The sequence below is a fragment of the Astyanax mexicanus genome, chromosome 3, assembly GCF_023375975.1.
Source record: "Astyanax mexicanus isolate ESR-SI-001 chromosome 3, AstMex3_surface, whole genome shotgun sequence".
Lineage (NCBI taxonomy): Eukaryota > Metazoa > Chordata > Actinopteri > Characiformes > Acestrorhamphidae > Astyanax > Astyanax mexicanus.
This window is the reverse complement of record NC_064410.1, coordinates 9,297,734-9,441,912: the sequence shown is the minus strand read 5'-3', so window position 1 is coordinate 9,441,912 and position 144,179 is coordinate 9,297,734. Positions and strand designations below refer to the sequence as shown.

The 144,179-nt window shown below is 37.4% G+C and overlaps 5 protein-coding genes and 2 long non-coding RNA genes across 19 annotated transcripts in view; 3 read left to right on the top strand and 4 right to left on the bottom strand.

The window, feature by feature from the left end:
• LOC103037794 (interferon-induced very large GTPase 1-like) overlaps positions 1 to 20,903 on the bottom strand; it is a 151,607-nt gene extending 130,704 nt beyond the window's left edge. Inside the window, exons 1-4 of the mRNA XM_049475880.1 lie at positions 19,657 to 20,903; positions 18,942 to 18,979; positions 15,500 to 17,028; positions 13,521 to 15,412 (exon numbers count right to left, since the gene is read on the bottom strand). Of these exons, the coding sequence (XP_049331837.1) occupies positions 13,521 to 15,412; positions 15,500 to 17,028; positions 18,942 to 18,979; positions 19,657 to 20,812 (4,615 nt within the window). The 5' untranslated portion in view covers positions 20,813 to 20,903. The remainder of the gene's footprint in view (positions 1 to 13,520; positions 15,413 to 15,499; positions 17,029 to 18,941; positions 18,980 to 19,656) is intronic.
• The window catches only part of LOC103028110 (interferon-induced very large GTPase 1-like), a 78,100-nt gene extending 43,843 nt beyond the window's left edge, over positions 1 to 34,257 (bottom strand). The window contains exon 1 of the mRNA XM_049475766.1: positions 34,089 to 34,257. The gene's annotated coding sequence lies outside the window, so the exon portion shown is untranslated. The remainder of the gene's footprint in view (positions 1 to 34,088) is intronic.
• The window catches only part of LOC111197375 (interferon-induced very large GTPase 1-like), a 99,258-nt gene extending 43,342 nt beyond the window's left edge, over positions 1 to 55,916 (bottom strand). Inside the window, exons 1-3 of the mRNA XM_049475773.1 lie at positions 54,677 to 55,916; positions 53,962 to 53,999; positions 47,722 to 52,040 (exon numbers count right to left, since the gene is read on the bottom strand). Coding sequence (XP_049331730.1) covers positions 48,309 to 52,040; positions 53,962 to 53,999; positions 54,677 to 55,823 — 4,917 coding nt within the window. The 5' untranslated portion in view covers positions 55,824 to 55,916 and the 3' untranslated portion in view covers positions 47,722 to 48,308. The remainder of the gene's footprint in view (positions 1 to 47,721; positions 52,041 to 53,961; positions 54,000 to 54,676) is intronic.
• Positions 55,917 to 80,145: 24,229 nt separating this feature from the next.
• LOC111197588 (uncharacterized) lies at positions 80,146 to 84,476 on the top strand. The gene is made up of 3 exons (XM_049475855.1): positions 80,146 to 80,305; positions 82,044 to 82,172; positions 82,272 to 84,476. The coding sequence occupies exons 2-3, from the start codon at positions 82,087 to 82,089 to the stop codon at positions 83,098 to 83,100; spliced, it is 915 nt and encodes a 304-aa protein (XP_049331812.1). The 5' UTR covers positions 80,146 to 80,305; positions 82,044 to 82,086; the 3' UTR covers positions 83,101 to 84,476.
• A 1,802-nt stretch (positions 84,477 to 86,278) lies between these two features.
• LOC111197586 (meiosis inhibitor protein 1) lies at positions 86,279 to 142,001 on the top strand. 10 transcript variants are annotated; one of them, XM_049475782.1, is made up of 31 exons: positions 86,282 to 86,804; positions 92,986 to 93,106; positions 94,006 to 94,056; positions 94,175 to 94,248; positions 95,033 to 95,135; positions 95,700 to 95,903; positions 96,240 to 96,385; positions 96,652 to 96,766; positions 97,460 to 97,576; positions 104,980 to 105,079; positions 105,280 to 105,414; positions 105,728 to 105,836; positions 105,954 to 106,039; positions 109,499 to 109,640; positions 110,433 to 110,544; positions 112,135 to 112,195; positions 114,507 to 114,604; positions 116,085 to 116,244; positions 117,595 to 117,742; positions 118,339 to 118,602; positions 118,733 to 118,901; positions 124,059 to 124,163; positions 124,294 to 124,404; positions 125,825 to 125,994; positions 129,176 to 129,260; positions 129,884 to 130,062; positions 130,277 to 130,358; positions 132,247 to 132,353; positions 139,758 to 139,889; positions 140,066 to 140,169; positions 141,648 to 142,001. In XM_049475782.1, exons 1-31 carry the CDS (start codon positions 86,688 to 86,690, stop codon positions 141,712 to 141,714), a joined length of 3,774 nt encoding a protein of 1,257 aa, XP_049331739.1. In that variant the 5' UTR covers positions 86,282 to 86,687; the 3' UTR covers positions 141,715 to 142,001. The 10 variants fall into 10 exon arrangements, 8 of the variants coding, with proteins under 8 accessions (XP_049331745.1, XP_049331742.1, XP_049331743.1 ...); XM_049475783.1 differs by having other exon boundaries at positions 96,216 to 96,385; positions 110,499 to 110,544; XM_049475784.1 differs by having other exon boundaries at positions 96,216 to 96,385; positions 129,953 to 130,062.
• On the bottom strand, positions 89,183 to 91,138 carry LOC125799347 (uncharacterized). Its single transcript, XR_007438261.1, has 5 exons — positions 91,044 to 91,138; positions 90,506 to 90,572; positions 89,889 to 90,009; positions 89,667 to 89,777; positions 89,183 to 89,536 (listed from the first exon to the last, which is right to left on the bottom strand). It is a non-coding gene; the product is annotated as an uncharacterized LOC125799347 (long non-coding RNA).
• On the top strand, positions 126,264 to 126,989 carry LOC125799343 (uncharacterized). Of its 4 annotated transcripts, none has more exons than XR_007438253.1 (3): positions 126,264 to 126,464; positions 126,497 to 126,626; positions 126,741 to 126,832. It is a non-coding gene; the product is annotated as an uncharacterized LOC125799343 (long non-coding RNA). The 4 variants fall into 4 exon arrangements; XR_007438254.1 differs by lacking the exon at positions 126,741 to 126,832 and adding an exon at positions 126,659 to 126,721; XR_007438251.1 differs by lacking the exon at positions 126,741 to 126,832 and adding an exon at positions 126,627 to 126,685 and having other exon boundaries at positions 126,497 to 126,564.
• Positions 142,002 to 144,179: the final 2,178 nt, after the last annotated feature.

The window sequence follows — 144,179 nt, the reverse complement described above, 5'->3', positions numbered from 1 at the left end:
ATCTCACCTCGTGGGGTATCCTTAATCATGAGGAAGGTGAGAGATCAGCCTAAAACTACACGGGGGGAACTTGTTAATGATCTCACGCACGCACGTACACACACACACACACACACACACAGACCCGCAGTTTAGTTTTATTAGTCCAAAGCACCTTATTCCAGAATGGAGCTGGCTTGCTCAAATGTGCTTTAGCATACCTCAAGTGACTCTGTTTGTGGCGTGTGCTCAGAAAAGGCTTCTTCAGCATTACTCTTCCATTCAGCCTCTCCTTGTGCAAAGTGCACTGAATAGTTAAAATATGCACAATGACTCCATCTTCAGTAACATGATGTGTTTGTCTGTTATATTATATATTTTACTGAAATTGCTGATTCGAGCTACCAATGATTTGTAAAGGAAAATGATCAGGGAAGCCCAAACGTTTTCATATCATTGAATATTAACAATACTGTCACTGTTTAAATTAAATTAAATTACTCACATGTTAATTTCTGGACAGCTCATATTCAATTTTGATTCAGTGGGTTGTAGATTACAAAAAATACAAACAAATACAGGATTTATGTTCATTTTATTTTGTGCAAATGAGTATAGGCATGTTACAGTGTAGATGTATCTACTCTTTACAGTAGAGTGATACCCACCCCCCTCTAAACAGAGTACCAACAGTACCGTAAATATATACGTATGCCCTCTGTAATCAGAGGTAAATAAAGTAATATGTTTTATAAACTTTGTTAATCTTACAACAGAAAAGGCCATATTTTAGAGATCTATAGGTGAGCCGACAACCTTGCTCCGCGAAGCTTGATTTAGGGCATGTCAGTGTGACTTTGATATTGTGAAGATGCGAAAAATATGCCGGTCAAAAGGAATGTACTATCTCTCTTAATTAATCATGGATGTGTTTTGGGCATAACATGAAATAATAAACCAATCAGCATGTCACTGGCCATTTTCTGTAAGAGCCAGGTGCACCCTGGCCTGGACTTTGGCGTATTGGTATTTTAACAGCGTGCCGCTTCTGTGCTTCTCAACAGAGAAAACTGACCTGCTTATTTACAGAGTGAAGGTAATTTACAGGAACAACAATGTTATTTTGCACTGCAAGTATGAGCACACACTGCCTTTCTACACACAGAAACACAAATGTCTATTCTTTAAAAAAAACAAGGCCAGTTACGAAAAGCTGTGACCAGAGAAGCATGTGAAACAGAAGCTACAGATCAATTAATAAAACGGTTTGAAACACTACAGCAGCAGTAAAACTGTATTAAACTGTGTGTGTGTGTGTGTGTGTGTGTGTGTGTGTGTGTGTGTGTGTGTGTGTGTGTGTGTGTGTGTGTGTGAAGTCTACTCCACTCTCCTCAGAAAACAGGAGAGAGAACAGAACAGCGCTACTGGATAAAAGTAACATTTCTGCTTAAATACTTTCAGCGTAATGCAACAGGCAATACCGAGGGAGGCAAAAAGGATTAAGATTATGTTTTATCATCATGGTTTATCAAATACTTCATCATACTATAAGTTGATGACAAAATTACGGTGACAGGTTTAGTTTGTACCCAACAACCATTTCACTTCTTTAGGGAGTGAGACATCTGAAACCTCCTCAAAACATCCTCAAACTCCAGCTGATTTATCTGTTGCTGTTTTAGCTAACACTGCAGCTGCTTTCATATCTTTCTTTCTCAAATGTGCCTCTATATTCTCTTTCCATTGTTTCTGACCCTAGTTCATCCCATCTCTGCTTTCTCTCTTCTTGCTCTTGGAGGAATGTTCTCTCCGTTTCCTCTCCCATACTCTCCATCGCTTGTCTGTGCTCTTCATCTGTCTGTTTTTTCTTCTTTTCTTTGAGGAATATTTTCTGTCTCTCCATTTCCTCTCCCATTCTCTCAAATTCCTCTCTCATTCTCTCCACTGCTTGTCTGTGCTCTTCATCTGTCTGTACTTTCTTCTTCTGTTTGAGTAATGTGGTCTCCAAAAGTCTCATTTCTTTCTCCTTTTTCTCTCTCATCATTCTTTCCTCTTGGTCCCTTCTCCATCTTGTTGCATCTTCAAACATCTTATCAAAGTAGCAACTGTTCCTCTCCACCATTCTGTCTATCTTCTCCAGAAGTTCAGTGACCTGCTGTCTGTTCCTCAGGTCTTTATTATTAAACATGTGATACCTCCCCTCACACTGTTCCACCAGCCCGCTGAGAGACTTTCTCCTTTTAATCACATTATCTACACTCTCTCCCTCTACCCAGTCTCCCCAAGTGAAGAGAATGATGGTGAATGTTCTCATCTTTTCTCCAAATATCTGCTTTACTTTATCAAACACTTCCTTCTCCTGCTGTGTGAATTTGACATCAATAGGATGAACGTAAAGGAAGGTGTGAGGTCCTGGACTGGACAGACAAATACTCCTGCCTATCTCTACAGCCAGATCATCAGCAGACATTTCTGGATAGTTTAATCCTGGAGTGTCCACCACACACACACTCCTCCCTGCTACCACTGCCTCCTCCACCACACACTGTCCTACATTGTAGTTCAATGTGGATCTTTTTTCTCCCAGGATGGTGTTTACTGCAGCACTCTTGCCTCCTCCACTCCTCCCAAGCAGAACAAATCTTCTCTCAGCAGGATCTTTCTCTGGGTAAGGAAGACTCATCTCTGGAGCTGAAGGTGAATAAAGACAGAGGAAGCTCACGTTACATTCATATGTTTACACACTGAAATGGTTGTCTGTTGCTTCCAATGTGAAATCATTTTTAAGTGATTGATACCATTAATATAATTTGATTTTATCAATCTAATGCTGATCATTCTTAAAAAGAACTCAAACACTGAAATGAGCCAGGTGCACTCTGACCTGAACTTTGGCACATTGGTATTGTAACAGCGTGCTGCTTCTGCGCTTCTCAGCAGAGAAAACTGACCTGCTCATTTATGCTGTGAAGGTAATTTACAGGAACAGCAATGTTATTTCGCACTGCATGTGTGTACATGCAGGCTCATAGTTTTATCCAACAAGATTCAAAAGATGGATCCGATGGATCCGCTCATGACGGCAGTAAGAGAAAACCCTGGTTTAACGCATTTAATAAAACATCCCATCCCAAAAAAACAAAACATGGTTATAATAAATGTCTTTTGTTCTTATGAAGTTAATAAAGGTGAGGCTAAACAGAATACCCAGCCTCTTTGTTTTTTCCATGTACCGAACTCTGGGGTTTACACCGAGGTGTGAACCAAACCGTGAGTTTTCTGTACCCCAGTATGTATAGTGATTTATAGCAACATTTATGAAATTAAAGTTGCTAAATATCATTAAATGATATAATGTGTTTATATGCATATGTATATATGACATCATTACATAAATCAGTCAGAGCAGGGGCAGATGCTGTTTGATTTTTTTGGTCCATCTTATACATCTTATTCAATATACACAGTGTACTGAACCAATTAAGATCAATAATAATTTATATTTGCTTACTTCTCAAACGCACGCACCCACATCAACTTATTCTGATAAAACAGGGAAAGCTGAGAAGTGTTGGATGAGCAGCAAGTGACCACTTTATGTCACATCATTTTAGACATTTAGGTTCAAGTTGTGTTAAATAGTATGTTGATAGCATTGAGATTTTGTAAAAGCCCTCTATGCTGTGGGTAAACGTGTTTTACAAATCACTCCAAAAACAAGCATACCGTATTTTTCGCAGTGTGCCTTATAATCTGCTGCAGTTTATGTATGAGTTTTACCAGTTAGATTTTATGGAGCAGTAAAGCCACTCCGCTGTAGTACAGCGTTATACAGGAGTTTGGGTTTAGTTCTACAGTACCAACACTCAAGCAGCATTAGCATAAGCTACTAACCGTGCTAAGCGCTAGGTTTTTCGCTGTTCGAGGTGAGTATCATCGGCTTGTAGCTTGCTACTAACTCTGGCTAGCAAATCAAATCTAAATAGGTTTTTTTCCCCCTTTACACTTCACAGTTCCCCTCAGTGACAAAGAACACATTATATGCAATAATAAAACATATATAATATAGAAATATAACTTATTACACTATACGTACATTACTGCAGGCTTTAAATTCACAGGTATTAATATGTAAACTATTAATGTTACATATAAACATCATATAAGATGTAAACGCCGACGTGTGTGAGTGAGGAGAGTGTGTGGTGTGTGCAAAGTGGGATTAAATAGTATACAGTTTGTGTTTCGGTCAGATATAGCTTTGAACTGAGGATAAAAAAGGAGCAGACAGACAGGGTTGGGGTGGTTATAAACATGCACAGCTCTGTAGTCTGTTGCTACTCCTCAGTATCAGAGGAGATGCTGGGTTCAGTGATTTTCCTCTGTGAAAGGAGCTATAGTAATTGTAGTAACTGTAGTAGCTGCTCACTTGTTTGAAATAACTCTCTATAACACTAGACATAAGAAAGTGAAAGAAAGCCCCAGCATGAAGCCTCTACGACTTGTTGCCAAAAGTTGCTTTCAAAATGAAAAATGAATGTTTTTTGAACAGTTTCTGCTTTTTTCTGCTGTATTACTTTTGGGTGGAACACAATGCCTGGCATTGCCCTTTTTCTGCCTGCTGGGTTTTGTTTGCTAACTGTGATAACTGTTTTTTAAACTCTTTCCTGAGTGGCAGTAAAGTGAACTTTAAATCTTTACAACATTTTTTTTACTAACATTCTTACCTCTTGAATAGCTCTGGATCTTTTGCTCCAGTGTTAGCGATAGTTCATTCTTGTATCTTTTAAGCTGCGTCTCAACCTGTCCATTCAGGAACATCTGTGGTGTGTAAAGATCTCAATTATTCTCCATCAGCAGCTGCTGAACTCTCTCTATTAACTCAGACACATCTGGAACAGAGCCAAAGATATAACATCCTCCTCTGCAGGTTTCAGTGAAAGTCCTCGTATCTTTATCTAACTCCGCCCCCTCCTGCTGGATCTCTGTAGGGATGATAGTTATGGTGTGATGGGTGAACCTGGAGCTAAATGTGTTCTGGATCTTCTCCAGTTCTCCTTTATCTTCATCAGTGAGACGTCCCTCAGCAAGGACGAGGAGAAAAGCCTGAACTCCAGTATCACAGAGAGAGACACAGCGGAGGGACTCCCGCATCACTTCCTCCTCTGAGAGCTGAGAGCTGTAGAGAGCTGGAAGCTCCACCAGGGTGATCAGACGTCCACATACTTCTGCCTCCCTCCTCACACACACTGATCTAGAGTCTGCACTGAACTCTGATCTCTGATCCAGGATCAGATCTGATACAGAGGACTTTACTGATCCATCACTCCCACACACAACCAGGTTTATCTTCTGAAGTTCAGACGGACTGACTGACACTGAAACACATAAAGTATAGAATTACTGACATTTACAGAACTTCATTTCAACAGTCTCTCATTAGGGTGAATATATATTAATACAATTTTAAATGTAGGTATTGTGATGGTATACACTAAAACAAATCTTTGGTTAGGAGTTATAGTTTGTGAGTCAGTAATGGAACAGAGCCACATTTGATGGAAAAAGTAAAACCTCCTATAAATTTGATTTATGTATCTGTCTATAAAATAAAGGTTATGAATCTGGTACAGTGATGGCAGCTTACCCATAATGCTGCTGCTGCTGCTGCTGCTGGACATCGTTCTGATTTCTTACAGAATTATGGGTAATTGTGTTTTTTAGATCCTCTGGTTCCTGCTGAACACAATTAAAGATCTGCAGTTAGGACTTCACACTCCTCTGTAACACTGTGTGTCCTTGGTCTACCTTTCATCTGTAATTGGTGGATTTTGTCCATGGTTGGTATGAATCTGATCAATCAGAAACCTGTCATTCTTCATCTACACAGATTTCTCTCCTAAAATTATTTATTTGGGGGAGTAAAGCGCTTCAGTTTATTTGTAATAAGCCTAAACAGCGCTACACTGAGAAACTCTGAGACTTCCAGATCGATATATATTTCTGGAAAAAATGAATAAGAGACCACTTAAAAACTATGCTTTTTTAAAATTATTTCACCAAATTTAAAACCTCATAATCAAGAGGAAGATGGATGATCACAAGCCATTAAACCAAGTTAAACTGCTTGAATTCTTGTACCAGGAGTGGCATAAAGTTATCCAAAAGCAGTGTGTAAGACTGGTGGAGGAGAACATGCCAAGTTGCATGAAAACTGTGATTAAAAATCCAAATATTGATTTCTGAACTCTTAAAACTTTAGAGATATCAACTTGTTTTCTTTACATTATTTGAGGACTGAAAGCTCTGCATCATTTTGTCATTTCAGACATTTCTCCTTTTCTGTAAATAAATGCTTTAAATGACAACATTTATTTGGAATTTGGGAGAAATGTTGTCCGTGGTTTATAGAATAAAAAAACTTAAACCTATAATTAGCAAAATCAGAGAAACTGAAGAGTTTTCTTATTTTTTTCCATTGCTATATATATATATATATATATATGTATATATATGTATATATATATATATATATATATATATATATATATATATATATATATATATATATATATATATTGTTATATATTGTTCTGTCTGGAAGTGCAGTGTGTTCTCCTCATGTCCTAAACTAAACTGATCATGCTGGATAAACTGGTTCTACTAAATTGCACCCTGTGTACCCTGTGATTTACTGGACCTTTGCCCAGGGGATGCTCCTGCCATGTGTTCAGTGACTCCAGACTGGATCCGGACCCACCATGATCCATACTGATTGAGCTGAGATGATTCAGTACCTCATCCTGAAGGCTGCAGTCTGGACCTAAATCTGGAGAAAGGAGCTGATCTGAGAACAGACTGGCTGAACAGTCTGGCTTTAGCAGGAAGAAAGAATTTCTCCACCTTATTCCCTTACGCACAGAGATCACAACACCCCCACAGCCTGATACACAACCCAGAACACACAATTAATGTAATCATCTATATTATTCTACTGGATATTCAGTGGAATTTAGTCGGAAGTCTGTTCAGGAAACGCAGGGGCCACTCCCAGTTAGTAATTACTGGACTGTAACTGGATCCTAAACAGCTGAAATACTGATTTATCCTCCTCTCTATGATTTAGATTTACACACTCTCATCTAACTCTAGCGCTATAATCTGTTATTGTATTCATATGATAGATAAGGAGTTTAAACTTACCTGAACACAGGTACACAGGTAAACAGGTGAAACTGACGCAGGAGAAAACATCTACTTTCGATTTCGCTCCCTGTTTTACCTACTCTGACCGCCAGGTGGAGCTGTTCACACACACAGTGTACTACAGTTCATTAAACCTCAGGATTAATTAATTTCCACCAAAAAGTAACAAGACCTTCAAACACAGAATTTAATATTCTGAATCAAAAACTGAATATAATAATAATCACTTTTATTCTTCTTTAAATTCTTCAGTGGTTTTATTTTTTATTCAATATTGTGCAAGAATTATATGTTGTTGAAAATCTTTAAAAGCGTGCATAACAGATCTGCACACTCTTGGTATTTTAATCTCAGTGTCTTCATGAGGGAGAGTCACCTGGAATAGTTTTCTCAGCGTCTTGAAGGAGTTCCTGGAGGTGCTGAACAATAGTTGTTGCTTTTCCTCCACGCTGTGAAGCTCCAGCTCATCCCAATTAAACCACTATCTCAGTTCATCAGATTTAGATCAGGATATTGTGGAGGACAAATACTTTCTTACTGTTTACTACATAATTCCATATGTGTCCCTTAACTGTTTTCATGTATTTAATAATAATCTACAATGTGGAAAATAAGTTAAATTCAGAAATAAAGACTAACAATGAATGATGTGTCCAAACTTTTACTGGTACTGTACATCAATAAAATAAAAGCAAACCAAGGAAACACACAAAAGAAATCATTAAATACTTTAGATAAACAATACCAATAATACCAATACAACAAAATAAAATATAAATAATATTATAAGCAGCAATAATTAATGATCTCTAAGATGAAGATGTTAAAGATATCAGATGGCTGTGATGGCTGTAAAACGAGAAGGGTGCTTAAATTCATGTACCTGTTTAATTTGGTTTAAAGAATTATTGAACACTTTCTGTAAATCCTATAAACTTCATTTCACTTCTCAAATATCACTGTGGTCATCTGATATATGATACATTTAACTGAAATTGCTGATTCAAACAACCAATTATTTATAAAGAAAAATTATGAAAATTATCAGGGGTGAACAAACTTTTCCATACTGTAGTGAACATACGAGAGCTTCAGTGATATTTATACGTGCAGTACAGCTGATGGTGTGAAAATCAGGACCACATTTTATTGATTTTATTGTTTTTTATAAATATCTGACGGTGGTGACGAATATGTGGGGCATATTTTAATCAACCACAATATAACAGTAAATATTGTCCAAAACTCACAGTTTGTAGTTTTTAATACATATTACACAATAAACTCTCTTACGTGGTAAATATATTATTTTATTTAATTATTACTTTTAGTTGTTTTTTTATATATAAAGATGAAATGATTATCTCCTATCTGAGAACAACTGATTTTGTAGACAATACATCAGCTTATAATCGTTTAGTTAAAAAATTAAAAATAAACCTATAAAAAAACGTACATTTTCAAGTATCACTCATATGTCACTATGTGTGTGTGTGTGTGTGTGTGTTCACTAATGTGTAAGTGTGTGTTCTCTAATGTGTAAGTGTGTGTTCTCTAATGTGTAAGTGTGTGTTCTCTACAGGAAAGGGTAAAAGTAGAGGGCACATTTCATTCATCTTCAACACAAGTATGGTGAATATGGGTGTTTTGTCTTTAATGGGAGAGTTGTTCTGCTCGTTAAGTAATCTAAAATATCTAAACATTCCTTTATAATTAAGATTTTGCAATTATGGATTGAAAGATTTATTCAAATGAGATCCTGATTTATGTTGTATCTGGTGTGATACAACACAAGCAAACAAAACAGTTCCAGACCAGAAATAGCTTTTCCAGTTTATTTAAATAATCCTCCAGACAATACAGATTTTTATTAGAATGCAATATATAATGAAAAATAAAGAAAAATGAATCAAAACCCAAACAGTCAAGCTTCTGAGTTCTGACTGTGCAAGATAACCAGACTGAACTTCCTGACTTGATTTTGGTTAGAAAGCTATCCGCCCTTCTATTCAGTTACAGGGTTCATTCTGATCTAAGTGCTCTGAAGCTCTCAGACAGTATATCTCAGCCTCCCTCAGTCTAAACTCCTGTCTCTACTGACCGAGACTTTACGCCTTAACTAACAGACCTCATCACCCGCCGTTCCACCAATCACGAGTGAGTGCTGTGCTCTAATATTAAAACATGTGCAATAGGATTCTGTCTGTTAACATACAAAGACAACACTGATAAAACTCACTCATATCTCAGATAGTCCACTAAATACTGATTAAATGCAGTTTTTATAGTCCCAGAAGAGGCTTTGAAGCCTATCTCAGATAAAAGTAAAACACAGCACATATAAAGTTTCACCCATGTTTACATAGAGACACATACAGAGTTTATAGAGATCATAAAGTAAAACTGGATAACATATTGATCATGCTAAATATTGTAGTAACTGTGGATGCTGCAGCATTACTATCCACTAGAGGTCCAGTCTGCTCTATTTAGAAGAAAACCTTCCTGTAATCCAGTATTAACATAAATGTCATTTATGGATGTTATTTCTCCAGTAGGGACAGAGATAAAGAACATGTTATTAACTATTTGATTCTTATCACTAAATTCTTTATACATCTGTAAGTATTTTAAATCTGCTCCTACTTATCATCTTATTGCTGAGATTTAACATTTACTGTGAATTCTCTGAAACTCATAAAGAACCCTCACAAAAAAAGGTTCTGATATTTCATGAAAAGCATGTATTACTTGATTGTGATTCCGTCTGATTCTCTCCATCAATATATCATTTTCTCTGTTCATTATGTGCGAGAGTTTTCTGTATACAAACATTTTATGTTAAATATGCATATTTATTTAAAATGTTATTCACTTTAAAGCTCCATTGAAAGGTTTTGGGACAAATGCTCATTCACTGTTTATTCCTAAATCAAGGGTATTAAAAAGATTAGGTATTAAAATCCTGCTTTTGTTGGAATAATTGTCTCTAATGTCCCCAGAAAATGTTCTACTTGGTTATTTTCTGCTAGCAGAGGTGTGAGGATTTAACTGCATCCAGCAACAAGATCATTAGTGAAGTCAGGGCACTGCTCTACAGCTCAAATCTTTACCCCCCCTAGTCCACAACTGGCATTAGGCATAGTGCCAAAGGGTTTATGTTTGCTTCACCAATATTTTAACTGAACAATATTAATCATTCAGACAATGATGTCTGTTTAAATTAACATAAACACAAACTGTGAGGGAAATGGAAATTGAAACAATTAATCCTATTTAAAACAATGAATCCTGTTTTACACTGTTTTATAACATTTATACATTTAATTGTTCAACCCGAATGTTTGTCTGTCAGGCAGCAACATGAGAGGGAGGTTTGTATTATTCTATTTCTGCAAGCACATCACAAACAGCAAAAGCATACCTCAGGCGACTTTTGCTTGCAGAAATGGCTTCTTTCGCATCACTCTCCCATTCAGCTTCTCCTTGTGCACAGTGACACCATCTGCAGCAAGATGATGCTGCAGCTATTTGGAGGTGGTCTGTGGATTGTCCTTGACTGTTCTCACCATTCTTCTTCTCTGCCTTTCTGATATTTTTCTTGGCCTGCCACTTCTGGGCTTAACAAGATCTGTCCCTGTTGTCTTCCATTTCCTTACTATGTTCCTCACAGTGCAAACTGACAGGTTAAATCTCTGAGACGACTTTTTTGTATCCGTCCCCTGAACAAATATGTTGAACAGTCTTTGTTTTTAGATCATTTGAGAGTTGTTTTAATGAGCCCATGATGCCACACTTCAGAGGTGATTTTAATAGGAGAACAACTTGCAATTGGCCACCTTAAATACCTTTTCTCATGATTGGATACACCTGGCTATGAAGTTTAAAGCTCAATGAGGTTACCAAACCAATTTTGTGCTTCAGTAATTCAGTAAAAAGTAGTTAGGAGTATTCAAATCAATAAAATGATAAGGGTGCCCATACTTTTGCACCGGTCAAATTTTGGTTTAATGCATGTTGCACATTTTCTGTTAGTACAATAAACCTCATTTCAATCCTGAAATATTACTGTGTTCATCAGTGATTAGATATATCAAACTGAAACGGCTGTTGCAAACACCCAAATATTTAGAACTAAAAATGATTAAGATGAATAGAGGTGCCCAAACTTTTTCATATGACTGTAAGTAATTTGTCAGTTGAAGATTTATTTATAACTTAGTTATGAGTTAAAGTTTAATAAAATATTTTTTTTAAACGCTAGTGAGCTTCACTAATGAGTTTTCCTTTTCTATACTGCATCTATATATTTCATATATTCCAGAATTTAAACACTCTTACTGCTGAGAGAAATCATTTATAATAATGTGTTTAAAACCTCTATACAGTACTGCATTCTATGCATCATACAGAACATGTGGGTTATGCACACAATACGAGAGGTCAAGCAGAAGAAAACACTTAATGCATTTATTTTTCACACTTTATTTATCTGATTACAAGATATCATAAGAGTACAATAATGATAAATGATTTAACAAAAACAGGTTAATCCATAACATGTAGGAGTACTTAAATATATGTTGGTGTAAATAGCAATCATTTCTATTCTAAAGCATTCACCACCATTAATCATAAACATTCAATAATTAATAATAATTTGTATTTTTTCTGATTATGGTATTCCTTACATAATCTAAAGCATGCCTGAGGTTTGATACAATATATGGTTGCAATATTTAATTTCCAAAAGTTTAAATATTACTCTTCTTATTTTAATACATGTTAATATTATGGAACTATAGCAGTGAGTTACAGATCATGCTACCATATTATATATGTATAAATGATGTTCAGGCAGACTGAACTGCCTGTAGATTTAATTATAATCTGTGACATTCTACTGTACTTGTTCTGTGGTTTTCTCCTCAGTACAGTAAGATGGTTTATGGTTGTAGTTGATGATGGAAAGTAATGTTATGTGTTGTTCAAATACAGCCGAGTTTCATTTTGCCAGGTGAGATCCATAAGATTTTGTGTTTTCATTTGTGTCAAAACCTGTTCTGTAATTACCAGACCTGTTGCAGTTTATTTATTTATTCCTAAACTTGCAACTGCACCAGCCTGAGTGATCCATTTCCATTCAAACAGAATCTCTCCTCTTCCAGTGAAGGTTTTGTTGTGGTGCTTTTCAAGGTTTTCCTGGAATTCACAAACAAACCATTTCCAGTAGGCCAGAGAAGAAAAATCAGGAGAGATCAGCCATTTAGCATAATCTCCTGCTGCTGTTCTGTACTGCATGTAAGGGTACCACTTCTCTGGAATGCCTGCTGAAAATTGCAGGTTATCTGTTGCTACATTTGTTGTACAAAAGTCAATAATAAATTCTTTTGTGCCTCTAAAATGCCTTCCAGTTATTCCACTTGAGCGATAGAATTCAGTCTGGTGTTTTTCAGTGTGATCTTCTAGACTGTTGGTACAGACGGCTCCACAGAAGGGACACTGATTCCAGCAGCACCTGCAGAAGTGTTTAATCAGAATCTCCTCAGGCTTTTCTCTGAACATTTCCTTTCTCAGATCTGAAAACCTACAGAAGCTTCCTTTCAGCACTTTAACAACAATTAAGAGCTCTTTTTTAATAACATCTACAAGAACATCATAATCAGTGACATCCTTAGTGGCATCATCACTCAGGTGAACTCTGGTATCTCCTAACTCATCTACAAGACTGTTGGAGAAAATTTTCAGCCACTTGTTGATATCTCCACTGATGAGTTTAACTTCATCTCTGGCCTTTTCTGCTGCACTGATGATAATTCTCTGTTTGTGGTTGATGTGTTCTTGCATTACAGAAGCTGCCTGAGGATTTTCTGCTGCCATGTACTGTCTAACTCTGTCTCTGATGAAATTTTCAAAGTATGTCTTAGGCTGGTTCATGTATGTTAAGAAGTTATTAAACTTCTCCTCCTTATCTCCCTCCTGCTCTGCCAGAGACTTCAGAATGTGTTTCTCCAGATCTCCTCTGTTCCCATTAAATGGAGGTTTTCCTCTCATCTGATAACAGATGAATTTAGCGATCATGTTGTACACACTCGGCAGGATTGATTATTTCAGTTTAACACAGATTTGGTCTCCAAGCACTGCTGCAGATGTTGCTCTCCGATAGTAGTTCATGAAGACTTTAAAGTACTCAGTTTTTTTCTTTTTGAAGTAAAGAATTGGATCGTTTGCTTCTCTGTATTTCCTGTGAAGTTCTACAAAGCGTTTCTCAGCTTGTTCACACACATAAAGAGAGAGATCAACAAAGAACTCTTTCCTAAACTCAAAGGAGTCACGTCTTGGTTTAAACTCCTGCACTCGTTGTTTGACATCACGTACAATCTCCTGGATATAGCCTGAGCTGTATCCCTGCACTGAGACTGGAAATGAGACAATTTTTTCTGTTGTTTGTTGGATGACTTTAGAAATCAGCTCTCGTATTGATATCTGATCTTCTGGTTTAAGAAACTTTACCCAAAAAGGAACAGGTCCCAACTTTACCCCTTTTATAGAAACATAACTGCTGTAATCAGCAGAAGTGTGAATCTTTCTGTACTCTGCTCTTTTCTTTAGATCAAGAACAAGACCGTATTCAGAAAACACTCCCCCCAAAATGTTAATGACATCATTTGAGATGTTTATATCTTTGATTTTTGGAACATCTTTAGTTAATTCAGTGACCCACTTTCCCCACACTGAATCAAATTCTGCTTCTGGATCTCTGTTTTTGCTCCTGTCTTCTTTAAGCTTCAGAGCGAGTTCTTTACTTTTGTCAAAGAGGATCTTCTCATGATTTTTCACCTGCTGATCCAGATTTTTCCGGATGTTTTTCTGTTTAATGTTCTCATCCAGTTTTCTTTTGGCCTCATCTACAAGGTCATCATGGAGGTGTTCTATTTGTTTCTCAAATCTGCTTTTCCACTGAATCAGAGTTTCCTTTTCACTGTCTTCTTCAAAATACTCTTTAAATGCTGTTTGTACTTTCTGCAGGGTCTCTGACATTTCTCTCACCAGCTCTTGTTTTCCCACTGCTTCCACTTTTCCACTGGAGATTCTGTTCAGCATCTTGTCTTCAATACTCAGCATGGCACTACTGAGACTCCAGGTCCATTTCTCATACTCCTCCTCCAGTTTCCTGTACACTGATATCTCTAGTGTGTTCCTGAAACTGAAGACGAAGTTTTCATTCAGCAGAGCCTCCCAGAGATCTTTCACTCGCTGCTGAAACTGTGATAATTTCATGCAGTTTGTTTTTGATGCACGAGAAACAATGTCTCTCTTCAGCTCCTGAATATTTTCACTGTAGTGTGGGTTTGGTGGAGCCATGGGTGGGCTGCCCTCCCAGAGCTGAGAAAAATACTTCACATCCTTCTGTACATTAAATGCAATGATATCACTGAAACATTCTGCATCACAGACTTCCTCTTTAGCAGCTAACCTGGTCATTTCATCCAGTCTGTCTTGTAATCTGCTTCTTCCCTCCATCATTTTCTCTCCAGCTGCAACATCAGTAACATTCTGATGAACAAACATACAGCTGGGCTTCAGTCTGACCTTCTTCATCCTCATGAAGGCCTGAACAACAATCTGAAGGATGTCCTGCATCTCTGATGGGTTTCCTCCAAAGATGTTGATCAAATTCATGTTTCCAAGACCTACAACAAATGTTGCCAGTTCATTATCATGATGTATGGTATCTGTTCCAGCCAGCTCTAAAGCTCTGAGACCTTCAGTATCAACAACCAGAATGTAGTCAAATTTCAATTTCCCCTTCATCTCTTCAGACACTTTCACCAGCTGCATGAAGGCTCCTCTGGTGCACCTTCCAGCACTGACTGCAAACTGGAGTCCGAACATGCCGTTGAGCATGGTGGATTTCCCCGAGCTCTGAATTCCCAGAACTGACAACACAAAGACTCTCTGGTCTCCCAGTTTTCTGATGACCTCATCCAGAACTGCTGAAACCCAGACCAGAGGAACATGAGCAGCATCACCGTCCATCAGCTCCATCTGGTGGCCAGATATCATGAGTTCAGCAGCAAGTTCAGGAAGGTAAGAAAGATCTCCATCCTTCACTCTATCCTCTCTTCTCTCAGAGACTGAAGCTTCATAAATCTGACCCATCTCTCTCAGTATGTGCTCCAATCCAAAGGTGGCAGCAATAAGCTTGTTGGAGATCTTTTCTAGACTTAGTTGTTCATATTTTAGTTTCTGTTGAGTTTCTTTATGTGTTTTCTTTTTCAAAGCCAGCAATTCTAACCATTTTTGGTTGTACTCCTGAAGGATGTCAGAGAGTGTATCTGAAGTGAAGTCATCTAGCAGGATTGTCGTCCACTTGAGAAAATACTTTTTCTCACTGTCTGACAGTGACCTTAAACTTCCTACAAATAACTTCATGAGTTCACTGAAACCACATGCCAGCTGTTTCCTTCTTATTTCTCTTAACTCTTTTTCTTTCTCGCCTTTCTCTGATTCTAAGTTGTCACTTTTAAGACGTCGCAGGTCCTTGTTTTTCTGGCTCCAGTCATGCCACAGTTTTCCCTGGCAGGGCAGATACTTTTCTTTGACTGTTGATGGATCTTCTCTCTCCAGGAATCTCATCATCGCTTGTGCAGTTTCCTTTCCTATCTGACAGTCTTCATTTTCCTCATCCACCTTAATCTCTGAGTGTTCTGCTATCTTCTCCAGACTGAAAGTCACAGGCTGTTCTGAGAGGCAGTCCTTAATAACTTCTCTAAGAGCAACAGAAACATCAGACTGGTTTCTGCCCTTCAGTGATACTCTGTATTTCCCTTCTCCGATCTCACACACAGCATCATCTTCATCATCATCATCATCATCATCATCATCATCCTCTTCATCAGTCAGAACAACAATGAGAGGTTTTAAACCTTCACAAAGTTCCTTCACAATTACCATAGTGTTGTCATTCTCATCAAGTTGAGGTAAAAGTACAACATTCACAGAGGACATTTCAGTAAGAATCTTTCTCTGAGTCTTGTTGATGCTGGAATCTCCATGTAGATTACAGAACGCTACACAGTCTGAGAAATGATCAGTGCTTTTTCCAGATGGGAGGTACCAGAAGATCTCCACCACTCCGTCCATCAGTAGACGCTCTCTGCTGCTGCCTGGACAGTCGCTGTGGAAGAACGTGTCGTGCTTCTCATTGATCAGCCTGTTCATCAGCTGAGACTTGGATGAGGAAATGGAGCCAATCTTGAAAAACGTCACCATTGGAGTTTGAGCTTTGTACATGGGCAGGGTCTTACTGATGACTCTGCCTGAAGTATCTGTGGTCTTCCAGCTCTTATTGATCTGGCGCATCGTCCAACGAGGGAATTCAATATTTCCAGTAAAAGGATTTGGAATCAGCAGAGGAACTGCATACTGACACTGAGAGAGCTTAGTTACCATGATCTGCTGAAGAAAAGCATCTGAACAGAGGAACACTGCCATCTGAACATCCATTGGATGAACTTGAGTCGGTTTGTTTTCTTTGTTTCCAGCATTTTTTTGTAAAAGAGCACCGAACACATCTTTACCAGCTGTGTGTTGAGACTTTGGTGCTGGTCTTTCTGATTTGACAGATAAACGTCTTCCTCTGTAATCTGTTTTTAAAATTTGCTGCATGAAAGCATGAACAAGACATTGTTCGTTTTTGGGATTTTCATTGTGCAATGATGATGGGGTTATTTCGAGAAAGTGAGCTCTGCTAAGCCTGTTCTTAAATGTGTCCTCAAGTCCAAGATTCCTGAAGAGGTCTTCTATTAATCTTTTATTCAAGACTTCTGATTTTTCTTCCTGAAAAGCAAAACAGTGCAAATAATTACTACTTAGCATTTACACAAACCAACAACAAGTACAACAACACGTCAGAAAAGGTTGGTGCAAATACAAATATGGAAAATATGTAGTGTTTTTCCAATCTGCTTTCGCTTTTATTTGACTGCAGACAGTATTAAGTTAATTTTTTATCTGCTAAACTTTATTTAATTTATGAATATATATCCATTCGTGCTATTGTGTCTCACACTCACACCTAAAAGAAGTTTTGGCAATGAAGATAATAAGTGATAAAGTGTTTTTAGGTGTTATTTTGCTCCTCAATTCTTCCTGTGAACACATCTTAAGGTCTTACGGGGTCATCATCACATATTTTGTTCAAAATTCTCCACACAATCTCTATTAGGGACAGTTCTGGACTCCAGACAGGCCAGTCCAATAATCATACCGTCTTCATTATGAGCCCTACCTTATAATGCCTGGAAAAGATCCAGTTTTGAAGGAGGAATACGTGGCTCTAAGATCTCAGTGTACTTTACTGCATTAATGTTGCATCACAAACGTGTACTGACTCAACTGCATAAAATGACAGACCCTGCAATACTGCTGTAAATATAAAGTTAATGTACCTTTTGTAACTTTTTGTAAGAAAATAAGTGACATTACAACCTTTACACTGTTTTATATGTTTAGCAATTATTAATATTAATCTCATTATAAATTAAATAAGTGTAGATAATCAAATATTACTTTGAAGCAGAAAAAGGTCATCATTAACTTTAGGTCAAATGTTTTTTTTCACTTGCAGGTAACATAGTCCAAAAGAAGAGAGCGGGATTGAAATACTAGTGTAATACTACACCGTTCACCGTGCAATAAGAATGTAGACAGGCCTGTTTGTTGTAAATAACACAAAATTAAGAAACGGGTGCATGCTTTACTTTAAGTGAACTTGTGTGGGTTTTTTTGTTTGTTTTTTTTGTTCTTTGGTCAAATGGTTTAAATGTTTAGCTGGAAATTGCACAATATTACTAATTAAATATGCTGTATGTTTTTTGTTTTGGCACATAGTGATTGAGAAGTAGTTTGGAGATCAAAAGGACTGTTATTATATTGTTGCATTCAAGTTATAATTTTTTGGTGTAAAGATGCTGGTGTATATCTGAAATAAAGAAATAAGGAATGTCTTTAAGGTTTATTCCAGTTATTAATTTGACACTCTGATAAAATTGTACAGTTTAAAATAACATCTTTGCAAAATGAGATTAATTTAGATTATTATTTAGAGTGGAATCATTTATCAGCACTAGTTTTTCTGTGTGTTCCAACTTTTTTCTTATTTGGAGTTTTAATTTCTACAAAATATTTATAATCAACTTTATTTGTATGACTGGTATTAGTGGGTGTTATGGTCAAAACATAAAGTCCACTGTATAATTAAAGGTTTAGATATAAATAGGCATATTTAACAACTAAAATATAGACAAACTGTTATTAACACTGAGGGGACAAAATATTATAAAATATTCCCACTGTTGAACCATTACAGTCAGTGGTTTACAAAATGGTAGAAAGTTGTTGCTCGCCATAAAAAAGCACAGTCCTTAGATCAGATGTGAACAGGTATACTACATTAAAAATTACACGGCCTGTAGCTGTCATATGAAAATGATCCTTTTTACCTAATTAAAAACACCTTTGCAAATAAATAATTAGTTCATTATTAAAGATGTTGAAGATTGCAATCATAAATAAATCTGAAAGTGCACATGGTATGTGTTTATTTGTTCATATGCTTGTGTGCAGTTCATTTGTTTGTTACAATTAGTTTAAATGCAAATATTGATTAAGCATCAACTCTGCTGTGTCTGATCAGCTTTTACTGAATACTAATTATTAAGTCATTCTGTCATTTAGTTCTTAGAACTTACATTCTGTTTCTTCTGGTACTGCTTTCGACCATTTCCACCTGTTAATGATAAAACAACAAATAATAAATAATGATAATAATAATAATAATGGATGTTTCACTGATTTAATAAATATTTGCACCCTTAACACTGCTAACAAACCAGCTTTGCTTCAAAAGTTTGTTGAGACTTGAGAATACAGATTAATTGTCTGATTTATAAACAGTAACATGTTTATGGATAGGGGGAAATGGTTTTGTTTTAGAATGAAAAAAGCAAACCAAAGTGTCTGTTCATCAACACTGTTCAACCAGAATTACTAACATCCAGCACTGATCTTTGCTCTCTTAAACAGCAGCTTTTCAAGCTCATTTACATTCACTAGGTGTAGACTGAAACCTAATCAGACCTTCTCCTTCATCTTCTTTTATCTGTGTATTTAATAACTAATTAATGGTTTAGTAAACTTTGAACTCTCTCAATGCTTCCAGTAAAATCTCCTATCTGGACTAAGCTAAGACCCTTCAAGTGTCCTATAACCCTATAACCGTCTCTGGCATCAACTGAAAGACAGTTTTTCCCACTCCTCCATGCAGGACTCTCGTATTGTGAGTCATGATAACCTAATAACAAGCATACATGTAGCTCAGCAGATTTCAGCTAATTTAAGCTAATACAGTCAAAACTAGGCCTTAATCTGTAATACCATTTCAGTAATATCTACAGTCATCATTACCGGCTCGTTTCTCCAGCTCCTCCATCGTCTTCTTCAGCTGAAGATCCTTCTCCTCCATGCTCTTCCTCACTCTCTCTATTTCCTCCTGATGTTCCTCAATCAGCTTTTCTTTAGTTTTTACTTCCTCTTGGATTCGGATCTCCAGATGGTGTTTTAGTTCTTCAAGTTCCTTCATGTGTTTCTCTTCTAAGAGTTTTATTCTCTGCTTCAGATCACTTCTCTTCCTCTCTTTCTCTTCAAGATTCCTCTTCAGCTCCTCTAACTTCCCCTTATATTCTTCTCTTTCTTTATATTCTTCTCTTCTCTCCTCCCATTCTCTCTTCTCTCGCTCTTCTCTATTTCTCCTTTTTTCCTCCTCTCGATTCTCTCTCTCTCTCCTTTTTTCCTCCTCTCGATTCTCTCTCTCTCTCCTTTTCTCCTCCTCTCGCTCTTCTCTCTCTCTCCTTTTCTCATCCTCCTGTTCTCTCCTTTTTTGATCTTCATATCTTTGCCTCTCAAATTCTGCTTGCTGTCTCTCCAGCAGGGAGAAAATAGCTCTCTCTCTCTCTGTGGTTCTTTTCTCATCCTCTTTTCTTCTGTTTTCATATTCCTCTCCTCTATGTCTGTGTTTTTCCTCCAGTTGATGTTCTCTCTCTTTAAACTCTTCCTCTCTTCTCTTTCTCTTGTATTTGATTTCCTCCTGAAGTGTGGTCTTCATTCTTTCTATCTCTGCTTCAAATCTGACTCTCAGTTCTTCTTTCTCTCGCTTGATCTCCTCCTCTTTCTCCTTCAGGATTCTCTCCTGATTTTCTTTCTCCACCTGGTGGAACATCTCATTAGTGTAGCAGCTCCCTCCATTCACTGCCAGCATGGAGTCGATCTTCTCCAGTAGAGCAGTGACCTGGGTTCTGTTTCTGATCTGTTTGTTGTTGAAGATGTGGAATCTGTTCCCATACTGTTCAATCAGATTTCTAATATCAGATCCTGCTTCTCCAAAGTACTCTTCAATGCTCATGTCTTCAAGAAGATCTCCTCCAGTGAACAGCAGCATGGTGTAGGTCACTGACTCTTCTCCAAAAATGTTCTGGATTATCTCTACAGTTCCTTTTTCCTCCTCTGAGAATCTCTGTCTGACTTTCAGAACCAGCAGAAACACATGTGGACCTGGAGCTGCCATAAAGATGCATTTAGTAATTTCCTTCTGGATCTCCACATTTCCAACTCCAGTATCAAACAGTCCTGGAGTGTCAATCACAGTAATCTGCCTTTCATTGACCTCAGCTGTTTCCTTTTGACAAATGCAGGATGATGAATGTTCAAATGTGTTTTCTTTTCCTAGGATGGTGTTTCCTGTAGCACTCTTCCCCGATCCTGTTCTCCCCAGCAGCACAATCCTCAAAGCATCTCGTCTTCTCCCTAAATGTTAAATATAGAAATATGAAAATGTAAAATATAAAATGTTTTGTTTGTTCAACCACACATATATATGTTTCCATTGATCTAAGGGTGTACTCACACTAGGCCCGGTTGGGTTGAATCGTGCCGGAGCATGGTTCGGCCCCCTCCCCACTCCCCCGTAGGCCTGCACTCACACTGCTCTAAACGATCCGTGCCCGAGCACGCTTTCGTCATCAACAGGTGACTTTTGTTTTGAAGAACAGTATGCGCGCGCAAAACAATGGAGTTCAGGATTGTACTGTTGTTTTTGTTTCTCTGGAGTCATTTTGGGCGTGCAAATACGCAACTGAACCAGAGATTCATTGATTATGCAACACAGCGATTTACTGCTAATCGTGCTGCACGTGTAAGAAGGTTTATACACAAGCAGCAGACGTCCAGGGAGAAATTTGCAGCTTTACTCGCGGACTACAATTCACGTTCATCAGTAAGGTAAGAGACGTACTTGCTATATACATAAATAGTGACCAAAGGAGCGAAACATAAAACTCAAGTAATAATAAAATGTGTTTGTTTTTTAGGACTTGTAGATAGTAGTCCTAATTTATTATGGGTAACACTAACCATTATGGTGCTCTTTAGAACCCTTTTCAAAAATATTATATGCAGAATTGTGTATAAAACGTCCTCCGTTTACAGTAGCGTCGCATCACTGACGTCATCTTGATCCGTGCCCACACTGCATCTGTACCGTGCCCGGGTCCAAGTGAACCGTGCTCGGGCCCACCTCTCCAAGCGGGCCCGGGCCCGGTTCGGATTGCCTAGTGTGAGTACACCCTTAAATACTTAGAATGAAAACATATTGATCAGACTTGAATGAACATGAACTCAGGTTGGCTGTACTTATGTCTGTATAATAGCATGGACAGTGCAACATCACTCAAAAGTGAAGCAGCCACATGTCTAGCGCCTCTACTGGTTGGTTGCAGTATGATGTGATTAGCCTTGGCTGTAGCCTTTCTCAGCACAGAATCTCCTACAAATAATCAGAAGTATGGCAGGTCACATCATACTGCAACCAACCAGTAGAGGCGCTAGACATGGGTGTTTCACTTTTGAGTGATGTTGAACTCTCCATACAATTATACAGACATTGGTACAGTCAGCCTGAGTTGACTGTTGTGATTCCATGTTACATTCTTTATAAATATGGGTTGCTACAAATCAACCAGTTATATTGTAAGGTATGTTTCTGTATAGTGTTTTAAATTCGTGCCCCCTTTTGACACTGAGCACCTGCCCCGCCAAAGGTCTCTGCACGGTTCTGTTGCACAACTCAAAATGTGCAAATGGTGTGTACTAATTCTCTTAATTAATCATGGGTTTGTTTTGTGTGTAAAGGGAAATAAACTAATCAGTGTGCTAGTTGACATTCCCCTAAAGAGCCAGGCGCTCTTACTTTGGCATGTTTGTAGCTTAACAACACAGCGATTTGTACATCTCAGCAGAGGCCAATGATCTTATTTAATTATTCCTACACTCCCATGCTATTTTGACGGCATGGGTGCAAGGCATAAAAATAGACAGTTGACTGGGTGTAAAATAGCAATGAGCATTGCAATATGCCTTACGCAGGGTGTTGGACAGGGCTCAGTATCTCACAAAAGTGAGTACACACCTCAAATGTTTTTAAATATTTTTAATCTGTCTTTTTATGGAACAACACTGAAGATACAACATATTTACACAATGTAAAGAAGTCAGTGCACAGCTGGTATAATAGTTTAAACACTCATCCATTAATACCTAAATAGCCGGTAACACAAGTGAGTACACTTCACAATAATCATGGCCAAATTGTAACCAATTGTGTTGTCCCTTTTCATTAGAGTTGGCCTGTGGTGCTCATACCATATGCTGAACACTGCATCATCTCAGACAGTGTGGCCCATTAGGAAGCCTCTTAGAGCATGATCCCCTCCCTTTAGAAACTGGGATGCCTGAAATAAAGACCCCAAACACACCTCCAAGATGACAACTGCTGATGAAACTAAAGGTAAAGGTAAAGGACTGGCCACGTAGGTCTCCTGATCTAAGTTAAGATCTATATCTAAGCTTTATTTCTATAGCTTTGTCCCATGAAAATATATAATAAAACATTTGCAGAAATGCTGCTGAGTGTTGGCAGCAACAGAATGTTATGGCTTTAAATCCCTAATTCAACATGTGTACTCATTGCATGTAATGTATTATCAGTGAAATAATTACCTTCTGAAAAAATCTGAATCTTCATCTCCAAATTCTGAATAGTTGTTGTCATCTCTGCAACTTTACTATTGTATCTTCTAAGCTGTGTCTCCAGCTGTCCATCCAGGAACATCTGTGGTGTGTAAAGATCTCCATTCTTCTCCATCAGCAGCTGCTGAACTCTATCTATTAACCCAGACACATCTGGAACAGAGCCAAAGATATAACATCCTCCACTACAGGTTTTAGTAAAAGTCCTTGTATCTTCATCTAACTCCGCCCCCTCCTGCTGGGTCTCTGTAGGGATGATAGTTATGGTGTGATGGGTGAACCTGGAGCTGAAGATGTGCTGGATCTTCTCCAGTTCTCCTTTATCTTCATCAGTGAGACGTCCCTCAGCAAGGACAAGGAGAAAAGCATGAACTCCAGGATCACAGAGAGAGACACAGCGGAGGGACTCCCGCATCACTTCCTCCTCTGAGAGCTGAGAGCTGTAGAGAGCTGGAAGCTCCACCAGGGTGATCAGACGTCCACATACTTCTGCCTCCCTCCTCACACACACTGATCTAGAGTCTGCACTGAACTCTGATCTCTGATCCAGGATCAGATCTGATACAGAGGACTTTACTGATCCATCACTCCCACACACAACCAGGTTTATCTTCTGAAGTTCAGACGGACTGACTGACACTGAAACACATAAAGTATAGAATTACTGACATTTACAGAACGTATGTTCAATATATTTAATTATTTTCATTTACCTCTCATTTATTACAGGTTCTTCTTTCATTTTAACATAACCAATTAAACACGTTTTTATTGACTATTTTAAGTTGTAACAAAAGTCTGGTCAATAATAAAATGAAAGGTGATAAAAATACAGTGCAGTTCATGCAGTTCTAAGTCCTACTGTTTCAGGTTGAACTGTGAATAAATTAATTATTTACCTATAATGCTGCTGCTGGACATCCTTGTGATCTCTCAAGGCATTATGGGTAACTCCGTTTAAGATCCTCTCGTTCCTGCTGAAAGTTCTACAGTTAGAACCTCATACAGTAATCCAGAGGCCATTAGCGCTCATTCACAGCTGTTTTCTGATCTATTATTATTATTATTATTATAATTATTCATAATAATAATAATAATAATACATACTCAGTTCAGACTTTTTCATTTATCATGATCACAACTGGACCATTATCAGAAATGTATTAGGATCAGAGGAGAAACAAGACACATATGTAAAAAATAAACACATATGCTTGTACCCCAAAAAAGGCAATTTTACACTTAAATCTGCCCATTAAATAATTCAGACCAAAGAATCACAGTAAATTATGCATGTTTGGCTCATTTAGACTGTGTCATGTCTGGTGCTGAAAGCGCTCCAATGTTCCCCATATCCAGCTCTACCTGCAATTCCTACGCTTCCAACTACATTACCCAGAACGCACTCCCGATCACATGACACCACCAGGAAGTCCCGAGTACTGATTCCCTCACTATAAAAGAAACCATGCTCACGCTCACACCTCGCCGAGTAATTGTTTGGTTCGTCCTGCATTACAAAGCGTTTCTCTTGCCCATGTTTTGATATTCCGTGTTTGACCCTGTTTTCGTGTTTTTCCGACTTTGATTTTTGCCTACGCCCGTGTATTGGATTTCTATGTATGACCTGGACTGTTATATCGTTATTGGATTACTGCCTTCTCTGTGATACCACCTGCTCGTGTATGAACCCTGGACTGTCTCCCGTTTATGGTATGGTTTCCCTGTGTTATGTCTCACTGGTATTGAACCTGCTCGTCTTGACTATCCCTGTAAGATCTTGCTCTTTTAATAAAGCTATTAACTTGTATCCGCACAAGTCTCATCCTTGTCTGGCCTTAACAGACTGTCCATTTGGTTTGTTAAAATTTAAATATTTAGCTCTATCTACTCAAGTGAAGTGGTGACTAAGAACCACACTTGTGGAATTGCAGTAATGTCACTTCTTTGTCTTTCCCTTTAGGGGTCACCACAGCAGATCATCTGCCTTCATCTTGTCCTATTCCCTGCCTCCTCTACAGTAACACTTACCATCTCAGCCTGGCCTCTCTAGCTTTCTCTCTGAGCCGTTTCACCTTCCCTTTCCCTCTGACCTGCTCATTTCTAATCTTTTCCATCCTTGTCACACCCAACGTAAATCTCAGCATCTTCATCTCTGCCACCTCCATTTCAGCCCTCTGTTTTTTAGACACTGCCACTGTCTCTAAACCGTACATCATAGCAGATCTCACTACTGTTTTGTACACCTTCCCTTTCACTCTTGATGTAATCCTTCTGTCACACATCAGCCCTGACACTCATCTCCACCCACTCCACCCTGCCTGCACCCTCTTCTTCACCTCTTTTTTACAGTGTCCGTTGCTCTGAATAGTTGACCCCAGATATTTTAAAATCATCCACCTTTATGACCTCTACTCTTTGCATCTGTACCTTTCCACCTGCCTTCCTCTCATTCACACACATGTATTCCTTCTTTTCTCTGCTGAACTTCATTCCTCTTCTCTCCAGTGCAAACTTCCACCTCTCCAGGTTCTCTTCCACCTTCTCTCTACTCTCCCTACAGATTACAGTGTCATCTGTAAACACCAGGGTCCATGGGACCTAATGTCTGACCTCATATATTAATCTGTCCATCACCATTGTAAACAGGAAGGGGCTCAGAGCTGATCCCTGATGGAACCCTACCTTCACCATGAAACCATTTGTCACTCCAACTGCACACCTCACCACCCTCTTACTGTCCTCATACATGTCCTGCATCACCCTTACATACTTTTCAGGCACTCCAGACTTTCTGTCACATCACAATAACAAAGATTTACAGGATTTACACAGCTAGGAACTTGCATAGTTCCTCTTAGTAGTAAAGAACACAATATAGACAGCGATTCACACCAGATATCCCAAGAATATTGCTGAACTGAAACTGTTTTGTGAAGAGGAATGGTTCAAAGTTTTTCCTGATTTTTGTGCAGGTCTGATCTGCAACTACAGGAAACATTTGGTTGAGGTTATTGCTGCCAAAAGAGGGTCAACCAGTTTTAAACGCAAAGGTTCACATACTTTTTCCACCCTGCGTTGTGAATGTTAACATGTTGTGTTCAATAAAATGTGTGGTATTAGTTTAAGCAGACTGTGTTTATCTATTTTTGTGCCTTAGATGATCTTAGAAGATCAGAACACATTTAATGAACAATTTATGCAGAAATCCAAGTAATCCCAAAGGGTTCACATACTTTTTCTTCCAACTGTAGATCTATACTATATATTTGTGTTACAGTAGCATTTTAATACACTAAGAAATTCATAAAAAATCAACCGATGCTTAGTTTTCAAAAATAAAAATGTGTCCAAATAAAATTCAAGTGATTTTATATCTGTATGTCATGAGTGTTACAGTAGAAATTCTTATTAACAAATACATAGAAATTCAACCAATGCATATTTTTCAAAACTACAAGTTGTACTATGTTTAGGAGGTGTGTCTCTAAAGATTATAAGTGATTTTATATCTACATGAGTGTGTTACAGTAGCTATTTAATACACTCAAAAGTCTAACAATTCAACATATTTTTTCAAAACTAAAAGGTGTAATATGTTCCTTAGGTGTGTCTCTATAGATAGCATGTGATATTATATCTACATGTCTTAACAGGGTGACACAGTAGCAAATTATTTCATTCAAAAGCGCTGTTAAATATTTAAGTTTTTAATAAGTGTTGTACTTTATAAACGGTCCCTTCAGCTTCAGCCCGCTGCAGTGATTCCTGCTATTTTCAGTAAATATCCTCGGAGAAACGGAAAGGTTGGGTTTTTTGAGAAAATCTAATGTTTGTAGTTTGTTCTCTGTTCCTCTTGCTTTGGAGAAATGTAATTTAGGAGAGTTTAGGACGTTGTGTGAGCAAGAGAACAGCCGAAACGCAAATATCAGCTGAATATCGAATATCAAACTAACTTTACCAAGCTATGTGACCACGGTAAAGTTAGTTTCATTTTTGATATTCGACTTTTCGGCTCTAATAACTTCTGAACGGAGGATGGTAGCCAGCAGATACTTACATAATCAGGACAGTACGACCACAGAGAGTGACGCACACCCTTCCTTTTACTGTTTGGGTGAAATTTGCGCAACGCCCTTTTAGCGTTAATACCGAAAAACTAAGCGCACTTTTCCTGTCAGAATAAAATGCATGTACTTCTAGACCACCTCTACATCTGTACACACTCATTTATTTACTATCAAATCACTTCAGTGCATAAAAATGCCTATTAATGTTCCCACAAAAGAATAGATGCTTTAAGAAAAATAAACACCAATAGCTCCATATCCTTAGGGTTCATACACATCAGAATAACGGGGATGTATACTTTGAGTCATGAGGAAAATTGCACACCCATTAATATTATGCAAAATGCTCAAATTTTTTATTATATTTTATATATTCACAAATTCAATAGCATTTCAGCAACTGTGTATGTCACAGCTAGGTGGCAGCAGACACGCACACCATTTATATTTTGGATACAGTGCCAATTCTAGTGAATATTACATTTGATATATTTAAAAAATCAATAGAATTTAAACCGAATTACACAGAACAATAAAAACAAGTGTGTATGATACAGTTAGGTGGCAGCAAACACACACACGCTTTATATTTATGATACAGTGCCAATTCTACATATTATTAAATTTTATATATTTTAAAATTCAATAGCTTTTAAACTCAATCACACAGAATAATAAAAACAAGTGTGTATGCTACAGCTAGGTGGCAGCAAACACACACACACTTTAAAATTTGGATACATTGCCAATTCTACTAATTATTAAATTATATACATTTTAAAATTCAATAGCTTTCAAACCGAATCACACAGAATAATAAAAACAAGTGTGTATGCTACAGCTAGGTGGCAGCAAACACGCTCACTCTTTATATTTATGATACACTGCCAATTCTACTAATTATTAAATTTTATATATTTTAAAATTCAATAGCTTTCAAACCGAATTACACAGAACACTAAAAACAAGTGTGTATGATACAGTTAGGTGGCAACAAACAAACACATGCTTTATATTTATGATACAGTGCCAATTCTACATATTATTAAATTTTATATATTTTAAAATTCAATAGCTTTCAAACCGAATTACACAGAACAATAAAAATAAGTGTGTATGATACAGCTAGGTGGCAATAAACACACACACTATTTAAAATTTGGATACATTGCCAATTCTACTAATTATTAAATTTTATATATTTTAAAATTCAATAGCTTTCAAACCGAATTACACAGAACAATACAAATAAGTGTGTATGATACAGCTAGGTGGCAACAAACACACACACTCTTTAAAATTTGGATACACTGCCAATTCTACTAATTATTAAATTATATACATTTTAAAATTCAATAGCTTTTAAACTCAAGTGTGTATGCTACAGCCACCTAGCTGTAGCATACACACTTGTTTTTATTGTTCTGTGTGATTGAGTTTAAAAGCTATTGAATTTTAAAATATATAAAATTTAATAATATGTAGAATTGGCACTGTATCCAAAATATAAATGGTGTGTATGTCTGCTGCCACCTAGCTGTAGCATACACACTTGTTTTTATTATTCTGTGTGATTCGGTTTGAAAGCTATTACATTTTAAAATGTATATAATTTAATAATTAGTAGAATTAGCAATGTATCCAAATCCAAATTCAGAGTGTGTGTGTTTCCTGACACCTAACTGTATCATACACACTTATTTTTAGTGTTCTGTGTAATTCGGTTTAAATTCTATTGATTTTTTAAATATATAAAATGTAATATTCACTAGAATTGGCACTGTATCCAAAATATAAATGGTGTGCGTGTCTGCTGCCACCTAGCTGTGACATACACAGTTGCTGAAATGCTATTGAATTTGTGAATATATAAAATATAATAAAAAATTTGAGCATTTTGCATAATATTAATGGGTGTGCAATTTTCCTCATGACTCAAAGTATACATCCCCGTTATTCTGATGTGTATGAACCCTAAGGATATGGAGCTATTGGTGTTTATTTTTCTTAAAGACATCTATTCTTTTGTGGGAACATTAATAGGCATTTTTATGCACTGAAGTGATTTGGAGGTAAATAAATGAGTGTGTACAGATGTAGAGGTGGTCTAGAAGTACATGCATTTTATTCTGACAGGAAAAGTGCGCTTAGTTTTTCGGTATTAACGCTAAAAGGGCGTTGCGCAAATTTCACCCAAACAGTAAAAGGAAGGGTGTGCGTCACTCTCTGTGGTCGTACTGTCCTGATTATGTAAGTATCTGCTGGCTACCATCCTCCGTTCAGAAGTTATTAGAGCCGAAAAGTCGAATATCAAAAATGAAAGTAACTTTACCGTGGTAAAAACCATGTGGATATTTTTAACTCAGATCAGAACCTGAAAAGCACCATTCAGATCATATATTTTACCATATGTACACATATCCCGAGACTACAGCTGTGTTTATACTGTATATCTACATTTTAATATTTAATATAAACAGAATTACTTACCGAACGGGAAAGAGAGCACGCAGCACCGAACGGGATAGAGAGCACGCAGCGCGCGCACTTACTCCAGCAGCATCTTTTACTTTCGATTTTAAATGATGACGTGCGCGCGCCCACCAGAGGGATCCTCCGAGACACTCTCAAAATCTTACACCACATCTGTGTAGGAAGAACATACAGACATTAATATCAAACAGTAAACAAATATCTAACAGTATAGACTTTCTATAGGAGTAAAATCACCAACTATTCTAAAAGGAGACAGTAAATAACTAGAATTAACTGATTTACATTATAAAACACATTCAGCACTGAGCTGCGCCTCACAATGTTCACTCATGGGCGTGGTAGTGGGGGGAAAAGTGGACCTGACTACCCAGGGCCCGAGTAGGGAGAGGGGCCCATGAAAATCCTGATTTTTTTTTCGCTCACTTTCCTTTGTTTACTGGCATGGATAGGGGCCCATTAACATAGAGGGTGTACAGGGCCCAGAATTTGCTGCTACGCCCCTGTGTTCACTTATACCCTGTGATCCCTCTGTTGATGATCGGTGATCACTGTTAGAACCTTTCAAGTGTTTTTATCCCATTTCTTACTTTACAATAAAATAAAAGCTAGTGGTGTTAATAAAAATAGATTGTTGTATCACTTGTTCTTCCTAATAATGGCAAATGATAATAAAGGAATGAATGTTAGATTGGCAGATGAATTATAATTATATTAGTGTTGACAATATCTTTAAAGAATAATTACTATTGTGTGATAAACTCAAAATGCTGCAATTTCCCTATATTTTGTGGCAGGAAGACAGTGATAATAGTGTAGTGCATTAGTGCTTTAGGACAGACATGAACAGCAGTATGTGTGTGGGTCATATAGAGCAGGAGAGAGAGCTTATGAGTGTAAGATTAAAATCATATTCTAGAATAAATAGTTTTTACCTTCTGAACTGGACAGTACCAATGTTATGTTTAAATTACAGGAAGTGATGTAGGAAGTAGATTTTCTAATAACACAAATGTTCTGAGCAACCTAGTGAACAAATAATGTTTATATATATATATATATATATTTGTACACATAAACCAACCTGTACAGCACCCAATCAAGGATAACTTTCCAGTCTACTCCTGCTAATAAATAAAAACTAGTGCTATCAAGCAATTTAAAAAATATTTAGATTAATTCCATGCCCTGTAATAATTGATCTAAATTAATCTCATTCCTCATTTTTTGCTAAGAAAGTATGTTAAATTGTACCATTCACATTCATTTTAGCTGAAGAGAAAATTAAAAAAATGAATAAATGGCATAGACTAAAGATTTTACATATTTTTATTTTATATGTTTACCTTATCAGCATCTTTAGACCAAAATAAAACCTAAATGACACAACAGTAAAGACACATTTTACATTAACAGATGAAATATGTTATTATTGTTGCAATAATTAATTAATTAATTGATTCTGACTTAACTATCAAATAAACTTCTTTTTACTTTCTTTTTTATTGAGCTAAACTGCAGATTAGGCAAGGTTTAATATGATATATTAGCCAGATAATATATAAGCACTGTCTCTGCTGCTCCATGCTATTTACACACTGAGTGTGGTGTGTGCAGCATTCACTGCTCGCATCTGTACTGCACGTCCTATTTAAAAAAAACACTGTGTTCTGTGTTAAAACAGCTTCACACTGCACAGATTTATGCACTGGAACACAGAATCTTCTTGCTAAAAGTTTACTTAGTATAGTCCAAATAATATAAAAAAAATATAAATTGTTATTTAAGTAAACATTTTTTAACAAATCATTTAATCTGGACTTTTATTATGAATGGCAGTCTAATAACAGATGGATGGCACTGTGCTGGATAGATTTGGAGGTTCTGGGGTTTGAATACAGATAGATTGAATACAGTTCTCTGTTCTTAAAGTAAAACACGGTTTCCACTCACCACCTGATTGTTAAAAACAACTGACTCTAATTTCCCCTTCAAACTCACTGCTAACTGCAAGGTTCACATACTTTCCCCCCTTACAATAATGTAATATTGGATCATTTTCCTCAATAAATAAATGATAAATTATGTTTGTCCATTTTTTTTTATTGGCCTCTCTTTATCTACTTTCAGATTTTCAAGTAAAAAATTCTGTTGATGTTTTAGGTCATATTTATGCAGAAATATAGAACATTATTTCAAGCACCACTGTATCTCATCTAAATCCATGATCTCCACATCCTAAGCACATCTGCAGCATTTCCACACACTAGTCTTTCCACATACTTAATCTCCTGTAAACATTCAAAGTCAACATTACTTTTGCTGTAGAACTGACCCAGTCCAAGTCCAGTCTCCCCCTGTGAGTCCCCAGTCTATTGCTTTAACTCTAGACCTTTGAGCCGTTTTAATTTTAAGAACTATTGTTGAGTAACTATTGTATATTATTTTAGCTATAGTAAAGCATTGATGAACAATATGGCAGCAGCATTAACTGGTTTCACCATATACTATGATACAAAAATGCATGAATGATGAAGGCCATATAAAGTTTGGGGGTCTGTAGTGACTAAAGTTGGAGAGCTCTGTGCACTATGCTCTTGCTGATCCGATCTGTTATTTTCTGCTGACAGAACAAGATTGTTTTGTTCCCAGTCACTTCCAGTTTGTTATAATATCACTGACATTTGGCTGTGGAATAATTACTAGTGAGGACATTTCACAACTAGACTTGTTGCAGAGCGACCCATTCTTTTACTAATGCATGCCGAGGTGTTTGGTTTTATACATCCACCTGTGGCCATGGAGGTTATTGGAACCTAAGTTCAATGAATTGGATGGGCGAGCGAATACTTTTGGCAATATATTGCATATCTTACAGTTCAGAAGAGCTCCTAGATATGTATTTAAGATCATCTGGTGTCACTACAGGCATCCGCCAGCACACCACACCCCGAGCCCCAGAGCAGCTGGCAGGAGTAGCTGGTCCTGTGACCATAACCAGAGAAGGTGAAAGTGAGAAAGTGTAAGCTTTAACTAAAGCATGGCTGAAAAGTACATCAGAAATAATCCTCTTCATCTGCAGTGAATGTTTTTTTTCAGTGAAATTAATGCGCACAGTAAGTTGATTTGATAAAAAGTAAGTTACAAATTACTTTTTATGCTTTTAGTGATGTTTACACAGTTTTACTGAACATTTTCACTGGAGGATATTGGTTTGTAACATGGCACGTGTACAGAGTGTTTTAGTTCCTTTTATTTACTGCATGTGATGACTGTGAAGACTTGATAATGCTTGGGATAATTGTGAAATTACCTAATACCTCATGCCGTTAAAAAATAAAATGTCATAGCGCTGCAACCCTAACAGACAGTGAAAAAATAAATGTAATTCATTACTGTACTTAAGTAATTTATCTGTAATCTTTTTTTAGATTTTGTGACTTTTTACTACCATTTCCATTACTACCGTTTTGTTACTTTTGGTTTATTTTTGCATAAAATGTAACATGTCAAAACAAAAGAAACATGAAGCAGTCCACCATTTAGGGAACAGCATATATTTAGTGTTAAACTGGTTTGATCTGATGAAATGAAAATTTGATGTTATGTTTATGCTTCATAAATGATGGAATATGTGGAATATATAGATGCAGTGTAGTAAAACTCGTTAGTGAACCACTGTCCATATTTACATTCATTATTAAATCAGTTCCTGCAGTCCAGATCTGAAATTGATTTATAAAGCCTGTAATAAATGATAAATCAGGGATTAAACTTGGCTCAAAAGTGTTGCGTGGCTAAACTGGATACTGATTCTGCAGATTTTTAGAAAAACAGACCAGGGAACCCTCCAGCTGACATCATGTAGCAGCTCAGCTTCAGCACAACACAGCTATTCACATTCTGTTTCAAGAAGAACTGCAGAACCTAATTACTTACTTAATTACTCACTATGATACTACAGACGCACTGTAATAGTGGAGTTTAAAACTGTATAAAATTATACACTCACACCCCAATACTGCCACCTGTTTCTGTTCTTCCATTCAGATAATATACCTTTTGTACATTTTTTCACACCATTTTCATTACAGCGAAAACATTAATTGCAGAATTAAGCGATTTCAAGCGATTTGTCATGATAAAATCATGTCTGTTCTTAAGTACACCATTAATTTACTTAAACAGACTCACCAAAGTTGATACTTCATCAGGATTGAACTGTTCAACTCCAGCTGAAAAGCTCTGTTTATTATGTGTTATACTAACCAATAAATCAATAAAACCAGAGTGAACCGCTCAGGCCAGCGTTATATCCCCAATGGATAAAGAAGATAAAATGCAGAAAAATGGTGTAAAATCGCATGACATTGTCAGCACGGAGAGAACCGGCAGGTGTAGGTCATATTCAGGGAAAAAGCACTGTCATCGCTGCACCCTTTGCACCAAGAGCCACAGGATTTTTTGGCTCAACCCAGCATGATACCAAGTCCAAGTACATAAAGTGAACTTGCCCACACACCAAATGCTGAACGGTGAGAACATGAAAATATGCATTTTCTTCAAATGACTAATCTAATGTCAGCTGTGTTAATGCAATTGGTGAGCTAGATTATAAGACAAACAAGCTAAAGTGAAGGATTTGTTACAAATTATTTTAATATTTTATAGTAAAGTCTGCAAATTAAGGTCTGAAAAACGCATGGAATTTTTAAATTTCAAATGTGTAAGAACCCTGCACATACAATATTGTTTAGTATAAATTACAGACAGCTTGTACACAACACACACACACCCATTAAACACAGCAAATATAAAACAATCACAGTTTATTTACTGAATTTACCACTAAAAGGGCTATTATTACACTATATGTCCAAAGGTTTATCCCTTCTAATTAATTTAGCTACTTCTAATTCATTTGCATATATTACTGACACGGATGTGCAAATGCATACTTGCTGCTTGTCTGGTGTCTGGTCTATACAGAGTGGAATTGCCAATAGAATAGGTCTCTCTAGAACCTTCTGGCACAATGCTTAATTCTTACAGCAATGTTCCAGAATCTAGCAGAGACCCTTTCCTGGAGAGTAGAGACAACTACTCCAACAAAAGCAGGATAAACTCTTAATACCCTTCATTTCAGAAGAAACCGTGTATGAGCAGGTGTCCCATTACTTTTGTCCATATAGTGTAATGGAGTGAAGGAAATAATTATTTGATCCCTTGCTGATTTTGTAAGTTTGCCCACAGACTATAATTTAAAGGGTAGGATAATTTTAACAGTAAGATATATAATATCAAACATTAAATCCAGAAAATCATATTGTATAAATGATACATATTTATTTGCATTTTGCAGACAGACATAAGTATTTGATCCCCTACCAATCATTAAGAATTCTGGCTCCTACAGACCAGTTAGACACTCCTAATCAACTCGTTACCTGCATTAAAAAAGGCGGCCTTAAATTCTCCCCTGTATAAAAGACTCCTGTCCACAAACTTAATTATTCAGTCAGACTCTAACCTCTACAACATGGGCCAGAGCTTTCTAAGGATGGCAGGGAGAAGATCATAGACCTGCACAAGGTTGGCTACAAAACCATAAGTAAGATGCTGGATAAAAAGGAGACAACTGTTGGTGCAATAATAAAAAAATGAAGAAATCAAAATGAATATCAATTGACATCGATTGACAATGATCTTGGGCTCCATGCAAAATCTCACCTCGTGGGGTATCCTTAATCATGAGGAAGGTGAGAGATCAGCCTAAAACTACATGGGGGGAACTTGTTAATGATCTCACGCACGCACGTACACACACACACACACACACACACAGACCCGCAGTTTAGTTTTATTAGTCCAAAGCACCTTATTCCAGGATGGAGCTGGCTTGTTCAAATGTCCTTTAGCATACCTCAAGCGACTCTGTTTGTGGTGTGTGCTCAGAAAAGGCTTCTTCAGCATTACTCTTCCATTCAGCCTCTACTTGTGCAAAGTGCGCTGAATAGTTAAAATATGCACAGTGACTCCATCTTCAGTAACATGATGTGTTTGTCTGTTATATTATATATTTTACTGAAATTGCTGATTCGAGCTACCAATGATTTGTAAAGGAAAATGATCAGGGAAGCCCAAACGTTTTCATATCATTGAATATTAACAATACTGTCACTGTTTAAATTAAATTAAATTACTCACATGTTAATTTCTGGACAGCTCATATTCAATTTTGATTCAGTGGGTTGTAGATTACAAAAAATACAAACAAATACAGGATTTATGTTCAAAATTTTATTTTGTGCAAATGAGTATAGGCATGTTACAGTGTAGATGTATCTACTCTTTACAGTCGAGTGATACCCACCCCCTCTAAACAGAGTACCAACAGTACCGTAAATATATACGTATGCCCTCTGTAATCAGAGGTAAATAAAGTAATATCTTTTATAAACTTTGTTAATCTTACAACAGAAAAGGCCATATTTTAGAGATCTATAGGTGAGCCGACAACCTTGCTCCACGAAGCTTGATTTAGGGCATGTCAGTGTGACTTTGATATTGTGAAGATGCGAAAAATATGCCGGTCAAAAGGAATGTACTATCTCTCTTAATTAATCATGGATGTGTTTTGGGCATAATATGAAATAATAAACCAATCAGCATGTCACTGGCCGTTTTCTTTAAGAGCCAGGTGCACTCTGGCCTGGACTTTGGCGTATTGGTATTTTAACAGCGTGCCGCTTCTGTGCTTCTCAACAGAGAAAACTGACCTGCTTATTTACAGAGTGAAGGTAATTTACAGGAACAGCAATGCTATTTTGCACTGCAAGTATGAGCACACACTGCCTTTCTACACACAGAAACACAAATGTCTATTCTTTAAAAAAAACAAGGCCAGTTACGAAAAGCTGTGACCAGAGAAGCATGTGAAACAGAAGCTACAGATGTCTGTGTATCAATTAATAAAACGGTTTGAAACACTACAGCAGCAGTAAAACTGTATTAAACTGTGTGTGTGTGTGTGTGTGTGTGAAGTCTACTCCACTCTCCTCAGAAAACAGTAGAGAGAACAGAACAGCGCTACTGGATAAAAGTAACCTTTCTGCTTAAATACTTTCAACGTAATGCAACAGGCAATACCGAGGGAGGCAAAAAGGATTAAGATTATGTTTTATCATCATGGTTTATCAAATACTTCATCATACTATAGGTTGATGACAAAATTACGGTGACAGGTTTAGTTTGTACCCAACAACCATTTCACTTCTTTAGGGAGTGAGACATCTCAAACCTCCTCAAAACATCCTCAAACTCCAGCTGATTTCTCTGTTGCTGTTTTAGCTAACACTGCAGCTGCTTTCATATCTTTCTTTCTCAAATGTGCCTCTATATTCTCTCTCCATTGTTTCTGACCCTAGTTCATCCCATCTCTGCTTTCTCTCTTCTTGCTCTTGGAGGAATGTTCTCTCCGTTTCCTCTCCCATACTCTCCATCGCTTGTCTGTGCTCTTCATCTGTCTGTTTTTTCTTCTTTTCTTTGAGGAATATTTTCTGTCTCTCCATTTCCTCTCCCATTCTCTCAAATTCCTCTCTCATTCTCTCCACTGCTTGTCTGTGCTCTTCATCTGTCTGTTTTTTCTTCTTTTCTTTGAGGAATATATTCTGTCTCTCCATTTCCTCTTCCATTCTCTCAGTTTTCTCTCTCATTCTCTCCACTGCTTGTTTGTGCTCTTCACCTGTCTGTACTTTCTTCTTCGGTTTGAGTAATGTGGTCTCCAAAAGTCTCATTTCTTTCTCCTTTTTCTCTCTCATCATTCTTTCCTCTTGGTCCCTTCTCCATCTTGTTGCATCTTCAAACATCTTATCAAAGTAGCAACTGTTCCTCTCCACCATTCTGTCTATCTTCTCCAGAAGTTCAGTGACCTGCTGTCTGTTCCTCAGGTCTTTATTATTAAACATGTGATACCTCCCCTCACACTGTTCCACCAGCCCGCTGAGAGACTTTCTCCTTTTAATCACATTATCTACACTCTCTCCCTCTACCCAGTCTCCCCAAGTGAAGAGAATGATGGTGAATGTTCTCATCCTTTTCTCCAAATATCTGCTTTACTTTATCAAACACTTCCTTCTCCCGCTGTGTGAATTTGACATCAATTGGATGAACGTAAAGGAAGGCGTGAGGTCCTGGACTGGACAGATAAACACTCCTGCCTATCTCTACAGCCAGATCATCAGCAGACATTTCTGGATAGTTTAATCCTGGAGTGTCCACCACACACACACTCCTCCCTGCTACCACTGCCTCCTCCACCACACACTGTCCTACATTGTAGTTCAATGTGGATCTTTTTTCTCCCAGGATGGTGTTTACTGCAGCACTCTTGCCTCCTCCACTCCTCCCAAGCAGAACAAATCTTCTCTCAGCAGGATCTTTCTCTGGGTAAGGAAGACTCATCTCTGGAGCTGAAGGTGAATAAAGACAGAGGAAGCTCACGTTACATTCATATGTTTACACACTGAAATGGTCGTCTGTTGCTTTCCAATGTCAAATCATTTTTAAGTGATTGATACCACTAATATAATTTGATTTTATCAATCTAATGCTGATCATTCTTAAAAAGAACTCAAACACTGAAATGAGCCAGGTGCACTCTGACCTGAACTTTGGCACATTGGTATTGTAACAGCGTGCTGCTTCTGCGCTTCTCAGCAGAGAAAACTGACCTGCTCATTTATGCTGTGAAGGTAATTTACAGGAACAGCAATGTTATTTCGCACTGCATGTGTGTACATGCAGGCTCATAGTTTTATCCAACAAGATTCAAAAGATGGATCCGATGGATCTGCTCATGACGACAGTAAGAGAAAACCCTGGTTTAACGCATTTAATAAAACATCCCATCCCAAAAAAACAAAACATGGTTATAATAAATGTCTTTTGTTCTTATGAAGTTAATAAAGGTGAGGCTAAACAGAATACCCAGCCTCTTTGTTTTTTCCATGTACCGAACTCTGGGGTTTACACCGAGGTGTGAACCAAACCGTGAGTTTTCTGTACCCCAGTATGTATAGTGATTTATAGCAACATTTATGAAATTAAAGTTGCTAAATATCATTAAATGATATAATGTGTTTATATGCATATGTATATATGACATCATTACATAAATCAGTCAGAGCAGGGGCAGATGCTGTTGGATTTTTTTGGTCCATCTTATACATCTTATTCAATATACATAGTGTACTGAACCAATTAAGATCAATAATAATTTATATTTGCTTACTTCTCAAACGCACGCACCCACATCAACTTATTCTGATAAAACAGGGAAAGCTGAGAAGTGTTGGATGAGCAGCAAGTGACCACTTTATGTCACATTATTTTAGACATTTAGGTTCAAGTTGTGTTAAATAGTATGTTGATATCATTGATATGCTGTGGGTAAACGTGTTTTACAAATCACTCCAAAAAAAAGCATACCGTATTTTTCGCAGTGTGCCTTATAATCTGCTGCAGTTTATGTATGAGTTTTACCAGTTAGATTTTATGGAGCAGTAAAGCCACTCCGCTGTAGTACAGCGTTATACAGGAGTTTGGGTTTAGTTCTACAGTACCAACACTCAAGCAGCATTAGCATAAGCTACTAACCGTGCTAAGCGCTAGGTTTTTCGCTGTTCGAGGTGAGTATCATCGGCTTGTAGCTTGCTACTAACTCTGGCTAGCAAATCAAATCTAAATAGGTTTTTTTCCCCCTTTACACTTCACAGTTCCCCTCAGTGACAAAGAACACATTATATGCAATAATAAAACATATATAATATAGAAATATAACTTATTACACTATACGTACATTACTGCAGGCTTTAAATTCACAGGTATTAATATGTAAACTATTAATGTTACATATAAACATCATATAAGATGTAAACGCCGACGTGTGTGAGTGAGGAGAGTGTGTGGTGTGTGCAAAGTGGGATTAAATAGTATACAGTTTGTGTTTCGGTCAGATATAGCTTTGAACTGAGGATAAAAAAGGAGCAGACAGACAGGGTTGGGGTGGTTATAAACATGCACAGCTCTGTAGTCTGTTGCTACTCCTCAGTATCAGAGGAGATGCTGGGTTCAGTGATTTTCCTCTGTGAAAGGAGCTATAGTAATTGTAGTAACTGTAGTAGCTGCTCACTTGTTTGAAATAACTCTCTATAACACTAGACATAAGAAAGTGAAAGAAAGCCCCAGCATGAAGCCTCTACGACTTGTTGCCAAAAGTTGCTTTCAAAATGAAAAATGAATGTTTTTTGAACAGTTTCTGCTTTTTTCTGCTGTATTACTTTTGGGTGGAACACAATGCCTGGCATTGCCCTTTTTCTGCCTGCTGGGTTTTGTTTGCTAACTGTGCTAACTGTTTTTTAAACTCTTTCCTGAGTGGCAGTAAAGTGAACTTTAAATCTTTACAACATTTTTTTTACTAACATTCTTACCTCTTGAATAGCTCTGGATCTTTTGCTCCAGTGTTAGCGATAGTTCATTCTTGTATCTTTTAAGCTGCGTCTCAACCTGTCCATTCAGGAACATCTGTGGTGTGTAAAGATCTCAATTATTCTCCATCAGCAGCTGCTGAACTCTCTCTATTAACTCAGACACATCTGGAACAGAGCCAAAGATATAACATCCTCCTCTGCAGGTTTCAGTGAAAGTCCTCGTATCTTTATCTAACTGGCGCTTAGTTTACAGTTTATTTGTAATAAGCCTAAACAGCGCTACACTGAGAAACTCTGAGACTTCCAGATCGATATATATTTCTGGAAAAAATGAATAAGAGACCACTTAAAAACTATGCTTTTTTAAAATTATTTCACCAAATTTAAAACCTCATAATCTAGAGGAAGATGGATGATCACAAGCCATTAAACCAAGTTAAACTGCTTGAATTCTTGTACCAGGAGTGGCATAAAGTTATCCAAAAGCAGTGTGTAAGACTGGTGGAGGAGAACATGCCAAGTTGCATGAAAACTGTGATTAAAAATCCAAATATTGATTTCTGAACTCTTAAAACTTTAGAGATATCAACTTGTTTTCTTTACATTATTTGAGGACTGAAAGCTCTGCATCATTTTGTCATTTCAGACATTTCTCCTTTTCTGTAAATAAATGCTTTAAATGACAACATTTATTTGGAATTTGGGAGAAATGTTGTCCGTGGTTTATAGAATAAAAAAACTTAAACCTATAATTAGCAAAATCAGAGAAACTGAAGAGTTTTCTTATTTTTTTCCATTGCTATATATATATATATATATTGTTATATATATATTGTTATATATATATTGTTCTGTCTGGAAGTGCAGTGTGTTCTCCTCATGTCCTAAACTAAACTGATCATGCTGGATAAACTGGTTCTACTAAATTGCACCCTGTGTACCCTGTGATTTACTGGACCTTTGCCCAGGGGATGCTCCTGCCATGTGTTCAGTGACTCCAGACTGGATCCAGACCCACCATGATCCATCCTGATTGAGCTGAGATGATTCAGTACCTCATCCTGAAGGCTGCAGTCTGGACCTAAATCTGGAGAAAGGAGCTGATCTGAGAACAGACTGGCTGAACAGTCTGGCTTTAGCAGGAAGAGAGAATTTCTCCACCTTATTCCTTTAAACTCAGAGATCACAACACCCCCCCAGCCTGATACACATCCCAGAGCACACAATTAATGTAATAATCTATATTATTCTACTGGATATTCAGTGGAATTTAGTCGGAAGTCTGTTCAGGAAACGCAGGGGCCACTCCCAGTTAGTAATTACTGGACTGTAACTGGATCCTAAACAGCTGAAATACTGATTTATCCTCCTCTCTATGATTTAGATTTACACACTCTCATCTAACTCTAGCTCTATAATCTGTTATTGTATTCATATGATAGATAAGGAGTTTAAACTTACCTGAACACAGGTACACAGGTAAACAGGTGAAACTGACGCAGGAGAAAACATCTACTTTCGATTTCGCTCCCTGTTTTACCTACTCTGACCGCCAGGTGGAGCTGTTCACACACACAGTGTACTACAGTTCATTAAACCTCAGGATTAATTAATTTCCACCAAAAAGTAACAAGACCTTCAAACACAGAATTTAATATTCTGAATCAAAAACTGAATATAATAATAATCACTTTTATTCTTCTTTAAATTCTTCAGTGGTTTTATTTTTTATTCAATATTGTGCAAGAATTATATGTTGTTGAAAATCTTTAAAAGCGTGCATAACAGATCTGCACACTCTTGGTATTTTAATCTCAGTGTCTTCATGAGGGAGAGTCACCTGGAATAGTTTTCTCAGCGTCTTGAAGGAGTTCCTGGAGGTGCTGAACAATAGTTGCTGCTTTTCCTTCACGCTGTGAAGCTCCAGCTCATCCCAATTAAACCACTATCTCAGTTCATCAGGTTTAGATCAGGAGATTGTGGAGGACAAATACTTTCTTACTGTTTACTACATAATTCCATATGTGTCCCTTAACTGTTTTCATGTCTTTAATAATAATCTACAATGTGGAAAATAAGTTAAATTCAGAAATAAAGACAATGAATGATGTGTCCAAACTTTTACTGGTACTGTACATCAATAAAATAAAAGCAAACCAAGGAAACACACAAAAGAAATCATTAAATACTTTAGAGAAACAATACCAATAATAACAATACAACAAAATAAAATATAAATAATATTATAAGCAGCAATAATTAATGATCTCTAAGATGAAGATGTAAATTATATCAGATGGCTGTGATGGGGAACTGGTTCCACTGGTTTGGGGCAGCAGGGGAGAACACTCTACCTCACCCCAGTACAATCCCTGCTGGTCTTTGATCATTAAGCAGAATAAGGAGAAAACTGAACAGCAAGAAGGTCTTATAGCCAATCAGAGCCTGAGATCAGAAACACTGGTGAGTAATTATTACAGCAGAATTAAGAAGTGAAGATCTGTAGATATGGGTGTTGAAAGTTGGAAGATATGGGTAAAATGGTTTATTAGAAAAAAATCAGTGAATATAATTTTATATTTACATTTTATGATAAAAATGTCCCCGCTCCCAAAAGGGTACTCCAAGGGTCAATGAGCTTAAAATACAAATTTTGTGTTCCAGTAATTAATGCTAAATGTATTTAAATCAATAAAACGAGAAGGGTGCTTAAATTCATGTACCTGTTTAATTTGGTTTAAAGAATTATTGAACACTTTCTGTAAATCCTATAAACTTCATTTCACTTCTCAAATATCACTGTGGTCATCTGATATATGATACATTTAACTGAAATTGCTGATTCAAACAACCAATTATTTATAAAGAAAAATTATGAAAATTATCAGGGGTGAACAAACTTTTCCATACTGTAGTGAACATACGAGAGCTTCAGTGATATTTATACGTGCAGTACAGCTGATGGTGTGAAAATCAGGACCACATTTTATTGATTTTATTGTTTTTTATAAATATCTGACGGTGGTGACGAATATGTGGGGCATATTTTAATCAACCACAATATAACAGTAAATATTGTCCAAAACTCACAGTTTGTAGTTTTTAATACATATCACACAATAAACTCTCTTACGTGGTAAATATATTATTTTATTTAATTATTACTTTTAGTTGTTTTTTATATATAAAGATGAAATGATTATCTCCTATCTGAGAACAACTGATTTTGTAGACAATAGATGAGCTTATAATCGTTTAGTTAAAAAATTAAAAATAAACCTATAAAAAAACGTACATTTTCAAGTATCACTCATATGTCACTATGTGTGTGTGTGTGTGTGTGTGTGTGTGTGTGTGTGTGTGTGTGTGTTCACTAATGTGTAAGTGTGTGTTCTCTAATGTGTAAGTGTGTGTTCACTGCAGGAAAGGGTAAAAGCAACACAAGTATGGTGAATATGGGTGTTTTGTCTTTAATGGGAGAGTTGTTCTGCTCGTTAAGTAATCTAAAATATCTAAACATTCCTTTATAATTAGGATTTTGCAATTATGGATTGAAAGATTTATTCAAATGAGATCCTGATTTATGTTGTATCTGGTGTGATACAACACAAGCAAACAAAACAGTTCCAGACCAAAAATAGCTTTTCCAGTTTATTTAAATAATCTTCCAGACAAAACAGATTTTTATTAGAATGCAATATATAATGAAAAATAAAGAAAAATGAATCAAAACCCAAACAGTCAAGCTTCTGAGTTCTGACTGTGCAAGATAACCAGACTGAACTTCCTGACTTGATTTTGGTTAGAAAGCTATCCGCCCTTCTATTCAGTTACAGGGTTCATTCTGATCTAAGTGCTCTGAAGCTCTCAGACAGTATATCTCAGCCTCCCTCAGTCTAAACTCCTGTCTCTACTGACCAAGACTTTATTACTTAACTAACAGACCTCATCACCCGCCGTTCCACCAATCACGAGTGAGTGCTGTGCTCTAATATTAAAACAGGTGCAATAGGATTCTGTCTGTTAACATACAAAGACAACACTGATAAAACTCACTCATATCTCAGATAGTCCACTAAATACTGATTAAATGCAGTTTTTATAATCCCAGAAGAGGCTTTGAAGCCTATCTCAGATAAAAGTAAAACACAGCACATATAAAGTTTCACCCATGTTTACATAGAGACACATACAGAGTTTATAGAGATCATAAAGTAAAACTGGATAACATATTGATCATGCTAAATATTGTAAAACTGTGGATGCTGCAGCATTACTATCCACTAGAGGTCCAGTCTGCTCTATTTAGAAGAAAACCTTCCTGTAATCCAGTATTAACATAAATGTTATTTATGGATGTTATTTCTCCAGTAGGGACAGAGATAAAGAACATGTTATTAACTATTTGATTCTTATCACTAAATTCTTTATACATCTGTAAGTATTTTAAATCTGCTCCTACTTATCATACTCTTATTGCTGAGATTTAACATTTTCTGTGAATTCTCTGAAACGCATAAAGAACCCTCACAAAAAAAGGTTCTGATATTTCATGAAAAGCATGTATTACTTGATTGTGATTCCGTCTGATTCTCTCCATCAATATATCATTTTCTCTGTTCATTATGTGCGAGAGTTTTCTGTATACAAACATTTTATGTTAAATATGCATATTTATTTAAAATGTTATTCACTTTAAAGCTCCATTGAAAGGTTTTGGGACAAATGCTCATTCACTGTTTATTCCTAAATCAAGGGTATTAAAAAGATTAGGTATTAAAATCCTGCTTTTGTTGGAATAATTGTCTCTAATGTCCCCAGAAAATGTTCTACTTGGTTATTTTCTGCTAGCAGAGGTGTGAGGATTTAACTGCATCCAGCAACAAGATCATTAGTGAAGTCAGGGCACTGCTCTACAGCTCAAATCTTTACCCCCCCTAGTCCACAACTGGCATTAGGCATAGTGCCAAAGGGTTTATGTTTGCTTCACCAATATTTTAACTGAACAATATTAATCATTCAGACAATGATGTCTGTTTAAATTAACATAAACACAAACTGTGAGGGAAATGGAAATTGAAACAATTAATCCTATTTAAAACAATGAATCCTGTTTTACACTGTTTTATAACATTAATACATTTAATTGTTCAACCCGAATGTTTGTCTGTCAGGCAGCAACATGAGAGGGAGGTTTGTATTATTCTATTTCTGCAAGCACATCACAAACAGCAAAAGCATACCTCAGGCGACTTTTGCTTGCAGAAATGGCTTCTTTCGCATCACTCTCCCATTCAGCTTCTCCTTGTGCACAGTGACACCATCTGCAGCAAGATGATGCTGCAGCTATTTGGAGGTGGTCTGTGGATTGTCCTTGACTGTTCTCACCATTCTTCTTCTCTGCCTTTCTGATATTTTTCTTGGCCTGCCACTTCTGGGCTTAACAAGATCTGTCCCTGTTGTCTTCCATTTCCTTACTATGTTCCTCACAGTGCAAACTGACAGGTTAAATCTCTGAGACGACTTTTTTGTATCCGTCCCCTGAACAAATATGTTGAACAATCTTTGTTTTTAGATCATTTGAGAGTTGTTTTAATGAGCCCATGATGCCACACTTCAGAGGTGATTTTAATAGGAGAACAACTTGCAATTGGCCACCTTAAATACCTTTTCTCATGATTGGATACATCTGGCTATGAAGTTTAAAGCTCAATGAGGTTACCAAACCAATTTTGTGCTTCAGTAATTCAGTAAAAAGTAGTTAGGAGTATTCAAATCAATAAAATGATAAGGGTGCCCATACTTTTGCACCGGTCAAATTTTGGTTTAATGCATGTTGCACATTTTCTGTTAGTACAATAAACCTCATTTCAATCCTGAAATATTACTGTGTTCATCAGTGATTAGATATATCAAACTGAAACGGCTGTTGCAAACACCCAAATATTTAGAACTAAAAATGATTAAGATTAATAGGGGTGCCCAAACTTTTTCATATGACTGTAAGTAATTTGTCAGTTGAAGATTTATTTATAACTTAGTTATGAGTTAAAGTTTAATAAAATATTTTTTTTAAACGCTAGTGAGCTTCACTAATGAGTTTTCCTTTTCTATACTGCATCTATAAATTTCATATATTCCAGAATTTAAACACTCTTACTGCTGAGAGAAATCATTTATAATAATGTGTTTAAAACCTCTATACAGTACTGCATTCTATGCATCATACAGAACCTGTGGGCCACGCACACAATACGAGAGGTCAAGCAGAAGAAAACACTTAATGCATTTATTTTTCACACTTTATTTATCTGATTACAAGATATCATAAGAGTACAATAATGATAAATGATTTAACAAAAACAGGTTAATCCATAACATGTAGGAGTACTTAAATATATGTTGGTGTAAATAGCAATCACTTCTATTCTAAAGCATTCACCACCATTAATCATAAACATTCAATAATTAATAATAATTTGTATTTTTTCTGATTATGGTATTCCTTACATAATCTAAAGCATGCCTGAGGTTTGATACAATATATGGTTGCAATATTTAATTTCCAAAAGTTTAAATATTACTCTTCTTATTTTAATGCATGTTAATATTATGGAACTATAGCAGTGAGTTACAGATCATGCTACCATATTATATATGTATAAATGATGTTCAGGCAGACTGAACTGCCTGTAGATTTAATTATAATCTGTGACATTCTACTGTACTTGTTCTGTGGTTTTCTCCTCAGTACAGTAAGATGGTTTATGGTTGTAGTTGATGATGGAAAGTAATGTTATGTGTTGTTCAAATACAGCCGAGTTTCATTTTGCCAGGTGAGATCCATAAGATTTTGTGTTTTCATTTGTGTCAAAACCTGTTCTGTAATTACCAGACCTGTTGCAGTTTATTTATTTATTCCTAAACTTGCAACTGCACCAGACTGAGTGATCCATTTCCATTCAAACAGAATCTCTCCTCTTCCAGTGAAGGTTTTGTTGTGGTGCTTTTCAAGGTTTTCCTGGAATTCACAAACAAACCATTTCCAGTAGACCGGAGAAGGAAAATCAGGAGAGATCAGCCATTTAGCATAATCTCCTGCTGCTGTTCTGTACTGCATGTAAGGGTACCACTTCTCTGGAATGCCTGCTGAAAATTGCAGGTTATCTGTTGCTACATTTGTTGTACAAAAGTCAATAATAAATTCTTTTGTGCCTCTAAAATGCCTTCCAGTTATTCCACTTGAGCGATAGAATTCAGTCTGGTGTTTTTCAGTGTGATCTTCTTGACTGTTGGTACAGACGGCTCCACAGAAGGGACACTGATTCCAGCAGCACCTGCAGAAGTGTTTAATCAGAATCTCCTCTGGCTTTTCTCTGAACATCTCCTTTCTCAGATCTGAAAACCTACAGAAGCTTCCTTTCAGCACTTTAACAACAATTAAGAGCTCTTTTTTAATAACATCTACAAGAACATCATAATCAGTGACATCCTTAGTGGCATCATCACTCAGGTGAACTCTGGTATCTCCTAACTCATCTACAAGACTGTTGGAGAAAATTTTCAGCCACTTGTTGATATCTCCACTGATGAGTCTGACTTCATCTTTTGCCTTTTCTGCTGCACTGATGATAATTCTCTGTTTGTGGTCGATGTGTTCTTTTATTACAGAAGCTGCCTGAGGATTTTCTGCTGCCATGTACTGTCTAACTCTGTCTCTGATGAAATTTTCAAAGTATGTCTTAGGCTGGTTCATGTAAGTTAAGAAGTTATTAAACTTCTCCTCCTTATCTCCCTCCTGCTCTGCCAGATATTTCAGAATGTGTTTCTCCAGATCTCCTCTGTTCCCATTAAATGGAGGTTTTCCTCTCATCTGATCACAGATGAATTTAGCGGTCATGTTGTACACACTCTGCAGGATTGATTATTTCAGTTTAACACAGATTTGGTCTCCAAGCACTGCTGCAGATGTTGCTCTCTGATAGTAGTTCATGAAGACTTTAAAGTACTCAGTTTTTTTCTTTTTGAAGTAAAGAATTGGATCGTTTGCTTCTCTGTATTTCCTGTGAAGTTCTACAAAGCGTTTCTCAGCTTGTTCACACACATAAAGAGAGAGATCAACAAAGAACTCTTTCCTAAACTCAAAGGAGTCACGTCTTGGTTTAAACTCCTGCACTCGTTGTTTGACATCACGTACAATTTGCTGGATGTAGACTGAGCTGTATCCCTGCACTGAGACTGGAAATGAATTCACTTTTTCTGTTGTTTGTTGGATGACTTTAGAAATCAGCTCTCGTATTGATATCTGATCTTCTGGTTTAAGAAACTTTACCCAAAAAGGAACAGGTCCCAACTTTACCCCTTTTATAGAAACATAACTGCTGTAATCAGCAGAAGTGTGAATCTTTCTGTACTCTGCTCTTTTCTTTAGATCAAGAACAAGACCATATTCAGAAAACCCCTCCCCCAAAATGTTAATGACATCATTTGAGATGTTTATATCTTTGATTTTTGGAACATCTTTAGTTAAATCAGTGACCCACTTTCCCCACACTGAATCAAATTCTGCTTCTGGATCTCTGTTTTTGCTCCTGTCTTCTTTAAGCTTCAGAGCGAGTTCTTTACTTTTGTCAAAGAGGATCTTCTCATGATTTTTCACCTGCTGATCCAGATTTTTCCGGATGTTTTTCTGTTTAATGTTCTCATCCAGTTTTCTTTTGGCCTCATCTACAAGGTCATCATGGAGGTGTTCTATTTGTTTCTCAAATCTGCTTTTCCACTGAATCAGAGTTTCCTTTTCACTGTCTTCTTCAAAATACTCTTTAAATGCTGTTTGGACTTTCTGCAGTGTCTCTGACATTTCTCTCACCAGCTCTTGTTTTCCCACTGCTTCCACTTTTCCACTGGAGATTCTTTTCAGCATCTTGTCTTCTATACTCAGCATGGCACTCCTCAGACTCCAGGTCCATTTCTCATACTCCACCTCCAGTTTCCTGTACACTGATATCTCCAGTGTGTCTCTAAAGTAGAAGACAAAGTTTTCATTCAGCAGAGCCTCCCAGAGATCTTTCACTCGCTGCTGAAACTGTGATAATTTCATGCAGTTTGTTTTGGATGCACGAGAAACAATGTCTCTCTTCAGCTCCTGAACATTTTCACTGTAGTGTGGGTTTGGTGGAGCCATGGGTGGGCTGCCCTCCCAGAGCTGAGAAAAATACTTCACATCCTTCTGTACATTAAATGCAATGACATCACTGAAACATTCTGCATCACAGACTTCCTCTTTAGCTGCTAACTTGGTCATTTCATCCAGTTTCTCTTGTAATCTGCTTCTTCCCTCCATCATTTTCTCTCCAGCTGCAACATCAGTAACATTCTGATGAACAAACATACAGCTGGGCTTCAGTCTGACCTTCTTCATCCTCATGAAGGCCTGAACAACAATCTGAAGGATGTCCTGCATCTCTGATGGGTTTCCTCCAAAGATGTTGATCAAATTCATGTTTCCAAGACCTACAACAAATGTTGCCAGTTCATTATCATGATGTATGGTATCTGTTCCAGCCAGCTCTAAAGCTCTGAGACCTTCAGTATCAACAACCAGAATGTAGTCAAATTTCAATTTCCCCTTCATCTCTTCAGACACTTTCACCAGCTGCATGAAGGCTCCTCTGGTGCACCTTCCAGCACTGACTGCAAACTGGAGTCTGAACATGGCGTTGAGCATGGTGGATTTCCCCGAGCTCTGAATTCCCAGAACTGACAACACAAAGACTCTCTGGTCTCCCAGTTTTCTGATGACCTCATCCAGAACTGCTGAAACCCAGACCAGAGGAACATGAGCAGCATCACCGTCCATCAGCTCCATCTGGTGGCCAGATATCATGAGTTCAGCAGCAAGTTCAGGAAGGTAAGAAAGATCTCCATCCTTCACTCTATCCTCTCTTCTCTCAGAGACTGAAGCTTCATAAATCTGACCAATCTCTCTCAGTATGTGCTCCAATCCAAAGGTGGCAGCAATAAGCTTGTTGGAGATCTTTTCTAGACTTAGTTGTTCATATTTTAGTTTCTGTTGAGTTTCTTTATGTGTTTTCTTTTTCAAAGCCAGCAATTCTGACCATTTTTGGTTGTACTCCTGAAGGATGTCAGAGAGTGTATCTGAAGTGAAGTCATCTAGCAGGATTGTCGTCCACTTGAGAAAATACTTTTTCTCACTGTCTGACAGTGACCTTAAACTTCCTACAAATAACTTCATGAGTTCACTGAAACCACATGCCAGCTGTTTCCTTCTTATTTCTCTTAACTCTTTTTCTTTCTCGCCTTTCTCTGATTCTAAGTTGTCACTTTTAAGACGTCGCAGGTCCTTGTTTTTCTGGCTCCAGTCATGCCACAGTTTTCCCTGGCAGGGCAGATACTTTTCTTTGACTGTTGATGGATCTTCTCTCTCCAGGAATCTCATCATCGCTTGTGCAGTTTCCTTTCCTCTCTTACAGTCTTCATTTTCCTCATCCACCTTAATCTCTGAGTGTTCTGCTATCTTCTCCAGACTGAAAGTCACAGGCTGTTCTGAGAGGCAGTCCTTAATAACTTCTCTAAGAGCAACAGAAACATCAGACTGGTTTCTGCCCTTCAGTGATACTCTGTATTTCCCTTCTCCGATCTCACACACAGCATCATCTTCATCATCATCATCATCATCATCATCCTCTTCATCAGTCAGAACAACAATGAGAGGTTTTAAACCTTCACAAAGTTCCTTCACAATTACCATAGTGTTGTCATTCTCATCAAGTTGAGGTAATAGTACAACATTCACAGAGGACATTTCAGTAAGAATCTTTCTCTGAGTCTCGTTGATGCTGGAATCTCCATGTAGATTACAGAACGCTACACAGTCTGAGAAATGATCAGTGCTTTTTCCAGATGGGAGGTACCAGAAGATCTCCACCACTCCGTCCATCAGTAGACGCTCTCTGCTGCTGCCTGGACAGTCCCTGTGGAAGAACGTGTCGTGCTTCTCATTGATCAGCCTGTTCATCAGCTGAGACTTGGATGAGGAAATGGAGCCAATCTTGAAAAACGTCACCATTGGAGTTTGAGCTTTGTACATGGGCAGGGTCTTACTGGTGACTCTGCCTGAAGTATCTGTGGTCTTCCAGCTCTTATTGATCTGGCGCATCGTCCAACGAGGGAATTCAATATCTCCAGTAAAAGGATTTGGAATCAGCAGAGGAACTGCATACTGACACTGAGAGAGCTTAGTTACCATGATCTGCTGAAGAAAAGCATCTGAACAGAGAAACACTGCCATCTGAACATCCATTGGATGAACTTGAGTCGGTTTGTTTTCTTTGTTTCCAGCATTTTTTTGTAAAAGAGCACCGAACACATCTTTACCAGCTGTGTGTTGAGACTTTGGTGCTGGTCTTTCTGATTTGACAGATAAACGTCTTCCTCTGTAATCTGTTTTTAAAATTTGCTGCATGAAAGCATGAACAAGACATTGTTCGTTTTTGGGATTTTCATTGTGCAATGATGATGGGGTTATTTCGAGAAAGTGAGCTCTGCTAAGCCTGTTCTTAAATGTGTCCTCAAGTCCAAGATTCCTGAAGAGGTCTTCTATTAATCTTTTATTCAAGACTTCTGATTTTTCTTCCTGAAAAGCAAAACAGTGCAAATAATTACTACTTAGCATTTACACAAACCAACAACAAGTACAACAACACGTCAGAAAAGGTTGGTGCAAAACAAATATGGAAAAGATGTAGTGTTTTTCCAATCTGCTTTCGCTTTTATTTGACCGCAGACAGTATTAAGTTCATTTTTTATCTGCTAAACTTTATTTAATTTATGAATATATATCCATTCATGCTATTGTGTCTCACACTCACACCTAAAAGAAGTTTTGGCAATGAAGATAATAAGTGATAAAGTGTTTTTAGGTGTTATTTTGCTCCTCAATTCTTCCTGTGAACACATCTTAAGGTCTTACGGGGTCATCATCACATATTTTGTTCAAAATTCTCCACACAATCTCTATTGGGGATAGTTCTGGACTCCAGACAGGCCAGTCCAATAATCATACCGTCTTCATTATGAGCCCTACCTTATAATGCCTGGAAAAGATCCAGTTTTGAAGGAGGAATACGTGGCTCTAAGATCTCAGTGTACTTTACTGCATTAATGTTGCATCACAAACGTGTACTGACTCAACTGCATAAAATGACAGACCCTGCAATACTGCTGTAAATATAAAGTTAATGTACCTTTTGTAACTTTTTGTAAGAAAATAAGTGACATTACAACCTTTACACTGTTTTATATGTTTAGCAATTATTAATATTAATCTCATTATAAATTAAATAAGTGTAGATAATCAAATATTACTTTGAAGCAGAAAAAGGTCATCATAAACTTTAGGTCATTTAGGTTATGTTTTTTTCACTTGCAGGTAACATAGTCCAAAAGAAGAGAGCGGGATAGAAATACTAGTTAATACTACATCGTACACTCTGCAATAAGAATGTAGACAGGCCTGTTTGTTGTAAATAACACAAAATTAAGAAACGGGTGCATGCTTTACTTTAAGTGAACTTGTGTGGGTTTTTTTGTTTGTTTTTTTTGTTCTTTGGTCAAATGGTTTAAATGTTTAGCTGGAAATTGCACAATATTACTAATTAAATATGCTGTATGTTTTTTGTTTTGGCACATAGTGATTGAGAAGTAGTTTGGAGATCAAAAGGACTGTTATTATATTGTTGCATTCAAGTTATAATTTTTTGGTGTAAAGATGCTGGTGTATATCTGAAATAAAGAAATAAGGAATGTCTTTAAGGTTTATTCCAGTTATTTATTAATTTGACACTCTGATAAAATTGTACAGTTTAAAATAACATCTTTGCAAAATGAGATTAATTTAGATTATTATTTAGAGTGGAATCACTTGACAGCACTAGTTTTTCTGTGTGTTCCAACTTTTTTCTTATTTGGAGTTTTAATTTCTACAAAATATTTATAATCAACTTTATTTGTATGACTGGTATTAGTGGGTGTTATGGTCAAAACATAAAGTCCACTGTATAATTAAAGGTTTAGATATAAATAGGCATATTTAACAACTAAAATATAGACAAACTGTTATTAACACTGAGGGGACAAAATATTATAAAATATTCCCACTGTTGAACCATTACAGTCAGTGGTTTACAAAATGGTAGAAAGTTGTTGCTCGCCATAAAAAAGCACAGTCCTTAGATCAGATGTGAACAGGTATACTACATTAAAAATTACACGGCCTGTAGCTGTCATATGAAAATGATCCTTTTTACCTAATTAAAAACACCTTTGCAAATAAATAATTAGTTCATTAATAAAGATGCTGAAGATTGCAATCATAAATAAATCTGAAAGTGCACATGGTATGTGTTTATTTGTTCATATGCTTGTGTGCAGTTCATTTGTTTGTTACAATTAGTTTAAATGCAAATATTGATTAAGCATCAACTCTGCTGTGTCTGATCAGCTTTTACTGAATACTAATTATTAAGTCATTCTGTCATTTAGTTCTTAGAACTTACATTCTGTTTCTTCTGGTACTGCTTTCGACCATTTCCACCTGTTAATGATAAAACAACAAATAATAAATAATGATAATAATAATAATAATGGATGTTTCACTGATTTAATAAATATTTGCACCCTTAACACTGCTAACAAACCAGCTTTGCTTCAAAAGTTTGTTGAGACTTGAGAATACAGATTAATTGTCTGATTTATAAACAGTAACATGTTTATGGATAGGGGGAAATGGTTTTGTTTTAGAATGAAAAAAGCAAACCAAAGTGTCTGTTCATCAACACTGTTCAACCAGAATTACTAACATCCAGCACTGATCTTTGCTCTCTTAAACAGCAGCTTTTCAAGCTCATTTACATTCACTAGGTGTAGACTGAAACCTAATCAGACCTTCTCCTTCATCTTCTTTTATCTGTGTATTTAATAACTAATTAATGGTTTAGTAAACTTTGAACTCTCTCAATGCTTCCAGTAAAATCTCCTATCTGGACTAAGCTAAGACCCTTCAAGTGTCCTATAACCCTATAACCGTCTCTGGCATCAACTGAAAGACAGTTTTTCCCACTCCTCCATGCAGGACTCTCGTATTGTGAGTCATGATAACCTAATAACAAGCATACATGTAGCTCAGCAGATTTCAGCTAATTTAAGCTAATACAGTCAAAACTAGGCCTTAATCTGTAATACCATTTCAGTAATATCTACAGTCATCATTACCGGCTCGTTTCTCCTCCATCGTCTTCTTCAGCTGAAGATCCTTCTCCTCCATGCTCTTCCTCACTCTCTCTATTTCCTCCTGATGTTCCTCAATCAGCTTTTCTTTAGTTTTTACTTCCTCTTGGATTCGGCTCTCCAGATGGTGTTTTAGCTCTTCAAGTTCCTTCATGTGTTTCTCTTCTAAGAGTTTTATTCTCTGCTTCAGATCACTTCTCTTCTTCTCTTTCTCTTCAAGATTCCTCTTCAGCTCCTCTAACTTCCCCTTATATTCTTCTCTTTCTTTATATTCTTCTCTTCTCTCCTCCCATTCTCTCTTCTCTCGCTCTTCTCTATTTCTCCTTTTTTCCTCCTCTCGATTCTCTCTCTCTCTCCTTTTTTCCTCCTCTCGATTCTCTCTCTCTCTCCTTTTCTCCTCCTCTCGCTCTTCTCTCTCTCTCCTTTTCTCATCCTCCTGTTCTCTCCTTTTTTGATCTTCATATCTTTGCCTCTCAAATTCTGCTTGCTGTCTCTCCAGCAGGGAGAAAATAGCTCTCTCTCTCTCTGTGGTTCTTTTCTCATCCTCTTTTCTTCTGTTTTCATATTCCTCTCCTCTATGTCTGTGTTTTTCCTCCAGTTGATGTTCTCTCTCTTTAAACTCTTCCTCTCTTCTCTTTCTCTTGTATTTGATTTCCTCCTGAAGTGTGGTCTTTTTTTCTATCTCTGCTTCAAATCTGACTCTCAGTTCTTCTTTCTCTCGCTTGATCTCCTCCTCTTTCTCCTTCAGGATTCTCCCCTGATTTTCTTTCTCCACCTGGTGGAACATCTCATTAGTGTAGCAGCTCCCTCCATTCACTGCCAGCATGGAGTCGATCTTCTCCAGTAGAGCAGTGACCTGGGTTCGGTTTCTGATCTGTTTGTTGTTGAAGATGTGGAATCTGTTCCCATACTGTTCAATCAGATTTCTAATATCAGATCCTGCTTCTCCAAAGTACTCTTCAATGCTCATGTCTTCAAGAAGATCTCCTCCAGTGAACAGCAGCATGGTGTAGGTCACTGACTCTTCTCCAAAAATGTTCTGGATTATCTCTACAGTTCCTTTTTCCTCCTCTGAGAATCTCTGTCTGACTTTCAGAACCAGCAGAAACACATGTGGACCTGGAGCTGCCATGAAGATGCATTTAGTAATTTCCTTCTGGATCTCCACATTTCCAACTGGAGTATCAAACAGCCCTGGAGTGTCAATCACAGTAATCTGCCTTTCATTGACCTCAGCTGTTTCCTTTTGACAAATGCAGGATGATGAATGTTCAAATGTGTTTTCTTTTCCTAGGATGGTGTTTCCTGTAGCACTCTTCCCTGATCCTGTTCTCCCCAGCAGCACAATCCTCAAAGCATCTTGTCTTCTCCCTAAATGTTAAATATAGAAATATGAAAATGTAAAATATAAAATGTTTTGTTTGTTCAACCACACATATATATGTTTCCATTGATCTAAGGGTGTACTCACACTAGGCCCGGTTGGGTTGAATCGTGCCGGAGCATGGTTCGGCCCCCTCCCCACTCCCCCGTAGGCCTGCACTCACACTGCTCTAAACGATCCGTGCCCGAGCACGCTTTCGTCATCAACAGGTGACTTTTGTTTTGAAGAACAGTATGCGCGCGCAAAACAATGGAGTTCAGGATTGTACTGTTGTTTTTGTTTCTCTGGAGTCATTTTGGGCGTGCAAATACGCAACTGAACCAGAGATTCATTGATTATGCAACACAGCGATTTACTGCTAATCGTGCTGCACGTGTAAGAAGGTTTATACACAAGCAGCAGACGTCCAGGGAGAAATTTGCAGCTTTACTCGCGGACTACAATTCACGTTCATCAGTAAGGTAAGAGACGTACTTGCTATATACATAAATAGTGACCAAAGGAGCGAAACATAAAACTCAAGTAATAATAAAATGTGTTTGTTGTTTAGGACTTGTAGATAGTAGTCCTAATTTATTATGGGTAACACTAACCATTATGGTGCTCTTTAGAACCCTTTTCAAAAATATTATATGCAGAATTGTGTATAAAACGTCCTCCGTTTACAGTAGCGTCGCATCACTGACGTCATCTTGATCCGTGCCCGGGCACGGTTTGCGCTCACACTGCATCTGTACCGTGCCCGGGTCCAAGTGAACCGTGCTCGGGCCCACCTCTCCAAGCGGGCCCGGGCCCGGTTCGGATTGCCTAGTGTGAGTACACCCTTAAATACTTAGAATGAAAACATATTGATCAGACTTGAATGAACATGAACTCAGGTTGGCTGTACTTATGTCTGTATAATAGCATGGACAGTGCAACATCACTCAAAAGTGAAGCAGCCACATGTCTAGCGCCTCTACTGGTTGGTTGCAGTATGATGTGATTAGCCTTGGCTGTAGCCTTTCTCAGCACAGAATCTCCTACAAATAATCAGAAGTATGGCAGGTCACATCATACTGCAACCAACCAGTAGAGGCGCTAGACATGGGTGTTTCACTTTTGAGTGATGTTGAACTCTCCATACAATTATACAGACATTGGTACAGTCAGCCTGAGTTGACTGTTGTGATTCCATGTTACATTCTTTATAAATATGGGTTGCTACAAATCAACCAGTTATATTGTAAGGTATGTTTCTGTATAGTGTTTTAAATTCGTGCCCCCTTTTGACACTGAGCACCTGCCCCGCCAAAGGTCTCTGCACGGTTCTGTTGCACAACTCAAAATGTGCAAATGGCGTGTACTAATTCTCTTAATTAATCAAGTGCTAATTGACATTCCCCTAAAGAGCCAGGCGCTCTTACTTTGGCATGTTTGTAGCTTAACAACACAGCGATTTGTACATCTCAGCAGAGGCCAATGATCTTATTTAATTATTCCTACACTCCCATGCTATTTTGACGGCATGGGTGCAAGGCGTAAAAATAGACAGTTGACTGGGTGTATAATAGCAATGAGCATTGCAATATGCCTTACGCAGGGTGTTGGACAGGGCTCAGTATCTCACAAAAGTGAGTACACACCTCAAATGTTTTTAAATATTTTTAACATATTTACACAATGTAAAGAAGTCAGTGCACAGCTGGTATAATAGTTTAAACACTCATCCATTAATACCTAAATAGCCGGTAACACAAGTGAGTACACTTCACAATAATCATGGCCAAATTGTAACCAATTGTGTTGTCCCTTTTCATTAGAGTTGGCCTGCGGTGCTCATACCATATGCTGAACACTGCATCATCTCAGACAGTGTGGCCCATTAGGAAGCCTCTTAGAGCATGATCCCCTCCCTTTAGAAACTGGGATGCCTGAAATAAAGACCCCAAACACACCTCCAAGATGACAACTGCTGATGAAACTAAAGGTAAAGGTAAAGGACTGGCCACGTAGGTCTCCTGATCTAAGTTAAGATCTATATCTAAGCTTTATTTCTATAGCTTTGTCCCATGAAAATATATAATAAAACATTTGCAGAAATGCTGCTGGGTGTTGGCAGCAACAGAATGTTATGGCTTTAAATCCCTAATTCAACATGTGTACTCATTGCATGTAATGTATTATCAGTGAATAATTACCTTTTGAAAAAGTCTGAATCTTCATCTCCAAATTCTGAATAGTTGTTGTCATCTCTGCAACTTTACTATTGTATCTTCTAAGCTGTGTCTCCAGCTGTCCATCCAGGAACATCTGTGGTGTGTAAAGATCTCCATTCTTCTCCATCAGCAGCTGCTGAACTCTCTCTATTAACCCAGACACATCTGGAACAGAGCCAAAGATATAACATCCTCCTCTGCAGGTTTTAGTAAAAGTCCTTGTATCTTCATCTAACTCCGCCCCCTCCTGCTGGGTCTCTGTAGGGATGATAGTTATGGTGTGATGATTGAACCTGGAGCTGAAGATGTGCTGGATCTTCTCCAGTTCTCCTTTATCTTCATCAGTGAGACGTCCCTCAGCAAGGACAAGGAGAAAAGCATGAACTCCAGGATCACAGAGAGAGACACAGCGGAGAGTCTCCCGCATCACTTCCTCCTCTGAGAGCTGAGAGCTGTAGAGAGCTGGAAGCTCCACCAGGGTGATCAGACGTCCACATACTTCTGCCTCCCTCCTCACACACACTGATCTAGAGTCTGCACTGAACTCTGATCTCTGATCCAGGATCAGATCTGATACAGAGGACTTTACTGATCCATCACTCCCACACACAACCAGGTTTATCTTCTGAAGTTCAGACGGACTGACTGACACTGAAACACATAAAGTGTAGAATTACTGACATTTACAGAACGTATGTTCAATATTTAATTATTTTCATTTACCTCTCATTTATTACAGGTTCTTCTTTCATTTTAACATAACCAATTAAACACATTTTTATTGACTATTTTAAGTCTGGTCAATAATAAAATGAAAGGTGTTAAAAATACAGTGCAGTTCATGCAGTTCTAAGTCCTACTGTTTCAGGTTGAACTGTGAATAAATTAATTATTTACCTATAATGCTGCTGCTGGACATCCTTGTGATCTCTCAAGGCATTATGGGTAACTCCGTTTAAGATCCTCTCGTTCCTGCTGAAAGTTCTACAGTTAGAACCTCATACAGTAATCCAGAGGCCATTAGCGCTCATTCACACTTATTATTATTATTATTATTATTATTATAATTATTCATAATAATAATAATAATAATACATACTCAGTTCAGACTTTTTCATTTATCATGATCACAACTGGACCATTATCAGAAATGTATTAGGATCAGAGGAGAAACAAGACACATATGTAAAAAATAAACACATACGCTTGTACCCCAAAAAAGGCAATTTTACACTTAAATCTGCCCATTAAATAATTCAGACCAAAGAATCACAGTATTATGCATGTTTGGCTCATTTAGACTGTGTCATGTCTGGTGCTGAAAGCGCTCCAATGTTCCCCACATCCAGCTCTACCTGCAATTCCCACGCTTCCAACTACATTACCCAGAACGCACCACACTATGACACCACACGCACTCCCGATCACATGACACCACCAGGAAGTCCCGAGTACTGATTCCCTCACTATAAAAGAAACCATGCTCACGCTCACACCTTGCCGAGTAATTGTTTGGTTCATCCTGCATTACAAAGCGTTTCTCTTGCCCATGTTTTGATATTCCGTGTTTGACCCTGTTTTCGTGTTTTTCCGACTTTGGTTTTGCCTACGCCCGTGTATTGGATTTCTATGTATGACCTGGACTGTTATATCGTTATTGGATTACTGCCTTCTCTGTGATACCACCTGCTCGTGTATGAACCCTGGACTGTCTCCCGTTTATGGTATGGTTTCCCTGTGTTATGTCTCACTGGTATTGAACCTGCTCGTCTTGACTATCCCTGTAAGATCTTGCTCTTTTAATAAAGCTATTAACTTGTACAAAACCGCACAAGTCTCATCCTTGTCTGGCCTTAACAGACTGTCCATTTGGTTTGTTAAAATTTGAATATTTAGTTATATCTACTCAATTGAAGTGGTGACTAAGAACCACACTTGTGGAATTGCAGTAATGTCACTTCTGTGTCTTTCCCTTTAGCGGTCGCCACAGCAGATCATCTGCCTTCATCTTGTCCTATTCCCTGCCTCCTCTACAGTAACACTAACCATCTCAGCCTGGCCTCTCTAGCTTTCTCTCTGAGCCGTTTCACTTTCACTTTCCCTCTGACCTGCTCATTTCTAATCTTTTCCATCCTTGTCACACCCAATGTAAATCTCAGCATCTTCATCTCTGCCACCTCCATTTCAGCCCTCTGTTTTTTAGACACTGCCACTGTCTCTAAACCGTACATCATAGCAGATCTCACTACTGCTTTGTACACCTTCCCTTTCACTCTTGATGTAATCCTTCTGTCACACATCAGCCCTGACACTCATCTCCACCCACTCCACCCTGCCTGCACCCTCTTCTTCACCTCTTTTTTACAGTGTCCGTTGCTCTGAATAGTTGACCCCAGATATTTTAAAATCATCCACCTTTATGACCTCTACTCTTTGCATCTGTATCTTTCCACCTGCCTTCCTCTCATTCACACACATGTATTCCCTCTTATCTCTGCTGAACTTCATTCCTCTTCTCTCCAGTGCAAACTTCCACCTCTCCAGGTTCTCTTCCACCTTCTCTCTACTCTCCCCACAGATTACAGTGTCATCTGTAAACACCAGGGCCCATGGGACCTAATGTCTGACCTCATCTAACAACCTGTTCATCATCATTGTAAACAGGAAGGGGCTCAGAGCTGATCCCTGATGGAACCCTACCTTCACCATGAAACCATTTGTCACTCCAACTGCACACCTCACCACCCTCTTACTGTCCTCATACATGTCCTGCATCACCCTTACATACTTTTCAGGCACTCCAGACTTTCTGTCACATCACAATAACAAAGATTTACAGGATTTACAGAGTTAGAACTTGCATAGTTCCTCTTAGTAGTAAAGAACACAATATAGACAGCGATTCACACCAGAATATTGCTGAACTGAAAAAGTTTTGTGAAGAGGAATGGTTCAAAGTTTTTCCTGATTTTTGTGCAGGTCTGATCTGCAACTACAGGAAACATTTGGTTGAGGTTATTGCTGCCAAAAGAGGGTCAACCAGTTTTAAACGCAAAGGTTCACATACTTTTTCCACCCTCCGTTGTGAATGTTAACATGTTGTGTTCAATAAAACCATGCAAACATATAATTTTTGTGTGGTATTAGTTTAAGCAGACTGTGTTTATCTATTTTTGTGCCTTAGATGATCTTAGAAGATCGGAACACATTTAATGAACAATTTATGCAGAAATCCAAGTAATCCCAAAGGGTTCACATACTTTTTCTTCCAACTGTAGATCTATACTATATATTTGTGTTACAGTAGCATTTTAATACACTAAGAAATTCATAAAAAATCAACCGATGCTTAGTTTTCAAAAATAAAAGTGTGTTCAAATGAGAATAAAAGTGATTTTATATCTGTATGTCATATGAGTGTTACAGTAGAAATTCTTATTAACAAATACATAGAAATTCAACCAATGCATATTTTTCAAAACTACAAGTTGTACTATGTTTAGCAGGTGTGTCTCTAAAGATTATAAGTGATTTTATATCTACATGAGTGTGTTACAGTAGCTATTTAATACACTCAAAAGTCTAACAATTCAACATATTTTTTCAAAACTAAAAGGTGTAATATTTTCCTCAGGTGTGTCTCTATAGACAGCATGTGATATTATATCTACATGTCTTAACAGGGTGACACAGTAGCAAATTATTTCATTCAAAAGCGCTGTTAAATGTTTACGTTTTTAATAAGTGTTGTACTTTATAAACGGTCCCCTCAGCTTCAGCCCGCTGCAGTGATTCCTGCTATTTTCAGTAAATATCCTCGGAGAAACGGAAAGGTTGGGTTTTTTGAGAAAATCTAATGTTTGTAGTTTGTTCTCTGTTCCTCTTGCTTTGGAGAAATGTAATTTAGGAGAGTTTAGGACGTTGTGTGAGCAAGAGAACAGCCGAAACGCAAATATCAGCTGAATATCGAATATCAAACTTTATCCAAAATATAAATGGTGTGTGTGTCTGCTGCCACCTAGCTGTAGCATACACACTTGTTTTTATTATTCTGTGTGATTCGGTTTGAAAGCTATTACATTTTAAAATGTATTTAATTTAATAATTAGTAGAATTAGCAATGTATCCAAATTTCAGAGTGTGTGTGTTTCCTGACACCTAGCTGTATCATACACACTTATTTTTAATGTTCTGTGTAATTCGGTTTAAATTCTATTGATTTTTTAAATATATAAAATGTAATATTCACTAGAATTGGCACTGTATCCAAAATATAAACGGTGTGCGTGTCTGCTGCCACCTAGCTGTGACATACACAGTTGCTGAAATGCTATTGAATTTGTGAATATATAAAATATAATAAAAAATTAGAGCATTTTGCATAATATTAATGGGTGTGCAATTTTCCTCATGACTCAAAGTATACATCCCCGTTATTCTGATGTGTATGAACCCTAAGGATATGGAGCTATTGGTGTTTTTTTTTTTCTTAAAGCAATCTATTCTTATGTGGGAACATTAATAGGCATTTTTATGCACTGAAGTGATTTGGAGGTAAATAAATGAGTGTGTACAGATGTAGAGGTGGTCTAGAAGTACATGCATTTTATTCTGACAGGAAAAGTGCGCTTAGTTTTTCGGTATTAACGCTAAAAGGGCGTTGCGCAAATTTCACCCAAACAGTAAAAGGAAGGGTGTGCGTCACTCTCTGTGGTCGTACTGTCCTGATTATGTAAGTATCTACTGGCTACCATCCTCCGTTCAGAAGTTATTAGAGCCGAAAAGTCGAATATCAAAAATGAAACTAACTTTACCGTGGTAAAAACCATGTGGATATTTTTAACTCAGATCAGAACCTGAAAAGCACAATTCAGATCATATATTTTACCATATGTACACATATCCCGAGACTACAGCTGTGTTTATACTGTATATCTACATTTTAATATTTAATATAAACAGAATTACTTACCGAACGGGAAAGAGAGCACGCAGCACCGAACGGGATAGAGAGCACGCAGCGCGCGCACTTACTCCAGCAGCATCTTTTACTTTCGATTTTAAATGATGACGTGCGCGCGCCGACCAGAGGGATCCTCCGAGACACTCTCAAAATCTTACACCACATCTGTGTAGGAAGAACATACAGACATTAATATCAAACAGTAAACAAATATCTAACAGTATAGACTTTCTATAGGAGTAAAATCACCAACTATTCTAAAAGGAGACAGTAAATAACTAGAATTAACTGATTTACATTATAAAACACATTCAGCACTGAGCTGCGCCTCACAATGTTCACTTACGCCCTGTGATCCCTCTGTTGATGATCGGTGATCACTGTTAGAACCTTTCAAGTGTTTTTATCCCATTTCTTACTTTACAATAAAATAAAAGCTAGTGGTGTTAATAAAAATAGATTGTTGTATCATTTGTTCTTCCTAATAATGGCAAATGATAATAAAGGAATGAATGTTAGATTGGCAGATGAATTATAATTATATTAGTGTTGACAATATCTTTAAAGAATAATTACTATTGTGTGATATATATATATATATATTTGTACACATAAACCAACCTGTACAGCATCCAATCAAGGATAACTTTCCAGTCTACTCCTGCTAATAAATAAAAACTAGTGCTATCAAGCAATTTAAAAAATATTTAGATTAATTCCATGCCCTGTAATAATTGATCTAAATTAATCTCATTCCTCATTTTTTGCTAAGAAAGTATGTTAAATTGTACCATTCACATTCATTTTAGCTGAAGAGAACATTAAAAAAATGAATAAATGAATGAATAAATGGCATAGACTAAAGATTTTACATATTTTTATTTTATATGTTTACCTCATCAGCATCTTTAGACCAAAATAAAACCTAAATGACACAACAGTAAAGACACATTTTACATTAACAGATGAAATATGTTATTATTGTTGCAATAATTAATTAATTAATCGATTCTGACTTAACTATCAAATAAACTTCTTTTTACTTTCTTTTTTATTGAGCTAAACTGCAGATTAGGCGAGGTTTAATATGATATATTAGCCAGATAATATACAAGCACTGTCTCTGCTGCTCCATGCTATTTACACACTGAGTGTGGTGTGTGCAGCATTCACTGCTCGCATCTGTACTGCACGTCCTATTTAAAAAAAACACTGTGTTCTGTGTTAAAACAGCTTCACACTGCACAGATTTATGCACTGGAACACAGAATCTTCTTGCTAAAAGTTTACTTAGTATAGTCCAAATAATATAAAAAATATATAAATTGTTATTTAAGTAAACATTTTTTAACAAATCATTTAATCTGGACTTTTATTATGAATGCCAGTCTAATAACAGATGGATGGCACTGTGCTGGATAGATTTGGAGGTTCTGGGGTTTGAGTACAGATAGATGATGCTGTGCTGGGTAGATTAGGAGGTTTCACAAACATGCATTCTGAAGAGCAGACTTTGCAAGTTCTCTGTTCTTAAAGTAAAACACAGTTCCCACTCACCACCTGATTGTTATCTCATAGATTAAAAACAACTGACTCTAATTTCCCCTTCAAACTCACTGCTAACTGCAAGGTTCACATACTTTCCCCCCTTACAATAATGTAATATTGGATCATTTTCCTCAATAAATAAATGATAAATTATGTTTGTCCAATTTTTTTTATTGGCCTCTCTTTATCTACTTTCAGATTTTCAAGTTAAAAAATCTGTTGATGTTTTAGGTCATATTTATGCAGAAATATAGAACATTATTTCAAGCACCACTGTATCTCATCTAAATCCATGATCTCCACATCCTAAGCACATCTGCAGCATTTCCACACACTAGTCTTTCCACATACTTAATCTCCTGTAAACATTCAAAGTCAACATTACTTTTGCTGTAGAACTGACCCAGTCCAAGTCCAGTCTCCCCCTGTGAGTCCCCAGTCTATTGCCTTAACTCTAGACCTTTGAGCCGTTTTAATTTTAAGAACTATTGTTGAGTAACTATTGTATATTATTTTAGCTATAGTAAAGCATTGATGAACACTATGGCAGCAGCATTAACTGGTTTCACCATATACTATGATACAAAAATGCATGAATGATGAAGGCCATATAAAGTTTGGGGGTCTGTAGTGACTAAAGTTGGAGAGCTCTGTGCACTATGCTCCTGCTGATCCGATCTGTTATTTTCTGCTGACAGAACAAGATTGTTTTGTTCCCAGTCACTTCCAGTTTGTTATAATATCACTGACATTTGGCTGTGGAATAATTACTAGTGAGGACGTTTCACAACTAGACTTGTTGCAGAGCGACCCATTCTTTTACTAATGCATGCCGAGGTGTTTGGTTTTATACATCCACCTGTGGCCATGGAGGTTATTGGAACCTAAGTTCAATGAATTGGATGGGCGAGCGAATACTTTTGGCAATATATTGCATATCTTACAGTTCAGAAGAGCTCCTAGATATGTATTTAAGATCATCTGGTGTCACTACAGGCATCTGCCAGCACACCACACCCCGAGCCCCAGAGCAGCTGGCAGGAGTAGCTGGTCCTGTGACCATAACCAGAGAAGGTGAAAGTGAGAAAGTGTAAGCTTTAACTAAAGCATGGCTGAAAAGTACATCAGAAATAATCTTCTTCATCTGCAGTGAATGTTTTTTTTCAGTGAAATTAATGCGCACAGTAAGTTGATTTGATAAAAAGTAAGTTACAAATTACTTTTTATGCTTTTAGTGATGTTTACACAGTTTTACTGAACATTTTCACTGGAGGATATTGGTTTGTAACATGGCACGTGTACAGAGTGTTTTAGTTCCTTTTATTTACTGCATGTGATGACTGTGAAGACTTGTTAATGCTTGGGATAATTGTGAAATTACCTAATACCTCATGCCGTTAAAAAATAAAATGTCATAGCGCTGCAACCCTAACAGACAGTGAAAAAATAAATGTAATTCATTACTGTACTTAAGTAATTTATCTGTAATCTTTTTTTAGATTTTGTGACTTTTTACTACCATTTCCATTACTACCGTTTTGTTACTTTTGGTTTATGTTTGCATAAAAATGTAACATATCAAAACAAAAGAAAAATGAAGCAGTCCACCATTTAGGGAACAGCATATATTTAGTGTTAAACTGGTTTGATCTGATGAAATGAAAATTTGATGTTATGTTTATGCTTCATAAATGATGGAATATGTGGAATATATAGATGCAGTGTAGTAAAACTCGTTAGTGAACCACTGTCCATATTTACATTCATAATTAAATCAGTTCCTGCAGTCCAGTTCTGGAATTGATTTATAAAGCCTGTAATAAATGATAAATCAGGGATTAAACTTGGCTCAAAAGTGTAGCGTGGCTAAACTGGATACTGATTCTGCAGATTTTTAGAAAAACAGACCAGGGAACTCTCCAGCTGACATCATGTAGCAGCTCAGCTTCAGCACAACACAGCTATTCACATTCTGTTTCAAGAAGAACTGCAGAACCTAATTACTTACTTAATTACTCACTATGATACTACAGACGCACTGTAATAGTGGAGTTTAAAACTGTATAAAATTTTACCTTTTTCACATTTTTTCACACCATTTTCATTACAGCTAAAACATTAATTGCAGAATTAAGCGATTTCAAACTATTTTTCATGATAAAATCATGTCTGTTCTTAAGTACACCATTAATTTACTTAAACAGACTCACCAAAGTTGATACTTCATCAGGATTGAACTGTTCAACTCCAGCTGAAAAGCTCTGTTTATTATGTGTTATATTAACCAATAAATCAATAAAACCAGAGTGAACCGCTCAGGCCAGCGTTATATCCCCAATGGATAAAGAAGATAAAATGCAGAAAAATGGTGTAAAATCGCATGACATTGTCAGCACGGAGAGAACCGGCAGGTGTAGGTCATATTCAGGGAAAAAGCACTGTCATCGCTGCACCCTTTGCACCAAGAGCCACAGGATTTTTTGGCTCAACCCAGCATGATACCAAGTCCAAGTACATAAAGTGAACTTGCCCACACACCAAATGCTGAACGGTGAGAACATGAAAATATGCATTTTCTTCAAATGACTAATCTAATGTCAGCTGTGTTAATGCAATTGGTGAGCTAGATTATAAGACAAACAAGCTAAAGTGAAGGATTTGTTACAAATTATTTTAATATTTTATAGTAAAGTCTGCAAATTAAGGTCTGAAAAACGCATGGAATTTTAAAATTTCAAATGTGTAAGAACCCTGCACATACAATATTGTTTAGTATAAATTACAGACAGCTTGTACACAACACACACACACCCATTAAACACAGCAAATATAAAACAATCACAGTTTATTTACTGAATTTACCACTAAAAGGGCTATTATTACACTATATGTCCAAAGGTTTATCCCTTCTAATTAATTGAGCTACTTCTAATTCATTTGCATATATTACTGACACGGATGTGCAAATGCATACTTGCTGCTTGTCTGGTGTCTGGTCTATACAGAGTGGAATTGCCAATAGAATAGGTCTCTCTAGAACCTTCTGGCACAATGCTTAATTCTTACAGCAATGTTCCAGAATCTAGCAGAGACCCTTTCCTGGAGAGTAGAGACAACTACTCCAACAAAAGCAGGATAAACTCTTAATACCCTTCATTTCAGAAGAAACCGTGTATGAGCAGGTGTCCCATTACTTTTGTCCATATAGTGTAATGGAGTGAAGGAAATAATTATTTGATCCCTTGCTGATTTTGTAAGTTTGCCCACAGACTATAATTTAAAGGGTAGGATAATTTTAACAGTAAGATATATAATATCAAACATTAAATCCAGAAAATCATATTGTATAAATGATACATATTTATTTGCATTTTGCAGACAGACATAAGTATTTGATCCCCTACCAATCATTAAGAATTCTGGCTCCTACAGACCAGTTAGACACTCCTAATCAACTCGTTACCTGCATTAAAAAAGGCGGCCTTAAATTCTCCCCTGTATAAAAGACTCCTGTCCACAAACTTAATTATTCAGTCAGACTCTAACCTCTACAACATGGGCCAGAGCTTTCTAAGGATGGCAGGGAGAAGATCATAGACCTGCACAAGGTTGGCTACAAAACCATAAGTAAGATGCTGGATAAAAAGGAGACAACTGTTGGTGCAATAATAAAAAAATGAAGAAATCAAAATGAATATCAATTGACATCGATTGACAATGATCTTGGGCTCCATGCAAAATCTCACCTCGTGGGGTATCCTTAATCATGAGGAAGGTGAGAGATCAGCCTAAAACTACACGGGGGGAACTTGTTAATGATCTCACGCACGCACGTACACACACACACACAGACCCGCAGTTTAGTTTTATTAGTCCAAAGCACCTTATTCCAGGATGGAGCTGGCTTGTTCAAATGTCCTTTAGCATACCTCAAGCGACTCTGTTTGTGGCGTGTGCTCAGAAAAGGCTTCTTCAGCATTACTCTTCCATTCAGCCTCTCCTTGTGCAAAGTGCACTGAATAGTTAAAATATGCACAGTGACTCCATCTTCAGTAACATGATGTGTTTGTCTGTTATATTATATATTTTACTGAAATTGCTGATTCGAGCTACCAATGATTTGTAAAGGAAAATGATCAGGGAAGCCCAAACGTTTTCATATCATTGAATATTAACAATACTGTCACTGTTTAAATTAAATTAAATTACTCACATGTTAATTTCTGGACAGCTCATATTCAATTTTGATTCAGTGGGTTGTAGATTACAAAAAATACAAACAAATACAGGATTTATGTTCAAAATTTTATTTTGTGCAAATGAGTATAGGCATGTTACAGTGTAGATGTATCTACTCTTTACAGTCGAGTGATACCCACCCCCTCTAAACAGAGTACCAACAGTACCGTAAATATATACGTATGCCCTCTGTAATCAGAGGTAAATAAAGTAATATGTTTTATAAACTTTGTTAATCTTACAACAGAAAAGCCCATATTTTAGAGATCTATAGGTGAGCCGACAACCGTGCTCCGCGAAGCTTGATTTAGGGCATGTCAGTGTGACTTTGATATTGTGAAGATGCGAAAAATATGCCGGTCAAAAGGAATGTACTATCTCTCTTAATTAATCATGGATGTGTTTTGGGCATAATATGAAATAATAAACCAATCAGCATGTCACTGGCCGTTTTCTGTAAGAGCCAGGTGCACTCTGGCCTGGACTTTGGCGTATTGGTATTTTAACAGCGTGCCGCTTCTGTGCTTTTCAACAGAGAAAACTGACCTGCTTATTTACAGAGTGAAGGTAATTTACAGGAACAACAATGTTATTTTGCACTGCAAGTATGAGCACACACTGCCTTTCTACACACAGAAACACAAATGTCTATTCTTTAAAAAAAACAAGGCCAGTTACGAAAAGCTGTGACCAGAGAAGCATGTGAAACAGAAGCTACAGATGTCTGTGTATCAATTAACAAAACGGTTTGAAACACTACAGCAGCAGCAAAACTGTATTAAACTGTGTGTGTGTGTGTGTGTGTGTGTGTGTGTGTGTGTGTGTGTGTGAAGTCTACTCCACTCTCCTCAGAAAACAGTAGAGAGAACAGAACAGCGCTACTGGATAAAAGTAACCTTTCTGCTTAAATACTTTCAACGTAATGCAACAGGCAATACCGAGGGAGGCAAAAAGGATTAAGATTATGTTTTATCATCATGGTTTATCAAATACTTCATCATACTATAAGTTGATGACAAAATTACGGTGACAGGTTTAGTTTGTACCCAACAACCATTTCACTTCTTTAGGGAGTGAGACATCTCAAACCTCCTCAAAACATCCTCAAACTCCAGCTGATTTCTCTGTTGCTGTTTTAGCTAACACTGCAGCTGCTTTCACGTCTTTCTTTCTCAAATGTGCCTCTATATTCTCTCTCCATTGTTTCTGACCCTAGTTCATCCCATCTCTGCTTTCTCTCTTCTTGCTCTTGGAGGAATGTTCTCTCCGTTTCCTCTCCCATACTCTCCATCTCATGTCTGTGCTCTTCATCTGTCTGTTTTTTCTTCTTTTCTTTGAGGAATATTTTCTGTCTCTCCATTTCCTCTCCCATTCTCTCAAATTCCGCTCTCATTCTCTCCACTGCTTGTCTGTGCTCTTCATCTGTCTGTTTTTTCTTCTTTTCTTTGAGGAATATATTCTGTCTCTCCATTTCCTCTCCCATTCTCTCAAATTCCTCTCTCATTCTCTCCACTGCTTGTTTGTGCTCTTCACCTGTCTGTACTTTCTTCTTCTGTTTGAGTAATGTGGTCTCCAAAAGTCTCATTTCTTTCTCCTTTTTCTCTCTCATCATTCTTTCCTCTTTGTCCCTTCTCCATCTTGTTGCATCTTCAAACATCTTTTCAAAGTAGCAACTGTTCCTCTCCACCATTCTGTCTATCTTCTCCAGAAGTTCAGTGACCTGCTGTCTGTTCCTCAGGTCTTTATTATTAAACATGTGATACCTCCCCTCACACTGTTCCACCAGCCCACTGAGAGACTTTCTCCTTTTAATCACATTATCTACACTCTCTCCCTCTACCCAGTCTCCCCAAGTGAAGAGAATGATGGTGAATGTTCTCATCTTTTCTCCAAATATCTGCTTTACTTTATCAAACACTTCCTTCTCCCGCTGTGTGAATTTGACATCAATTGGATGAACGTAAAGGAAGGCGTGAGGTCCTGGACTGGACAGATAAATACTCCTGCCTATCTCTACAGCCAGATCATCAGCAGACATTTCTGGATAGTTTAATCCTGGAGTGTCCACCACACACACACTCCTCCCTGCTACCACTGCCTCCTCCACCACACACTGTCCTACATTGTAGTTCAATGTGGATCTTTTTTCTCCCAGGATGGTGTTTACTGCAGCACTCTTGCCTCCTCCACTCCTTCCAAGCAGAACAAATCTTCTCTCAGCAGGATCTTTCTCTGGGTAAGGAAGACTCATCTCTGGAGCTGAAGGTGAATAAAGACAGAGGAAGCTCACGTTACATTCATATGTTTACACACTGAAATGGTTGTCTGTTGCTTTCCAATGTGAATTCATTTTTAAGTGATTGATATACTAACATAATTAAATTTTATCAATCTAATGCTGATCATTCTTAAAAAGAACTAAAACACTGAAATGAGCCAGGTGCACTCTGACCTGAACTTTGGCACATTGGTATTGTAACAGCGTGCCGCTTCTGCGCTTCTCAGCAGAGAAAACTGACCTGCTCATTTATGCTGTGAAGGTAATTTACAGGAACAGCAATGTTATTTCGCACTGCATGTGTGTACATGCAGGCTCATAGTTTTATCCAACAAGATTCAAAAGATGGATCCGATGGATCCGCTCATGACGGCAGTAAGAGAAAACCCTGGTTTAACGCATTTAATAAAACATCCCATCCCAAAAAAACAAAACATGGTTATAATAAATGTCTTTTGTTCTTATGAAGTTAATAAAGGTGAGGCTAAAGAGAATACCCAGCCTCTTTGTTTTTTCCATGTACCGAACTCTGGGGTTTACACCGAGGTGTGAACCAAACCGTGAGTTTTCTGTACCCCAGTATGTATAGTGATTTATAGCAACATTTATGAAATTAAAGTTGCTAAATATCATTAAATTATATAATGTGTTTGTATGCATATATATATACTGTATATATGACATCATTACATAAATCAGTCAGAGCTGGACAGATAATCTGGCAGAGCAGACATTTTCCCAGTGGGTCCATCTTATACATCGTATTCAATATACACAGTGTACTGAACCAATTATGATATGGTACGAAAGCGGCACCCCTTCTCTGTGTTGTCCCCACCTCCTTAGCTCATTTACATGAGAATGATGAGCGATGGCAATCAATTAGCATCAATAATAATTTATATTTGCTTACTTACTTCTAACGCACGCACCCACATCAACTTATTCTGATAAAACAGGGAAAGCTGAGAAGTGTTGGATGAGCAGCAAGTGACCACTTTATGTCACATCATTTTATACATTTAGGTTCAAGTTGTGTTAAATAGTATGTTGATAGCATTGAGATTTTGTAAAAGCCCTCTATGCTGTGGGTAAACGTGTTTTACAAATCACTCAAAAAAAAAAGCATACCGTATTTTTTGCAGTTTGGCTTATAATCTGCTGCATCTTATGTATGAGTTTTACCAGTTAGATTTTATGGAGCAGTAAAGCCACTCCGCTGTAGTACAGCGTTATACAGGAGTTTGTGTTCAGTTCTACAGTACCAACACTCAAGCAGTATTAGCATAAGCTGCTAACCGTGCTAACGCGGTGTGTGCAGAGTGGGATTAAATAGTATACAGTTTGTGTTTTGGTCAGATATAGCTTTGAACTGAGGATAAAAAAGGAGCAGACAGACAGGGTTGGGGTGGTTATAAACATGCACAGCTCTGTGGCTGTCTGTTGCTACTCCTCAGTATCAGAGGAGATGCTGGGTTCAGTGATTTTCCTCTGTGAAAGGAGCTATAGTAATTGTAGTAACTGTAGTAGCTGCTCACTTGTTTGAAATAACTCTCTATAACACTAGACATAAGAAAGTGAAAGAAAGCCCCAGCATGAAGCCTCTATGACTTGTTGCCAAAAGTTGCTTTCAAAATGAAAAATGAATGTTTTTTGAACAGTTTCTGCTTTTTTCTGCTGTATTACTTTTGGGTGGAACACAATGCCTGGCATTGCCCTTTTTCTGCCTGCTGGGTTTTGTTTGCTAACTGTGATAACTGTTTTTTAAACTCTTTCCTGAGTGGCAGTAAAGTGAACTTTAAATCTTTACAACATTTTTTTTACTAACATTCTTACCTCTTGAATAGCTCTGGATCTTTTGCTCCAGTGTTAGCGATAGTTCATTCTTGTATCTTTTAAGCTGCGTCTCAACCTGTCCATTAAGGAACATCAGTGGTGTGTAAGGATCTCCATTATTCTCCATCAGCAGCTGCTGAACTCTCTCTATTAACCCAGACACATCTGGAACAGAGCCAAAGATATAACATCCTCCTCTGCAGGTTTCAGTGAAAGTCCTCGTATCTTCATCTAACTCCGCCCCCTCCTGCTGGATCTCTGTAGGGATGATAGTTATGGTGTGATGGGTGAACCTGGAGCTAAATGTGTTCTGGATCTTCTCCAGTTCTCCTTTATCTTCATCAGTGAGACGTCCCTCAGGGAGGACGAGGAGAAAAGCATGAACTCCAGGATCACAGAGAGAGACACAGCGGAGGGACTCCCGCATCACTTCAATCTGTTTTCTAAATTTACAGATAATGCCAAGATTGTGCAAAGCAGTAATCAGAGCAAAGGGTGGCTATTTTGAAGAAACTAGAATATAAAACATGTTTTCAGTTATTTCACCTTTTTTTTTTGTTAGGTACATAACTCAACATGTTCATTCATAGTTTGGTGCCATCAGTGAGAATCTACAATGTAAATAGTCGTGAAAATAAAGAAAACGCATTGAAAAAGAGAAGGTGTTTCCAAACTTTTGGCCTGTATTGTAGGTATTGTGATATACACTGAGTAGGGCAGAGCTACAGTCTCTAATTGGGGTGAATATATATATATATATATTAATAAAACTCTAAATGTAGGTATTGTTATATACAGTGAGGAGGGTAGAGCTACAGTCTTTCATTAGGATGAATATATATTAATAAAACTTTAAATGTAGATATTGTGATATACACTGAGGAGTTGGAGCTACAGTCTTTCATTATGGTAATTATATATTAATAGAACTCTTAATGTGAGTTTTATTAATATATTAAGATAAATATGTATTAATAAAACTCTAAATGTAGGTATTGTGATATGCACTAGGGAAGTAAAGCTACAATCTCTCATTAGGGTGAATGTATATTAAAACTCTAAATGTGAGTTCTATTAATATTTTAGGGTGAATATATATATATATAAAGCACTCTAAATGTAGATATTGTGATATACACTAAAGATGCAGGGCTACAGTCTCTCATTAGAGTGAATGTACATTAAAACTCTAAATGTGAGTTTTATTAATATTTTAGGGTGAATATATATTAATAACACTCTAAATGTAGGTATTGTGGTGATATACACTGAGGTGGGCGGAGCTACAGTCTCTCATTATAGTGAATATATATTAATAACACTCTAAATGTAGTTATTGTGATGATATACACTGAGGAGGAGGAGCTACAGTTTCATATTAGGGTGAATATATATTAATACAATTTTAAATGTAGGCATTTTGATGATATACACTGAATCATATCTGAAATATTAGGTCAGGATTCATAGTTTGTGAGTCAGTAATGGAACAGCGCCACATTTGATGGAAACAGGAAAAGATATTATAAATTTGATTCATGTATCCGTTTATAAAATAAAGGTTATGAATCTGGTCCAGTGACGGCAGCACTTACTTAAAGGAGGGTAATCCATGCTATTTCTTCTGCGTATCTCATCTTCTTGATCTATAAAAAATGAATTATGATAACTTTATATAATATTATTATTATTAATAATAATAATAATAATAATAATAATAATATTTTTTTTCTTTTAAAATCATATTTTACATTCTGTAATGTATGTTTTACTGAAAATACCAGAAAAGCAGAAGAAGAAAACAACATTTACACAGTACTGATAGAGATGGACTCTTACCCATAATGCTGCTGACATCGTTCTGATTTCTTAGGGAATTATGGGTAATTATGTTTCAGATCCTCTGGTTCCTGCTGAACATAATTAAAGATCTGCAGTTAGAACATCACCCTTCTCTGTTACACTGTGATCCAGACACCATTAGAGCTCATTCACTGCTGTATTCTGATCCGTTTAGAATAACACACACATATCAATAAAAATTATAAATTATTCATCTAAAAGCCAGTAGTCTTAGCCTCTTCCTGTGTGTCCTTTATTTGCCTTTCATCTGTAATTGGTGAATTCCATCCATGGTTTGTATGAATCTGACCAATCAGAAACCTGTCAATCTTCATCAGAGAGAGAAGTGTGTACTGTATTTTTCAGACTATATGGCAACCTAGAAAATAAAAATGTTTTTCATCTAATTCAGCAGGTAATGCTAAGCTAAGTTAAGTAAACAAATCTAGCTTTTAAAAAACGTTTTCCTTTTAAAGTCAAATAAACAATAGATGTTCATCTACGAAGATTTCTCTCCTTAAAATTGTTTGTTGTAGTGAGAAAAGCGCTTTCATTTATTTACAGTAAGCTTAGACAGCAGTACACTGAGAAACCCTGAGACTTCCGGTAAGCAAGGGCGATATTAGCTAGCAAGTTATCCCATGTAGCTTGTTTAAACACGATAAACATGCAGGCTACAGGCCGATAATACTCACCTCTAAGTGGCGAAAGAGCTAGCGCTAATGCTGCTCCAGCAGTGCTAGCCGGGGTTAGCAGCAGGCTATTGTCCAATAATACTAACCTCTGAACAGAGGTGGCAAGTAATGAAGTAGAAATACTTTGTTACCTGACTTAAGTAGAAATTTTGGGTATCTATACTTTTTTTTGAGGACATTTTACTTTTACTCCTTACTTTTTTCCCCAGTTATTGGTACTTTCTACTACTTACATTTTTTTTTTTAAATAGCCTCGTTACTCATATTTCATTCTGGCTTTATTTGATTCCAGCTGGTCAAAACAAAGAAAAGATAAATTGTGCCATCCGGAAACACCACAAGCTTATGGCTTTCAGAAATTCACCATCTAATTTAAAAAAGCAGTTGCAGTTGCGCGCAGTTCTTCATTTGTTCCTAACAACAGTGCAATCTATATTCTGATTGGCTCAACGAGAGTACATTATAATATACAGCCGATGGATTGGCAAGTGTGAGAAATACCATGTGTGGCATGTGAACTCGCTGAGGTGCGTGTGTCACAAGCTCAAAGCGTGAGACTTGAGAACACTGGATGTGGGTAATCTAGGTCTAAAAAGTAAAAATCCATCACAATTGCCTGGATGGCTCAGGACCTAATCCCTGGGATGGATTTTTAATTTCTGGACCTGGATTACTCACCATTAGCTGCGTGTGAGTTCGGCTTATCCTTAAAGAACCATTCTAGGTTCTAAGCTGGCTAAGAAAACGTTGAGAGACAACACTGGCATCAAAGCAACATATTTCTGTTTTGTTTACCGCATGACTCTGGAAATTCATAAGCCATAGATTTTTTATTGTGCAAAGCTACAGTGTACAGCTGGTTGGTAAAGCATGTAGTAAGGACAGGTGTGATGCTGTCAGTCTGTCTGTAAAATATTTTTTAAACATCCCTCAAGACCATTTTAGCACCATTTCAGTTCTTATAGTCAACTAGTCATTGGGGGGGGATTCTGCTTATAAGGTCATTTTACTTTTACAGTTTACTTTTATACTTTAAGTAGTTTTAAAAGCAGTACTTTTATACTTTTATTTAAGTAAAAGGTTTGAGTTGTTAACTTCTACAAAAGTATTTTAAACCCCAATATCTATACTTCTACTTGAGTATAATTAATGTGAATACTTCTAACACCCTTGCCTCTGAATGGCAAAAGAGCTAGCGCTTAGCGCAGTTAGCAGATCTCAGTGCTGGAGAACTAAACTGAAACTTCTTTATAATGCAGTATTTCAGTGGAGAGGCTTTAATGCTCCTTGCAACTGGTAAAATTCATATATAAGGTGGTTGCGCGCAGTTCTTCATTTGTGCCTAACAATCTATAGCGATCTATATTCTGATTGGCTCAATATATATATATATATATATATATATATATATATATATATATATATATATATATATATATATATATATATATATATATTCTTTTTTTATTTATTATTGTTCTGTCTTGACCTGCAGAGTGTTCTCCTCATGTCATAAACTAAACTGATCATGCTGGATAAACTGGTTCTGCTAAACTGTGTGTGTGTGTGTGTTTGTGTGTTGTACCCTGTGATTTACTGGACCCTTGCCTCATGTGTTCAGTGACTCCAGACTGGATCCAGGCATGATCCATCCTGATTGAGCTGAGATGATTCAGTACCTCATCCTGAAGGCTGGAGTCTGGACCTAAATCTGGAGAAAGGAGCTGATCTGAGAACAGTCTGGCTGAACAGTCTGGCTTTAGCAGGAAGAGAGAATTTCTCCACCTTATTCCTTTAAACTCAGAGATCACAACACCCCCCAGCCTGATACACAACCCAGAACACACAATTAATGTAATCATCTATATTATTCTACTGGATATTCAGTGGAATTTAGTGAGAAGTCTGTTCAGGAAACGCAGGGGCCACTCCCAGTTAGTAATTACTGGACTGTAACTGGATCCTAAACAGCTGAAATACTGATTTATCCTCCTCTCTGTGATTTAAATTTACACACTCTCATCTAACTCTAGCTCTATAATCTGTTATTGTATTCGTATGATAGATAAGGAGTGTAAACTTACCTGAACACAGGTACACAGGTGAAACAGGTGAAACTGACGCAGGAGAAAACATCTACTTTAGATTTCGTTCCCTGTTTTACCTACTCTGACCGCCAGGTGGAGCTGTTCACACACACAGTGTACTACAGTTCATTAAAGCTCAGGATTAATTTCCACCAAAAAGTAACAAGACAAACACAGAGTTTAATAACGGAATATAATAATAATCACTTTTATTCTTCTTTTAATTCTTCAGTGGTTCTTATTTGTTGTTTAATATTGTTAATGTTGTTGAAAATCTTCAAAAACATGCATAATTATGTTCAGAGAGAGAACATTTTATTTTATAAAAATATAAAACTTTGTTTTTATGACTGTATATTGTATATTTTATTGCTTCCAACTCAAAATAAAAAATAAAACCAAACACCCACAGCAAAGTTTCCTGGAACTCCTTCAAGAACAATAGTTGCTGCTTTTCCTTCACGCTGTGAGGCTCCAGCTTATCCCAAACCACTATCTCAGTTCATCAGGTTTAGATGAGGAGATTTTGGAGGATAAACTCCTTTTTTTATTGTTTACTATGTATTTCCATATGTGTCCCTTAATTGTTTTTTTTTTTTTGTCTTTAATAATAATCTACAATGCAGAAAATAAATTAAATAAAGACAAATAATGTATGATGTGTCCAAACTTTTACTGGTACTGTACATCAATAAAATAAGAGCAAACAATCAAAACACACACAGGAATCCTCAAATAGTAAAGATAAACAATCCTAAAAATAACAATATAACAAAATAAAATATAATTAACATTACAAGCAGCAATAATTAATGATCTCTAAGATGAAGATGTAAATGATATCAGATGGCTGGGATGGGGAACTGGTTCCACTGGTTTAGGGCAGCAGGGTAGAACACTCTACCTCACCCCAGTACAATCCCTGCTGGTTTTGATCATTAAGCAAACTGAGAAGAAACTGGACAGCAAGAAGGTCTTATAGCCAATCAGAGCCTGTGATCAGAAACACTGGTGAGTAATTATTACAGCAGAATTAAGCAATGCAGATCTGTAGATATGAATGTTGAAAGTTAAAAGATATGTGTAAAAAGGTTTATTAGAAAAAGTTCAGTGAATATAATTGTAAATACGTAAAATTAATAAATAAAGTATAAAGTAACTGGCTATGAATTGATACTTGAACATGGAATCCTTGTTTCAGGTAAGTGATAAATTTGTCTCAGGGATGAACTTGATTACCGGGCCGGGGAAGAGGCTCCTATAATCGGCTGGAAGTGGAGTTAGCTCCTCTTTTAACATTATTAATTTAGCTTATTGTCTTTTTATTGTCACTATGCCTATTGTAGTATCACATCTGAACTAGTGGGTATATTTCACACTTTTATTTGCAAAAAAATAAATACATTCATGAAGTTTAGTTGTTTTGTATGAACTGTGTTGGGGTACCATGTTTAAGTTCACCCACTTGTCACTTTTTAACCACCTAAGGATTTAGATATGTAATGAAAATGTGTATTCAAACTGAGGGGTGCACTGGAATTGCAGGGTGGCAACATCTGAGAGATGAGTAAATATAAGTAAATATTATTCATTATAATATTTTATAGAATTGTCATAATTCTTTATTTGTTTATTATTTATATATTTACAAAACTATTTAGTAATGCTATTTTATTGTTATAGTGATAAACAATCAAAGTTTGTGTCACAAGAATTTTAGCGCCATGTGTTTTCAAATTGCGACGGGATAAAGCAGCACATATTACACACTGACACGAAGTTGAACAAAAAAAACTGTAACAAACATAACAAACATAGATTATAAAGTGCATGTGCCACAAAGCAGGACCTTCTCTCTCAGGGGAGGGATTATTATAAATATAGTAAGAGCTCCCCTGGTGGCCAATTGCAGGACTGCACACAAAGGAGAAACAAGAAAAGCAGCAGAAGGAAATATATACTGAGCTTGTATAATAGAGAGAAAATAAAATATTATCAGTTTTTATATGAAGGACGGAAATGTTTTTTTTTATAGACTTTTTAAAGACTGTGTGGGGAGTGAAATAGTTGTGTTATTATGTGCTGAATGGATTGGAGGGAGTCTCTTATGTGCTCCTTTTTAATTAAATTTTGCTACTCAGTAAAGAAGAAAAGTTTTTGGAATCATGGAATGATTGGCCTGATTTTTTTTTTACTAGTATGCATATTGGTACCTGTGTTTAATTTAAGGAGAGATTAATTTCTTGAAAATGTGCTCCAAAAAAACACAAACACTAACGCTAAATCTGGCAACCCTGCTAGAGCGCTCAGGTTGTGACTGGGTTGTGAATCACGTCCCACACAAGCATGGCGAATCTCCACTCTTATTGGATGTCGGAGAAATCAATCATGTGCTAAACACGCATATGAACATCAAAGGGTCTGAGCTGTTCTGGGTTCAGAGGTGAAGAAGTACAACTTTACGCGCGAGAACACAACAAAAATGTCCCTTCTCTCAAAACTAAACACGGAGGACTAACATGCTCCTGTCCACACTTCACTACGGTACGTTTACATTTTAACTTTTCTTCTCCACTGTATTACAGAAAGTACTGCCTCTCTACAGAGTCTATGGAGTTTATAGTAAACCGCCCTTCTCACGAGCACCGTACTTCACCCAGTGATAGAACTATGGCGGAGCTTTCACCTTTATTTCCTCATAAGCAACCTCTGTTTAGAGCATACAGAGGACACTAAATCAGTACTACACATTACTATATCTTACTACAGTACACTACACATTACTACATCTTACTACATTACACTACACATTACTATATCTTACTACAGTACACTACACATTACTATATCTTACTACAGTACACTACACATTACTATATCTTACTACATTACACTACACATTACTATATCTTACTACAGTACACTACACATTACTATATCTTACTACATTACACTACACATTACTATATCTTACTACAGTACACTACACATTACTACATCTTACTACATTACACTACACATTACTATATCTTACTACAGTACACTACACATTACTACATCTTACTACATTACACTACACATTACTATATCTTACTACAGTACACTACACATTACTACATCTTACTACAGTACACTACACATTACTAATCTTACTACATTACACTACACATTACTATATCTTACTACAGTACACTACACATTACTATATCTTACTACAGTACACTACACATTACTACATCTTACTACATTACACTACACATTACTATATCTTACTACAGTACACTACACATTACTACATCTTACTACATTACACTACACATTACTATATCTTACTACATTACACTACACATTACTATATCTTACTACAGTACACTACACATTACTATATCTTACTACAGTACACTACACATTACTACATCTTACTACATTACACTACACATTACTATATCTTACTACAGTACACTACACATTACTGTATCTTACTACAGTACACTACACCAGTACTACACATTACTTTATCTTACAACGGTACACTACACCAGTACTACACATTACTATAGTTTACTACAAGACACTAAACCAGTACTACACATTACTATAGCTTACTACAGTACACTAAACCAGTACTACATATTACAATAGCTTACTACAGAACACTAAACCAGTATTACACGTTACTATAGCTTACTACAGTACACTACATGATTACTACATATTACTATATCTTACTACAGTACTCTACATCAGTATTACACATTACTATATCTTACTACAGTACTCTGCATCAGTATTACACATTACTATATCTTACTACAGTACTCTATATCAGTACTACACATTACTATAGCTTACTACAGTACACTACATGATTACTACACATTACTATATCTTACTACAGTACTCTACATCAGTATTACACATTACTATATCTTACTACAGTACTCTATATCAGTACTACACATTACTATAGCTTACTACAGTACACTACATGATTACTACACATTACTATATCTTACTACAGAACTCTACATTAGTACTATATATTACTACAGTTTACAACAGGACACTACACCAAGTACTACACATTACTGTATCTTAATATTGAACACTACAACGGTGTTATAAATTACTGTAGTTTCCTACAGGCACTAAACTAATGTTACTATAGTTTACAATACTTAGATAAAACAATATATCTTAGAGTAATACAAAAAAGGGGGTTGCTAGTATATGTTATAGGCCTGACAAATGTACTTTTTTTGTACTTTTTCAATACAATCAGGTTCAGAAGGAATGATTCTTTCAGAAGATCTTTCTGTTGAATCATGGCATCAAAGGGAATCAAGAATGACAGTCCTGACAGTGATGACAGCATGGATGGAGGACGTCCAAGCTTCTCTGCTGAAGAGAGGTTAGCATATATACTCAACTATTCATTCATCTCAGTTTAAAGCTGAGTTATTAAATATTGGATAATTATCTTATATGTTTATGTCTCTGTTTGTAACAGAGAACTTCTACATAAGCTCCTGAAAACCAGTGATGAGTTTCTAAAACATAATGAAGAACATCAGCCTGAAATCCAGGGGTTTATCGCTCAGCTGAAGGAGAAGACCGATGAGTTACTTCATCTACAGAGTAGACTGACCAAAGCTGTTACAGTATATGCAGTTTCAATAATCGTTGCAGCCTTTTGCTTTGGAATATTTTTGCAGGATTTACTTACAAATGATGATTCCTGGTACATACCAGTCTACACGACTGTTGTTGGTGCAGTTTTAGGTTACATAGGCTACAGAATACGTATAGGAAGGAGGAAAAAATCAGATTGGGTAAAGACTGTGGAAACAATCAAGGGAATAGCTGCTCAAATTACTGACTGCCTAAACAACATCTACAACCTTGCTGAGAAGATTCTACACTGTCACGGAATGTTCTATGTGCAGCATCATCAACGACAGAGCCTCCAATACCGCACAGAGGCTGTTTCAGAGCTGGTTAAACTTTTTAGGCCAGACCAGCTGTGGAAACTGCTTAAGGAAAAGAACATTCTGGATTTAAAAGCAGATGTGGAGAAGCTCGGTCCTCCTCTGCATCTCATAACTAAAGAAAAATGGAAAACATCTGAAACAAGGCACAAGAAACAAAAATCCAGAGAGTCAAAGAAAAAAAGGACAAAACAGGTGATGATGCAGGAGGAATCAGAAGCAGAGCAGCTTGACCGAAAGATGAGAGAAACGGACAAGAAGTTGAAGAAACTCTTGAGCGAACTGAGGAACTCAAAGGAAGAAGTGGAGAACAGGATTGTTCGCAAACTTAATGAGCGCTTTAACCAATAGACATAATTATACAAATGTTATCAAGATGTATAAAAGGGTGTCTACATTCCTTTAGTTTATAATCAATTGCATGACAGTATTTAGTACATTAAAGCAGCGGTTCTCAAACTGGGGGTCATGGCAGGCACAAAGTGCTAGGGGGTAAAAGGGGCACAGAAAAATGTTACATGTTTTTGTCTGACCTGTATACAATTTTCAGTTATGTCCATTCATTATAGTCCAATTTGCCCACATATAAAAGCTATGTATGATAATAAAACTTGCAGATAAAAGTTGCAAAACCTTCCATTTCTGGTCAGAATACGGTGAGGGGGTGGGGGTTGCAGTGGCACTTACCGTCTACATAGGGGGCTTTATTACATCCTGTCATTATTACCTATGTGAGCTCTCTATATTACACATGTTGAGTGACGAAATCCTGCTTTAGCTTCCTATAATTGGTCTGAAAGTTAAAGCAATCTAGAAAAGTTTTTGTACACGGCATTTGGTTTAATAGATCCAGAATAGAACCTACTTTTGGTCCTGTGGTCCAAACTGTGGTTCACAACAACTTGCAGATCTCCTATTTTGGTTTGGACCAAACTGAAAAGGCCAGAAGTTCAGACCAAACAAGGCAGGTGTGAAAGCATTCCAAGAAAAGTTTGAGAGTAGCATGTGGTGACCATGTCAATTGCCTTGCCCAGATGGTCAGCCTTTTCATAACACACATTAGTATTTTTATTTTAAGAGATTTTAAATAATTGCTAAAAATGTGATTTTTTTAATGGTTTTATTTTAGGTTGTTTTTGTGAGCATATCCCTGTGTTGGGTAATGTTCAGAAAAAATGTAAACTTTGAACCAAACTCTGTACCTTCAAACATGCACACAATGATATCTAGTACTTTTAACACTGTATTTACTTTTATCTCTCTGTTAAAGAAGGTAATGTAATTTTACAGGCAATATCCTTTTAGCAATTTGTCCAAATATGCTCAAATATTAAGCGTAACAATGTTCTATGTTCTATGCAGATGTTTTTATTGTTGTGATGTTAAATGTCTCCGTAGAGATCCCCAGCAAACATTGATGGGGGAATCTGACATGGCTTCATTCTTCAGAAGTAATGCACTGTTGATTGGGAAATTATGACACTCCAAAATAATGCACTTCACCCAACACATACAGCATTATGGTTCAGCCATAGATTGCAGATTATCTTATTAATATATTTATTGCAGTTTTATTGTGTACAGGTCACATGTTTGTGACCTACGAGGTACCCCTGGTCTGAAGCGCTGTGTAGTAACTGCCTGGGCCAGTAGAGGGAGCCAACATGTCAGACACGATTTTAACAAAATGTAAAAAAAAATGTCTCAACTTCTGGTATATATGTTCTATGCTGAATAAAATCTTTGTCTATAAGGTTTGCAAATTGTAGTGTCCACGACGTTTGGAAGCGGGTTTTATTATCTTATTTAAAGTGTCTAAAGTCTTAGGAGAGATTGGGGTTGGAGTTAAGAGGAACTGATATGGTTAAATATAAAGCTCTGGAAAAAAAAAATAGACCACTTAAAAATTAGTCCAAAAGCATTGTGTTAGACTGGTGGAGGAGAACATGCCTAGATGCATGAAAACTGTGATTAGAAAACAGGGTTATTTCACCAAATATTGATTTCTGAGCTCTTAAAACCTTATGAATATGAAAGTATTTTCTTTACATTATTTACGGTCTGAAAGCTCTGCATCTTTTTTGTTAATTTAGCCATTTCTCATTTTCTGCAAAAATATGCAAAATTATATTTTTATTTGGAATTTGGGAGAAATGTTGGTAATATGGTTATATATATATAACCATATTGGTGCATCTTAACTAATATTATGGATTACTCGAGAACTTTAATCTGTGTATCTGTACTATACACAGTTATTTTAGTATTCTGCGTCATGCTCTGTTAATGTTATTTAATTTTAAATTACATAAAATATAAAATACATTCTGCATTAGGGTGAAGTCAGCTAAAATGGGCCAGATAATATTTTAACATCATAGTTTTTTAACATTTTACAGTCAGTCACAGCAAGTGCTCTTGCATTGGTTCTACAACAGAACTTGTAACAATATTTTTTTTTGGTTTGGGAAAATCTAAACATAACTGCCATAACTTAATTTGGGACCCTACTGATACTCTAAACTCAAACAATAATTTCAAAACAATAATAATTTTTCATATTTTTAAAATAATTATTTAAGAGTCTCGTGTCAATTTATAAAAATATCATTGGGTCTCATGCATAGCTGATGGTCTTATAAGTAATTTACCAAAAAGTGGTCCGTTTTAGTTGACTCCACCTTACATCAAAAGTCTAAAGGGTGTGCATACGTTTGCTTACATCTAGCGGCACTATAAAGAATTGGTATTTTAAAGTACATAACTATGAATATAAAATCTATTTCACATTTTGCATTACATGAAAGTGGTGTGCATTTCACTATTTAGCTTGAAGTGGAGAGTTAAGTAGATGTGATTATGGAGCTATTGATGTCTTTTTTCCATATTGACAGCTTTTGTGAACAGTGAGCATTAATCTGTATTTAAATGCACTGAAATGGTTTACACTAGGTGAAAGAAGCTCCCTAGTGTAACAATCAAGTCAAGTCAAGAGGTTTTTATCGTCATTACGTCTGAGTACAGGTACACAGTGCAGAGGAATTACATTTCTCCAGAAACATGGTGCAACATGGGACAAACAGTACAACATAGAAAACATAAAGTAAAGATTTGCAACTAGTTATGCAACATAGAACCTAAACACTACAATAAATAACAGACAGAAAATACAGTTTAACAGACAGGACAGTGCAGTACAGACAAAGTACAATCTAAAAGTGTGTGGTGATAATAAGTTGCATATAGAACTTACATTATCACAGCAGTTACTGAGGTAGAGAATATATAGTTATCTGTGGTACACAGAGTAGATATTTTGCTGATAGGGATAGAGAGTTAGAGAGGTATTAGTAATAATAATAATAATAATAATAATAACAAACACAATAATTAAAACATTAATAAAGTAATAATAATTTTTGTTATTATTTAAATGTCCATTTCTATACTGCAACTCCCACTCGGAATTAATGGCTGAAGAGTTGATAAACATAAAAATAAAGATATTGGATTCAAAGAGTCGATTCTTAGAATCGACTCTATCACTCGTTTCTCTCAATGATTCTTGGCTTTAAATCAGTCTAACCTAGCGTTAGCTATTAACTAACCTACAGGTCTTTCTGAGACCGAATACAATGTTTATTAAAAGTTCTTAGCACATTTAACCGAGTTACAGACTGTTAGTAGTTAACAGTAGGGTTAGTTTTCAGCGTTTTGTTCGACTAAACCGGGCGTTAGCTTAGCATAAAAAATCACCAACTTGTGAGGTGCGTTAGCTTAGCCTGTTAGCCAATTAATGCCAGTTAGCGAGTTAGTAGTTATTTACCCACAAATACTGCTATTTTTACACTGAACACTCCGAACTCTCTCAAAGATATCCAACTTCTGTGGTATTTTTAAAGCAAACTGATGGTTAATTCCCTAAAATATATAATAAAATGTCGAATTTGGATCTTATTCTGGAGAATGTTCACCTGAGGCACGACCCCCGCTGGAGCGCGCGCGGCCTGTGTGTAGCCTGTGTGCTGGAGCTGATGGACAGAGAAGATGTATCGGTAACAAAACACTCATTTATACTTTAATGGCTTAATTTTATGATGTTTTTATAAATTATTGAGTATTAGTTAATAACGGAGCAGGTCACTAAGTAAGGCTCCAATTACAAAGCAGGTAAATGTGGCCCAAGTCCAATTTTCTTAGCAAAGCCGATGCTTGTTTTTGGCTGTTCACACTGGAGGTCTTCACTGAACCACTTTACTAGCAGACTAAATTTAATTTGTTAATTTTGGGAGCAGGCGTTTCAGGGCATTGGTCATTGTGTTTACAAGGTGGTTTACTTGTGTACATCAGAAACATCTCATAAAAACATGACATGTTTGTGTTTTATTAAATAAAGCTATACAATACAAAATAAAAGAAAGGTAAAATAATAGTAACTAACAACAATAGTAAAACAATAATATTATTAAAATAAAATGTTTCTGCATATTATTATTAATTCATACTTTAAATTAGTCAGTAATGAGTCAGTAATCTCTTCAGGTACAGACCTAAATCCACCTCTGGCAGAAATGACTGTATTATACCAGATTCTTAACCTGATTGCAAGGAAAAAAATAAGCAGTTCCAAGTTTATACAAGTACGTCTCGCTGCAGCCTGTAGGAAGGCGGAGTTGGACATCCAACTCCGCCCACATCCAACCCCGCCCACATGTGCTCTTGTACGCCAACCCCACTACTTTTTTGTTCAAGAAGCACTGTGTGCCACGTGAAATACGCATATAACGCCGATGTTGCGCTAAATTTACGCATATCTTGTGAGTAGTTCCACCACGTAGCCTTGGCTACAGCACTACACATGCTGTAGTGTAATGCACAGATATCACAAAAAATAGGCTATATATACAGTACCAGCCAAAAGTTTGGAAACACTTTCTCATTAATTTTTGGTTTAACATTGTAAATAAAGTAATACATAAGGAATCATGTGAACTTAAAAGTGTATGATTTTATTGTTTTTCTTATATGGCATGCTGCTAACTTGTGGTTTATGAGGCTGGTAACTCATTCTGTGTAACAGAGGGAACTCTTGCTCTTCTTTTTCATCACGTGTGCCATTTCTCCTTTATTTTATACAATAAGCAAATAATTGCATACAACGATTTGCTGTTTCCAAAAGATCAATTGCCTCTGTCCTGTATATCACAATACATTATACATTAATCTGTCCCACTCACCAGCAGAGTAAGCCATTATTTCACTGCATTAATCCTTACATTTAAATTTGTTAAACTAGTTGCCAGAGTGTGTAGATTTTATAAATTTATTTTAGACTGGTAAATATCTCCAGAATTATTGATTAGCTATCATAGGAATCATTATTTACTTATTATATAAAGTTAAAACTTACGATATACAGTTTTTGGTTATGTTCCATATGAAATAAAGAGCACATTATCAATCATGGCTTTGCACTGGTAGAGGCTGGTCAAAGGGTGCATCTGATTATTAAAGTGTTTGATTGTTAGATCACACCTGTTCTCTGTACTGTAATGCTCTATACTTCATATTACAGATAGACAGTGCTTCTTATCACCACTCAGCAGGGGGAAGGCTATTTGTGTCATAGGCATAGCTAATATATAATAATGATATTAGAAGTAATTCTGCATCTTCACTGTCAACAGGGTGCTGAAAATATTACAGATGAGAATGACACAGCTGCACTGTATAGCATACAATTTAGGACCACCACAGAGCAGCTATTATGTGGCTTGTTGGTTATTCACAACACTACAGTGACACTGACATAGTGGTGTTAAGAGCTGTGTTGGTATGAGTGGATCCGACAAAGTAGTGCCTCTGGAGAATTTAAACACCTCATTGTCACTACTGGACATGAAATGCTCCATCAACCAGCATCATGTGGGCAGCGTCCTGTATTCAGCATCAAGTAGGCAGCATCCCATGGGCACTGATGAATTTGCAGATTTGCAACAAACTGTGCAGCAACAGATTTAAAGATTGTCTCTGACTTTTCACTCACAATGTAAAGCAGCTGTTGGTAGAAGTGTCTAATAGAGTGAACAGTGTTTTATACCTATTGTATATTATACACCAGTAAACCATTATGCAACTAAAGTGTCCTAGATGCTAATTGGAGCTAAAAAAAAGAATAATAGAAGCAGAAACAAGCAGGTGGTAATAATGGTATGCTGGATAGTGTATAACGATAGAGTACAATATATCAAATGCTGTGGTTTCAGAAATTAAAATATCATATGTATACATAGCCATTTTGTCAATAATAATAATAATAATAATAATAATAATAATAATAATAATAATAATGATATCCCTCTCCTGCTTCTCCTCTCCCAATTTTGTATGGCTGACAGTAGTTCCCAGGGAAATTAACTCCATTTACAAACACTTTGTCCAAGCTAATACAATATCTTTATTGGCATTTATTGGCACACTAGCCTTTAAAATGTTTGGTTACATGCTTTGGTCAAACAAATACAGAAGTCTTTATTTAAAAATGCAACACCCAGCCACTCACACACCCAGCCACTCACACACCCAGCCACTCACACACCCAGCCACTCACACACCCAGCCACTCACACACCCAGCCACTCACACACCCAGCCACTCACACACCCAGCCACTCACACACCCAGCCACTCACACACCCAGCCATTCATGAAGCTGGCTGCAGAATCCAGGGTGCTCGTTTTCGCTGTAAAATGCCACAAGCTCCCCTCGTCTCCCATGCCCAACGTAGCCTGTAATATAAGTAAAAACACACACTTTCACAAAGTAACAATCTCTCAAGCCCCAATACCTTAAATATATTGACTTACCAATTTCTGACCTCAGGAAAAAATTATCAAAATTTATTTAGAACAAACATACCCAGTATGTAGTCTTTATAAGTTTCTTGACAGTTCTGGCAGCACTGCAGTTCGTACATCCTGCGAAACTTGTCTTTACATGCAGCACTGTGATGTTTTCATGGCACTACACCTGTAGGTTTAAAAAAAATCAAGAATTTTAAAATGATTTCAAAATCAGTGAGTGTAATTCCTTTTCTAAGGGAAAACAAACATCTTAACTGTACTGAAATATCATGCTTACTGTCAAGCCACTCGAAATGTGCCCGGGCCCGGAATGATTGTTGTCCAAACAATGTCCCGGAAGAGACGACAAACCAGTGACAGCTTTAAAAAAGCTTTGTCACCCTCATCCAGAACTGTATCTATGAGAATAAGGGGCATCTGTGAAAAACATTATAGAAGCATGTAGATTTTGATTCATGAAAATTATAGTAATTGAAAAAAATGACCAGATAACATTCTAAGGCTGCAACCAATTACTATTTTGGTATTCTATTAATCTGAGTTGGAACTTATTATTTCAATCATATCCCCAATCTCTAATTACTGTAGGAATGGCTAGCATTTTTGCCTGAAGACTGTAGTCAGCATCATTCTGTTGACTAATCTCTGCCTTAACGTAACAAAACAGCTCTCTGCTTTTCTATCCCTTTAAAATGATAGCTCTCCAATAGCTTATGGGCTTCAAATGCCCTTGAAATGACTAGTCAACACTAGGTCAAGTTGAAATTTCAAATAATGTCAACTTATCTTTTCAGCCCAATTCAGACTTTTGAAAACAAACCACAACAGTAAAACATTTTAAATGGCCCAGTTAAATTAACCCGAAATAAAAAACACACATCCACACCCTCACACCTGTTCAAAGGAGACGTTGCCCATTCTATCTCCTTCATCAGTCACACGTTCAACACGCTGAACTTTCCTGAGAGAAAATATAATAATTAATATAATTAATACCATGCACAGAGGAAGCAAGACCAGAACTGGGAGAAGGTGTATCAGGAGTAGCTGGCAGAGGGGGAGCTGGACGTGCATCAGAAGTAGCAACAGTCTGTGGATTAAACACTTCTGCTATAATGGTCTTGGTTGCACTGCTGCACAGAGATACATGATGTCTGAACTGGTCTTTGCATAGTATTGTATGGCTGCAATAGACACAATAAAAGTGTGCTGTAGGTGTGCAGTTTAGAGATGAAGGAAACTGTAAGACCAAAATGCACACAACATGCAATTAAGCCTATAAATATTAATATTCTTCAACTCATTATGCCCATCAATTGAGTGTAAGAAGTAAGTGCATTTGTTGATTCAAGATATTACATTTACATGTTTATTTGTTATAGCCAATAAAATCAATATCTCTCTCTCTGTTTAAAGAAATACTTCCCCATACCGTTATTCTCGACTGCTTGTTTGATATGGTTTTGTAGATGTAGGCTGTTATTAAATCGCTGGTCAGTGTCAAAACTGAAGCAGGGGCATGTGAAAACACCACACTGGCCAAACCCTGAAGGGTCAGGAGTGGCCTGGACATGTGTTGGATGCTGTAAAACAGAAAGCAACAAAACACAACATGAGCTTACAATTACTATATCGGTGCACATTAATTGTAACTACATTCAGTACAAAGGTAATAAATGTGCATCGACTTAACCCTCCTGTTATGTTACGGGTCAAATTGATCCATTTAGTAAGATAGTAAAAGTTTTTTTTTCTGTATGAAACGTCTTCAGCTTGCCTTTATTTGTATAATTAACATATAACATGAAAATGGTTAATTTCATATTTGCAACAACCCCCTGCAAAAACTAAAACGAAATTGTAATGTTATGTTTCATTTATATGTAAAAATATTGTGTTGGTCGTTTAAAAGTAACAAAGTAGTAAAACAAAAAAAAAAGTAAGATTTTTTAAAATGGAAAAACAAGTGCATTATCCTAATTGAACTATTACCTCTATTGTACACTATTGTACTAAATGTTGATAGAACAATCAGCAATGGAGTTAGTTATTAAATATTTACTCTTCTGGTTAGGATTATTTTGGTTTCAGAAATATTTTGGATAATTAAAAATGAACCAGGTCAAATTAACCCGGGAATACCATTGCTATTCCTGACAAATTAAATAGGAGGATTAAGCATTGATATCTTCAAATATTTATTTGTATGACTAAGACTTTGAACCAATTTTAGTTAGCTAGATTATCTTGCTATCTTGTTAGCCAATAAACTGTCTATACAAGAAGTTAAAACAGTTTTTTAGGTTAGCTGACTATAACCCCTAGCTATGCCTTAAAAACAAAACTGATGCCTAGCTCACTACTAGCTATGAGAGTTTATCTGTGATACCATTAATTGGTAGCATTTTAGCACATAAAACAGAAGGTAAGATTACTAAAGTTTGAATTAGACAAGACTGGGTGCAATTCTGCATTAGAATCCATAAAAAAAAAACGGCAATATGACTAGCTAGAAGCAAACAAACCACATGGTACACGCGCCGATGTAGAACCTTCATGTGCGTATCAACGACTCACCGTTTATTCATAAAATATAATATAGAAAAACAAGAGGACATTATAAAAATAGCTCTGTTAACTTAAAAAATAAGTCAATATTTGTACTTACCGCCATAACCGGAGATATAAATCAGATAGATGCTTTAGCTGCTTTCTCGGCTACAATTCCTGTTTACCGGGAGTAAATGTAGGCGTTCGTGACGGACGTAAGGTGGGTGTTGCTTTAGACGTAAATCGGAGTTGGACATGGGCGGAGTTGGATGTGGGCGGGGTTGGATGTCCAACTCCGCCTTCCTACAGGCTGCAGCGAGCGGCTCCTCAGTTTATAGCCAATGCAAGCAATAGCTTTTAACTTACCTGCTGTGTGAACATAGCCTACGTTGTAAGTCTTAAGTCTTGACCTCAAGTCAAGTCCCAATTCCTAAACTTCCAAGTCTTAGTCACCGATTGTAATGTCATTACAGTTAATCACTATATATACTTAAACGTTATAAAAGTAAAATAACATGCTAATGGTATTGCTAAACACATAAGTAGTGCTCCCATACCACTTTATTTACTTCAATGATCACACAGTAATTAGTGTTTATTTACTATTGATTGGACTACTTTCTTTCTTTCTTAATTGAAACAACTCCCTCCTTATGGTTAAGCTCTCTGGCTACTTTATTAGAAATCCCCACCACTGGCATTTTAACTGAAACTTCAACCTGATGGTGGCGCTCACTGAATAGAAGCCCCTGCTTTTTTCACCAGGTTGACTGTTTCACTTCGTAAACACTGATTCTGCTGTTTGTGTTTTACGGTTTCTGCAGGTTCTGCGTAAATCTGCAGCACTGAGTGGAGTTCTAGAGCTACTGAAGATCAAAGGTGTGGTGAAGGACATTCTGCAACAGGATGAAAGAGTGTGTCTGCATTTCACCTCCTCTTTATTGAGTAAGACACACACACACACACACACACCTCCACTGCTCTATGAACTCATTGAGGATTTTAATGGGTAAATATTATTTATTGTAGTCTATAGGAGTGTTCATAGGAGGTGTTTGTGAGCTAATATGTCGAATTATGATGTATAGAAGTGTTTATTGAGGGTGTTTGAGCTAACATGTCCCATTATAGTGTATAGGAGTGTTTATTGAAGTATTTATGGAATAATATCTAATTTTCTATGGTATAGGAGTGTTCAATGAGTTGTTTATGAATGATTGTTTTCTGTTTTTGTGTATGTGAGAGTTTATTAAGGTGTTTATGGACTACTACAGCATTATCTAGTCTATAGGAGTCTATAGGAGTGCTTATGGACATATATAATCTATTTTAGTGTATAGGAGTGTTTATTGTGGCTGTATATGTACTAATATGACCAATTCTAGTATGTGGGAATATTTATTAAGTTGTTTATGAGCAACTGTCTCCTAATCTAATGTATAGGAGTATTCATTGAGTTGGTTTTGGAGCAATATCTCCTATTTTAATTTATAGGAGTATTAAATGAAGTTGTTTGTGGGCTAGTGTCTCCTATTTTAGCATATACAAGTGTTTAATAATTATGTGTTTATGGACCTTGTCTCCAAGTGTTTGTAGCGTTTATGTACTAATATTTAATAGTCTAGTGTACAGAAGTGTTTAATGATTTTTTTATGAGCTAATATGTTCTACTATTGTGTATAAAAGTGTTTTCAATGAGGTGTTAATAAACTAACATTTCCTGTTCTTAATGCAGGTTCTAATGCAGGTTTGAAAGGTTCAGTCTTCATAATTATATGCTAGAATTTATATGCTGATCATTTGGTGGCCTCATTCCAACATCTTCCCATTTTTTCCCATTGTAGAGATGCTGCAGTCTGTTGAAGATCCAAGTGTGGTGGAGCAGGTTATTCAAGGTCAGTCTATATTGTGCTTTTTTGAGTCTGTGTCTCTCTCTCTGTCCATTCTCAAACAAAGTAAATTGTTGGAAAATGGATTAGGTGGATTTTGTGTGTGTGTGTGTGTGTGTTCCAGTGCTCATTCATCTGTTGCTTGATCTGAAGAAGGAACATTTTTTGCAGCACGTTCTGGATGAACTACAAACACAGGTATAACACACACACTTATTATTACATAGATTAAAAGAGTCATGTTTAAATCATAACTAACTGTTATTATTGTCATTGCATATCTGAACCTCTTTGTCAAAAGTATTAGCTTCATCTTAGTTTGTACTCATACACCTGTATTTAGTTTATACTGTAGCTTTTATAAGGGGATTATGATGATACATTATCATCATTATGAGAACATATATCACAGTATGCTTTTCTAAACAAAATGTGAATCCCCAGTACTGTTAAATTAATTGTCTACACAGTATTTTATGTTAATTTTAGCTGAATAATAAAGCTTTCTGATGAGTATTGCTTATATTACTGGTATTCGTTTTACAGTACCATTGCCACATAACTCTGGCTTGATTAAAGAATTATGTTATTTGTGTATGTTTTATATTTATAACAAAAAACAATGTAAATTGTGAAAATAAAATCAGGTGTATAAAGTGAGAAAGGAAATGATAAATTAAAAAATTTCTCTGGTAAAATATGGAATCAAATTCCAGCCTTAACCATCAAATCAGCAGTACTGATATCAGTTTTCTGTAGTAATACAAAACAATGAATATTTATTTATTTCTAACGGTAACATTCTGACACCAATTTTTATTGTAAATACTGTTTGGTTTACAGTGTACACCTATTTTTCACTGAAATACATTCCTATACATTACTGTGAATTTTTATGTGAAATTCTGCAGCATCTGCTAGAAATATTGATTTTGCACCAGCCATCATTATCTAATGTTATCTTATCATTGCTCTTTCTCAGCTGATAGATAGATCTACAGGGAAGGTTCTCTCGTACATCACATTTCTGGGCAAGCTGGTGGATTCTGTGTCCTCTATAGCTCAAATGTTGACCACAACCCACAGTAAGACACACAAATACAGATATAAAAAGCAGCTATAGCCAGTTTCCCCACTGTCAGTCAGAGCAAATTCATCTTCTTTAGTTCTACACTGAAGGCAAGGACACTAACATACCCTCTCATTTGGAAAACTCTGCTGGGTCGGTCATCACCTTACTAAAAGAACATATTGCAAGCAGTATCTGTTATGTACAACTCCAGGTTCTCAACTTTAATTCTAAAAATTCCGAAAACACACAACGCTCTCAGCTCCTCATCTTTTCAAGCATCTGCTGCTCAAGACTGGAATACACTCCAGAAAACATTAGAATTAGATATATTGATTCCAATTGCTGAGTTTAAGAAACGCATCAGGAATATTTTTACTGATACTTCTAACTGTATTGCTATTAACTGAGTGTTTTAACTTGGCCGGTTTAAATTAAAGGTTAAATAAAAAATAAAAAAATAAACATACCTAATGTAAGTTAGAATTCACCCAGATCTCTCTTTCTTTTTCTCTGTCACACACACTCTTTCTCTCTCTCTCTCTCTCGCTCTCTCTCTCTTTCTCTTTCTTTCTCTCAGTCAGTGTTTTGGAGTGTATGTGTGTGTTCCTGCTAAATCCTGATGAAGTGCTGAAGGCTGCGGTGTATTACGTGCTGCGTGGTGTTTGGGCATCAGAGACAGCCCTGCAATCTCTGCCACAAACACTGAGAGATAGAGTGTGTGTGTTACTGCTGAACACACTCGCACATGTCTGCTCATTTCAGCTCACTATCAACTGTCTTGGTGAGAGGGAGACCCCAAACATGGTTTTATAGAATTTGTGTGTGATCGTAACTTACTTTGAACTTCTCCTGCAAATTTTCCCACATCACTTTAAAGTATTATTAATTATTTTTATTTTTAAAAGTGGATTTTTATTTTTACTGATTTAAGTATTATTCCATTTTATTTATTTATTTAATTAATGAATTAGTTACTTTACAGTAAAAGTCTGTTAACAAAAAAAAAACAAATAAATTATACATATTTTATAAATACATGTAATAATACATTGTAGGTACAAATGTTCTTAAAAGTATACATTAATCTTTGCAGGTGTTTGTGTGTGTATGTGTGTAGGTCTGTTGCTGCTGATGCTGCGAGGAGGAGACACTGTGTGTTTGCTGATGAATCAAAATCATACTTCTTCCAACGAGGAAGAGGAGGAGTCTCAATGTACTCAACTGTCTGTTAAACACTGTTCACTGCCACTCATCCTAAAGAGGGTGTGTATTAGAAAAATCATAAATCCAGTAAGGGGGCGCTGTTTAATTAACATTAAAACAGAAAACAGTCTTTTCTGAACAGAACAATTTCCTGGTTAAAAATGTTTTTGCCACATCATTAAAACTAGCAAATTCCTGGGCTTCATGATGTATTGTAGTTTTAAAAAGCACCTGTAAATATTTGAAGTTCTGTTTTCTCTTTTGTAGAAGTGGGGTTTTGTTCTGACAGTGAAAATGTATAATAATCTCTCTCATTCTCTCTGTAGCTGTTGCTTGGAGGTGACGAGTGTGTGCAGGTGGTGAGTGTTCAGTGTGTATCTGCTGTACTAACACACTCCCCCAGCCAGTACTGCTCTGCGTTCACACAGGCAGATTTACCAGGTCAGTACCAGTAAACACACTGTAAAGCATTTATTATTTTAGTCTTTGAGCTTTTGGGAATTAGGGTTGTGTATTTGCAATGACTGTGTTTTCTGTGTGGAATACATTGCAGCTGTTTAAACCATATTTAAGAATAATTGTCATAAAATTAAAGCATAGTATAATATTGATAAAATCTTTAAGAAAATGAATAAAACTTTACTTTTTATGCATTTAGAACAGTGTGAACTAACAACAAGGTGAAACACATCTATGACTAAATAAATCTTTACATGTAAACTACTTATTAAAAATCAATACTATGTTTTTAAAAGCAATACATAGAAGCAACACGTATATTTTTATATGCTTATATTTGGAGGGGGTTTATTGATTTGAGAGGAGTTTTGTTGTGATGGGAGATTTTTGGGTCATAATGGGGCCCCCCGATGGGGCTGTTTTACTGTTGTGATTGGAGGGATATTGATTATAATAGGAGTGGTTTGGATTATAATGGCAGGGTTTTGTTTTATTTATTTATTATTTTGGTTTGGAAGGGGTTTGTTTTTAATGTATTGGGAGGGGTTGTGACAATATTAGCTGGGTTTTGGGTTACAGTGTTAATCTTTGTATTGGGAGTTGTCTTTATTTTAATACAGGAGGTTAATTTTATTGGATTTAAAAGCATTTTGCTCCCTCCTGTTCCTCCGGTAGAGTTCCTGTTTGAGCGGTTGAGCTGTACTAATGAAGTGCTGCTGTGGTCGGTGTACAGCTGCTTGCTCCAGCTGTGTGAGGACTCTACATTCTTCTCACAGTGCCACTCCATCTACGGTAAAGTTGTGTGTGTGTCTATATATTTAGTTAAAATAAAATTAGACAAAGGAGATTCTACAGGCTACACAAAACACATTTTACGGTATAAGATTTTCAGACAGAGCGTTTAATGCCAGTGGGAAAACACAGTGGCCCACCGTGAACATTTAATCCAGGGAGAGAACTAATGTTTGCGGAGATCTAGTTAACATTAGCAGCGAGCTAGCTAGTTACCCAGGAGAGAGCTAAAGTAAGCGGAGAGCAAGCTAACATTAGCGGCAAGCTAGCTATGTTACCAAGCAGAGAATTAAGGTTAGCAGAGAGCTAGCTAATATAAGTAGCAAGCTAGCTACGTTACCAAGCAGAGAACTAAGGTTAGCAGAGAGCTAGGTAATATTAGCGCCAAGCTAGCTACGTTACCAAGCAGAGAACTAAGGTTAGCAGAGAGCTAGCTAATATAAGCGGCAAGCTAGCTACGTTACCAAGCAGAGAAGTACGGTTAGCAGAGAGCTAGCTAATATAAGCGGAAAGCTAGCTACATTACCAAGCAGAGAACTAAGGTTAGCAGAGAGCTAGCTAATATAAGCGGAAAGCTAGCTACATTACCAAGCAGAGAACTAAGGTTAGCAGAGAGCTAGCTAATATAAGCGGAAAGCTAGCTACATTACCAAGCAGAGAACTAAGGTTAGCAGAGAGCTAGCTAATATAAGCGGAAAGCTAGCTATGTTACCAAGCAGAGAACTAAGGTTAGCAGAGAGCTAGATAACATGAGCGGCAAGCTAGCTACGTTACCGAGAAGAGAACTAAGGTAAGCAGAGAGCTAGCTAATATAAGCAGCAAGCTAGCTACGTTACCAAGAAGTGAACTAAGGTTAGCAGAGAGCTAGTTTATATAAGCAGCAAACTAGCTACTTTACCAAGCAGAGAAGTACGGTTAGCAGAGAGCTAGCTAATATAAGCGGCAAGCTAGCTACGCTACCAAGCAGAGAAGTAAGGTTAGCAGAGAGCTAGCTAATATAAGCAGCAAGCTAGCTACGTTACCAAGAAGTGAACTAAGGTTAGCAGAGAGCTAGCTAATATAAGCAGCAAGCTAGCTACGTTACCAAGCAGAGAACTAAGGTAAGCAGAGTGCTAGCTAATGTAAGCAGCAAGCTAGCTACGTTACCGAGAAGAGAAGTACGGTTAGCAGAGAGCTAGCTAATATAAGCAGCAAGCTAGCTACGCTACCAAGCAGAGAACTAAGGTTAGCGAAGAGCTAGCTAACATTAGTGAGGAGCTAGCTAGCATCCTTTACCTTACCGGCAAGTTAGCTAAGCTCCTGGGAATAGAACCAACGTTAGTAGAGGTTTCCAATACAATAAATTATTTTCTCCGAAAGAAATTATGACTACATTTTGGGGTCTTAAATTATATTTACAGAGGTCTTAGAAAGGTCTTAAAAAGCATTAAATTTAACTTTTAAAATGGTGCAAGATCCATGTACTACACAATATGACTAAAATACAGTAATTTTCGTTATATTTTAGAACTAATTTTAGTGTTTGTATAAAAAGATCAGTGGGGCTTAAAGTGTTACTTGGTAAATGTGACTATGCTGTACTGCACACCTAGAAAAAAATTGATGTCATGTTTGATGTCAGTTTCATATGGAGTTAAATCAGTGTCACCAGAACCTGAAACAAAAAAACATGATTCTTGAAAATAAAGAGTGTGTAATCTGGTGTTCTTGAAAAATTTACCTTCAAATATTTAGATATTTAAAATTCAGGTATTGAAATTTCAGATAAGGACTGTTTTAAAAAATTCAGGTACAAAATTTTTAAGTAAAAAAAAAAAATCATGTAGCAAAAAAATAATTCAGGGATTAAAAATTCAGGTTGTAAAAATTCAGGTTATAAAAATTCAGGTCGAAAAAATGCAGGTTATAAAAATTCAAGTTGTAAAAATTCAGGTAAAAAAAATTCAGGTCGAAAAATTTCAGGGAAACATCCGGGGTACACAGAATGACCAATCAAGCGCAGAGCTAATCGAGCTCACAGCGGCCAATCACAACACAGCTCTGAAGCCTGTGGGAGCTGCGTCTTTTTTCACCTGTGGAGAAGCTCCGTGGCAGCTGCTGGGAGAACACAGCTCCTACAGTCGTAAGTAAACTATAACTTGTTTACTCGTCCTCACGTTCGTAAAAACTCTTAAAACTAGTGTTTATTGTTGAAATGGTTGTGTGTTCATGATTGGAAGTGGCTCAGAGCGCGAAATTACGTTAGGTTAGGAGAGGAGAGGGTCAAGTTAGCTAAGTTTAGCTTAGTTAAACCTAATTTAGCTTACTTTAGGCTAGTTTAGCTTACTTTAGGCTAGTTTAGCTTACTTTAGCTTAGTTAAGCCTAGTTTAGCTTACTTTAGCCTAGTTTAGCTTACTTTAGCTTAGTTAAGCCTAGTTTATCTTAGTTAAGCCTAGTTTAGCTTACTTTAGCCTATTTTAGGTTAGTTAAGCCTAATTTAGCTTACTTTAGCCTAGTTTAGCTTAGTTAAGCCTAGTTTAGCTTACTTTAGGCTAGTTTAGCTTACTTTAGCTTAATTAAGCCTAGTTTATCTTAGTTTGGGTTAGTTTAGGTGAAGTGATGTGAGGCAAGGTGAGGTTACGTTATTTGAGTCTAGTTTAGCTCAGTTTAGGTGAGGTATCTTATGTGATGTTAAGTAGCTGGCATTGAGACTGGGTGACTGGATGAAAAATAAACAGTGGGTAAATTAGCTATTTCATGGATTTGTAGAGCGTCCTCTTATCTCAGTGGTTTAATTCATTATTTAAGTTCATTTAATTAATTATGAATTATTAACAAGTAATGTTGAATCATAGCATATTTGAAGTACATGTTATACACATGCATCTTGTGCAAACGTTTAGGCACAGTTGTGTTGCCAGTGATGTTCAAATGTTTGCATAAAACTGTTATTATTATTTGTGTTATTTATGATTTTACTGCTGACTACGGCAAAAACATTTCAGGAGAATAGTTACTGTATTCTAAACATATTAGGGCTGTACCCGGCTCAGGATTTTGTCAGTCAAATTGGGTTTGTCCATCAATACCAACGGTTCGACTATTTGTTTCCACCCACCCATAGATTATTTAGCAATCAGTGTATCAAATTGCACGTTCCAGTTCTGACGCATTAAGAAGAATACTGTAAACAGTCTGCATTGCAGCCTAATTTAATTACTGACATATCCTACCAGACAACACAAGTGTATTTATGCTAAAAAAAAATGAGTGCTTAGTGTTTCAATTATTTGCATACAAATGTATTCTGTTGTGTTTTGTAGATTTGTCTGATGTGTGCAGACTCTGGGGAAACCACTCCACATCATGCTTTGGAAGCTGCTTTGCCTCCTAAATGGGTACAAACGAAGTTCTGGTTTAAAACATTTTGTTGCCAATAAATGACAGTATCTATTTTATGTTCTTTGGCTGTCACCTACTTGTATTGCTAAGATAAGGTCAGAACAGTCTGATATAATGTACAAACAGTAGTATGAAAAAGTCTGGGCACCCCTGATCATTTTCAAAAATGTTCTTTATAAGTCGTTGGTTGTTTGGATCAGCAATTTCAGTAAAATATATCATAAAGCAGATGAAGACAGTGATATTTGAGAAATGAAATGAAGTTTATATGATTTATTGAAAGTGTTCAATAATTCTTTACAAAAGCCAGGTGCAGAAATTTGGGCATCCCAAAAGAAACATTACATCCATATTTAGTAGCTCCTTGTTTTGCAGATTAGCAGCCTATAAACACTTTCTGTAGCTTCCAATGAGAGTCTGGCTTCTGGTTAAAGGAATATTTTACCATTTTTCTTCATTTCCAGTTCAGTCAGGTTTAATGGTTTCTGATCATGAACAGCCCGCTTTAAATCACACCACAGATTTTCAATAATATCCAAGTTTGGGAACTGAGATGATCATTCCAGAATGTCATACTTGTTCCTCTGCATGAATTCTTAAGTAGATTTTGATCAGAGTTTAGTGTTTTAGAGTCGTTGTCTTTAAAAATATTCCCAGTACCTGCACTCACCATACAGCCCCACAGTATGATGGAACTGGCAAATGTTATTTTTTTTTTCCTCTTCCCCACCATGCACACCGTCACTGATGTTTAAATAACTCAGTTTTAGTTTCATCAGCCCACAGCACTGTATGCTAAAATTAAACTGGCTGTCCAAATCTGCTTTAGCATACCTCAAGCGACTGTGGCGTGTGCACAGAAAAGGCTTCTTCTGCATTTCTCTCTCATACTTGTGCAAAGTGTGCTAAATGGTTTGAAGATGCACAGTGACTCCATCTTCAGTAAGATGATGATATAGGTCTTTGGAGCTGGTCTGTGGGTTGACTATGACTGTTCTCGCCATCCTTCGTCTCTGCTCCAAACTGTGCCTGTGGTCTTCCCTTTCCTCACTATGTTTCTCACAGTGGAAACTGACAGCTGAAATCTCTGAGCTTTTTGCATCCTTCCCCAAAAACATGAAAAATCTTTGTTTTCAATTCATTTTATAGTTGTGTTTTGAGGCTGCCATGTTGCCACTCTTCAGAGAAGATGTAAAGAGGAGGAAAAACTTGCAATTGGCTACATGAACCCTTTCTGATAATTAGATTCACTTGTGTATGTAGGTCAAGGGTCAATGAGCTTACCAAACTAATTTTGTGTTCCAATAATTAGTGCTAAATATATTCAAATCAATACAACAAGGGTGCCCAAAGGTATCCATCTGCCTATTTTTGTTTAAGGAATAATTACGCACTTTCTGTAAAAAATAAAGTTAATTTTACTTCTCAAATATCACTGTGTTCGTCTGCTATATGATATATTTAACTGAAATTGCTGATTCCAACAACCAATGATTTATAAAAGAAAATCATGAAAAATATCAGGGGTGCTCAAAAGCTTTCATACCACTGTATTTGATTTTTTTTTTTCATTCGTTATTGCCTGCAATGGATGCGACAAGTGCTTCCATCATTCCTGTGTAGGAAACCCACCTGAAGAAGAGGAGTTCCTTTGCCCATTATGTAAACATTAAATTGCATATACAGTATATTGACCTTCTAAAAAGTGACTGAACTAATTCAGGTCCAGGTAGTTTGTCCCAGTAATCTCGCAATTAATTATATGGAGTTCAGTGATGAGAGCTTTCAGACAGGTGTCTTTATACTGCACTCAGCTGATCCCCATTTCACTAACTGAGAGACTAGTAACACCAACTACCTGAAATTGGATAATTAATACTTTTATACAATCACTTACGTTTTATATATCTATACACTGACATTTTGTGTATTTGACCGTTTAAGCCAAATGTGATAGACATTGTACTTTTATTTTATGTAAATAAATGTGTAAACCCTTCAACCAACCTTGTTTAATGGTTCTTTTTCATTGTCTCCGTTTCAAACTGCAAAGTTCTATGTTTAGAACACAATATTATTTCAATCTTTGTCATTATAAATCACAGCACATAAAAACAGATGGAAACTGTCCTGAAAAGAATGAGTATATTTAGGTCAATAAATATGTTTACTTTTTGTATTGTGAATAATTTGCTTTAGTAATGTAATACATTTAGCAAACAATTAGTCTTTGTCTACTCGAGGATTTTGACATACTCTAAAATAAGCTTTTTTACTTGTTAATGAAATAAAAACCTATTGCCATGCAGTGGATCTTGATAATTATCCCCTACAGCTGTGACATTCAGGGGTAAAACTCTTGTTTTCTTGACCTAAGATAACTAGTCTAGATAACTAAAATAACTAGACTTAAGTACAAGTCTTTTTAGAAAACATGTTTATTCTATGAAGTGTAGGAGTTTACAAAACATACAGAACATTAGCTGGTGGAAAAATAAAATCATAAAATAAATCATTCTCCAATATTAAAACATTCTACATGTGGTATCTCAAACAAATATACATATAATACTGTGTAGAAAGAGGATCACACAAAGTAGCCATAGAGTGGCTTACATACACACACACACACACACATATATATATATATATATATATGTATATGTATGTGTGTGTTTATATATTTATATATTTATATATATATATATTTATATAAATGTGTGTGTATGTAAGCCACTCTATGGCTACTTTGTGTGATCCTCTTTCTACATATATATATATATATATATATATATATATATATATATATATATATATATATATATACACGCTAATAAACACATACAAACCAGTTAACACATTTTTTAACAGCACATTTCCCCTAGTTTTGGTAATATGCAGTACTTCGCACGGTCACAACCTAAAAAACAAGACACAACAGAATGTATGTTAGACAAAATAAAGCAAAAAATAAATAATTCAACATTAATGATAATGTTACATTAGATATTGGTAATCAACATGTATTTGGATGCCAAATACATCTAAACTGATTAAACTGCACTGACATGAATTAACAGCCAGAAAGTCCAGGAAAGGTAATTAGATATTTATATACACATATATAAATATAACAGCTAGCCAACGCCAGTCTGTTAAATGGGGAATCTGGCAATAGCATGGTGTACGAACCTCAATAGTTACATACACAAGATATCTAACTAACTAAAATAATAAACCACAGAGATAAGAGGACGCTCTACATATCTATTAAATAGCTAATTTACTCACTGTTTATTTTCATCCAACGTAATTTCGCGCTCTGAGCCACTTCCAATCATGAACACACAACCATTTCAACAATAAACACTAGTTTTAAGAGTTTTTACGAACGTGAGGACGAGTAAACAAGTTATAGTTTACTTACGACTGTAGGAGCTGTGTTCTCCCAGCAGCTGCCACGGAGCTTCTCCACAGGTGAAAAAAGACGCAGCTCCCACAGGCTTCAGAGCTGTGTTGTGATTGGCCGCTGTGAGCTCGATTAGCTCTGCGCTTGATTGGTCATTCTGTGTACCCCGGATGTTTCCCTGAAATTTTTCGACCTGAATTTTTTTTACCTGAATTTTTACAACTTGAATTTTTATAACCTGCATTTTTTCGACCTGAATTTTTATAACCTGAATTTTTACAACCTGAATTTTTAATCCCTGAATTATTTTTTTGCTACATGATTTTTTTTTTTACTTAAAAAATTTGTACCTGAATTTTTTAAAACAGTCCTTATCTGAAATTTCAAGACCTGAATTTTAAATATCTAAATATTTGAAGGTAAAATTTTCAAGAACACCAGATTACACACTCTTTATTTTCAAGAATCATGTTTTTTTGTTTCAGGTTCTGGTGACACTGATTTAACTCCATAGTTTCATACTGAATCAGAATCAGCTGGAGGAGAAATCTACTCAATAATGTGTGCTTGCGTATGTGTGTGTGTGTGTGTGTGTGTGTGTGTGTGTGTTAGGTATTGAGTCTCTGGTGCGCAGTCTGAAGGCAGTATTGAAGTTGCCAAATCTGGAGGTTCAGAAACAGGGCCTCAAGCTGCTTACAGCTATACTTGAGAGGTACACACATCCACCCACAGTATCCACTGTGAATTATTTAGTGTCCACTAGGGCTGGCTGTATGGATAAAATCGATATCACAGTACATTTCCTAATTTTGGTTGAGACAATATAATTTTATTAATATGACCAAGTATCCATTATAAGAAATGCTGAAAATCAACTTGGAGTTGTTCAGTAAATATTATGATCGTATTTAGGCAGCCCACAGGTGTGCGTCTGTTTCCTACTGCTCCTGGGTTTGTGGGCGTGGCTGAAGTTGTGCAAGGGGGTGTGGCATCATCCTGCTTCAGAGTGTCTACACAGGCAGCACGAGCAGCTACTGCTCTGTTCAGGTACACACGCACACACACTGTTTTTCCACCTGTGTATTTAGTAGATTGTGTAATGTTTTGCCATTAAGGTATTGGTGTATTGGCAAAGAGCTGGTGATATGCATCACAATACAAGGGTTATGGTTCAATACATACTATATTACTAGCAATACTATAAGCAAGGTGATGTTTACATTTAAATAGAAAAAAACGTCAAAGTACAAAACAGTCTGTCCTTCAATAATATGAGCCAGTTTATATTTATTTTGCAGCAGAAACTGTAATGCTGTCTAATAAAATGTGTGTGTTTGTGTGTTTTTGTGTGTGTGTGTAGGGTCCATCATCAGTGTAGTCCAGTTCATTATGTAGAGCTGAAGAGAACTGTGGAGGCTTTAACCACCAGATGTGCTGAGGTACCATCAAACATCACTTCACAGCGCAGGGTAAGTATATGTGGTGTGCCAGCCTATTTGAGACAGTACCAGTAAATTTTGCTGGTGTTGTGAAATATAATTAACCTGTTGTTTCTGTGTGTGTGTGTGTGTGTGTGTGTCTGTTAGAGGTGGGTCTCTGATCCTGGCAGCCAGTCCTTCAGAGCAGCAGCATTTTTAATCCAGGCCCTGACCGGCTTCCAGCAGGCCTGCAGGTAAACACATATGTACACACACGCAACACAGAGTGATACACAAATGAAATACAAACACTTATTTCAATTAAATTAAAGTTTATTAATACACTGATCAGCAATAATACTAGCACCACAGGCAATCTGGTACCAGTGGCCCCTGTAATGAGTGAGTAAACAGTCAGTTCTTGAAGTTAATGTGTTAATGCAGGAAAAATGGACATGCCTAAGAGTTTTAAACACTTCAACAAGAATTTATCTGTGAGGTTCTAGACAGTCACTGGGTCAAAACATGTCCAGAACATTAGGTAGGTCTTGTGGGGTGTTCACGCAATGTAGTGGTCAGGACCTACCAGAAATGCTCCAAGGCCATGCCCACCTCACAACTTGCACCATTAGAGGTCTTGTGGAGTCCATGTCTCGAATTGGGGACGTATTATTATTATTATTTTCATAACACATAGTAGCTTTACAGATATTCATGTTTAAGCCTCTTTTAAGGACGCCAAATGCAGCAGTGGAAAAAAAAAAAAAACCTCAAAATCAGAGAAAAAAACGTTCAGGGGAATCCGTCATATTACATATGCCACAAAAAATAATATGATTTAAAGCAGTGTTTGGTAAAAATTGGTATTTTTTTCGTTTTATTTTATGTTCATGGTGTGCAATTCCCTGTCTCTACAGCTGTAAATACATATACCATTATGAGTGACTGCTTGTGGTTATGTGCATATGGCTGTAAAATCGGTTTAGAAATTAATTTATACTCCACTGCAGTAAATACAAACTCGATTTGAGCATCATTTGGACAGCAGTACATGTGCATTAGTTTATTAATTAATTAAATAATTAAGTAGTTCATGATTTAACAGTAATATGACTGGATTACAGACTGTGCAGCATTACACAGTTATGAAAAGTGGTCTAGTGCATCTTCAGTTCCATAGTGCAGAATGAGTGTTCCATCCCAGAGTGGGAATGCTAGAGGCACCATTATTACGGAGTGAATTTTGTGCCAAAAGTTTTACGTAAAAAAATAAAATCCACAATCAAAATTTTAAGAATCAAAAGTAAAACATGTATGTTGCAAATTCAAAAGAGAAAAAATATATATCAAATATATATATTTAAATATACTTGGTTATTTTATTATTCTTTGCACTTATTTGAAAATTATTTTAGTTTGGATTTTGCCAGTCTTTGCTTTCATTTTTGGATTTTTTTGGATTTTCTGTGGATTTTTGTGGATTTTGCTGCTAAAGACTTTTGCTTCTGGAATCTCTCCTTTGCTTCTGCTTCATTTTTTTGGTTCTGATTTTTGGCACACTTTTCACGGGTGGGCGGGGCTTAGAAGAAGGCGTTCCCCTTTAATCTCTATTGGTCACCTACCCTGAACCCTCGTCTGAGACAGACCACGCCCACCCCGCCAGCTTCAAGCGCTCTTCCAAACAAGGCGGAGCGAACGGGGTTCAGCTCACAGCAGCACCAGCAGGTACTTTTCCAATTAAATTTCATACAGACGTTATGTTTAATGTTATATTTCTTTTTTAAGTAAGTGTTTAACTCTATTAAGATGCTCATGTTAGCGGGGTGTGCTAAATATCCATGCTTAAATTATACTAGTTAGTTAGTGAACACTAACCTACCTAGTCAGTGAGTTAGCTAGTTTACCTAGGTCATCTGGTCAGTGAGTTAGTGGGTTAGCTAAGCTAGTTAGGTTACCTAGTCAGTGAGTTAGCTAGTTAACCTAGGTTATCTGGTCAGCGAGTTAGCTAGCTACTTAACCTAGGTCATCTGGTCAGTGAGTTAGCTAGCTACTTAACCTAGGTCATCTGGTCAGTGAGTTAGTGGGTTAGCTAAGCTAGTTAGGTTACCTAGTCAGTGAGCTAGTGGGTTAGCTAAGCTAGTTATTATGCCCCAGGGTAAAGCCAAGTAAGTGCTGGTTACGGTTAACTAGCTAACTCACTGACTAGGTAACCTAACTAGCTTAGCTAACCCACTAACTCACTGACCAGATGACCTAGGTAAACTAGCTAACTCACTGACTAGGTAGGTTAGTGTTCACTAACTAACTAGTATAATTTAAGCATGGATATTTAGCACACCCCGCTAACATGAGCATCTTAATAGAGTTAAACACTTACTTAAAAAAGAAATATAACATTAAACATAACGTCTGTATGAAATTTAATTGGAAAAGTACCTGCTGGTGCTGCTGTGAGCTGAACCCCGTTCGCTCCGCCTTGTTTGGAAGAGCGCTTGAAGCTGGCGGGGTGGGCGTGGTCTGTCTCAGACGAGGGTTCAGGGTAAGTGACCAATAGAGATTAAAGGGGAACGCCTTCTTCTAAGCCCCGCCCACCCGTGAAAAGTGTGCCAAAAATCAGAACCAAAAAAATGAAGCAGAAGCAAAGGAGAGATTCCAGAAGCAAAAGTCTTTAGCAGCAAAATCCACAAAAATCCACAGAAAATCCAAAAAAATCCAAAAATGAAAGCAAAGACTGGCAAAATCCAAACTAAAATAATTTTCAAATAAGTGCAAAGAATAATAAAATAACCAAGTATATTTAAATATATATATTTGATATATATTTTTTCTCTTTTGAATTTGCAACATACATGTTTTACTTTTGATTCTTAAAATTTTGATCCAAAATTCACTCCATACATTGTTCCCCTCCATTACACTTGTTGTTCCATCAACATGATCCTGATTCTCCTGTTTTACGATACAACTGATAAAGAATTATATTTTAAGGCTTTTGTAATCAGTGCCAATAGCCCCTGCATACACACAGGCATAGTTGAGGGATGTAGAAAATTCTGATTTAATGAGTATTTGAAAGAAAAAAAAAAAAGGACAAAATAAAATAAAAACTGTAATCAGCACCACAGAAGAGATCTATGCTTAACAAAGTGTCTCTCTATCAAAGAAACATTAACGCCTGTTTCAGAGCAGGAAGTGAGCAGCAGGACAGGCCTTGGTGTTCGACCCAGGAAACGGGGAATTGCTTGTGCTGAATGTTCAGCACCTTGGAGAGCGTTTTTTTTTTTTTTTTTCTCCAGGGCACTCTCATGTTCCATTGAGGAGATTTTAGAGGAAGTGTCTAAGTGATTTTACCACTGGGTCTAAGTAATGAACACGTAATTAAACACAGGAGGGCGATTGACAGAATGAGAAAAAAACAGCACAATGGACTTGATTATAGGTAATTAACTAGGGGTAATGGAGTGGTGCAGCCTCATCCCGTGGACCCCCTATTGTTCACTTCTCCAGCAGAGTAGAAATGTACTGGTTAAATGTGTGTTTACGGGTGTACCCCAAACTCCAGAGGAGTTCATGCATGTTCACGCAGCACACTATAAAACAAATCAGCTGGTAGAGTCCATCAGAATTTGAATAGTCTTCAGTGCTGTCGAACGGTTCAGACATCTCCATAATACCGAGAGAAAGTTGATGCGTGTCTCTTTCTGTCTGTCCAGACTGGCGGAGGAGTGTGTGACTGAGACCAGTGTGAAGGAGAACACACCCACAGCTCCAGATGAACAGAACCAGGACACACTGGAGTCACTCTGTGTGTGTCTGCTACACTGCTGCGACACAGCGATCATCCCCACAGTCACTGTGAGTTAAATAATCAAATAAAATAAAATCAGAGTTATTAGTCATACAACATCTAGCAGTGAAATACAAAGATGTCAAATAAATCATTAAATACACAGTAGTTTATGAACGTCACACATGTTTTATCTTCTGTGTAAACTATGTAAATGGGCATAAACTCAACAGCTCTGCTTTTTTTAATGATCATTTTATGTTTATTCATGTCATAGCGTGTTTTTTTATGTAATTGTTCAGTATAAAGTATGGGTACCTTTTTGTTGTGTAGTGAAAACTTGAAAATAATGCTTTTTGTTTACAAAAAAAAAAAAAACATCTCAGGGAGAGGAGAATTTTTGTATAAATAAAACTACATATGTTAAGATGTAGGCCGAAATTAAGCTTCCCCTCCTTGAAAGACCAGCATCCGCCACTGGTATAGATTGCTTCTTTGTGGAACATGAACATATTTGGACACTCCTAGACAAACTACTGTGTACTAGGGGTATCATTAAAGGAACTTAAATAAAAGTTAAAATAAAAAAATCTAGCTTCTGAACTTGTCAAAAGAAAATTAGAATTTGTAATGGAAGACTGGCAACACTACAAATAACAAAATAAGAAAAATATATTTTGGCATAATAATATAACATAATATAATGTAGTTACAGCATTTAATATTTACAAAACAAAAATTGGAAAACTGCTGAACAGTGTAATACATACAACAATGTTATGTATACACAATATGAACTCTTTTGTGTGTGTGTGTGTGTGTGTGTGTGTGTGTGTGTGTGTGCGTGTGTGAATGAGCAGAAAGTGTGTGAGCGTGTGCCCAGTCCGCGGGTCCTGCAGCCATTTTTCTCCATTCTCTCTCTGCAGTTTTCTCTTTCTCCCTCAGTCTTGCCCGCCTTCGCCACCAAACTGGGTGAGAACAAACGCAGCAGTCATTTCACACATAACATACCCATGTGGGGTCTGTATGGGTAGCCCAGATAGTTTTGTTCACAGGTTCAGTGTTGGGCCCCGTGCATGGATGTCAGTGATTGAGTCCATCTGAGACCAGTAGCCACTTGCAACAGCTAGTTTGAATGTGAACTGCCCCTTAGGTTTGAGTTCACAAGCTACTAAAATGTAATTGGTTGCATCAAGCTATTTCTTTCAGTGTATCTCTAAGTTATACATTAAAACCTATACCCAACTGCTGTAAAATAAAAAAAATAAATGCTTGCTTGGTCTTTTTGAGCAATAAGAAAAAAATACTTTCTGGAAAATAAGATTTAATTTTCTTTTGAGACTCTAAAATGAGGAGGCTTTGCAGAAAAATGGTTGCAGTTTCTAAACCCTTTATTTGATACTTTTGTTCAACCCCTTGAATTAAACCTAAAATGTTTACACTTGAATTTTCATTCATTTCTCAGTTGTTTAATTTCAAATCCAGTGTGGTGAAAATCAGAGACCAAATCAGGGAAATTATGTCACTATTCAAATAGTTTTGGGCTAAACTGTAGATATTCTGTTAAAACATAGTCAGTGACCCTGTTCGACAAGAACACAAAGCAACTGAATGCAGTTGACAGAACAGCTTGGCTATTATTATGTAAGCAAATATACACATTTTAATTTATACAGCCAGCTTTAATTCCCTGAAATACACAGTCTAATGTATTTTTAGCTAGCTTTACATATACATTGAGATGGTTGGATGTATATTTAGGATATAGCTATATCATGAAAACTAACTTTAAAACATTAACAATGTAGCTAGCTAGATAATGGTAATTTTACATTTTACGGGACAGTTTGTTAGCATTTATTGTCATGAGTAATACAGAGACACACAGAACTTAATATAAACAGCCAAACAGAGGAAACACGAGGGGCAAACTATGCAACCAGGAGGAAAAATAATAATTTCTGTTTATGTTGAATAATGTTTCTCACTGACTGCACTGCAGAGGGTTTTTTGATCTGCCTTTACTTTACACACTACTTTATGGTGCTACGGAAATACTGCACATTGCTTTGTTTAAACTAACTACATTTAATATGTGGTTTAGGACAACCATTACATCCCCACTTATAATTCATCTAACACTCAGCTGGTGCAGCTGGCTACTGGAGGGGATTAGCAAGGGTCTTAGCTGGGTTGTACACTTCGATTTAGAATGAGGTGGAGAGTTGGGGATGATGAGGAGCGGTGGCAAATCCTCACAGCAATGCCCCAACTTTTCTATTTCCTAGACAGTAGAGTTACTCCTACAAAAGCAAGATAAACTCTTTTTAACTACCCTTGATTTAAGAAAAAAAAAAGCTGTGAATGTAGTAAAGTTATTGTAGATATGTGCTTTCCTCTTATTACTATTTCTATTTGTCTTTTTGTCATTTATTAATGTCCTTTTTCTCTCTCTCTCTCTCTCTCTCTCTCTCTCTCTCTCTCTCTCTCTCTCTCTCTCTCTCTCTCTCTCTCTCTCTCTCTCTCTCTCTCTCTCTCTCTCTCTCTCTCTCTATCTCTCAGCCTCCTCTGGTTTTATAAGGCTGGCTCTAGAACACAAGGCTCGACTGTGTCCAGGAAACAGGTACAGCACTCGCACAAAACACGTTAGAGTTTTATTCAGTCCAGACAAATGAGTTCTGAACCTCACTTGAACTCAAAGAGCTGAATAAACCTAAGCATGAGCGATTGGTTCATTCAGATCTAGTTGAATGTTTCGAGCTGTAACCCACAATTATATAAAAATATAGAGTGTGTGTGATGTGGAGCGTGTGGGTGGCGGTGGAGATGGTGGGAAACACTCTGCGTGTGCCATCTCTAGCATCGTTGGCAGTGTCGCTCACCTGCCAGTGGCACTTAGTTGTTTACACTGCCAGGAAGATGCTACTGTCAATCAGTATGTCATCTGACACACCCACACACTTCTGAGCTGGCAGCCTCTCAGAATCGCTCCATTCATCATGCAGTTCAGTGATGATGTAAAAAACAAGGTTCACAATATGTCAAAGATTGTAGAAGTCAAAATATCTAAAAAAAATTAATAAATGAAAAAAACATTTTGTAAATATTGTAAATTGTGTGTATATTTTATCATATCACCAGGATTCTGTTATAACTGCCTGAACGTCTCTGTCTGTTGCAGAGGCTAGAATCGTGGAGAGATTAGTCTGCCTTAATGTCACATAATCTTCTTACTTAGAAAGTAAACAGTGAAAAACATTTTATTCTGTAAAAAAAAAAAATCTTCTTCCTGCTTGAGAAAGGCTTTAAGCCGGAGTGCTAATTTGTAAGGAAGCTGCTGTAAAGAGTGTATGAGCATGTGTCTTAGTACTTGTCCATATATCATTCTTGAATTTTTGATGACTGTATGTTGGTCATCAGCATTGATTAGTACTTGTGGAATGCATGAAATTTATATTTGTCCTCCACTTATTTTATTTTATTTTTTCATTTGACCTTTATTTAACCAGGAAGTCCTTGAGATCGAAATCCTTTTTTCAGGCCATTACGGCACACCATTTCCAGTTACAGAAAACCACAACAACAGCTTTACACATAAACAAACATAAGTCAGAATTTATATTAGAATTTATATAGACCTTTGATCAGTGACCCTATAATATACATATACATATTGTGACCGGCCCATGGGGTTAGGGGCGTGGCCACTGTGACCCGGTAGTAGGAAGCACAGAGATACACAGACACGGGTAAATGAACGAAATGAACGAAAAATGTACCTTTATTTGGCTTTAATGCCCTCAGTTAAATATCAGGAATATCAATCAGCTCAGTTAGGAAGCATAAGAGATTGTAAATCAGGTTCACCTGCTATGGTGCAAAAGAAAGTGATAAAAGAACACTGGAGGGACAACAGCAAGGGATTGGCTTTGCAGATTGTCACACCTTAGCCCATGTCTGTCTTATGTTTTTCCCTCATTTGGTCCCTTGTGCTCCTGCTCTGTTTACCTGTCATGTGTTCCCAGCCATGTGCTACTGTTGTGTATTTGTCCCTGTCTCCTCCCTGTCTCCACCCTAGCCCCACCCTAGCCATTAGTGTTGTCACCTTGTGTCTTGTTTGTAACCCCGCCCCTTCTTTACCAGTCCTCACCCTCCTTCTTTTGTGTCTTTGTCCTTGGTATGTACGTGTATGTATTGGCTTTGTAGTTTGTGTTTGTTGAATCTCTTTTTCTTCAGTCCAGGTCTGTTTTGTTATCTAAGTAAGTGTTTTATTTTGTGTGTTTTCTAGTTATTCTGTGTTAAGAGTTTTGTTTTAGAGTTTCATGTTTCCTTAGTTTTTCTTAGTCTTTGTTAATATATATTCAAGTCTTGTTTTTGTGAGTTTTTTGCGCTACCCGTGTTTTGTTTTCTGTTTTATTTTTATTTATCTTGTTATTAAAATATTTAAATTATGTGCACTTACGTCCACCCTTCTCATCTGTGACCCAGATACTCTCTCATCATTCTTCCCGAATGATGCTTCTCTAGTTTCCATGTTTTGCTAGTGTCTTTGGTTCTACTGGTAAAATGAGTCTAATGCTGTAGTGTATGCAGGGGCCATACATGCACACTACTGAGTTACATTACAAGTTGCCATGATGAAATTCCCAGAAATTTGGTTATGATTAGCATATGATTTCAATGGTTTATTTTGTGTTCGGCCCTCTAAGCGTTGTTGATTTAAGTTTCCACTGACTGTTATTTCATTTTGTTGTCAACTAATTTATAATTTATTAATTATATCAGTAAAGATTTTCAACTTTAATCTTTTATTCATCAAGTTGGGGCAGATTTTTACTTCCTGCATCTCTAATAATCACATTTCATCCATGTAAACTAAGAATGCTGGTCTCATTTTCAGTGAGATTGAACAGTTGTCTCTCTCTCACTTTCAGACATTCATCCCTAAACGCAGCTTGCTGTGACTTTCTACTGAAGCTGTGTGTGTGTCTGCTCTCCCAGCCTGAATCTGTCACTGGCAGCCACCAGCAAGGTGTGTGTGTGTGTGTTTTTTCTTAATAGTTGTGTTAACAAAACTGCTCATTAACCCTTGAACACTTACGTCGGGTGATGTTCACCCACACTATTTTTTAATGTGTTTTTTTATTGTGTTGCTGCTTATTGTGTTGCTGAGTTGGGACTTTGGGTAGCTTGAGGGCGCTCAGTGATGTCATTAATGTTATGGTTGATTCCTCCTCCCATCTATGTTTTTTTTTTTTTTGAAAAGCATGCGTTCGTGTGATTTTCATCTGACGTTAGTGATAGAGAGTAACATATGTTATGGGTGTAATTTACCCGATGTTAGTGTTTGTGTGTTTAAATCAGGCACTCACATGTCCAAGGAATGGGTGGACCAAAGACCAAGTTTCCAGTAGGGGTGGGCGATATGGCTCAAAAATAATATCACGATATTTCAGAGTATTTTTGCGATAACGATATACTTGGCGATATAGGAAAACAGAATATAGTATAAGAGTATAACAGCATAATCATAATGTGGCAATAATACAATAAAATAATAAAATAAAAAACAATATAATGCAGCAAAATATGTTGCAGAATATTTAGTGCATGCATATAAACTGCAAACTAAAACAATTAAACAATAAATACACTTAAAGCTTCAGTGAATAATAGACTAATTTTAAGACAGAACATCTCTATTATCATGATATGGATTTTTAACATCACGATATATTGTATACGATATAATATTGCCCACCCCTAGTTCCCAGCAGCATTACTTTTTCTTTTTTGTTAGGAGATTACCAATAATTTTTCTGCTTTTTTATAAGGTCATTCATGGTACCTTTCTTTTTATTTTATGTGATGATGTATGTAGTAAAACTAAAGAAGGGTTCCAAAACTTGTCATCCAGTGTACACCCATTGTTAGTGATGGTGTTACTAATTTTAACGTTAGTGTTCTAAGGTTAATATTCTTTTAAACCTCTGTTCTGACCTTAAGTATTTGGAAAATAATATTGGGACATTTGCCAATTCATTGTTTCTACATGGGGGGGAGAAAGCAACAGCATACACGTGACCTTGTCTGCAAGTAGTGAGTGAGAAATGAAGTGAGAAGACCAACTCAGAAAACTAATGTTGGCAAAGAATTGAGCTAGCAGACCAAGATAAAAGACAAGGTTAAGACGAAGGCAGAGAAAGCCCCACAATCGAAAACCAAGGCCTGTTAGTACTCAGTACTCAGTACCATCACCAAAATTGAAGTAATCAGAAATGTAACCAATTTCAATAAAGTGGCAGTGGTTCTTCTACATAAGACACACTGGGTCTATAAGTTAATCTGAATCTGCTCCAAGTTTTATTCTATTGGCAATATCTCCATCTCCTCCTTTCAATTGTCAAAAGTTTACAATCTGGACTTTTCACAGTTTGTCCTACAAGCTAATTCAGATAAACACACAGCTGGAATCTCTCTCTCTCTCTCTCTCTCTCTCTCTCTCTTTTCAGGTGTAGAGGAGGTAGAGTATGTCTTGCGGGGCTGTTTGCCGTCCCTGTGCTGTCATGCATGTGATTGGCCGTTGGTGCTGGCTGAAGTTCCAGCAGAAAATCAAACCCTGCAGTTCTGTTTACTGCACCTGCTGTATCTCTCACTGCTGCATGGCGACAGGTGTGTGCTCACTTCATCAAAGAGATGAGAAATAAAATCAACATTTTTTTTTCCATTCTCAAGCTCGGCCAAAGGGAAGAAAACCACACAGCTTGCTTCTGCACAGTGCTCTCAGTAGAATAGATCAACAGATGACTTCTCATTGGCTAGAATGCAAAGCAATGGCAGAACATTTTTGTTCTCTGCCCAGCAACAAATGTTTTTACACCTTGTCGAAAAGGTAGCAGATCCAGATACTGCAAACTAGTAATCTAACAGAGGGTGAATAACACTGCTGGTGCTGCACTGATACAATAGCAGCAGGGCTGTGACAGTATGCATATCCTTAGTGAAATGGAATTAACATTCTTATTACCCCTGAGCTAATAATGAAAATGCACATCCTCTCTCATACCTTTTTAAGTGTATAAATGGCTTTAAGTATATACTTTCTTTATTTAGAATAGACTCTTCCAGTGTCCAAAAATGAACGAAATTAAAACTGCGATCACATAACTGTGGTTCTGAGAGTTCTTTAAATCTAATGAAACTTGCACTTGGCAGAGTGCAGGATGAAACTTTTGGGTGAAATCAACCATACAATTATTCCTTGCACATAAAATCTGAAATTTCAATTATTATATCATCTAACAATCTGTTGAAACAATACACTGTTTAAAAGTTTGACAATTTGGAGCAGGTTAGCCAAAATATCAACAGTTAGGTTCATAAGGGTTGAAGCCACAGTGCTAACAGGAACAGCAGCCGGTATGTAGATGTAGAGATCGATAAACTACACGCTTCCTATGTGGCTTTTGTTAAAACACTATTTTTCCAAATGTTTGTCAGCTCCCCTTTAAATGAATGTACACATACGTGGAAATACACATCTTATCTAGTTCCTGTAAAAGAGAAATTTTGCCAATAGAATAGAATAGAATTTCACCATGCCTAGTGCCTAATGTCTTAAGGCAAGATCCCCCCAGAATGTTGTGGAGCAGTGGAACTCTGTTCTCTAGAATGATGGAGCTTTTTACAAGTATGTTGGATGTGATGAGTTGTGATGAGGTAAAGCGGTCATCAAGCGTCATTAAGCGTCTTTAAGAATTTTGAAAAGCGCTATATAAATAAAATGTATTATTATTATTATTATTATTATTATTATTATTATTATTATTGTTATTATTATTATTACCTAAAGCAGAATGGTTTAGAACGCTTAAAATAGTTCATAGTTAAAAATGTACCTAAAGTATAAAGCTAACAGAGCAAGTGCTTACTTTCATAATTAATCTCAATAAGTACATGCTCTGTATACATGTACTGACCTTTGTGCATTTTTTGCTGTGTCTGTTTGTGTGTGTATTACAGGTTGCTGCCTGATGCAACCCTGTTCTCCAGTGTTGTGCGGTTTGTATATCTGATGCAGGAACAACATAATTCTCTTCCTCCATCAGTGCAGCAGTCAGCACTTTACCTGTTAGCAGCTACTCAGGAGAACAACCCTGATCTAGACTGGGTAATACACTACACACCAGTTCTACACTGGACTGGATAATACACTGCACAACATAAGTATAGCTCTGGAAAAAAATGGTTTCTTTGATTTTACAAAATTGAAAACCTCTGGAATATAATAAAGAGGAAGATGGATTATCACAAGCCATCAAACCAAACTGAACTGCTTGAATTTTTGCACCAGGAGTAAAGGCATAAAGTTATCCAAAAGCAGTGTGTAAGACTGGTGGAGAAAAGAATGCCAAGACGCATGAAAACTGTGCTTAAAAACCAGGTTATTCCACCAAATATTAATTTTTGTACTATAATATGAACTTGTTTTCTTTTCATTATGTGAGATCTGAAAGCTGTGCCTAATTTTTTTGTTATTTCAGCCATTTCTAATTTTCTGCAAATAAATGCTCTAAATGACAGTATTTCTATTTGGAATTTGGAAGAAATGTTGTTCGTAGTTCATAGAAAAAAACAACAATGTTACTTTTACTTAAACATAAATCTATAAATAGCAAAATTAGAGAAACTAATTTAGAAACTGAAGTGGTCTCTTAATTTTTTTCAGAGCTGTGATACTATACTTACTATTTCTCTTTCTCTCAGGTTTCTCTGAACAGTATCAGTGAAGCTCTCTCATCTGCTGCTCTCTCGTCCCCTCATCCCTCTCTCCTGCACTTTATCTTCCGGTACTCTGCGCTGACCGAGAGACTCGGGGTGAGGGTTCTTTCTGGCTGGCTGGCTGGTGAGCTAGAACCGGCTGTGAGTGGAGAAAAGGAACATAATCGTCTGGATCTCGGGCAGAGCCAGGAGTCTTCTGTGGTTCTGGAGCTGCTGGAGAAGAACCCATCCACTGTTCTAACCCTGCTGGTGAGATTAGTACTCTGTCTTTGCTCAATGGGCAAAGTAAACTTACTTACTTAACAATAGAAACTATCTGAATACTTCTGTCTCTCTATCTTTCTCTCTCTTCTCTCTTTCTGCCTCTCTCTCTCTGTAGGGTGTACTCTGTGAGGAGGACAGGTCAGTAGCTGGTCGAGCAGTACAGGTGTTGCGGTGTTACCTGCAGGCTGGACGATGCTCTGGCTCTGTCCACTCTCACCTGCTGAAACCAGCGTTGTTAGGCCTCCTGCAGAGACTCACATGTGACAGTAGTGACAGCAGCACAGGTACATGAATAGGAAAATCAGGAAAATCATGAATTCTTTCTCTCTCTATAGACAGCTCTCCTGTTTACGGACAGTCATCTGCTATAATCATTGTAGATTTACCGGTTTTCTTGTTGATATAATTTCATCCAGTATACCTTTTTCGATAATCTCATAAACTTGGTGGTACCGTTAACATTGCAAAGCCAAGTCGAAGTAAAGGAATACTTTCCAAGATACATGAGGAATTGGCTCAAGATAAGCTGATGTATGGCAATATCAGCTGAGACTCTGCATCAGCCATCCAGAATTGGGCAACCGGATGTGAGGGAAGCATTTCGGTCAAAATTGGCCTAGATTTAAACCAGAGCCGAGGCAATGTAACTCAGTGTAGTATTCAGCATGGAAATGACCCAAGTGATTTTTGCTGTCTATGTTACCACTGGCCTGTTGTATTTAGCATCTACTTTAAACATATTGTATACAGCATTAGCCTGTTAGGTCTGGGACAATAAAGAAATTAAAGTTTAAGTGTTATTTGTCCCATACACAGTCATACACAATACAACTAGCATCGAAATTCTTTGATCACATAGATTACATTGAACGCCTCTGTAGTTCTGACCACACTATTACCTCAATAAATCTGTATATAATAATATAATAAAATAATACTGATAATGAATTTCTGAATTTTTCCAAGTAGCCAGCAAATATGTCACCCAATAAATAAAGTAAGCTCATTTGAAGCTGTTTCTAAACTGAAAGCAGAAGCATTTCTGAGTGGAGAAAGGATAAAATACTGTGTTTAATAGTCCCAGTGTGCTGAAACGACCATCCCTGCTAAGCCTAATATATTCATTCTAAAACTGTGCTCAGTTTTTCTGAACCCGAGCGGCTGGTGGAGCAATGGAGACTTCAGAAGGAGAAACTCAGAGCTCAGTAGTTCATTTAATCATATTAAAAACAAAGAAACGAAGGAATGAATTTTCTGAATGAGTCCTCTCTCTCTCTCTCTGACTGAACATAACTGGATTTAATTTAATTGGATTTATCTCTGAAAGGAGGCCGCATCACACCCGCCCTATTTAAAATGATTCTTTTGCATGCTCGGTGCAGTTACCCATTCTCATCAGAGAGGAACCTTAATCCCAAAACTTACGGACATCAGCTTTAGGTAATTTATATATATAATGCTTTTATAATAATGCCTCTTGATTAATTAAGAATTAAGAACAATTGAGGGTAAAGGCCCAATGACATTATATTATAAAAGTTTCTATTGTATTAAGATTAAGTAATCCGTGTGTGTGTGTGATTAAGCCAGTTTCCTCCAGATTTTTCTAAATGTTCAGGAGGAAGGGACAACTGCTTCTCCAGCAGAATGTTAATGGTTTTAATGTACTGACTGATGTGGCCAGAACAGTTGTAATGTATTCATATTCTGTCTAAGCACTCATATTCTAATTCAGGCCAGCACGGTGTTTGACCTGCTGGAGGTCGGTGGTCTTTGGTTGCTTTAATGTGATGTATTTTTTTTCAGCCCCCTTTACTAAATCTGTTCTCAGAGAGGCTGAATCTACACAAAATGTTCACTCTGAGGCTACTCTCTCTGTTCAGCCATGTCCAGAGAGTGCCAGAATGTTAAAGTATTTAGTGTTTTTCTTCTGAAAGAATATTGAGCCAAAAGAATATTTTCATGAATATTTGTTAGCACATCACAGAACCCAATTTCAGACTCCTACTTTTTGTTCCTGCAGAGCTTTAAAAAAAGACTGTGAATAAAGCTGTTTTAGAAACCTAAGCTGCATGCAGTGCTTACCTCATTTACATAATATTCAAATGAGCTCAGTTTCCCCAGGGTATTGTACAAAGTCTGATTGAACGTTCGTTTTTTTTTTTCTCATCATAAATGCATTCTGATCTATAATCATGACGTTTGTTTCAAATAGAAATCGTGAAATTGATGCCTTTGTGTGAATATCTTAAATCAGAGTTTTAAACTGCACATTTAATGTGTGTCCAGAAGTATCTAGACAGCGCTTCTAATGAGTTTAATATACGTTAAAGGTGGGATATATTATACCTGTTATACACAGGTTAGAACACTTAGAATAGGTCTATGGGCTATACAAAATACGTAATTTTTTTGTTGCATGAAATCACTTGCATATAGGGCTTCAACTAATGATCATGTTGGTAGTCAACTAATCTGATGATTATTTTTTCGATTAGTCAACGATTATTTCTGCCATGTTCTCCATCTCTAAAAATAATAGAAACAGCTGAACATGAGACTTAAACAGCATTTAAATGTAAAACATATACTTAAATGTGGAAAGTTCTGGTATTTAGTGAGAAAATATGTAATGTGTTGTGTTTGGGCACTTTTGGAGACTAAGTTGAGTGTGAACTGTGTGAATGAATCGACAATTAACTTTGTAGTCGACAAATGTAAATAATTGACATTGTCGATTATATCGACTAATCTGTGCAGCTTTTCTCGCATAAAGAGATCTCACCAGCTCTATTCTTTCAGAATGAGCCATTTAAGGGCTCTGTCACTTTTTTACGCAAATAAGTTGCTGCTGGCCACACCATAGGCTGTGTATAGTTGTACAGAGCATTGTCTCTAAAAACTCAAGCCACCACATGTCGGGCGCCCCCTGCTGTTCGTTTGCAGAAAGCTGTGTAACCCCACCCATCCCCATAGGTTTCAATGGAAAAACAGATATAATAATTTTATAATTTTATTTCTGATTTTTCCCCATTTTCTCCCAATTTGGATATCCAATTGTCCCACCCCTTTGTGCGTCCCCATCACCAGTGACGCCCGTGACCTTCGGAGGATGCGGACGAGCACACGCCTCCTCCGACACGTGTGAAGTCAATCACCCCTTTTTTCGAGTTGCTGCGGATGAATCACTGCCTGAGCAGCTAGCGCGCTCGGAGGAAAGCACAGCGGCCAGGTTCCGATTCATCCGCTCACAGACGCCTCGTGCCGCCCAGCGCCACCTTAAGTGTGATGGGGAGAGAGCGCCATCTACCCACCCCAGAGGGAGCAGAGCCAATTTTGCTCCCTCTAAGCACCGGCAGCTGATGGCAAAGCTGCATGAGCGGGGGTTCGAACCTGCGACCTCCCGCTCACAGTGTCAGCGCATTAGACCGCTGGACCACTCGGCGCCTGCTACCTCCATTATTTAAATGCAACAGCTAGTGTAACCTCTTCTTATATTATCAGATTTTTATATCCCTACAGAATTCATTTTTTAAAGCGTTATTCAGCTCTATTCAAAAAGGTGTGGTTATTATGAAAGGGCTGGGTTACACCTAGCCGGGGTGGGACCAATGACTGTATGGGCGGGACCATAGACTGCGTGAGCTCTGTGGAGGCAGCCCACAGGGACGGGTTTATTTAAATGTGTAGGATGTCTCTCCACAGTCTTTCGCCCTCCTCTGGTCTCTACTGCGCAGACTCGGGTATCAGGATCGCCAACATGGTGGAAGATTTTGTGTGACTTTCCTTTGCCTGTAACTATATCACTTGGTATGAGAGTGTGCCAGGGAGGTTCTATGCATATTTACTTATTGGGCCAGCCAAAGGCATAGACTCAGTAGCATTGTGTCCTGTTTTTTTTTTTTCTTTGGTGGCATAAAGCTGAAATGAAATGATAAAAAAAATTAAACATTAGACAGTTGTGACCCATACAGAACACTCTCTGGAACATTACACACTGCACTCCTGAGAGTACTTCTTACGATGGTGTCTATTTATGAAAAATAATGTATAATAACTTTACATTTCATAGAGATTTTTGGCAGCAGTTAATTTAAATATTAGATAACCCAAACTCTTCCAGTCTGTTAGCATCACAAGACATTATCCAAAATCTGTTGTTATTGCAGTATGTTGTCATCGTTGAGATTGCTCTCATCATTGCTCTCATCACTGACCTCGCATGTAAAGCTAGCACAAACTCCCAGACGAACAACGAGGCAAAAGCTCTGGTCAGTGAAGCTGCTGCAGACTGCAGGACATTTCTAAACAGGCATCTAAATTCAAGCTTAAACAAAGTGAAAGACCCCATAACAACCAGAGCCAGTTTCTAACAACAAACACAGCAAGCAAATTACGATGGCTGCCAAACAGGCTTCAAAATAAACATTTATCCTAAAACAATCTGCTTTTTCTACAGTATCATTTTGCGGGGGACAAATTCACCTATTCCTGATATTCCCCCAGTTACTACACCAATGGTGCCAACTAGGGCTGCAACTAATGATTATTTTAGTAGTGGACTAATCTGCTGATTATTTTATCGATTAATCAATGATTAGTCAGCGAATATTTCTGCCATGCCCTCCCTCTCTGCTTGCTGTGGGTACGGCTCCTGTTTCCATTATTTTGAACCAATAGTGAAAACTAGAAACAGCTAAACGTGGGATTTAAATGCACTTCAAATTTGCAGAACATTCTCCATTAAATGTGGAAAGTGCTGATAATTAGTGAGTAAATGTGAAATCAATTGTGATTGGGCACTTTTGGAGAAGCAGGCCGTGTTTTTGTCCCCAGTAATTTGTGTAGTGCTACTAATGACGATTAGTCGACAATGAACATTTGGAGTCGACAAATTTTTATAATTGACATTGTCGATTATATCGACTAATCGTTGCAGCCCTAGTGCCAACACAAAAAGGATGCAATCCAAAGGCTTCATAGAAGCTGAGGGGCAGTTGTGACCCAAGTGGAAATACAAAAACAGGCAAAAAATGATATCCCGTTTAAAGTGCACTCATTTCTTTGCAGATAATATAATATCCATCGAAAAGCAATGATAAACAGAAAAAGATGTTCTGGAGCAGACAAAATTACATGATCCAAAGGTCATACTGCCCAGTGCCAAGCTTGGGCTGGAGAGTATATATAGATAGAATAGATGGAACTCCATTTTGGGATGAGTTGGCGTAGCAGAAGTATTTATCACTTTCTCTGTTTCTCCTGTGCACTCTCTTTGTCTCTTTTTCTGTATCACACTCTCTCTCCTCTCCCCTCTCTCTCTCTGTCTTTCTCTCTCTCTGTCTTTCTCTCTCTCTGTCTCCCCCTCTCTTTCTCTCCGTCTCCTTCTCTCTCTCTCTCTCTCTCTCTTTCTCTCTCTCTCTCTCTCTCTTTCTCTGCAGTTCCAGACTGTGTGTGTGTGGTGTTGGAGGTGTTGTGTTTAGTGCAGAAGATCTCCTCAGCTCAGGATGATATGGACAACACAGACTTCAAACTGCTCTATCATGGTGAGAACACACACACACACACACAAACACACAGACAGGTCTCACTTTAGCAGCTTCATATCAAATCAACATTCTCATCCCACTCTTAATTATGTATTCTCTGTGTGTGTGTGTGTGTGTGTGTGTGTAGTGAGTAATCTTGTAGGAAAGGTGAAGAGCAGTAATGCAGAGTATTTGCAGCCGGCCTTAAACTACCTCTACTGCTGTCTAAACCTGTGTCCAGCACACACTGCTGACCGAGGTAACACACGTTACACGTTTCTGTGTAAACAGAAAAAACCTTCTTATTCAATTTTTTTTTTCTGTATTTGTATAATTTGCTATGTTATAGATTAATATTAAAGGCACTATAACTATGAAGGAACATGTATGGAATTATACTGGTACAAAACATTTAAATATCAAATCTTGATGAATAAAAGATTCAAGTTAAAAGTTTTCACAATTGATTGATATTAACTGTGTAATTAGTTGAGAACAAAATGACATAACAGTCAAAAGAAAACCTGTGGAATAAAAATCAAAATAAACATTTAAATCAAAGACTGGTCCAGTTCCCTTGAACTTCATGAGATCATCTCATAATGCCTGGGCATGCTTCTATTGAGACAGCAGGTGGTGTCCTGTGGCGTGTCCTCTCAGACCTGGATTATGGCATCAGTGAGCTCCTGGACAGTCTGTGGTGCACCTTGGTGGTGTCGGGTGCACTGATACACAAGGTTTCAGAGGTTCTCAATTGGATTCAGGCCTGGGGAAGGTGAGGACTAGTCAATGGCATTCGTCCAGGAACTACCTCTACACTCTGGACATGTGAGGTTGGGCATTGTCCTGCACCAGGAGGAACCCAGGGCCAACTGACCCAATGACTCTGAGGATTTTATATCAGTTCCTTAACATTATTCAGGGTACAATTGGCTTTCACATGGAGGTTTGTGCGACCCTCAAAGACATACATCCCCAGACCACCAACTATGCTCCTCCTGTTTCTGCTCTCACAAAGAAACAGATTCTTCTACAGCCCTGTCTTACTCTCCTTGTGTAACAGCCTGTGTCCTGGTATCTCATTCATGCTATTGAGACTGTGTTAAACCTGCAACAGCATGTATGGATGTGCCATCCTGGACTACCTGTGTAAACAGAAGGGGCTGCAGGTACAGCCTCAGGCTACCTACCAGTACTGACAAAGACACTAGCAAAACTTTCTGAATAAGTCAGAGCGCAGAGTGAAGGAAAAGCAGCAGCAAGTGCTCGGCACCTCCGGGGACTCTTTCAAGTTTCACTGTTGGAGAACCATTCCATGTTCTACCTCATGAAGCTCAGAGAACGACAAGGATGCTACTGTTAAGAATCTACTCTTCTGTGTAAGGGATGTCTATTTTGTTTACTACGTATTTCTGTATGCGTTCCTTCATAGTTTTAATGTCTTCAATATTAATCAACAATGTATAAAATAATAAACATAAATAAAAAAAAAAGGTTGAATTAGAAGGAGTGTATCCAAACTTTGGACCTGTCCTGAAGATCGATTTCTCTATGATGATACTTAAACACGTTGAAAACCCTGTTTGTAGGAGATATACTATTTATTTATTATTTCCTTATTCAAAAGGAATAACCAACTATGTGTGTGTGTGTGTGTGTGTGTGTGTGTGTGTGTGTAGTGGTGTCTATGCTGTTGTGTAACACAGGTGTAATGGAGTTGCTACAGGTGCTGTTGAACCTCTCTCACTCCTCCTCACACTCTCCCCCCTCTCCCTCACCTCCACTCATCTGCAGCTCTCTCCTCCTGCTCAGCTCCCTCATCTCTCTACAGCACACACACTGTGCACAGGTAACAATCCCTCTCACACACACACACACACACTGTGCACAGATAACAATCTCTCACACGCACACTCCGCACAGTTAACAATCTCTCTCACACACAGTGTGCACAGGTAACAATCTCTCTCTTTCTCACACACACACACACACACACTCCGCACAGATAACAATTCCTCTCTCACACACACACACTTCACACAAGTAACAATCTCTCTCACACACACTGTGCACAGGTAACAATCTCCCTCACACACACACACTGTGCACAGGTAACAATCTCTCTCTCTCTCTCTCTCTCTCTCTCTCACACACACAAACACACACACACACACTCCGCACAGGTAACAATCTCTCTCTCTCACACACTCCGCACAGGTAACAATCTCTCTCTCTCACACACTCCGCACAGGTAACAATCTCTCTCTCTCACACACTCCGCACAGGTAACAATCTCTCTCTCTCACACACTCCGCACAGGTAACAATCTCTCTCACACACACTCCGCACAGGTAACAATCTCTCTCTCTCACACACTCCGCACAGGTAACAATCTCTCTCTCTCACACACTCCGCACAGGTAACAATCTCTCTCTCTCTCTCTCTCTCTCTCACACACACACACACACACACTGTGCACAGGTAACAATCTCTCTCTCACACACTCCGCACAGGTAACAATCTCTCTCTCTCACACACACACACTCTGCACAGGTAACAATCTCTCACACACACACACACACACACTCTGCACAGGTAACAATCTCTCTCTCTCACACACACACACTCTGCACAGGTAACAATCTCTCACACACACACACACTCTGCACAGGTAACAATCTCTCACACACACACACTCTGCAGAGGTAACAATCTCTCTCTCTCACACACACACACACACTCTGCACAGGTAACAATCTCTCACACACACACACACACACTCTGCACAGGTAACAATCTCTCTCTCTCACACACACACACACTCTGCACAGGTAACAATCTCTCTCTCTCACACACACACACACACTCTGCACAGGTAATAATCTCTCACACACACCTAGTGCTGGGCGATAAAACGATATCGATAGTTATCGAGGAAACTATATATCGCGATAAGTCGGGGCGAGAAATTCGATAAACTAAATTTTCTATTTCCCGTTTAAGTAGCGTTGTGAAAAGGCGCAGCACGAGACCAGGCAGCACGCTGAACTGCTGCTCAGCCCAGTACAACCCCTCCCCTCCCCTCTCCACCATCCCCCTCCGCCCCACCCCCCGAGCCCCTCCACTCTGAACTCCTCACATAGCGGCTCCTTCTCTCCCATTTACTGGATAAACTTCATTTATACTATTCAGCGGCGCTACACTGGAAAACTCACCTTTTAAATATGAGGCATGCGTCTCCAAGATATTTAGAGAGGTGAGCTTGTTCAGATTTCTGAAGGCAGGTAAACGCTGCTCTGTTTGCTGCTAGTTAGATTAGCTTGTCTCCAGTTTAAAGTTAGCGATGTTTAGGTGTAAAAGGGATCTGTGCAATCTGTCATCATTAGCTAAGATGCTTTCACTGCTTTTTACATTCTAATAAACTAATGGGTAACGCACGTTAGCCGTGTTAATCCACGTTTCGTGTAAATTAAGGTTAACTTCAGCACGAGTGAGGGGTTAGTATATAAACACACAGAAAGGAAGCACTTTCCATCTTTTTTCCTAACTCTCACTGTTTCTGTTAGAAAACCCTGAGGGCAGCATTCTCCTCTGTCTTTGTGTTTTATAGTTTTTAACAGATAGAGAGTCTGTTATGCTGGATATTTTACTAAATACAGAAGATTATATAATCTGTCTAGCTGTATTTGAACTGAGCTAAACATTGCTGTTACTGAACTGGAGTTTTAAATACACTTAAGTAATGTAAGTCTAGTCTACTGAAAGCCAGTAATGTTAGTATAAATCTGTACTGCAGTAGAAGTGGATCATTTCAGAAACTTGACTTTATTCCTCCCACCTCCATTATAGGCCACTTTTTTAAAAATATTTAAATGTTAGCTTAATTTAAATGTAAAAAAAACTAAAGGCTCTTATTTAAAAAAAAACATAAGCAGTAAATTATCTAAAATTACAACAAATAGAAAATAGAAAAACAGTAAAACATATGTAATACATACTTTTTATATGACCAAAATTAAACTAGACTGAAATCTGACTAAAACTAATAATATCCGATAGACTAAAATGTAACTAAAACTATTATACATTTTAGTGAAAAGACTAAGACTGTATCAAAATCACCTGTCAAAATGAACACTGTGATATACTCTTGTATTTTGCTTTATGTAGTTGCCTGCATTCAGGGAGGGGAATGATCTTTTGATTAAATATAATTTTATAAAAATAAATAAAGTGTTATTGCAATTTAAATTAAACAGACATATAATGTAAAGGGTCTTACATATTTTTTAGTTTATATATTTGTCCCCTTTTTAAAATTAATTTAAAAGCTGTACCCACCTGGCAAGATGTTAACATCCTAGTGTCTGTCCACAAGGCTCTGAGCCTGCTAGTGATTTTGTCCATAACTCCCTTATTCTGTCACTTCTGAGTAAAAATAGAAACCTTTAAGTGTAACAGAAAGTGATTTGATTTATATCGTGATACATATCGATATCGGCTGATATGAAAAACTATATCGTAATAAGATTTTTTTCCATATCGCCCAGCCCTACACACACCCACACTCTGCACAGGTAGCAATCTCTCTCTCTGACACACACACACTCACACACTGCAGAGAGGATTATGGACAAAGTTCTTTCCAACATGAACAAAAAGAGTCACCCACTGCGCACCATGTATGAAAACACATCAAGAAATGTTCTCATATGCAGTGGCATTTGAATATTACATTTTTGTTCTGTAGATTATTTTTATAGCCTGATTGCCCCTTATATACTCCAGTGTTTTAAGTTGTTAAACCCTTTGTATAGCTATCTGTTCTCCTGTTTGTTCTCTGTATTCTATTATTGGAACTGGATGTCTTAATAACCCTTGATCAATAAAGTATCCAAACATCAGACTAAGGTAACAGTCACACACTGTGCAGAGGTAACAGTAAAACACACACCACAGAAAAACTTTCATGTGTTCTCAAATATCAGTTTAGTAAATAATGTATCGGTGTGTGTGTGTGTGTGTTTCAGGTACAAAAGAGTGTGTGTTTAGAGCTAGACAGTATTGTAAGAGTGCTCACATTCAATAAGAGAAACACCAACAGCCTGGTACTGGGTAAGGTCAACACAAACACACGTGTATAGTGATGATAAACATACAGAATGAGTAGTATTATAATACATTCAGTTAGAATGAGTTCCAGTAACACTAAGAAGAGGAGAATTTCACTTAAACAGCATTGGAACACAGCACCCATAGATCATAGTGTTTTATACAACAGTTAGTTCCGACCTCACAATCAGATTGGTTGAGAAGTGTTCTAGCCGTGCTGTTATATGTGATAACATCAGGGCCTTCTCACACTAAACCTGTATCACTCCGCCGACATGTGGTCGAGTAACGGCGTATATACACAGGACACCCGCAGCAGCATTAGCTTAGCACAGGCTAGCGCTCAGCCACGGCACGCTCGCCCGCAGCCCGCAGAGCGGACTCATATTTTGTGGAAAAAAGGGAAGGAAAATCACTCGGTTAATGCTATCTGACCGCCAGAACGCTAACCAGCCAGGCTAGGCTAAGCTAATGCTGAGCTAAAGCAAGCACGCTAACCTAATGTCCAAACTAATATATATATATATATATATATAGATATATATAGATATATATATATATATATATATATATATATATATATATACACAAACACACACACACACACATTTTGTGTGTGTGTGTAGTGTGTATGGTGCGGTTGGTGCAGGCTGTTCTGGACGTGGACCTGTCATCTCCTGTGGTGTGTGTATCAGAGTGTGCTGGGCTGCAGCGCCCCCTACAGTCTGCAGATGGAGCGCTGCATCCACTCGGCTACAGAGGGGCTACCAGCCTACTGACAGCATTACAGAGTCTACTGCTTCAGGTACACACACATACACACACACACACACAGCAAGACTGTGTGTGTATGAGTGCAGCAGCTGTCTGCTCTACTTTGATATTTTTTGGGTTCTGCTCAGTGGGACTGCTGCCGGAGACTAATGCATTATTCATATCTCACTCTGTCTGTGTGTGTGTGTGTGTGTGTGTGTGTGTGTGTGTGTGTGTGTGTGTGTGTGTGTGTGTGTGTTCTACAGAAGCAGGAGCTGTTACTTAGTGCGTCTGTGAACTGTCTGAGGTCACTGATGGACTTTATATACAGGAGGAAGCCTGCTATAGGTAGTATACTCTACCAGTACATAGGCTATATAGTGTATATATGACCTTTACCATAAATAAAATGTTAATTTTTAATACTTTGCTGGGAATTCTTTGCAGGCAATGACTACCTGAAACCCACTGATATCACCAAACACTAGGTTTCCTTGCTCCAGTTGCTTTCTATCTTTAGTTTTGCCTTAAGCAAGTGAAAAGCTGCTTAATCAGATAAAGATTTGATTAGCTTCTTGGCCACTGCAGAATGTTCCACTACTTTTCTTTAAAAAACTCATATGTTTCTTTTACAATGTGTTTTGGGTCATTGTCCATCTGTTCTGTTGTGCATCGTCCAATTAATCTTTCTACATTTGGTTGATTCTGAGCAAAGTGTAAATCCCTGTACACTTTAGGATTCTTCCTTCTGCTTCTGTCTTCTGTCACATCATCAATAAACACCGTAAATAAAGACCCAGTGCTACTGAACGCCATGCACGCCGATGCCACCAACATGTTTTACAGAGAATGTGGCATGCATTTTTAAGTATTCAACACTTGGGTGGATGATGTGAATAGTTTTTCTTCAGCATGGAAAGGATTCTGTGATCATCCATTATTGTTGTCCTTCTCGGACATCCAGGATATTTTAAGTTCTTGAGCTCACCACTGCACTTTTGTTTTTCTTTTAAATAATGTACCAAACTGTTGAATTGGCCACTTAAAACATTTCCACTATCTCTCTGATAGATTTTTTCTTTTTCGTAGCCTAATCAGCTCACTGGTGTCACTCAATCATTTTAAACTATTAATATCTAACCACCTTCAGACAGCCTGTTCCTGTTTTACTTAATTTTATTTATTCTTAACTTTTATTTTAGTTCTTTTTTTAGTTTTATTATTTCCTTTTTTTATTTTGTTTCATATTTTAATTTCATTTTATAATTTTTATTATTATTATTATTATTATTATTATTATAGTTATTATATTATTATTTTTATTATTTTTTATATTTTTGTATTTTTGCTTTTGATCTTATTTTCTTTTATTGTTATTACTATTTTTATTATTATTATTGCTTTCATTTTTGTTAGTTCATTTATTTATTTGAATTTTTATTGTATTATGTACAACTTAGTTTTAGCTAATTTTAACCCATTTTTGTTGTATTAGTCTTACTTTCTTTTGATCTAAATTTTTTTGTCAATTAAACCATACTTAATTATAATCATTAATTTTATTTTATTTTTTTATTTTTTATTTTATTTATTTTATTTTTTTTCTATTTTATTCTAATTCTACTTTTATTTTATTTTTTTTGTATCTATTTTTATATTTTATTTACTGCTATTTTACAATAATTAAATTCAGCTTTTATTTTCTGTCATGTCAATCCCTGTTTCTGTAAATGCTTGGCTACATTGAAAATGAGGGCTGCCCTCAATGTACATCCGAGTTAAAAAAAAAAGTTGATTGATGGATCTGTTTCACTTCCACTGAGAGCTCCTTTAAACCGTATATTGTGGGTTCTCATCTACAGCTTCCAAATGCAAATGCCACACCTAGAATCACCTCCAAAATCCTGTCTTTCTTCGGAGACCACTAATTCACTGAAATAAAACAGGGCTAAATAGAAACACCTGAGCACTTCTTCCCCCAAAAAACAGCTCACATACCATTCATTCATACTAGAGACCACAACTAGATATTTTAAAATGAATAAAAAATGATGGAATGAGACCTTTAAAGATTGCCTCAGCCCTCTTACAATTTTTTTGTTTATTCTTTCAAGGTTGGCAGGTCTGTAAATACAGGATACATTTTTAATAACTTTAGAAGAAAAGATGAATGAGCATGTGTCCCAATACGCGTATCTCTCTCTCTCTCTCTGTGCATGTGTGTGTTTGTGTGTAGCCCAACATATGGTGAATCAGCCATGGAATCGTTTCCTGCTGTACTCTCTGCTGAACTCTGGAGAGATCCTGGTGCTCCATCCATCTACAATCAGTCTTCTGACTCTGGTGAGAAACACTCCTTAAGGATATGCATTTCCATCCACATTAATAACTATAGAGCACGTTGTATTGAATAAACACTTTTAACAGGAATGCATGATAAGGTAAGATATTCCTTTGTTAATTTGTAAATTTGACAGAAGAGAAACAGTGTCAAATATATACAAACAATATATAAAAATTATATATACACAAAAAAATACAAAATAACAGTAAATATTATAAAAATAGTAAATAAATAGCAAATAAATAATAAATATATACTACCATTATGATATCGGAATCATCATATGAGTATTGACTGATATTCATGTTAATGTTCTTAGTGTTCTTCTCCAAATGTGCTGAGCGTCGGTGGTAGGGGTGGGAATCGTTTACTATCTCACGATTCGATTCGATTCCGATTTTGGGGGCCACGATTCGATTCAAAATCGATTTTTGATTCAAAACGATTTGAATTATAAAAATTTCTGCTTCTGGCTTATGAATCTTATTGAAAAAAAACCCCTCCATAATATACACTGGTCCTGGAGCAGGTAATGTGTTACAAAAACAATAAAATGTGCAGGAATGTGGGTCCTCAGTGACAGAGGAATCACTGGGATATCACAATGACGTTAATGAACAATAAATAAATAATAACTAACACTGCTTTATTACCAGGCTACTAGCGGTGGTGTGTAGGTGACGCTGCTGGGCTGATGTGATGATAGCAGTGGAGCGCTAAAGTTCAGGAGCAGCTGCTGATTAACTAGTTAATTTAAGGTCGTTGTATTTCTTCAGAAAGGGGGCAGGAGGTGGAGAAATTAATTCATATGGTCCATTCCTTAATTCCTCTGTGATGAGGAGCTGAAATTAGCTCTGATTAGCTTATTGTATTTTTCCGTTCCGCCTTAAATGCTGCAGCCCGCTGCCACCTGTAGCGTTATTTAAGGTGGAACTGGACAGTTAGCTAGTTAGCTAGCTAACAGTTACTGAAACTAACTACTAGCGATCTTTTTTATGCTTGTTATGAAGCATTCTGCCATAAAACATTGAAACTACACGTTAATCTAATGTAATATAGTGCTTGTTCTGCCATCTTACCGGTGATTCTCAAACACCTACGCTCTGTGTGTGTCTGGAAGATCTCCGTTTGAAAGGACAAGCGCTATCCCCAGGGTTGCCAGGTCCAACAAAAATACCCAGCCCAAAATCAGTCTAAAACCCGCCCCTCAGAATCGATTTTGGGACATTTTAAATCGATTCTGAATCGTAGTAAATGAGAATCAAGATTCTTATGTGAATCGATTTTTTGGCACACCTCTAGTCGGTGGTGGTGTGTTAGAGGTTGTTTGAGATGATGTGGTGGTATATTGGGGAGGCTGCAAAGGATTACTGCAGAGAATGGTATTTCAACAAACATAATTTATGACGTCACACATATTATGTAGGAGAACAAAATTGTGCTATTCATCAAAGGTAAGTAGTTTATATCATGTTTTACTACAGCAAAAGTCCATTTTACACCGGAGTTCTCCTTTAAACACTGCAGGGCATAGAGTTCTCAGTGGCTTCGGCTCTCAGCTGCAGCTCAACATCCAGATTTAATTTAATCCTGATTACACCCCTACTAGTTTTAGTTCTAACCCATATTTATTTGTCTTACTCCAGAGCAGGCATGTTCATGTGGAACTGGCCTTCCTCTTAGTGGTCAAAAGGCCACTTCAAAGAACTAAAGAAATTATATGTAAGTAAAATATATGTAAGCAGGCTGCTGTAAATGCCAGCAGAGCAAACAAAACCAGTGATGAGTAAAAGGACTGACTGTGTATTTTCCCAATATGTGCCCACATTCGCGCCATGCTGTGATTAAAGTGTAAAAGTTCTCCGCTTCCCTTAGAGACAGCTCTAATAGGGACTGCAGTGAGGAGGCAGACAGCAGGCAGATTTGCTTAACGGATGGCCTCTGGTGATCTGCAGTAAACATGGCTCTCCTGTGGATGCTCTGCTGGATGTGTGGCTCAGTGAGAAATCTCCTGACAACACGCCTTTGAGACACTGCTGCTAATTTACGCCTGGTTTTTAAACCAGCTGCCATTAGCTGCTCAGAAAAAGCCCAGCAGAATTATAATCAAATTACACACTTTCAGTAACACCACCCTTTCACCCACCCATTCAGCCTACAGCTGTATAGATTTACTTATTTAGCCTACATCAGTTTAGCTGCACCCATTCCACCTACAGCAGTTTAGCTCCACCCAATCAGTCTACAGCAGTTTAGCTCCACTCATTTAGCCTACAGCAGTTTAGCTCCACCCAATCAGTCTACAGCAGTTTAGCTCCACTCATTTAGCCTACAGCATTTTAGCTCCACCCATTTAGCCTACAGCAGTTTAGCTCCACTCATTTAGCCTGTAGTATTTTAGCTCCGCCAATTCAGCCTACAGCAGTTTAGCTCCACTCATTTAGCCTACAGCATTTTAGCTCCACCCATTTAGCCTACAGCAGTTTAGCTCCACTCATTTAGCCTACAGCAGTTTAGCCCCACCCATTTAGCCTACAGCAGTTTAGCTCCACCCATTCAGCATACAGCAGTTTAGCTCCACCCATTCAGCCTACAGCAGTTTAGCTCCACTCATTTAGCCTACAGCAGTTTAGCTCTACTCATTTAGCCTGTAGTATTTTAGCTCCACCAAGTCAGCCTTTTTTCAGTTTAGCTCCACCCATTCAGTCTACAGCAGTTTAGCTCCACCCATTCAGTCTACAGCAGTTTAGCTCCACTCATTCAGCCTGTAGCATTTTAGCTCCACCCATTCAGCATACAGCAGTTTAGCTCCACCCATTCAGCCTACAGCAGTTTAGCTCCACCCATTCAGCCTACAGCAGTTTAGCTCCACTCATTTAGCCTACAGCAGTTTAGCTCTACTCATTTAGCCTGTAGTATTTTAGCTCCACCAAGTCAGCCTTTTTTCAGTTTAGCTCCACCCATTCAGTCTACAGCAGTTTAGCTCCACCCATTCAGCATACAGCAGTTTAGCTCCACCCATTCAGCCTACAGCAGTTTTGCTCCACCCATTCAGTCTACAGCAGTTTAGCTCCACCTAATCAGTCTACAGCAGTTCAGCTGCATTTGAATGATTGTCTGCCTACGTCAGTCTGAATAAAAAATAAGGACAAGAGCTCTTGGTGAGAATATGCTGTGTACATCTGATTCTACAGCTTTATTTAAACAGCAATTAAAATTGGCAATTAAATGTGGCTCAAGTCCAATCTTTTATGTCATGCGTTTTAAAAGTAGTGTTTTTTCAACACTGTTCATTAAATCATCCCCAAAGCACTCCTTATGAAGTCTAGTATTATTTAAAGTTACCTTTCACTGTGTTTATGTTTGTTTTAAGGAAAAACACTCATTGCTTTTTATTGAGAGAAATGGTTTTGAGTAATGTTCTAAGGTGCCTAAAATCTTTGCACTTTATTGTACATAGAAAGGCATTGAGCAAAAAGATGGCAAGGTACACATGTTTGCATGCATGTGAAAGATCACACTGTTTTTTATTAGGGTATGGGGGCGTGTCTTTTGGATATTGAAGACAATGTGCTTTGATTTTTATATTAATTATGATTTGAGCTTAGCAAATTTGTATCTATCTGTGGAAACCTGGCATTAATGTGAGATCTGCTCAGGTTTAAATCTTGTGCGACTTAAAAACATCCTCTAGTGTAGGGGTGTACAATATGGATAGAAAATGATTGGTATTGATGTGAAACACGATTAATTAAGATCCTAAAATAGTATAAAGTCTCTAAAGTTTTTCAGCACTTGGCTTCTCTGCACTCATCTACTACCAAAGAGTATTTTTGTTTGTTTGTCCACTGTGAACATCTGCCTCACTCTACCTTGTGCTGTAACTCACTGTAACTTGCTCACTGTAACTCACTATTTTACTCCACATCACTTTACTTCCACTTCACTCTACCTTTCTCAACCTCACTCTGCCTTGCTCTAGCTAATTTCATATTGCTCTAGCTCACTCTGCCTTGCTCTAGCTAATTTTCTATTGCTCTAGCTCACTCTGCCTTGCTCTAGCTCACTCTGCCTTGCTCTAGCTAATTTTCTATTGCTCTAGCTCACTCTGCCTTGCTCTAGCTCACTCTGCCTTGCTCTAGCTAATTTTATATTGCTCTAGCTCATTCTGCCTTACTCTAGCTAATTTTATATTGCTCTAGCTCACTCTGCCTTGCTCTAGCTAATTTTATATTGCTCTAGCTCACTCTGCCTTGCTCTAGCTAATTTTATATTGCTCTAGCTAATTTTATATTGCTCTAGCTCACTCTGCCTTGCTCTAGCTAATTTTATATTGCTCTAGCTAATTTTAAATTGCTCTAGCTCACTCTGCCTTGCTCTAGCTAATTTTATATTGCTCTAGCTAATTTTAAATTGCTCTAGCTCACTCTGCCTTGCTCTAGCTAATTTTATATTGCTCTAGCTCACTCTGCCTTGCTCTAGCTAATTTTATATTGCTCTACTTTGTGCGCAAACTCACTCTACCTTGCTGTGCCTGTCAGGTCTTTAGTCTGTCTGCTTCTTATGTCTGTGTTATTCTCAGGTCTGTGTTTCATTCCCAGTGTTTTTCCACTCACCTGTGTTCATTTGTAGCTCCGCCCCTTCGTCCCAGGTGTTTCCTGTTCCCTGTGTGTGTGCACCTCTATTTAAGGTCCGTGTTCCATTTCCCCGGTGCCGATCCTTGTACGTTTATCGTCTGTCAGTGCTCCATGTTTTCCCCAGTTTCCTCAGTCCTGTTTTCAGTAAATCCATGTGTATTTTGTATTTGTTTTCGTTAATAAATCCCATTTTGTTTGCATTTGCGTCCGCCTCCGCGTCCTCCCTGCACCCGCACCTGACAGTGCCTCACTCTACCACACTCTACTTTGCTTTACCTCACTCCACTTTGTACTCTTACTCGCTCTGCCTCATTCTGCATCACTCCGCCTTGCTCTGCATGACTCCACCTAGCTCTACATTACTCTACTTTGTGCTATAACTCACTGTATTTTGCACTGCCTCACTCTGCCTCCAGTCTGGTTGTCACGTGAAAACAGTCTCCAGCGTAAAGAGCTCCCTCTGTTGTTGCACATCACAACTCTTTTAATGTGTTTATTGTAAAAAATAATGATATCATTTATCATGCAGCCCTATTCTATTGTGAATTGTAGTGCTATTCTACTGCTTTAGTGTGTGTTAGTTTGTGCAGAAGTGTTGTCTGTGTGGAGGAGGTGATTATTAACTCTTGGACTTTGGGGAGCTGTACCTCACAGTTAAACAGTACAGCATACCAACACTGTCTCATCAGTCAGAGTGACTCCATCTTACTGTTTCACTCTAAGTCTCTTACACACTTTCACACTGCAGCCATTAGAGTGTGTGTGTGCGTGTGTGTAGTCCCTGCGGCAGGCTGATGATTAATTCACTTTGCTGTCAGGACAGAGAGACTCTGCAGTGTGACAGGAGGAGGAGAGGATTCATCCCTCATTCAATCACTGCATCTCTCTCGCTCTCTCACACACACACACATAAACACAGAAACACACACACTCATTTAGTGCTTGGCCCATTCCTTGTGCAGCCTGTGAGGTCACCGTGAGGTCAGTGTCTAGGCAGAGATCTGAAGGCAAAGCAGGTGTAAAGACAGATTCTAATTTGTATTTTCCATTCTGCCTTTAATGGTGCAAGGGCAATAAAGAAACTACATTCCATTTTAAGTGGAACAGAAAATTACTTTAATGTAACTACTTCATCTATTAAGGCAGAATGGAATTTGAGCCATCAGCATGCAACTGCTCCACACTTTAAGGTGAAACATTTACAGTGCCAGAATGTAATTGCTGCACCATTTTAATATAGTATGGAAACAATATAACTGTTTGGGGTGTTCAGGTGTTTACTGATCTTTAATCACTGACAGTCTTCCTGACACTGTATGAGACATCCAAAGGCCCTGTTTTAGTGATCTATATGCAAGCCGTCAACCATGCACCGTGCAGCTTGGTTTAGGGCTGTTCAATGTGTCTTTGCTATCATAACGATGGGAGAATTACACCTAGGATGACTTGAAACACACAGAAAGCATGTACTAATTTTCCTAATTAATCATGGGTGTGTTTTAGGCATAACATGCAATAAACCAATCAGTGTATCACTTGGCATTTTCTTTAAGAGTCAGTTGAGCTCTTAGTTTGGCGTGTTCATAGTTGAACACTGTAGCGCTTCTGCACTTCTCAGCAGAGGAAACTGACCTGCTCTTTCACACTGTGAAGGTGCTTGAGCAGGTCATTTAAGAGAGCAGCAATTTTATATTCAGTTTATTGTTGATGTAAAAAGATGGGTCTGTGCACTGCTGCACAGCCTTTTTTGTGTAACGAGCAGTTGCCAAGATAGTAATGATGGTTGATAACGGTGCAGGAAAAAATAGATTCAAGCTTGAATCGTGAATCTAACATTGAACGATTCAAAATCGATTCTCATTTTCAAAAAAAATATTTTTTTTTTGGGTGAAGCTACTGTCACACGGAGCTTTTTAATTGTACCGCGGAGCTCACCTACTGTCCTGCGGAGCTCTTTAACTGAACCGTGGAGCTCTTTAACTGTCATGCAGAGCTCAGCTACTGTCCTACGGAGCTCTTTAACTGTTAAAAAGCTCCAGTGTGAGCTCCGCTCGACAGTAGGTGAGCTCCGCGGTACAGTTAAAGAGCTCCGCGGTACAGTTAAAGAGCTCCGCGCGACAGTAGGTGAGCTCCGCGCGACAGTAGGTGAGCTCCGCGCGACAGTAGGTGAGCTCCGCGCGACAGTAGGTGAGCTCCGCGCGACAGTAGGTGAGCTCTGCGGTACAGTTAAAAAGCTCCTCGTGACAGTAGGTGAGCTCTGCACTACAGTTAAAGAGCTCCGCGTGACAGTAGGTGAGCTCTGCGGTACAGTGCTCTTACTGCCTCTACCTATTAGGCTACAGATGAGTGTGTAGTGTTGTGTAACGGTGTTTGTTGCGCCGCTAAAGTATGGATTATGAAGAAAAAGAAATCCAGCTAATTTGAAAGAATCTGAAAAAAATCTAATCGTGACCCCAAGAATCAATTCTGAATTGAATTGTGAGATTCCCAAAGATTCACAGCCCTAATGGTTGACTGTTGTCTAGGTTAATTTCAGTCAGTGGCGCACCTGTGTTTTCCGTTGCCAAGATAGCAATATGACAGAATTTACCTGAACACAACTCATGTCCAGACCACCACACCCATTAGCGTAGATATATTCGTAAATGTCTTCGCTGTTTAAACAGGGTGGGTGCAGCGCATGAAAATGCACGTAGTGCAAGATAGGCCCCATGGATCTAGTAATAGTGTGTTTCTCTGCGTCTGTGTCTGTATGTGTGTGTATAGCTGGTCCACTGGTCTGGAGGGATTACACAGTGGGAATCTGATGTTAATTGTGTGTGTGAGGCTGCAGAGAGGAAAGGAGTGAAGGAACTGGGAAAGAACAGCACACACTCACTGAGACTGCTGCTCACTGAGGTAACACACACTCACCCACACACCAGTGTTGGTGAACAGATATTTCGAGGAAAATGTAAAGGAAAAGTTTTTTTTAAAACAGTGAACAACACTATAATCTATAATAATACAACTCTCTCTATTTCTCTGTTTCTCTTTCTTTCTTTCTTGCTCATTCTCACTTTCTCTTTCTCTAGTGTATTGTATTCTCTCTCTCTGAGCAGTTGAAGGTGAGAGTGAGCAGTTTGTTGGAGTGTCTCGATGAGCAGCCACCTCAAGAGACCAACCCCAGCTCTTCGATGTATCCTTTAAACACAAGACATATCAAATATACATATACACGCACACATTTATACACTGCCTGGACAAAAAAAATTGACACTTGGATTTAACTTAGGAAATGATCTAGGGTTGCTGCAGTTGGTCTGCAGGTTTAGGTTCAGCAACAGTATGTGCTGAAAGAATGAGGTCAACTGACTACCTGAATATACTGACTATAGACCAGGTTATTCAATCAATGTTTTTTTTTTCTTCTCTGATGGCATGGCCATATTCCAAGATGACAATGTCAGGATTCATGGGGCTGGAATTGTGAAAGTTTGGTTCAGGGAGCATGAGATCATCATTTTCACACATGGATTGTTCACCACAAATTCCAGGCCTTAACCTTATTGAGAATCTTTGGGATGTGCTGGAGAAGACTTTGTGCAGTGGTCAGACTCTACCATCATCAATGCTGCTGCAAGATCTTAGTAAAACTTAAATTCAACACTGGATTGAAATAAATCTTGTGACATTGCAGAAGCTTATCGAAACAATGCCACAGTGAATCCATTCCACAATGAAAGCTAAATGTGGTCCAACAAAATATTAGTGTGACCTTTTTTTTTTTTTTTTTTAGTGACAGTTTTGCCCATTCTTGACATTTTTTTAAGCTTCATGAGGTAGAACCTAGAATAGTTCTCTAATCATTAAGAACATGAAGGAGTTCCAGAATGCACTTCTAATGCCATCAATATTAATCTACAATAAAAAAAAAAGCTAAGAAATTTTAAATGACCCAGTCATCTAAAGCATCATAGGATGGTTCTTGTCAAAGTGTTTCAGATTTTTATGCTTATCCATTTTTCCTGCTTTAGCACATCAACTTTAGGAGCTGACTGCTCATTCGCTGCCTAAAATATCCATCCATAATATATCCATGTTGCATGCATGTTTGTGTGTGTGTATATACATATTACATATTATGACCACCTTTGTGTGTCCACATTCATTGTCCAGCTTACCAGCTGTGCTGATCATTTTGTATGGGATCATTCTATAGTAGTTCAATAATTACAGACTGTAGTCATTTATCCATTTCTTTTCAACTAAACTAAGTAGGAGTGTCTAGTAGGGTGGCCAGGAAGTGGACAGACACAGTGTTTAAACCCTCCAGCAGCACTGCTGTGTCTAATCCACTTGTACCAGCACAACAAACGCTAACACCTCATACACCACCAGCATACTAATCAGTGTTAATCACTGCGGTGCTGAGAATAACGACCCATCACCCAATTAATAATAGCTGCTCTGTGGTGGTCTCTCTGGTGGGGTTCTGACCATTAAAGAATAAGGTGAAAGGAGGATAATAAAGTATGCAGACAAACAGAAGGATGATAAGATGGACAGTGAGTGCAGAAACAAGGAGGCGGTCATAATATCATGACTTGATTTTGTGTGTACATAAAAACATTATTGTTTATTACAAGTGTGTAACTGTCCTTGATTTATTCTCAGACAAATTGGAGCTCTGTCCATCTGCTCAGAGGACTTCAGAGTGAACACAAACACCTTCCCTCAGTGAAGACACAAAACACACATTTTCAGGCTCTTAAAACCTACAGTTTAATGCAAATGTATAAATATTGGTTTCCATTTATCTATTGTTATCTATATTTGTTTTGCAGTGCTAGTTAGTTTTTTCTATATTGCCTAGTACACTTAGAAACTTACTGATTTTCCACAGAAGAATCTGTTCCCTTCTACCTATTTACAGTCTTTATACACTAAAGATTATACAGAGAGAATGTGCAGGTTTATATTTTGCATCATTTGCATTGCTGATTGATAAATAAACTGATTCAAATATTTTGCATCAAAATCTTTATTCATAAAAGATTAATGGGTTTATGATTAAAAAAAGTTAGTTTTTCCATACAAAGTGTATATTAAAAATCTTTTTTAAAGTGACAGTCCGTAAATTTTTGGTGAGAATGTGTTTGCACAGATCATGCTTAAAAGTACTTTTTTTAAACATGCATTGTGGTGCATTTTTTATTCAGAGTAAATGAATCTGGTGATTTTACAGAGTATTAGCAGCACCATGGTTGCTCAGGTAACCAGCAAAAGCTTTTATAGCTTTTGAAATGTCCCCGGACCTACCAAACACTGTTTATAGAATGAATATATATATATATATATATATATATATACATACGTGTATGTATATATATATATATATATATATATATAGCTTTGCAGGAATGGTAGCAGAGACACATTAATGCCATTTATTATAAAAACGTACAACAACACAACAACATATTAACAATGAACATCTATTTTCTGGTCTATGTTCGTACATTAGAGGCACCGGATTATATGGCAAAAGTAAGGAACAAGAGTGTCACCATGTTTATCTTCTAATTTTAGCAGGTCTTGCCTCTGGGGGCGCCTAAGTAAACAAAACTGTAATTAAAAAAAAACATTCCAATGAGTGCTGGATGTTAATCTACACATATTTGCCTCCTGAAAACTGTTTATGCTTCTGGTTACAGTAAGCTTAGATTTCCAGTATTTTAGTTTGTCCCCTCCACACTCAGGAACACTTGTCACATCTGGTGCTGTTAGCTCCTCTGTTTCTCACGCACCCAGCTCTGACAGAGGTTCTCAGTCTAACAACTACATTACCCAGAACGCACCACCCGCTGACACGCACACACCCAGTCACACGTCACCTCACCTGCTCCAACCAGGAAGCCCCGAATATTAGTCTGGCACTATTTAAGGACACCTCTCACACACTTCTGTGCCGGGTATTGTTGGATTTTCCTCATTACTAAGCGTTACTCTCTATTGTCTCTGTTATCTTCGTGTATGACCTTGTTTTGTTTTTTCTCGACGCCGATTTTTGGATTATCTCTGATTGTGGATATTTTTGTGTATGACCTGGACTGTTTCACGTTTTTTTGATTTTGGATTACCTCTGATGTTGGCCTGCTTGTGTTTGAACTCTGGACTGTATCTCACTCATGGTATGGTTATCCCTACGTTGCTTCTGTTTACCGGTGCTCTAACTTTGTTTGTACGACTACCCTTTTTTCTACCTGCTATTTTAATAAACAACCCGTTTTACTGCATCTGCGAGTGTCTGTATTCTGTGCACACCATGACAGAATACCCGGCCTCTCTCGATCAGACAGCAGATGCGGATATGCTAAGATCAGGGTTGTTTAATCAAGGCAGATTGCTCGGTCAGCACCAGCAAACACTCGCCGGTGTGACCCACGCTGTTACTGAGTTAGCTAGCCAGCAAGCTAACCAGCAGCAGCAGCTCTCTAGCATTCTCGAGCACCTCAAGGGCTTAGCTGTAGCTAACGCTAGCCCTGTAGCTAACACTAGCACCATTAGCTCTCCTGTCTCCGGCTTTCAGGTGTGCAAGCCGGAGTATTTTGATGGTTCCCCGGAGAAATGCAGCGGATTTCTCTTACAATGCTCCGTATTTTTTAGTAACGCTTCTCCCGCCTCAGACAAAGCTAAGATCGGCTTTATTATTTCGAGGCTGTCTGGTAAAGCACTCGACTGGGCTACGGCGGTTTGGGACACCATTTCTGAAACCAGCTATTCGGAGTTTTTGACTTTGTTTCGAGCAGTTTTTGATCACTCACGCTACGGACAATCCTCTGGAGAGCTTCTACTGGCGTTAAAACAAGGTCAAAAAACTGTTGCTTCATATGCCATGGAGTTTCGCACTCTGGCAGCTGGCAGTGGCTGGAACAACGCTGCACTCATCTCTGTGTTCAAGAATGGACTTAACCCTGAAGTTTTGAAGGAGTTAGCATGCAAGGATGAATCCCTTACCTTGGATCAGCTGATTTCCCTCTCCATTCGGTTAGACCAGCTGCTCTCTCGCCAAACCAAGACCAACCTCCACGTACAACCCACTCCAGCAGAGCTACCTCACGCTTCATCAGACTCCACAGTGGAACCCATGGATGTTCAAAAGTCCAGATTATCTCCAGCGGAACGCCAACGCCGCATTCGGTTCCA

Bases quoted from the DNA above. Each gene is read 5' to 3' on its own strand.
- LOC111197588 (XM_049475855.1), top strand. From the start codon at position 82,087: ATGGCATCAAAGGGAATCAAGAATGACAGTCCTGACAGTGATGACAGC. The intron at 82,173-82,271 runs GTTAGCATATAT...TGTTTGTAACAG, and splicing joins AGCTTCTCTGCTGAAGAGAG to AGAACTTCTACATAAGCTCC.
- LOC111197586 (XM_049475781.1), top strand. From the start codon at position 86,688: ATGTCGAATTTGGATCTTATTCTGGAGAATGTTCACCTGAGGCACGAC. The intron at 116,245-117,594 runs GTGTGTGCTCAC...TGTGTATTACAG, and splicing joins TCACTGCTGCATGGCGACAG to GTTGCTGCCTGATGCAACCC. The intron at 139,890-140,065 runs GTAACACACACT...CTCTTTCTCTAG, and splicing joins TGAGACTGCTGCTCACTGAG to TGTATTGTATTCTCTCTCTC.